Here is a 142965-nt window from a genome sequence, read left to right on the forward strand (position 1 = left end):
CTTAACCTCTGTGAGCCTCTGCTTAAAGGGGTATAAAAAACTGCCCTGCCGCCAAGGCTGTTGTGAGGGATAGTTAATTAATGTTTGCAGTGCACACCTCTGAAGGAGTGTTGGGTTTGTAAGGACTAAAGAAGAACGCAGGAGTCTTACAGAGAAATTAGAAGTGACTGTAAAGTGCACAGATAGATCGACCTGATTCTTATCTCAGATGGGTGTCAGAGCTCAATCCTGTAAGGTGCTGAGCGCTCTGGCCCTGATTTCGCAAAGCCATTGAGAACATGCTTAATTTTAAAAAATTAAAAAAAAAAAAAATTAATGGAGGTATCCCATCTCCTAGAACTGGAAGGGACCTTGAAAGGTCATCAAGTCCAGCCCCCTGCCTTCACTAGCAGGACCAAGTACTGATTTTGCCCCAGATCCCCAAGTGGCCCCCTCAAGGATCAAACTCACAACCCTGGGTTTAGCAGGCCAATGCTCAAACCACTGAGCTATCCCTCCCCCCGTGCTTATGTTCCATCTATGTGCTTGGATGAATTGGGGGGAGGGTCTTAAGTACATGCTTAACTTTAAGCCCGTGCTTAAGTCCCATTGATTTCTAAAGTTAAACATGGCCTTAAATGCTTTCCTGAACTGGAGCCAAAGTGCTGAGCCCCCAAGAAGGAATAACTCCCTTGACTCAGCGAAGTCACTCACCAGTAAAGCAAGAGGCGAATCAGGCCCTTATTTTCATTAAAAACATAGGTGCACCACCCACCAATGGACAGCATGAACAATTCTTATAGTATTACAATCATAATGGCATAGTAGTGCAGTATTATTATTCACAGATCTTTGGTCATCTGCCCATCGATCTGAGATACCATTCAAAACTAATGACGCCGGTGTGATTGCTAGGGACCACCGTTACATGCCCAATGCATGACAGAAACAAAGGACCGGAGCGGGAAAGAGAGGGTGTCTGGATGACAGAGCAGGCAGCATGTTCCTGACTGAGCTGTTTCGCTTCCCTTTTTGTCTGCATCACACCTCTCACTTAAATCTCCCAAACCCCAAATCATCTGCAGCTCCGGCTCACGCAGCCCATTGCACGGTGGTAATTACAGCAGCTGTCTTGGTAAACCAGTTTTTTGGCTTCCACATAATTACAGCTGCATGTCCGCAGTGAAAAGATCAAGGGGGGAGCAGGGGAAGCGATAATTATAAACTTGTGACTGCGAACCTTTGGTGCATGTTGTAAGAGCTCTGTGCTCACACACAAATGTGTTTACAGGCCTGCACACCCAAACTCCTCCAGGCGCACCAATGCAAGCATGCTTATAAATGCATACGTGGGCACGCACACACACAAATGCACAGCAGCTCACTCTTTGTATTCTCCCCCACACACACCAGGGGTCGGCAACGTGTCCGTACATGGACACAAGAGTCCGTCGTAAAAATGTCGAGGTCTGTGGCATGGGAGGCTCTCACCTCGGGTGGCTCGGCTCCCCCCACAAGTGGCTCCCCATCCCTGCTCTTGCTGCCAGAGGGGAGGCGTGGCCAGGCAGCTCTGCAGGCACGTTGCCCCCATCTGCTGCAGGCGCCACCCCCGCAGCTCCCATCGGCCACAGTTCCCAAACCCGGCCAATGGGCTGGGATGGGAGCCATGGAGTCAGCGCTTGGGGAGCGGGGATGAAGGCAGGCAACTGGCCACGCCTCACCTCCGCCACCAACAGCAGGGATGGGAGCTGCTTGCAGGGACGGGGAGCCGCCCGAGGTGCTAGAAGCAGGTGAAGAAGAAAGAGGTTCTTTCGAGCTGTTGGCACTGCAGGTCTCTGTAATGGAATGGGTCCCCACACAATTAGCCAGTTTTACCCACTGTCCCACATTGGCAGGCTATGTAGAACAGGGCCATCTCAGCGGGAGCACCAGGAAGCACTGAACCTGATGGGAGCATAATCCCAGACCCACAGGGTTAGAACCCCCAAGGCCCCATCCATCCCTTCAGGGTAGTAGCCATGCTCCTCACCTCCTGCATCTGAGCAGTGGGCAGGCCATGACCCTGCCTCCTCCTCAGCCCCTTTTGTGCCCAAGGAGGCCCAGCAAGGCCCCGCTGTCAGCAGATCAGGGGGTGTGGGAAAGTGGAGCAGGAACTGCATCGCGGTAGGATGGTCTTGGTGAAGGTGTTTGGTGGTCCCTGAGAGACCAGCTTTCTATTCTTGGCTCTACCTCTGCCACTGATTTCCTGTGTGACCTTGGGCAAGGCCTCAGTTCCCCAGCTGTCACACAGGGATAATAACAACAACCCATTGTGCAGTAATGAGGACCATCAAGAAATATTTGGAAAGAGAATGAAAGTCTGATGCTAAAAAGAGATTCAAAGGGTGGGGAAGGAGAATTTCTGGGACCCTCCCCACACACTCACAGAGCTGATCATCCATGCAGGGTCCAGGTGCAATCTGGCCCCTAGTTTTTATTAGTGAACTGCTACTGGTGTACAGATCACAGAACTTTGATTTTCTGTACATCCTGTAAGAAGTAGTTAATAATTGCAAGCCCAATAAAATGCAGCCGGGGTACCTTTTATTTCGTATGATGCTTTGATACCAACCAAACTCATGCACAGCTGTAGCAGGCTTTAATCTATTGATCTACCTACCTACATATCCACACAACAATTGGCTACACATGGGATACATTTCTGAGTGCCACCAATTTCAGTTGACGTGAGTTAGCCCAGTCCTGACAGGTCCTGAGTATCTTGAACTCACACTGCAGTCAATGGCTGTTGAGGGCCCTCAAAAGCTCATATCAGCTCCTCAGCACCTTGCAGTATCAGGGCTTCATTCTCTTTTCCAAACATCTCCCCTGGGACTTATATGGAACTCAGTAACATAGCATTTGAGTGCATCATAACCTCATGCAACCTTTGTGCGGTCTCCCTATGCTAGCTGCGACAGCGAGGTACATTAAAAAACACTAAAGTGAGTTGAATTTATTATTATTATTGTTGTTATTGTTATTAGTAGCTAGCTCGCGTACTGGGCTTTTTTAGTGTGGAAAATTATCTGCGCTATTTTACGGGTTGAATGACTGAATGACATAACCTCCCACCAATGTCCGTCACTAAGTCCAGTAATTTTGTCAAGTGTCCATCGCGCAACATGGTGGTGCTGACCCCTGACACCCACACCCCACGCCCCCCCGAGAGGGGTTTTTCTGCCCCTCTGATGGTGTGGTCTGAAAGGGGGATGTCAGTTACAGAGCTTGCACGGGACTGCACATCTCCTAGCAGTACAGGGCTGCTTGTTTCTCTTCTGCCTGCCCCTGTGCAGATGTGGACGGAGATAGCTTTGGGGGGGACTGGATGGTGGCTACTCATTTGAATATGGCCCAGGTTGGTAGCAAATGAGAGTTTTTACCATCTGAAGTCTGGTTTTAGGGGCCTGTGTGAAATAAGGTGCTGTTCTCAGTTCCATTCCTAGTGAACTGAGCCAGTCTCTATGGGTACGTCTACATTAGAGCTGGAGATGTAATTCCCAGTTTGAGCAGACTTTGGATATAGCTACTTGAGTTGGAAATTATCCTTCCAGCTCTAGTGTAGACATGCCCTACATCACAAGGAACATCCACACAATTGGCACTAACATCAAGCACCTTTCTTGGCAGCCTCAGCAGAGAGGCCCAGGATTACACAGGTTACGGAGGGTGAACTAACCTCTTACCTTAGATGTCCCTCCAGAGCATGTTTTAGGCAGAGCAAATCCTGACTCTGTCAGTCTCCAGGGCCATTGATCCAGCACCTTTCACCAGCAGGAAACACGCTCAAAACACATTAGAAATGGACAGTTTTATTTTATTTTATTTTATTTACTGCTTTGGGAAAATGTTGGTTGGAGATCCATAGCCAGATGGAATTCTGGATCAAAGTCTGATATATTCTGTTCAGTTCTTTATTGTTGGATTCCAAGAGCCCTGTTTAGTGCTCAGTATCTCTCAGATCATCAGCACATGGGATTGCCAGCCTCAGTATGTAACTATAATGCCATCTTGGTTGACTTATTAAAATGGGAGATAAACTAGTTCCTTACTCAGGCTTCCTGCATGCTAAGCTGGGAAATGGTGCTGGAGGATAAAATACTGCATATGCAAATCTAATGCGCTTGGGCCCTGATTCTGCAAACACTGACCCATGGACTGAACTTGATACAAGTGAGTAGTTCCATTGAACTTAATGGGACAACTTGCCTGGTTAAAGTTAGGCACATTGTGATGACTTGTGACACACATGCTTAAGCACCTTGCTGAATCAAGACCTTGTGTATTATGATGGATTTGAACAATTTGGCTAATCTGCTCACACAGGCTCAGATGCACAGAGAAAGCAGCTGTGGGACCAGAGCTCAAGGAGATGTACTTGACAAATGTTTTTTAGGAGCTTCAGGCCCAGCTGGGCTGTCAGGGAGAAGCTGTGATCAGTGGGAAAATGTTGAAAGTTCCTTCTGCCAGGACAGCAGAGGACTGAGTCAGCAGGACCTGAGCTAATCAGTTCTATAAGCAAATGGCCGTGTCCATATGACACTTCTGCAGCAGATGAGGAAAGCAGGAGAGATCAGGGAGATAAGTGCTGCAGACACTCAAACCACACAGTAGAAGTAGCTCTGAATGGAATTTGCAGAAGTGATGAAGCCCCAAGTTCCAGGAGAGAGGGATTCCAATAAGTTCTCAAGCAGCACTTTTCTTACTGTGCCTATCTGTCAATTTCTACTACGACTGATGGAAATATTTTTTGTCAATTCGCATGTGCGCGGTGAAAATCGATGTTTATTGACATTTACCAATAAAAATCTACCCCCTCCGAGCCTATTTACACAGCACCATAGGCGCCGATGGTTTGTCAGACAGAGCCGCCCCCCCCATCTTGCTCTCATTGAAATAAACAGAAGTCCAGTGTCACAGAAGTCCAACTTTGACAAATCAGTGCTTTCAAGAACGACAGGCCCCAGGAAATATGGCTGTGCTAGGGTTCCCGTTTGGCTCAGACAAGTGAGTAGGCCTGAGATACTTCGGTGATGGGGGGGCCACATAAGATAGATAGACGCTCTTAGGTAGAGAGTCTCTGACAGCCAGCCAAAATAAGCAGTTTGGCCTGTGTCATTCCTGTGGAGGTTTGAATGGCACCAGGGTTTAATAACCACCCACCTGAACCACCAGTAAGCCTGAGCTGTCGGTAGTAGCAACGGCTGAAAGCTAAGTCAGTGACGTGCATGTCTACTCTGCCATAGCTAAGAAGCTCCACTGGTCACTTCCTGCTCCTTTTATTTTTTTTTTCATGGCACAAAACCAATCGCTGCTTTCAAGACACTCCTGTTGTCAGGAGGCAAAGCGAGGCAGGCTGTGGGGTTCGAGGCTTCGGAGACGCTGCAGGAAGTCATGGGCAGACACTCAGTGAGGCAGAGCATAACATGATTCTGTAAATAGAAACGACAGCAGCCCTTGATCCACTAAGTTTGAGATTTACAGTGCGGACTCCTGCTAGCCGATTCTCTGGCAGTAAAACCTTCACTCTCCATCCACAGGGCTCAGCTATGTACAGGGTTATGCAAAATGATTGGTTGCATACCTCCTTTATCTGCACCTCTCTGTAACTGATCTCCGTTTCCCCCCACGCTTGTCTCATCTCCTCTGTCTGCCCTGCGTGTGTGTGTGGGGGTGAGAGACAGAGAGAGAGCTGCTCTCTCCCTTTCTTTCTTTTCTAGGTGAAATCTATTCAATCAAAAGTGGCTGTTTCTTGCACTTGCTCAGTTTCCTGTGCTGTTTCCATGGGAGGCAATAAATCAGAACAAATAAAAGTCTGGATTCTGCCCCACGCACCTGCATGGATTTGGCCTGATTTAAAGTCAATGGAAAGTCCCTTGGTTTACATCACGGTTTTTGTGCCTATTTATACATAATCGTAGCTTCTCCAAGGCCTCAGCTGTGGAGAAGCAGTCATTTGATAGACACAAGCTCTCAGTCATGAAAGGGGGGAATCTGACTCGCAACAACAACAGTGCTCTAAAAACAATCCAGGAAAGGGCATTTAAAAAAAAATCTATTATGCCTTTGAGATTTTGTTTTAAATCCCAATCCTGCAAGCTGCCCACTCCTATGCCTCTACAGAGCTGTACTGAACTCAGTGCGGCCTGCAGCGGTAGGTCTGCTGAAATGGATCATGCAGGATCAGGGCCTTGGTTTGTTCTATTTGTATCATGGCAGCACCTAGAGACCTCAAGTGAGGTTCAAGGCCCCACTGCGCTAGGTGCTGTATATAGAATAAAAGGACAATCCCCTCCCCTAAGAGCTTACAGTCTATTCAGGGTCAGTGTGTTTTGGTTTTGCATAAATGTGTGGGCCACGTGCATTTAGAGTCACCCAGAGGCACATTTGAAATAAATCTAAATAATTAAATCAATCTTTTAAATATGCGAAATGCTCTGCACAATCTAGTACATTTTATTAAAAATACATAATGTTGTATAATGCGCATTGTTGTTGACTCCTGCCCAGGAAGGGATGCTCTCCCTACACTTTTAGCAGACGATGGGGTAGCTGTGCTACCCTGTTCCCACTTACTTTAATCCCTGCCCAGAGCTGGCTGCATTTCAGTGATTGTGACATGATCCTTGCCACAATCACTTGTCATTCTGTAAAGTACTTGGAGGCTTGTGTGTGCAACTATATAAATCAGTTTGTTATGATAATATTAATGCATGAGCAGTTGTAATCCAGTGATAATTGCATAACCATCTTCTTTATGCCGTAACTCAATATAACCACTCCACTTCCTAACATATAGTACAGGTCCATGCCTGGTTTTCTAATTTGGCATCAGAAATTACTCCCTTTCCTTTACTTAGCAGCTACAGACTTATATTAAGTGTTTCATTTGCATTGCTCAAGCAAATCCATTAAAGGGCTTCAAGACTTATAGCTGAAATAGACATTAACACGTTATGAGAGACGGGAAAGTGAAATAAACTGATAACACAATGATCTCTTTTATATTGTATTTGCTACCATCAGTTCATGTCATCTTTAAATTTCATTTTTTCTAATGGCACCTATTTTCAACCCGGGATGCTTACCTAATACGACCCCAAAGTGATAGATTGAGAGTGACTTTCTTAACATGTTAACAAAAGTGAGTATCATAATAAGTCAATGCAAACGTGTTCCAGCACTGAACAGAGCTCAAAGATTTCCACAAACACATGCTGTATGCTGCAAAATCCTAATAAGGATAACTGAAAAGTCTCATATGGTACAGACCACACAGATTAATATAATGCAGTATCTAAATGCTAATAAAATAAGGTTTCTTGGTGGTATTAGAGGGACTCATGAGGCCGGCTGTGAGAAGTCACTGGGTGAAACTTTCTTGCCCTCCTTGCATAACACTGGTGCAGGCAATTTTAGGGCCTGCAAGCCTTGATCTATAGAAATAAGAGACAGCTGTACTTGTCTCTCTTTTTAAGTATTAAAGCAGCTTAGTTATCAGATCCTCTTTAAGAGAGACAGTAAAAATACACACAGGCAGCCCCTGTTTTTGCTAAGTGCTCATATCATAGAATCATAGAATATCAGGGTTGGAAGGGACCTCAAGAGGTCATCTAGTCCAACCCCCTGCTCAAAGCAGGACCAATTCCCATCTAAATCATCCCAGCCAGAGCTTCGTCAAGCCAGGCCTTAAAAACCTCCAAGGAAGGAGACTCCACCACCTCCCTAGGTAACGCATTCCAGTGCTTCACCATCCTCCTAGTGAAATAGTGTTTCCTAATATCCAACCTGGACCTCCCCCACTGCAACTTGAGACCATTGCTCCTTGCTCTGTCATCTGCCACCACTGAGAACAGCCGAGCTCCATCCTCTTTGGAACCCCCCTTCAGGTAGTTGAAGGCTGCTATCAAATCCCCCCTCATTCTTCTCTTCTGGAGACTAAACAATCCCAGTTCCCTCAGCCTATCCTTATAAGTCATGTGCTCCAGACCCCTAATCATTTTTGTTGCCCTCCGCTGGACTCTTTCCAATTTTTCCACATCCTTCTTGTAGTGTGGGGCCCAAAACTGGACACAGTATTCCAGATGAGGCCTCACCAATGTCGAATAAAGGGGAACGATCACGTTCCTCGATCTGCTGGCAATGCCCCTACTTATACAGCCCAAAATGCTGTTAGCCTTCTTGGCAACGAGAGCACACTGTTGACTCATATCCAGCTTCTCGTCCACTGTGACACCTAGATCCTTTTCTGCAGAACTGCTACCTAGCCATTCGGTCCCTAGTCTGTAGCAGTGCATGGGATTCTTCCGTCCTAAGTGCAGGACTCTGCACTTGTCCTTGTTGAACCTCATCAGGTTTTTTTTGGCCCAATCCTCTAATTTGTGTAGGTCCCTCTGTATCCGATCCCTACCCTCTAGTGTATCTACCATGCCTCCTAGTTTAGTGTCATCTGCAAACTTGCTGAGAGTGCAGTCCACAGCATCCTCCAGATCATTAATAAAGATATTAAACAAAACCGGCCCCAGGACCGACCCTTGGGGCACTCCGCTTGAAGATATGGGAAAGGTCTGTACCTCTGTTATTGAATGTAGTAGCGATCATAGTGAAAGGACAAGAGGCTGTAAAAGGAGGATTTGACTAAAACAACCACATGGTGTTCATTATCTACGATCTGTTCTCTGCCTTTTTGTGACTTTTAGGTCCTGATGTACAGAAGTCAATAGGAGCTGTGCGCAGCCCTATACGGCACGAGAGCCTCATCCTACAAATATTTATTACCAGTCTTAAGGTGAAATCCTGCTCCATTGAAGTTAATCAGTTTTCCCATTGACTTTAATGGGGCTAGAATTTCACGAATAGGGTCTATTGCAAAACTCACTGAAGCCAATGAAAATGATCCCATTGATTTCAATGAACTTTGGATCAGGTCGGTAGTGCTTGCCACCATGAACTGACCCAGTGAAGTCACTGGGCGTGATTTTGCTATCACGCTGGTGTAAATCAGGAGTAACTCCACCAAAGACAATGGATTTATACCAGTGTAAAGCGAAAGCGGTAAAGCTCAGTGGTTCATTCACAATCATCAGCACTTCAGCTGGTACTAAGTGTTTGCAGGTCTGAGACCTTAGCGGATTTCTGGGAGCAAGGGCTTCGTTTCTTATTGTTTCTGCTGTACACATAGCTTAGTAAATTGTTGGAGATGGACAGTACACTGCGATGTCTAAACCTGGCAGAGAGCGGTGAAAATTGAGAACACCTTTGAATCAAGGGAGCTCTCTGTTTGGTAGAAATTCCAGACCTCTGTGAGCGGTGTTATCAAGCAGAAAAGGAATAAAGAGGTGATGCACAATGTCAGGGTGCATCTGAAAATCAGAGCTGCATGAGAGATTGGGGATGTGTTTAGAATTTGAAAAACTGTAGCCCTTTGGAAAATATGTACATGTCTGTATTCAGATATTATGCAGTTGGATGGATACAAATTATATAAAGCAAAGGCTCACCGTGTGTTAGAGGGACAAGATCAATTTAACTTTTGCCCACCAAATTTTGATTTTGTACAAACAAGCTTTTAGAAAACCTAAGTCCAGTAGAAATGTTCTTATGAATTAGGGGCAAAATAAAACTCCAAGGAAACTTAAAAAACAAACAAACTCTCAGCCCACTTACAGCCTGGCTCCTTGACTGCCCGTGTATGAGAGAGAGCCAGGACATTTTCTATATGAGATTGCAGATTGAGGGTGCTTGAGTTGATTTGTACAATAGCTCCATCCCCAGACTTCCCCAGGGCTCAGCACAGGAGCAGGAGGCAACTTGCATGGAATCAGTTGCAGGAACGACGTGTAAGCTTGTATTTAGTTTATTCACTTGATCTTATTTTTTCCTGAATTCTTTATAGACATTTAGGTGCCAATCGTGCAAACTGTCCTAAGCAGGCAGATTTCTATATCCACACAGAGCCCTATTGTGACTTCATCGGGGCTCTGTGCAGATGTAGAGCCCACTTGCAGAGCAGCTTGCGCAAGTGGAACCGAAAGGCCTTGTCTACACTAGAAAGAACTTGCTGGTATAGCTAGTATAGACAATAGACACAGCTTATAGAGGCAAAAGAATGTTTTTGCCAGTATAGCTTATGCCAGTTCCCCGAAAGAAATAAGCTATATTGGCAAAATGCTTTTTTGCCAGTATAACTGTCTACACTAGGGCTTTTGCAATTATAAAAATGGTGTAAAAATCACACCTTTAAGTGACATTACTATACCAGCAAAAGATTCTAGTGTAGGCCACACTTTAGTGAATTATTTTAACTTTTTTCTCCTTTTCTCTTTAAATACCCCAAAATCTTTGTGTGTGTGTTTGTGTTAGTCTGTGTTTACTTCTGATCCTGCAACCCTTGTGCCATATCTACACCACAGACTTCTCTGATATAGTTACATCGGTCAGGGTGTGAAGAGGTACAATCCCCAACCAACATACCTGTGACAGCAGACACCTCTAGTGTAGACAAAGTTATACCAGCAAAACTGAGCTTTTAGCAGTACAGCTTGTTTGGCTTGGGGTGGCTGGAATAAGTTTTCCCGGTAAAAGCACGCTTTGCAGGTATAAGCTGCAACAACACTAGGCGCATTTTGCCCATAAAGCAAACTGATACACCTCTACCCCGATATAACACGACCCGATATAACATGAATTTGGCTATAACGCGGTAAAGCAGCGCTCCAGGAGGCGGGGGCTGCGCACTCCGGCGGATCAAAGCAAGTTCGCTATAACGTGGTTTCACCTGTAACACAGTAAGATTTTTTGGCTCCCGAGGACAGCGTTGTATCGGGGTAGAGGTGTATTCCTAGAATGGTAAAGCACTCCTAGGACAGACTTGGCCTTACTCACTTGAATAGTCCCACTGCAGTCGAGCATGATTCCCCCCTCACCTTGACTGGGTTTTCAACAGTGTAACTCCATTGCCGTCAAGAGAGTTGCACCAATTTAGACCAGTGTGAGATCAGAATAATGCCCAATAGGGTCACTTGCATGAGTGAGGATTATTCATGCATTGCAGGGGCGGCTCTATAATGGGTAGGGCGTGTGTACAATGGGAGAGCTGGTCTCTTTCCATAATAACCGCTTGGCAACGCTTGCTGACTTCTCAATTGTTGTCACTTTGGACTGTGACTACAACCCAACTGCCACCTCTACTGTGCAATCCTCATAGCAGAACTGGGTCAAACCCTCCTGCTAATCAACATGCAGGAAAGAAAATTCAACTCCTGGTGCCACTTCAACCAATGCAGCAAATGTTCTCTCCAGTGCAAAGCACTAGAGGATAAACATTAGCTGAAAATGAAAACAATCGTTCCTATGTCTCATCAGTCCCCGGTCTCCAGTGACCACAAACCAGAGATGGAAATTGGCAGATACAAAGCACAGTCTAAACCCAGAGAGCAGCAACTGTGCAGCCAACGTGACAGAGAGATGGAAGCACAGAGATGCTTTCCGCTCCGGTATCCGAAAGACGGGGTTTTATGAGATTTCCTCAAATGATCAGGAATCATAAAAGCTGCCTCTTCAAAAAGAGATGAAGAAAAACAGTGACTGACCCTGGAAGAGAAGAGAGAGACCAAAATCAGTATCACGCTGCATAGCAGCTTGCCCCAGGATACAGAATGGACAGTGCTGACAAATGGACACAGGGAATCAAACCCAGGAAACACCATGTGATGCTATCCTAGGCAGGTCAGACTCTCCTCCCCGATGGACACCACGGCGGTCTGGCTTTTCCTTTCCCTTTCCCTTTGGCATCACTTGCCTAGCTTGTGGTACTGACAAAGTCTCATTAAATATTGCAGGAAGGGAACGCCAACGCTGGATAGCACAGGGCCTGGGTCAGGTGAGCTGGATGGGGGAGGAGGCGGGAAAGCAGGGAAAGACCACAGAGGGTCTTGCCTAATAATATCCTTGGCTGGGAAGTGTCTGTTGGTGCTCGAGGGCCAGGGAGGGAAAAAGTAAGTGTGTGTTGGGGGGTAGAAAGTGTGAGTGTCACAGAGAGGGGGAAAGAGTGAGCGAGTCAGGATGAAGGGGAAGACAGAGTGAGTGTGTTGGGGTGAGATGGAATGAAAGACTGAGTGTGTTGGGTGAGCGGGGTAAAAGTGGGTGTATCGGGGTGAGACGGGGAAGAGTGTGTGTGTCAGGGTGAGAAAGGGAAGAGTAAGTGTGTCAGGGTGACTAGGGTAAAAGTGAGTGAGTGTGTCAGGGTGAGCAGGGGGAAGAGTGAGTGTGTCAGGGTGACCGGGGGAAGAGTCAGTGAGTGTGTCAGGGTGACCAGTGACCAAGGGAAGGCTCAGTGAGTGTGTCAGGGTGACAAGGGGGAAGAGTCAGTGAGTGTGTCAGGGTAACCAGGGGCCGGGGGAGGTTCAGTGAGTGTGTCAGGGTGAGTGGGAGAAGAGCGAATGAGTGTGTCAGGGTGAGCAGGGGGAAGAGTGACTGAGTGTGTGTCAGGGTGACCGGGGGCAGAGTCAGTGAGTGTGTCAGGGTGACCAGGAGAGGCTCCGGGAGTGTGTCCGGCAGGCGGAAGGGGGCGGGGGCAGGGAGTGTGTCAGGGTGACCGGGGGCAGAGTCAGTGAGTGTGTCCGGCAGACGGAAGAGCGCGGGCGGGCGGGCCGGGCCGGGGCGGAGCTGAGGGCCTGCCAGCCGGGGCAGGGCGGGGGCACGGCCGCAGCAGGCGGGAGGAGCGCTGGGCGCCGCCCCGTGGGCGTGGGCGTGGCCGGCCGTGGGAGGGGGCGGGCGGTAGTTGGCGGTAGTTGGCGGGCGGGCCCGGCCGATCCCCTCCCCCCGGGGGCAGGGGGGGCGCGAACCGCCCCTTAAGGGCAGCCGGGGCCGCCCCTCGGCGGACTGGCTTTAGTTCGGGGCTGACTTCCCCGCGTCTCCGGCCGGCAGAGCAGGCGCCGCCCGGCCACTAGGGTCCCCGCGGAGCGCCGCCCCGGGCCGAGAGCCGGAGCCCCGCCGGGCACCCCCCGCCCCGGCCGCCGGCATGGAGCCGAGCTGGCTGCTGGGGGGCGCAGCCCTGCTCCTGCTGCTGCTGCCCGTGCTCCTGGCGCTCAGCCCCGCCGCCCACTTCCAGCTCAAGATCGGCTTCTACTGCGTCCTGTGCGTGGCGGCCTCGGCGCTGGCCGTCCCGCTCTGCCTGCTGCGGCACGGCGGCCGCACCGTGCGCAACATGAGGCGAGTGCCCGACCCCCGCAGGAGCCCGCCTGCCCCGCTCCGCACCCGGCCCCCCGAGGCGGCGTCGGGTCCCGCGTCCAGCCCCGCCGCGAGGGGCCGAGCCGGCTTGGGAAGCCCCCGGCGCGGTCTCCGGGGGGGAGCGGGGTGGGGGGGGCTTGGTTGTGCCCTTCGGGGTGTTGCTCACTCGTGTGCCCCCCCGGGGACCTGCTCTGGCACTTGCCCTCCCGGGCAGGGGGAGCTCGTTCGCCCGCTGGGTGTGACCGGGCCCTCGCTGTGCCCTGCTTGTTAAAACGGCTCCGTGCCGCCTGGCCTGCTACCAGCCTGTCTGCTTGGTTGGGCTGGCAAACGTGGGAAGGCTCCACGCCCTCCCTGCACCCCGAAACTCGGCTTGTCTTGTAACCCTGGCGTTGTCCTCTTTACAGACCGGTTTGTACTCGCCCTTCCTTCAGTGATGGGGCCCAGCCAGTAGTCCTGGTGGGGCGATCCTTTGCTGTCCAAGCAACAGCTAGGTCACAAACACTGTCTTGTGACAGCTTGGCATGACTTGAGCAATAGGAGGCTAATACAGGCAGGGCCGATGAGAGGAGGCGGGAAGCCAGTACAAATTACTGGGGTCTGGTGGTCCGGAAGGGAGCCTGGCTTCCCCCCTCTTGTTGGCCCTGTTTAGCCAGTCCGCCCTTGCTGGGGGGCTTGAAAAAAAATTTTCACCGGGGCCCGAACCCGCTCTCGGTGGCCCTGAATACAGGTAACTGCTTTCTGTTGGCTTACAAGCCTTGCTAGCAGGCAACACTTGGAGACGGAAGAGCTAGGATGTTAATGCTGCCCCTCCTCCCCCTTAAAACAACACGCTTCCTTAGAGGCTTACAACCAAAATACTGACCGCTTTTAACTCTGGTGGTTAGCTACTGTGAGCTACTGAACTGTGGCCCACTTACCACGGGTAGCTTGCCAAGGGATATCAGGCCACAGGGTGCTGGCTCTCTTCCTTTCCAGCTGTTAAACTGCATTAGAAGGTGCGGTGGCTAAAAATACATTAAATACTTTCCTAACCTTTTGTTTGTCCCTGTAACCCATTGCTGTTGCAGCCCCATGGATGTTAAAGCTATTGCAAATTGACAGGGAGGTGACCTGTGTGGTTATGAAGGAGAGTTCTCCATGAAGTTTCTATTAAGATATGATCTGCCCTGTAAACATACTTGGGAATCTTTATTATTAGAATGTCCTCTTTTCTGCTTCTTACATGTGTAGTAGTTTTGTTTTGAAGTGAGAGTGTGGGTTTTCTGTAGGTTTAATGCACTCAGTTGCTAGTTGGAGAACATGTATTGGATGGAGGTTTTTTTTAAACACTGTATTACTCGAACAGTTTTAATCTGTTCAGTTTTGTATCCACCCCATTGCCTAGAATCAAACACAACAGGCTGAGTGGGGTGATCTGTTAGATTGAGTAACTCGTCCCTTACTTATGCAATAGTGCACCTGATGACTGAAAGTGCCAAAGGAGGGTGTGAAAGCTGGGAAGTCACTTAACGTATATTTTTCTGATTTATTCTAGTCTCTAAAGAAAGCTAGTGAGCTGTATTCGGGCCTAGGTAACCTGTGCCAGTTGGCGCCCTGACTTGTTTTGCCTCTGCTTAACAATCTGTCCCAACTCGCATTTAGCTCGGATACGCCGCTTCCTTGTCCAGACCTGAAGAAGAGCTCTGTGTAGCTCTAAAGCTTGTACTTTATTGGACCAACTTCTGTTGGTGGAAAATATAAGACTTCTGTTTGTATTGCTGCACCGGTGCTACACTTAGAGGTTATGCTGCTCTGATTCTGACAATGTTCAGCCCTGGTTGGGGTGAGGATCTTTGGGAAAATGCTTAGTCACGGGCTTTTGAGAACACTTGGGACGACTTTCACAGCTGTAGTATCTTGATTGTGTTCACTCTGGCACTGCTGGAAGGGGGGGTGTATAAAGTCCAGGCAAGCTGAAGATGGCTGTAGAATTTCCTATCACTGTCCTGATTTACTTGGGAGATAGATCCTCTGACTAAACAAAAGTGTCTTAGCGGAACTGGATTGGGGGGGGGGGAGAGAGAAAGAAGCAGGGAGGGCAACTGAAAAGAGATTCTCTATTGCCATTTCCTGTTACAGGCACATGTATGCCCTGACCACTTCCCAGAAATCTACAAATGTGAAATCTCCATTGTGGTAGCAGGGAGTGAAGGTGCAGGTATGATGGTTTTATAGCAGGGATAGTCAATTATTTTTATTATTTTTCTCTGGACAAAAAAATAAGTAAATATATTTGAGGTCTGTTCAAAAGCATTGGGCTGTCCAGATTTAGTGCTGGTTTGCCTATTGACTAACCCTGATTTAGAGTGGCTGTGCAATAATTAATGAATACTATATGTTGCCTGGGTTATTGGGATACTTACATATGACTGTCTTGGTTTAGTTTAATGGAGGGCTGAGGTAGGGAGAAACAAGCAGGAAGGGGAGAAAATGGCTGAAGACAAGCCACTTCTCAGCAAACACCTGAGAATTAGAAGATGATGCCAGGACAGGAAAGGGCCTGGGAATACAGGCCACCAGAAGAGCGGTGGCAGGTTTTAAAAGGAACACTGTTGGCGATGGCGTGTATTTTTGGCAGGCCAGACTGGGATGCAGGAACCTGCTAAGGTGTCTGTAGAAGCTAGGCCTGCCTAGGTTGCCATCAGGGGATCTTTAGGTAAGATAGACATGCTGGTAGACTTTTGAAATCTAAATGCTTTGTTCCTACTTAAAACCAAGTATTGTTTATATTGCAGAAGGCTGTTTAGTGTAACTATTGGTCATACACCTTCGGAGTCCAGCCAAACACAGGCAAATCTGCAGGATAAGAATGGCTGATAGACCGGCCCCTAGGTAAGAGTGGGAGAATTGTGGCATTCCACCCCAGGAGAGGTTAAGGTGTGAGAGGTGCACTCAGACCAGCAAGTGTTCAGAGGTGCAGCTAGTCCTGTAACTGACAGTACTGTATTAAACTGGAGCAGGACAGTAAAGCCTCTCCCTCAACAGGGAAATGCTGTTGTAGAAATTTCCCTACTGCTGCTAACCCCATGCTGACTCCATGTGGCTGCATTGGGAGGCTTGCTGTCAAAGGGCTGCTGGCTTTTTAAACAATCCTTGGGATCCCTGCTCAGAGCAAGGTTAAACCTTCTTATTCCCCAAATATGTCCATCTACAGTTCTAGCTGTTGCTTCTGAAAGCAGTGCGTCCCTTTGCTCTTGTCTGTATGTTGGAGCATGGCCACCAGATTCTGCTTCTGTTATCTCTATGCACAGTGCAATGTGGCAGCTTCATTTTTAAGTCCGCTGCCATAGTCCTCTTTTCCCCATGCCTCCCCACTCCTCACAAACTAGTTTAACCCATAATCGCTGCTATTTCATAGTTTGAGGGCGCTTCTGCGTTGTGGTCATATGAGTTTAATTATAATCTTGTGAGCAACCAAAGTGTTTGCTCTTTGAAACCCCCAGATCTATCCTGTTGCTTAAATCTGTCATTTTTGTCTATTAACTCAAAAGGGTGTAGCTGGAGGTGCTGTCTTTTGACTAAGATGTGAAAACATGGGGCTGACTGGTAGGTGTCTGGGCTGACCCTCTTCTGAAGTGTAGAGTTATTAACCTTTTGGAGTCCTAGCCAAATTCCAGTTGTGATTTTACATCTCTAAATTCCTTGGAGGGTTTCCATGGTCTGACATCCTTATTCATGTCCCATCTGTAATTGTAGCTGTGTGCTATTAAGCACCTTCTGTGTTCTACCCTGGAGGTAGCTAGGTTTTAGTGGAAGGTGGAATGAGATGCTCCTGGATAGCAAGTAAAGATGATCTGAGACAAGCAAGTGATTTTCTATTCTCACTACAGTGCAGTGGTAATAATACTGTTGTGGAAGTTTAGTAGCTAGTGTGACTTCTGTAGGTACATGATGTAATCTGGGATGCAGGAGCAAGCTACTCTGTGTTGAGCTTGCATATGAGCAAAATGAATTGATTCAGAATGGCCTTTTCCCCTGCATGCTTCAAATCTATATTTTAAATGCAAAGATGTAGCTGTCAAACCAGTGCCCTGACACTTTTGACAGCAGTGGCCTGCCATGGCCAGAGATAGGAATAGTCCACCTAGTGTTCCCTTGAGCTGCGCATAACAATCCCTGCATCTTTTGTGTGCACCTCTTAAGCCACAGATACTGGTCTCCCAAAACCTAGGAACCGCACTGCATGTTGTCTACTGGCACCTGACCGCTACAGAACACTAGTCTAACCGGAACCAGTATTATTTTGCCAAAGAATATTTCTGCGAAAGTATATACAAAATACTTCAGCTGAGGATACAGAAGGATTTGTAGGAACCACCACAAAACCGAAAGACACTTCAATCTATTGAGAATATACAACTGTCCTTTCAAAGCAGGCTGAAAGTGTGCTTGGTTCAAAAGTACTTTTATAAAAGCAAAAACTTCTTCTCCTGGGCTCTTGCTGTTAATCGTGCTACTGTGACCTCTCTTTAGATCTGGAGGAAGGAAGAAAAATCTAATTGTACTTCATTTGACCTCCAAGGCAGTGTTCTAGTGTTGTCAAAGCAACTGCTGTACTTGAAGGGAAAGTCACGCTACAATTAGATGTTTAAAAATTTCCTTGGGTCATTGACTGAGAACTCTGAATCTTTCACCACTCTCCCATGTGTATGTTTCTTGAGATCCTGGCTTCTGTGTGGCCTGTTGAGACTTTTTGTTTTGTTGATCTGTCTCTCCAAAGTTCTGTTGCCTTGATAAACAGCCAAAAGGGTTCTGTAGCCGTAGGTAAAAAAAATCAGCACATTGTGGAAATTGTCTTTATGATATCCTAGTATTTGTAGTTACAACACTTGGTCTGAAGACTTTCACTTCAGAAAGAGAACATTATTCAAGGGCTTTCCCTTCTCCAACAAGCATTCTTTGGAGAGCTGACTGACTTGGCCTTGTTTGGCTCTGCTGTCTGTCAGTCAGCATACCGCCATCCAAACATCTTAACTACTCTGGTCTCATTTCCCTGGCCTACATGTATGAAGGGGAGAGGTGGGGCAGGGAAGCAAAACTGCAGTAGAAGTGTGGTGGGAGGGTCAAGAGCCTGCACTTCTTCTGATCACTGGAGTGATGGGCTTGGCCCTCCTGGGTGAGGGATGAGTCTGAAGGATTTGTCACCAGGGTGGGTGGGGAGTTGAGACTAGCAAGAATAGTGACTTGCATAGCGGGAGTGCAGGCAAGAGAGTGAACAGAGGACAGAAGTAGCAGATGGGGAGACTGGAAACAAAATATAACTATTATGATAGCCAAGTATTGTGCTTCCTCTAACTGTGTTTTGGGATGGGGAATGTGGCGACTCAATGCATGTAAACGTATGCAAATAAGCTGCCATCCTCCACTTCCTGGGATATTGCCAGCATGGCCCTGCATGCTGCAAAGGTTATACACAACGGACTTAACACAGTTCTGCGGTTACAAACACCCCTGAGAAATGATCCAAGTAGAACTGTCTTTCATGGGATTAAAAGCCCAGTGGAAATGATTCCATTAAGATTCAGAGGGTTATAGAACTGTCTCTCTCATGGTGTTAAACTACACAACGGTGCCCCTTTAACTGTAAATATCAGATGTGTTAATCTGTATCCACAAAAACAACAAGGAGTTGGTGGCACCTTAAAGACTAACAGATCTGCCCAAATAAATCTGTTAGTCTTTAAGGTGCCGCCGGACTCCTTGTTTAACTGTAAATGTGTGTTACACAAGCAGCATGCTGGTGCAAGCAACTGCTGCACTAGCTAGTGCTGCTCTGTGGTGGTCCTACGTCCTGGCAGGTGTATGATGACTTGCTTTGCAGTTTATGAACTTGGAATGTGTTGTGCCATGTTGGCAGGATACTTCCCTCTGAGACGTGCCAATACCCTGGCCCTCTGATTGTGCATGACGGTAATTCTCATCTTTGTGCTTCGCCTTTTCATCCAAAGTACCATGTTTTTTTATAGATGGGGGGGCATCAAGGCACAGAGGCTCTCAGGACCCAAAGGGTGTGTCTGCACTGCAATTAAAAACCTTCAGCTGGCCCAGGCTCTGGGGCTGTTTAATTGTGGCTTGGGCTGTAGCCTAAACTCTGGGACCCTCCTACCTCACAGGGTCCTAGAGCCTGGAAGTCTACACTGCAATTAAACAGGCCTACAGCCTGAGCCCTGCGAACCAGTGTCAGCTGGCCCATAACGGGCCAGCCCTGGGTACCCGAAGAGTTATTGTCCGGTATCGGAGTGGAGCCTAGGAACTCGGACTCCTGCTGTCTGCTAGACAACACTGCCATCTTTGCCTAACTTGCATATGATGCCCTCTTTTAGTACGGAACTCCTCTGCCATAATGCTACACCTAGAGGCAGGGCTGGTTCTGCGGTCCAATTATTGGGGGATGGGGTGGGGGAGATTAGTGGGTATTTTGGGGCCCCTGGGTATCACTAGTTAAACAACCTTCCAGGAGTCCTGGGGCCAGTTAGACCCCAGGGGTGGCAGGTAGTGCTGGGCCTGCCCAGAGGCAAACTGCCTCCTGAGGAAAGCTTGGCGGGGGGACACAACTCCTGGTTTTAACTTGTTCTGGTTAGAGCAAAGGTCAGGTTATTTTAAAGTCCAGCTCCACTGAGGCAGGATTGCACATGCTGAACGATAGACTTTCTGGCATAGCAGCTTCCTGGATTGTATGTGAGCCAAGTCCCCTGCCGGGAGGGGGAGAGTAGCCATGTTGTGTCTCCTGTTTGGCACAGAATATGCTATTGCTGTAGATAAAGGGCTGGGCTGACCCTGCCTTTCCCAGAAAGGACAGGTGCCAGGCTTTACAGCAGAGCTGGCGGTTAGTTTTTGGGGCTGGTGTTTTGAGCACAGCTGGTGGGTGGGTGGGTGTGTGCACGTACATACGTACGTACTTGAAATAGTTCTGTGCCCTGAAATTTCTGGAAGTAGTTAGTACCTAATTCAGCTCTGTGTTTAAGCCCTGATCCAGATGAACTGAAGAAGTGTGATCTGTACATCCACAGAAGCTCTGGATTAAAACTTTGGGTTATGGGACCCAAATGTTTGCTGGGTTAATTCTGTACTTGAGTGCCAGTGATTTCCCCACCTGCTGTCTTCAGGTAGCATCACTGAAGTCAGTGCAATTTCTTCTCTATCTCCAAAGGTGGTAGGAAAGGTGTAGGTGTGTGTGTGTGCGCACGCACACACTATGGGATGGTGGAGGGGTCACAGTAAGTGTGTAGATTTTGGCTTTTAACCTTTAGCACCAGTCTCCTGGCATGTCCCACTGGCTCCATTCTCTAGTCTTTGCACCTAGACTAATGGATTAAGGTTTAACCTGCACTGATGAAAGTTGACTAAATAAATGAATGATGTATGCAGCTTAGAGAGCTCCATGGCAGACTTTATGGCCTGGTACAGAGATCCTTGCCCCTGCCGCTGATTCAACTCCTGGCTCCATAATGCCAAACCCAACATGACGGAGAAGAGGTCACTACATGCCAGTGTGAGGCTCAGATGTCACTTGTTACACACAGCCAATTGTGAAATCTCATTAAAGCTGCCAACATGTAGCCTGCCCCATTAGACCTTTAAAAGCATGAAATGCATCCTGCATTGACACTATATTTTGGCGCCTAAGGGGGCGTGTGCACTGCAGTTAGACACCTGCAGCTGTCCTGTACCAGCTGACACAGGCGCACGGGGCTCAGGCTATGGGGCTGTTTTAATTGTGGCGTAGAAGGTCTGCATCAGAACGTCTGGTTTGGGCTGCAGCCAGAGCTCTGGGACCCTCCCACCTCACAGGGTCCTAGAGTCCGGGCGCCAGCATTTACGCTGCAGTTAAACGGCCCCACAACCCAAGCTCCGTGAGTCTGAGAGTCCAATGGCACAGGCCAGCTGCGGGGGCTTTAATTGCTGTGTAGACGTGCCCTTGGAAATACGTTCTTGGGTCTCGGATAACCTGTTGGTTGATGAATTAGACTTAATGTTTTAGTTTCACAATCAAGTGTGATTGAGGCTTGTAGTGTTGGAAAGAACCTTACACACACACACCCACCCCAGACTACAAAGCCTGGACACTGGCTATGCTGGCAGAGACCTCTAGTGACCCCACCTGAGGAGTCACCAGGGAGGTGAAGGAATGCCGTTTCCTCCTATCCCCTGCCAATGTGTCTCTGTAGCGTGAGGCTTATGACCTTTGTAATGCTGTCACCACATGTACTGGAGGAAATCCTCGCTGCAACGCCCCTCCTCTTGCCCAATTAGTGTAGCTAAATGAGTCGGGCCCTGTGTGCTCTGGCTCTGCTCCAGATCAGGACGTCACCCCTTGTGGCCTGAGCAGTTTTAGGACAACCCCCTCACTTGTTGTGCAACCCGGACCTTTCTCTTACAACATCAAGCCACCCCCTCATTCTTGCCAGTATGTGCCCTTGGGTAATGTGTAACCAGCTCCTCCTGCTTTCTGCAGAGCGCTGGTTTCCAGAGCACTGACCTCTCCCCTGGTTCGGCGATGGAAGGGAGGTGGGGTTGGAAATTGGGTCAGTCTCGTGGCTAGGATACTGGTGATCCTTGTGCTGACTTGGTGTCACGTTGGCTCTTGTAACCCCACTACACAATCCTTTTGACTGTGTGCCTGGAGTGAGACAAAATGGGCTAAACCTCTGCCTCTGATTTCTGCAAAGAACGAGTTGGTATGTGTGTTTGTGCATGCTCGTTCTGAGCAATTGCCAGTCTCCTGTTCGTTACTCTTAGTAGTAAAATGATCTGTCGAGAGGCAGACTTGAATGCAGCCTGGGTTGGTAATCACTGGATGTTTCTGTTTGAGTGGATGGAGCACTGTATCCTTCAGACACCCCGAGAACCAGAAAAAAGGAAACTTACTTTATTTGTAGTTTACCAGACAGGAGCTGTTAGCTTCATCCTGGAGGTCAGTTGGTCTCCTGCAGGCCAGTCCATGGGCTGTGATTCGCTGAATTAAATGAATCTTCTCTCAGTCCCTTCTCTGTGGGTCTGTGTCCTTGGTGCAAGCCACTCCTGCAGCTGGCAGGAAGTGGGGCGTTCTCCCAAGTCTTGGCATAGATACTGTGCAGGGTAGGCCATGGGCATCAGGACTGACAGGCCCTGCTGTGTTGGGATCAGTGCTCTGCAGAGGTGCTCACGTTGCATTGCCTGCGCTGTGTCCGGTAGATAGAGGATTTGAGTCTCCTAGCACCAGTCCTGCCAGTATCAAACAACATCTGGTATTCTGCTGACCTGACTAGTTTGGGGAGTGAGTGCTATCCTGTCGGCATCTCTCTAATAACCCTAAATCAATAGGATTTAGTAGTAATGCAGGAGGAAAAGTTGCCCTCTCCTGACCTTGCTTCTGTCTAGGAAAACAAGTAGCTGCAGAGTCGGGCTAGTCAGAGGCTTTGATCAGCTTTAATAGAAAATCGCGTTTTGACAAAATGAGAATCTTTGTAGAAAGCTGCTGCTTTTCTCACTCTCGTTTTTTGTTTTGTCAGAAACCGCTTTGGTCAAAACACCAGATTCGGTCAGTTGGACTCTTCCTGTGGGAAAACTGGAACATGTGACAAATTGTCAATTTTCATTCACTTTCTGCCGGGGAAGAACCGATCCTGACCAGCTCTAGTGCTGGCACAGTGCCCCATGTATTCTCTCTCGAGTTCTCTGCTTCCGGTGTCCCACTCAGCTGGTTGTAAAAGCCCCAGTCTGTCCAGTCCAAACCAAAACTACTTGCAGAGTTATCTCAAATCTAGTTGGGCTTTGAATGAGACTGTACTTTCCTGAGGGTGCGGGGTCTGGGAGGAAATGAGTGGTCCCCTCCCAGAAGCCATGCTGTAATGAAGAGAATCCAGGTAGAGAGGGAGAAGTGCGTGGAGGGGTGTCCTAGCAGATAGAGGATGGGGACTTGGGAGAACTGGGTTCTATTCCTGGCTCTGTCCCTGCTCTGCTGGGCCTGGGCCTCAGTTTCCATATCTGTAAAATGAGAACACTGACCTCGTTTATAAAGTGTTCTGAGGTCTGCAGATGAAAAGTGCCATATAAGAGCTAGGTAGAGGTGATAGGGAGGAGAGAAAACCCTAATGTGTAGCATGGACAAGGGTGCTTGTGACCAACTGCAGGCCTGGTGGCTTGTATTGCTAAAACTCTGCTAGTAACCATGGCAGCTAATCAGAGGTCTAGCTTGGGACATGGATGCATGATCCTGTTTTGTTTCCTATGGAGGCCAGGAATCGCTAACCTTGTTTATAATCTGCTTTAGCCAGCCTTCCTGGGCAGAGCTGGGAGGTAAAGCATCCTGGAGTATGCTGCTCTGTGTGAATGCCCCTGGGCATGCTGGCTCACGCTCATGTGCTGTGTGAGATAGAAAGCATTCAGCCAAGGTAGGCCAGGAGGTGGGCGCAGCTGCACAAGGCCAGGAGGTGGGCGCAGCTGCACAAGGCCAGGAGGTGGGCGCAGCTGCACAAACAGTTGTGCTGACAGCAGCTGCTGTGTGGGCACAAATGAAACTGCAACCTTTGCCTGGTCTGGCTACAGAATTGCTGCTCCGTGCCGATGGCTGCCAGCAGGAGCTTCAGAAATGGCCATCTCTTTTGCCAGGGGGCTTATTGGAGAGTGCAGATGCCCAACCCACGCAGTCTCAAACCAGATGTGCCGGGGAGGTGGGGGGAACTTCAGTCTCAGCAAGTGGGGCTGTGCCAGGCTGTCTAGCATGCTAAGGTGGGAGAGCAGCTGCTGCTGCCCATGGTGTGAGACGGTCTGGTTAGGGTGCTAGCTCCTTGTGCCCCCAATCCGAGAGCCACTCACAAGACACCCCTCCCTCTCCTTTCCTTGCCAACATTAGGGGAGCATGAAATACGCTCATCCCAGGTTCCATATGTGCTGTCACACCTTCATCTTCCCCTGTAGGTGGCAGTAGCTTCCCCTCCCCCCCCCCCCCCCCCCCCCCCCCGGGCCTGAAACAGCCAGTATGTGCTGGCCAGCTGATCTCTGGGCCCCACACTCCAATTCTGAGCTCAGGGGACCCTGTCCCACCTCTTTGTCTTCCAAGTGCCGCTCTAAACACACACTCTTCTCTTAGCTCAAGTCTTTTTTGTCTTAAGCAGCATACGCGTGACAGTGAGATTCACCAGCACTTGAACGTGGGCTGCTTTTGTTTTCTGCGTTTAAGTTTTACGCGCGCACGCATCTCTTGTTCCCTACATCTGCTGAGGGAGGCTGTTAGCTTCCAGCATGCTCCCAGCAGAGGCGCTTGCTTCCTCTGCCTCTCTGATGGGGATGCCTACTGACTGCCCCATCCTCTGCCCCCCCCAACTGTTATCGTGCCGGAGGTGTAGGGCTGAGCATTGGAGCAGGGAAATGGGAGTTTATCCACCACAGCAGGCTCTTTGTGTAGGTCCTAGCAGTGTATGGGCAGCTCATCTTTGTGATAGCTGCTGAATGCCCCCAGCCCTGTGGCATGCCAGGAAGAGGGATGGGAGACTTGCAGTTGGAAGTTCTGGCTTTTAACTGCTAACCTTAATTTAAATGAAAGTCTGGCATGGCACTTAATTCCATAAGGGCTCTTTAAGCTCCACCCAGCTGTGTGGGTGGTAGGAGCAGCACCCTAATCTCTGCTTGCTGGCAGGGAGCTAGCGTGCATCCTTGTACAGGGTGGGGTCTTGGTTCTTGAGTCTGCATGAGTCTCCTGTCTCTGCTCCACGGGACTCGCTCAGCAAACCGCCAAACTCTCACTTTCTTTACTAGCAACCAGTCCAGCTGTTTCCAGATTGAAACCAAGGGAGCCAATTTACAGCAGCAACAGCAACTGCTCGTGCTGTAGGGCGCTCAGCCTGAAACGGAGTCGCATCGTAAGTGCTCAGCCCAGTCTCTTGTCACTGGGTGCTGACCTCTCCTGAAAACATGGCTCCCACCCCAAAGTGCCCGCTGTCTAAAGCGGTAGGCAAGACAGAGTGTGTTGGGGAAACCCAACGGTGGGGCTAGCGTGGCCCATCTCCAGCGGGTTCAGGAAACCACTTTTGTCTTGCCAGAACTTCCGAAGCAGCTCTGCCCAGTGCAGCAATGGGGTCTGCGCAGCTGGACCCCTGTACCTGTGTGGGGAGCCCCATTGAAGACAGTGGTGCTCCCTACAGATACGGAGTTCATTGCGGGATTGGACCCTTGCTTCTTGGTAAGGAATCACTGGCCAAGATGGCACTGAGAAGGCTCCCGAGCTGCTCTATGCCTTCCCACAAAGCTCCTTGGAGTGAGCATCTCTCCAAATAAGTTGCATTAGGCGGATATCTCAAGCAGCATTACATAAGGGCTAACGCACCAGAGCTAGTCATCTTGTATGCCTGGAAGATGGCAGGTGGTGAATCTACTGAACTGATTCCGGTAGTGCTGTTTCACTAGAGAAAGCTTCCCCCTGCAGATGGCAGTGTCTTATAACGATGGTACAGATAGATGTGAAAAGAGAGATAAACAAATATGACTTCTAGGGTGAGTCTACAAAATCCTGTTGTTTGTATGTTCGATCATTGAGCTCAGTAGATAACTTGTTTGCCCTTCACTTTCAGGGTCTTTCAGTGATGTAGCTTGGACTGAGAAATTTCAAAGCAATTTCCCAGTCACATTGTTTTGGAGCACAGCAGGCCTGCGGCAGAGTGCTGGTGTCAGTGGAGGAGCAAAGGGTAGTTTGATTGACTTGCCTTGGCACTAAAGTGTCCTCTGAGGGGTTCACTGCTTCTCTGCACACCTCTGATGTGGGAGGGTGACTGTTCTGTGGAGTTGTGTGCTGTATTGCTTGGAGGGAGCTGGTCCAAAGGTACCCTTGCGTAAGACCTTGTGGGGGGAGGCTGTCGATGAGGGTGGGGTTATGTGACAACTGTTTAGAACAGGAATTGAAGGATATTTCATGTTCCTGCCCCTCCTAATAAACTACAGGGCAAATTAGGCAGCTTCCAGCTCATGCAAGGACATCCCAGGAGGGCAGATAAATGAGGGAAATGTTGACACCTTTTTTGGTCCTTAAGCCTGTTCCTCTGGCTTAACAGATTCTTTCTGCTGCCCTAGTGCTGCGTCTTCCACACCATAATGCAGACGCTATCGACTCCATGAGACCTGCTGGCCTCTGACTTCTCTTCTCTCCTCTCTTCTCTGCAGAATCATCAAAAATATCGTCAGGACCTTCAAGTATATTTATGGCCTGAGGTTTGAGGCGAAAGGACTGGAGAAGTTCCAGGTCGAGGGGCCATGTGTCATCGTGTCAAACCATCAGAGCATCCTGGACATGATGGGTGAGTTGCTTGGGTTGGAAAAGAAGCTGTCTCGTCTGAAAGTGAACTGTTGGGTGCGCCTAGCTTTGCTGTTTGGGAAATCCTGTGCTTGTCCCAGATTTGGGGAGTCTCCAAGCCTTTTAGTGGAAGAGGCTCCAGGAGACCTGTCTGTATGTCACAAAGTGCATTGGCCAGTTCTGCCTGCAGGAATTGCCGTGTACGGTGTCAAAAGCTACAGCAGCGTCTCGAGGGGAGAGATGCACAGTGTAATGGGACAGTGGGTGAGCAGGGAGGGGTATACTTGCAGTTCGGGCGCTCTCAACAGAGCAGTGGAAGAGCCTGGTATGTAGCGAACTAGGTATTGCCAGACTGGATCAGACCCAAGATCCATCTAGTCCAGTGTCTGGTCCATGACCGTGATCGCCGCCTGATGCTTCAGAGGCAGATGTAAGAACAGCTGTGGGATAATCAAACACAGGCACGCAAGAGGGACTCAGTGTGGCTTAGAGCAGTGGTATGAGAGTTCTAGTCTGAACTGTCGCTGACTGGCTGTGTCCCCCTGAGGAGAAGAATGTGGTTGCCCCCCCCTTTTTCCCTTCCGCCTGTGCTCTCCAGTGATCCTGTGCAGGATACTTGTTACTACAGCTCGCAGAGGCTCTGAGCAGGTTTAGCTGTACCACCCCAATTACTGACCCATGGCAGGCATGGGTCAAGTCTTAGTCTTCAGTCTAGTGGAAAGGCGGTTCTGCACTTGCCCTGAAATAAAGGCCAAAGTCTCCCCATGGCCTAGGGCCTGGTACTTCATTCAGAATTTGCAGGCTGTCCTATTAGAGGGCTAACCTTCCAATCCTGCAAAGCTCTAAAAGGCAAGCCAAGCAGAGAGGTATGTGGAGTGGCACCCAGAGGCCATACTCCCACTTTCTCCAAGCTGGGACAGTAACTAGATACTGTACTTCATCCTTCCAGGGGTAAATATTCCAGCTGGAATGCCTCTTGTTGCATTGTCTGGCTCACTTGGGTACATCCCAAGGGTTTGTTCATCTTAATAGAGGACGTTAGCATGACAGGGTAGTGAAAGGGTTTAAAAAAAACAAACAAACCCTTGACTAACCAGAAAATAAGCTAGTGGAGCCCTCGGAGCGAAGGAGGAGACTGTGGTACACCTACTTTCTAGCTGCAGCCTGTCCGCTGGCTCAGCAATTGAGACTACATTATTACTATTCATCATAGTGCCTTAGAAGTCCACCATGAACCAGGACCCCATTGTGCCAGGTGCTGTACAAACACAGCTAGAGTCTAGGAAGGAACAGGTGATCCAAAGATGGTGATGTCGTAGCCCCATCTTCCCGACATGGGAGTAAGCAGGGTGGGTCTAAGGCGAAGTGTACGGTGATACGAAGGTGGGAGGCGTTGTAAATTCGGAGGAGGATAGGGATATCCTGCAGGGAGACTTGAACGAGCTTGTGAATTGGAGTATCAGGAATAGGATGAAATTTAATAATAAAAAGTGTAAGGTGATGCATTTGGGGATGACTAATAAAAATTTTAGTTACAAGATGGGGACGCATTGGTTAGAAGTAACGGAAGAGGAGAAGGACCTAGGGGTCCTAGTAGACCGCAGGATGACTATGAGTCGACAATGCGACGTGGCGGTGAAAAAAGCCAATGCTGTCTTGGGATGCATTAGGCGAGGTATATCTAGTAGGGATAAGGAGGTCCTGCTTCCGTTGTACAAGGCGCTGGTGAGACCTCATTTGGAGTACTGTGTGCAGTTCTGGTCTCCCATGTTTAAAAAAGATGAACTCAAACTGGAACGGGTGCAGAGAAGGGCCACTAGGATGATCAGAGGAATGGAAAACCTGTCGTATGAAAAGAGACTAGAGGAGCTTGGGTTGTTTAGTCTGACAAAGCGAAGGCTGAGGGGGGATATGATTGCTATCTTTAAATATATTAGAGGGATTAATACGAGGGAGGGAGAAGAATTATTCCAGCTTAGTACTAATGTGGATACGAGAACGAATGGATATAAACTGGCCGTGGGGAGGTTCAGGCTTGAAATTAGACGAAGGTTTCTGACCGTCAGAGGGGTGAAATATTGGAACGGCCTTCCGAGGGAAACGGTGGGGGCGACGGACCTGTCTGGTTTTAAGATTAAGTTAGATAAATTTATGGAGGGAATGGTTTAATGGTAAAACATAGTAGTCAAGGAAAACCAAGAAATGGTAGGTAAATTGTATAATGGCTGACGGGTCAGGCTGGAGACTCTTGCCTATATGCTCGGGGTCTTACTGATCGCCATATTTGGGGTCGGGAAGGAATTTTCCTCCAGGGCAGATTGGCTGAGCCTCTGGAGGTTTTTCGCCTTCCTCCGCAGCATGGGGCAGGGATCTCTAGCAGGAGGGTTTCTGCCGATTGAAGTCACCTAAAACAGGATTGGGGACTTCAACAGCAGAGTCCAGGGAAGGGGTAGGGACGGTTTTATGGCCTGCAGCATGCAGGGGGTCAGACCAGATGATCATAATGGTCCCTTCTGACCTTAAAGTCTATGAGTCTATGAGTCTATGAAGTGAGGAGTGATGACAGAATTGGGAATAAAACCCCTGTTTCCTCCGTCACAGCTCCTTGCTCCAGCCATTGACTCCTGCTGCCACCCTGTAAGTGCACGTATAAAAAATTACCTTTCTGAGCTGCAGCCCCTGTTAGAGAGGCAAAGGCTCCCATGGGTCCCTTCTGCCATGCTCCTGCTGCAGAACCAAGGAGGCCCCTGAGGCAGAGCTGTGGAACAGGTGGCTGTTTTACGATGTCTCCTTCCCTTCCCGCCCACACCCTGCTCTCATTCCATCCTCTTACGACTAAGTCTCTTCAGCGTCTAATACCTGAAAGCTGCTGAAAGACACGTGGTGGTTTGCGAGCCAGCGATGCCGCTGAATCAGCAAGGGATCATCTCTGCAAAGTTCCCTGGCTGCTGCCACCCTTCCTGTACATGCAGCCTGTTGCACCCGTTCGCTCCCAGTGCTTATCCGCAAGCGTGGGTTGGGTCGCTCGTACGCTGCCGATCTGGTTTGTGGGTGGAGAAGGATGTTCTTGTTGTCATGGCTTATTGTGGGTGTGCTTCTTACGCTCTCCCTTCGCCCTGGGCTTAGGGTTGATGGAAATCCTCCCAGATAACTGCGTTCAGATCGGCAAGAAGGAGCTGCTGTACACTGGCCCTGTGGGTCTGATAATGTACCTGGGTGGCGTCATCTTCATTAACAGGAAGAGTACGAGCAATGCCAAGACGGTGATGTCCGGGGTTGCCCAGACCATGCTGGATGAGAACGTGAGTAATGTATATGCCACTAGGTTTTTGTGAGTGCTGGGCACTGCTTGCATCTGTTGGAGTAGAGGGCTGCTTGTGCTGGAACATTAGTCAGCCGCTGGATTAAGGGGGGGTGGAATACTATGAGAATTATCATCTGACCTCTAGTACCTGGTGGCTAGCGTGGACATCAAATGCCAGTCCTGGCTGTAGCTGTATGCGCAGCAAAATCTTCTGAGGAGTTCCAAACAACTAGGAATAGAGGCATGCAATCTATTATCTGGGTTAGCCCTAGAGAGGTTATGTGGGTTAATTCTACAGCTAACTTCTGGTGTGCCAACAAATGGAATTCATGGTTTATCCGGTCTTACAGGTGAAGGTATGGATATACCCGGAGGGCACGAGGAATGGGAATGGTGACTTGTTACCATTCAAGAAAGGAGCTTTTCATCTTGCTGTTCAGGCACAGGTAACACTTGTTGGCTTCTTTTGCAGGCCAAAGCGCTAAACAGGCCTTCCAGTGAAAGGTCTGCCTATGGTGACCAGACACTGGCAACATGGGATTCGTTAGCAGTCCAAAATGTGAGCATCATAAATGACACCCAGGCCCTTTGACGTGAACGCTATCTTCAGAGCACCCAAGATAGTAAGCTGCAGAGAGAGGCAGCTTTCTCACTGGGATCCCAGAAGTATGCGAGTCTCCTTGGAAAATGGCACCTGAAACTTCCCAGATAAATGGGCTAGAGGGGACATGGGTGCGGACCAGAGAGATTATAAGGGACTGCCCTCCTAGGTCCATGGGGAGACGATGATGGCCAGCCAATACCATGGCGTAACTGGCATCCTTCTCCAGGACAACCCCATGGAGCATGATCAAATTCTGGCTAACTTGGCTCCTTCTACTACTGACTTGCATTTTAGCTTCTAAAGTCATAGTTCTGAGTCACACATCTAATCTGCAATAACGTGGGTTAGAACCCGCCTTTGTCAATTAGATCCCTCCTTTAGCCAACTGAGTCACTTCCTCAGTGTTGCCTGCTCTACAGTGCATGGTGACCCGGTAGGTGCTGTAGTGTTTAGCACAGTGCAGGTGGTTGATTAGTGCCATGTCTTGGAAGAAGCAAGATTAAAATGTGGCTCAATACATATAAATGCCACACAACTTGTACAGGCTGTGGTCTGGATAGTTCAATTTCCAGCTCCGTAGTGGTTGGTTAGATGAGTTTATTAAATTGCAACATGGTATGTTCTATAACTGAATATCAACTTTTGTCTGTCTTCTAGAGTAGCCATATTTTGTGACTCTTTTTCTCTTTAAAAGAGAGAGAGAACTGGGTAAATACAACTTAAATAGTCGCCAGCATACTGGAAGGGGATAACGCTTGCACTGGTGCAGTGGCCTGCTGAGCAGATACATGGAGGATTCTAGTTTCCCGGGCCACTAATTTAGAACTTTACTAAGTTCACTTGAAAACAGTCTGGCTATTCCACTTCTCCTGGATTTCTTCAGGCTTAGGAAGTCCTACCAGACTCTGAAAACCAAACACTGCTTCGTATCTCATGTCCATTCTATGTTTATGGAGGGCATGATGTTTGTATGTATACAAGCTTTAATATACCAGGAACAGAAGGGACCATAATCAACAGTGAAGCAGAAAATATTAAGATTGTAGTTCTTAACCTATTTCCTGTATATTTGTCTCAACCTCCTTGATCTCTAATGGACAGTTTAAACCCAGTGTGGAGCCTGTGACTTAAGAAGCCAATTCCAGCTACAGACCACAAATCCAATGTACAAATTAGCCACCCAATAACAAGTCATTAAAGATGGATTTCTAGAGACTGGGCTAAGGACAACATCTGAAGTAGTGGCTGGCTTCGTTTATATTCAAAGCAAGTCGCCCACAGTAGATCTTCCATATTGTGCCAGATTAAAAATAGCTGCCTCTTCTCCTCTTTCTTGGTCAGAGGCATTGCCTTGCTCATAAATGATTGCAAACAGTGATTCCTGTTCCTAAATATTTAACCAGCACCTTCCCCCTCTTGTGTGCTTAGAGGCATTTGCAGTGAATGTTTGAGCTGCTTATCAACCTAGGGAATTGCAGGATTAAACATACTGAGGAGGATGGTGCCTTGGGCTTCGACTTGGGAGAGTAACTGTGTGCTTAGAGCCCTGGCCTGAGACCTCAGGTCAATTCCCATCACTGCTGCAAGCTCCTGTGACCTTAGGAAAGTCACTTGGGCCCCACTTCTCAAAGGTGTGGAGGTGCCTAATTTCCATTGATTTCAGTGGGAGTTAAGCTCCTAATACCTTTTTGAAGATCTGGGCCTTTGTCTTGGACTCCATTTTACGTATAAGTAGCTTTCTCCTGCCCTCTGTATTTTTTGAGCCTACAGTCCAAAGCCAGAGTTAGTCTACAAATACAGAACAGAGTCCTATCTAGCACCATGGGGGCTCAGTGTTGACTGGTGCCATGCTATTGTAATACCAAAAAACCTTTAACTTTCCGGTACTCTTTCCCTTCCAAGGTTCCCATTATTCCTGTGGTGTATTCCTCGTTCTCTTCGTTTTACAATCCAGCCAAGAAGCTATTTATATCAGGTACTGTACTGCTTTGAACCCCTCTTGTTTATGGGCGGACTCTGTTTCTGGTCTCCCAGCAGAAGAAAAGCTGGGCTCAAGACAGAGGTGCTGAGGCACCTTTATTTGGGCATTCCTGTCGCAGTGGCTGTCCTCTTACTAAGTTGTGTTCGTTCAGTCTTCTGGAGCCGGATTGTCCAAGGCACTCAGTAGCCATGATCAGGGCTGGACGGATTGATTTTTTTTTCCCCAACAGCTTGTCTCAGACAGTGCTCAGTCAATTGAGCTCTCTTGACCAGCTGGCCCTTAGGTGCCCAAGTAGGAGCTGAGCTCTTCTGAAAAGCAGCCTCCAAATCTCCTTCACTTAAACTGTTGCACTGGGACCCAGTGGTGAGGGTAGCGTTTGGGCAAGAGGGGGCAATGCTTGGTGTTGGGCCGGATTGTTTCTACGTACTGTGTTGGGCCAGCTGCTCTTAAGATGCAAAGCAGAGTGCATATAGGCACCTCTGGGGACCAGGGATCAAATTCTAGCATCTTACAAGTGTCTTGAGCAGCTGCTAACCTTCCAAAGCCCTCAAATTACTTGGTTCAACAGGCAGTCTCTCCTGGGGAGACCCAGGGATAGAATATCAGGGGATGCTACCAGTGGGTCACAGCTCTCTTTGGCGGCATATAGTATGCCCAGTTACTATCAGCTCTTCACTTCAATGAGCAAATCCAATATGGAGGTAGTGACAGCAGTGAATAAAAGATTTTTTGGATTATCCTTGGGGAGAAAATCAGCTGCCTCTGTCCCCTTCTGCTTTCCTGTCACAATCAGGCCACTTCTGTCCCAGTGTCACTCAACTGGCATCTTAATTCTTCTCCCATTATCTGCAGTTTTAGTAATCTCAGTGCTGGGCTTGTCCTTCCAAGGTGCCTCACATGCTGAGCCTTGGGCTAGGGGAAACCCTGACTACAAGATCTAGGTGGCTGCTCTTCAGGGAGGCATTGTGGCCCGGAGTCTAGCGCTCTGCACTGGAACTTCGGAGATCTGGGTTCTATTCCTGACTTGGCTACTGGGTGATCTAGGCAAGTCACTTTCTTGCTCCCTGCCTCAGTTTCTCCATCTGTAAAATGGGGGTGATGCTGACCTTTTTTTGTAAAAGCACTTTGAGATCTTTGGATGGAAAGTACTAGGTAAGAGCTAGGTTGTGGTATTATTACCTAAGAGGCGGCTCTGAGCCTGTGGTAGAAATATCTCTACACAAGTTGGGGCATAGGGAGAGATGTAAGTACCCTACTGACTAGAGTATGGGCTGAGGCCTGGTCCATCTCTCTCATCTGGCCCATGCTTGCAGTATATAATGGGCAAAAAGGGAACGGGCGAACAAAGCACCTGACACTACTGGGTCATACACAGCAGGCAATGTCCTGTTCTGTCATAATCAGCAGATGTTTCCTGTGTTCCAGCCTGCTTCCTCAGCACATGCAGGCTAGGTCACTGGGTTGGCTTTTTGGCTGACTCGTTATCTCAAGAGTATCAAAATGCACCTGGCCCTGTAGGAGAGAGCACCTGAAGGGCTCCTGCTGCCTCGTAAACACTCTTGCAAGGTGAGGCTGGAGTTTCTTTAACTGCTCACTCAGGAGCTGTTGGCTTCAAAGGAATTAATTGTAATTCTCTCCCCGAAGGACTTCCTGAGTGTTGTCCTAGCTGGGCCCCTGCTCTGCCAGACGGCTGTACCCAGCCTTTGTGAGGATAAAGGGCACCCTGAGAACTGAGGAACTAGGAACTTTCAGAAGTGGCTATTGTTACTTTTCTTGAGTGGGCACTTAGCAGCCCTGTTGAGTCCCCTAAATGCCATTGCATGCCACAGTGGTTCCTGCTGCTGCAGAAGGGGAGCGGGGGTCTGTGGCTTGCTTGTTGCAACAGCAGGATCTATTGGTTTAATTAACCAAAAATAAAATCTCGCTCCACACAGCAAAAACCACCACCCTCCCCCCAAAACTGTACTGCCGGGCAGCCATGTGGAGGGTCGCTGGCACTTCTTACTGTCTGGGGAAAGCCAAACAGGACTACATGGCTTCCAAATGAATATGTGCCCCCATGGGTGGGAGGGTTAAGAGGTAAATATCACCCAGCCAAATCAAAGATGTGATGACTTCAACTCTGAGAGCCAAGTGGCCTGGCCTCAAGTGAAGCACCTTAGCTTGATTGTGGCTTTCAATGACTGGGACCTGAGCAGATTAGATAGGCCAGAGGGTGTGTAGCTTAATAAAGGAGCGGAAGTCCTTTACTTGCAGAAGCAAAGCTTTAAACGATCAAGTGGAAGTATCTTGTTTCAGACCATACTCTTATTGTGTACATATTAACTCACCCCTATGATCCCACCAAATACCTCCAAGGTTCCCAGAGAGTAAGATCTTATTCCAGGTGGTTCAATTCACTCCTAAGGGTGCAGCCTGAGAGAGACACTTGGGTATTGAATGTAGAAATGCATTCAACAGAGCCAATTTCCTTGGACACATGTATAACATTGACGTTCATGACACGACATGTGTCCAAGGAAATTGGCTCTGTTGAATGCTAATCGCTACTTGCATGTGTACATGAGGGGGTTGTGCTGTCACAATCCTCTCTAGAGAATTCTTTGTTAGTAACCCTGCTTTCTAAAAATGTCACACTGGTGACCTTTTGCAATGGACTCTGCCACTAGCCTGGTGGGGACAGGGAAAGGAGTCGCAAGTTCTGCCGGACTAGTCCGTTTGAGCTACAGCTGGAATTTGCAGGCATTTCTTGCAATAGGAAGCCATGAATGCTTGGGGTCTGGGTGCCTGCTGCCAGGAACTCCTTGTACACAGCCTTGGGACACAGATGGAAACGAGCTATCCCCACTAATGGCCGTTACAGCAGATGTAACGGTGCACTTAGACTGGATCCTGGTAACTAGCACATGCGAGCTTTGCTATGCTGTCTGCTATGGCCACGTCTGCTGCGCTCCCGGGGGCTGTGAAGGTGGGGATTATGATTGGTATTTTAGCCATTCTCCACCCTCCCTATGACTATCTAATGGCCAAATGCCAAACTTGAGTTTCTTCTCTTGTTCCTAGGTAAAATCCGGGTTGAGGTGCTCCAGCCTATTGAGACCAAGGGCCTGAAGGCCGAGGATGTCGCCGACCTCACAGAGAGATGCTACTGCACCATGAGAGAGACCTTTTTCAGATTATCTGGCATAGCGAGTGAGGCGAACGGCTCAACGCAGGGCCCTCAACAATAGTATTCCCAAATAGCAGGGACTGAAAGGACCTATTTCCATTGCCAAAATATCCAAGGGGTTTCTCCCGTTCCTTTGCAGCAGGTTTGGGCAAATCCTAAGCCTCTGCTTAGGGTAACCTTAGTTGACAAACACCATTTGTTGGGCCAATTCTACTGTTCGGTGAATCTCTTTTGTGGGTTCTTTATCTCCCCTGGGGACGTGTCTCCTGCACTCGGTTTCTCAAACACCCTACAAGAGCTAGTGCTGATGCCCAGTGCAGTGAACTCTTCTGCGACCTCCTGCCACACTCAGGTAGCTGGGACAGTAGGTGTTGCAGAACACCGTGTTAAGGTCCTGGCACCGACCACTGCAAGCCTGGCACTAGCCACAGCCAATCCATTGGATGCCGAAGACCATGTTAGGTACATCTTTGCAGCGTCCAACTGATTAATCCTCGCTTTCATCCTGTCCCTAGCTGTTGGTGCTTGAGGAGGCGAGGGTAGGAGCAGTTCAGATGGCGCTCTTCATGCGGCTGTGCATTCCCAGCGCTTACTGGCAGGACTGATGCCCTAGCTGAAATCTTGTTCACAGCTGAAATTCAGCTTCTAAGGTCTCTGCCCAGCACGGTTTCATTCTTCCTAGCCCCGACTCTCACCTCAGACACAATTTGGTTTTTGACAAATCAACCTGTTGGGGATTTTTTTCCTCTAAAAAGACACTAAGCATTTGTGATTCTGCTCAGAGACAAAGATGGGAGACCAACCACTCACCCCTTCCTGATGGAATGGCCAAGTCGTAGGACGTAGCAGGGAACTGAAATGTGCAGGATGCTCTTACCAGAAGTCCTGGGGCAAGCTTTGTACAGATGTCCGTCCCTTACTCGCTCTCCAGACAGAGTGAATTCCCCAGCAGTACTTCTAGCAATCTTGCAGCCTAAGGCTTCCTTCAGGTTCTCTGGGCTAGGCCAGGTGGGCCTTATGGGGCCAGCTACTCTTGATGCTGTCCCTTAATGAAGTCAAGTTTCCGTGTCCACTGAGTGGACAAGCTCCATGTGGACTCATTTAGGGATGGCGTAGGAGGGGGAAACGTGGAGACCTAAAAAACCCAACCAAACCTGCTGTATAGTGTCTTGGTAGGTTTTTATCCAAACACTTAGCCTGATGGCTGCTATAATGCAAACCTCTATGGGGATGCTATCTCTCAACAAAATCCCTGGGGTTTGTAAGTGATGCATTAACATGTCAAGAACTAAACTAAAAGGATGAGACAAACCCACAAAGAGACCGGGACTTTTCTCTGCTCATCCCCTTTGTTTTGCATTACAGCCAGCATCCCTGACTTAGTATATACTCGTGTACTCCACCTGATGGCTTGCTTTTAGCATAAAGCCAGGTATGACGGGCTGAGGGAAGGGTAGATGTGGCACTTCCTTGGTATTTGTTGCAACACTTTCAGTGCTCAAATGTTCTGTTTAAAATTGTTTTTAATCTAGGTTTTGTACCTAGACTCTTCGTTGCTGCTCTTGCTTCCTAAGGGCTATACTGTGCTGTTTTGACACACTGCACATCCGAAGCATTGACCAAAAGACAGTGCCTGCCATACAAACGTGTCTCGGAAGATTCGCCTTACTAGGACTGTTAGTGTTAGGCGAAAGCCATGGTGTTGGAGATGTAAAACATGCTGGATGGGAGAGGTGTATGATGGCCCTGAATCAATGTTTCCTTCGGTGTGAATTTGCCAGCTGGGAAATAGCAGCTAGAGGGATTCCCGGTAACTGAGTTTGACTCTCCTCACCCAGCGGTAGAAATGTCGAGCTCCTCAAAGGGAGTAACAGCAGAGATGTTTATGCTCCCTGGGGGAGCAGGCCTTGGCCATGAAAACTCCAGGGATTTGCTTAGAGGCCTTGTGGGAATGTTGCCTCAAGCTCACCAAGGCAGTGTATCTCTTCATGTCAAGTAATCTGGTGCAATGCCTCATCCCCAAATCTCCTGCTCGGTGGGTGGCATTGGAGATGATGCTGTCTCAATCACTGAATTCCTGTTTTTTCTATAAAGGACACCAAATCGAATGCTTAAAAAGCACTAATGCAGAACTGGGAGAAACCAAATAGAGGATGCTAGGAGGCGGTAGCTCCACATGGTTCAGAGCTGTGTTTACTAATGAATATTCGAGCATCCATCTGGTGAAATCTGATTTCAGTACAGACCCAGTGGAAGAAAGCAATCCTCCTGCTTTTCAGTTCTGAAATCCAAAGCAGCACTTTTTTTTCCTTCCATAAGAATGGCAGACAAAGTGGCAATGTAATTGAGGCAAACATCCAAGTTCTTGTGGAGATTTCATTCCCTCTTGCCCAGCGGCTCCAGTCTAGGGTGAGCAGTTGGGAGGGGAGGGTGGTCGTAACGGGTGGATATTTTTCTTTGGCCAAAGATGACTCTGTATCAGATGTATAAATCTAAGTCTGTCTGTCTATGACCGAAGTGGGAAAAGAGATTGAGCGTGCACAAAGGCCGTTGTCTGCTGTTCTGTTTTTTAGTTGTTTAAACAATGTATGTTTGATCAAATGTACATTCTTATAAAGCAGTTATTTAAATAGAAAGTCTTGTGTGGGGTTTATTAGAACCCAGGTTGGGTTGAACTTATTGCCTGGAGCAGCTTTTACTGTGGGTGGGGAGTGTGTACCCAATATTGTCCATTTCCCCTTTGGTATTTGAGTCTCTGTCGCTAGCTACGCGTTTGCCCCGTGAGCATGGTGAGGTAATGAGCGAAGAGAGCCTTGTGTGGACCAAATCTGTATGCAGTTTCTGCCGCTTCCACTCTCAAATGCATCGCTATTTACTACATGGATACATGTTAGTTTGACACTTATTGTGCACAAAGATTGTATGGCCGTAAGGATCACTGCAGAGATCCTGCCTAATTACCAATTTTGTAGAAAATCGTTAGTGTTCTCGTAACCAAGCACTGAAAGCTGGAGTGAGCTTCCTGCTGCTAACGAGCTGGTACGAATGACTCCTGCATCAGGGAGTAAAAGGTGGTTTTTGTCCAAGCTTCTACAGTGAGGACTTGTTTACACAGTGTGGTGTGTAGAGCCCTAGACAGATACAAATTTTGGATTCGCATCCCATGGGCCAGTTGCAGATGGCTGAGGATATACAAGGTAAGTACCCTCTCCTCCCTATCAAAGCACCGGCAGGAGATATGAGCAGAAAAGATTTGCTCGTCTTGAGTCACTTCCTTACCAGCCCTTCCCTTCTGCTCCCCTATTTCCCCAGGACCAAGGAATAGGCTGTAGGCACATCTGGCAGCAGGCCCTCCACTAGACTCAAGCAGAGCTGGTGACCACTCTAAAGGGTTCCAGTAACTTGAGGGCATCTAGTGTCCATGTTCCTATATATGGGTGGAGGGGCTGGTCATGTTCCCTACACAGTTGTTTGTACCCTCAGCTTCCTGGTGGACCCCCTTCAGGCAGAGAAGAGATGCTACTGCAACTGTTCCCCTTGCCATAGGCAGGAGGTGTGGAGAAATGCAGACATCTCTACCTGCAGCTTTCTACCCGGGTAAGTGTGCATTTACATCAAGTTGCACCTTGGCTACAAGCACAAGGAAGTTGCTAACCTCCCCAGCCTACCTCTGGTGCTGCAGCAGTAACTATGGTGTTAAGCTCCCATGAGTGAAGTCATGACCTAGGGTAGAATAACACCCTTAAACTGGATTCCACTGCGCCTAATTCATGGCTCAGCATCTTGATCAACCAATGACAAGCCCATACCCAAGAGCTGTACAGGACATAACTTTAATACGAAAACTGCACCACCCTACACAGTGCTTGGCTAATAGACCTCAAGTCTCTGGCAGTTTACAGGTAGGAAAGCATTGTACCATAGACTCGTCGTTTCTCTAGAAACATTAGGATCTTTCCTCCAGCAGCCTTGAGATAACTATGCAAAGAGGCATGAGCATTGCAGGCTTCACCCAGGGCAACTGGGCAATGTGCATCCGTTCCTACTTTAAATACAGCTGTTCTGCCACTCCTCCTCCCAGGCTGAGCCAAGACTGGTTTAGCCGGCAAAACTGGCTGGTTATCTTGTCACATAGACAAGCAAGTGTGCCAGGCTTCAGTGTGTAAATAAAGCAGATTTTTAAGAAGCAAAGGAATTATATCTATCCTCTTCCCACCCCCTCTAGCATTTCAAATGGAGGAAGGTTTTACTGACCAGCTTTAACTTGGTCCATTTTGAATTTCAGGCATATGTAAAACGGAGATGGTGGAAAACAGCCCTCCTATCTCCCCTCTGCTCTAATAGTGAAGCAATGTGTGATTAGGCAAAACTTTCCACTGGGTGTCAGCAAGAGCAAGGTCTGGCTATCTAGTTCTCTAAGAACAGAGGCGTCTAAGCTAAACAAGCTGCTGCTTGCACAGATCATCTCCTGCTGCTGTACCACACGATTAACTGCTGGCCCAAGATTTCACCTCCCTTACAGTCACAAACAAATTAAGCACCACATGGTTTCACTTTGAGCAAGTCTCTTGTAGGGCACTGGCTGATGCTGTGCCAGTGGGCCAAGCGCCTGGAAGAAAGTGTTATAACCCTGAGCATCTCATAGCTTTTGCCCTTATGGCAAAGGTGTAAGTCCAATTTAAAATCAGTCTCCAAGCACCTCAATTCTTAGAAAAACACACTAGGGCCCTTCGTATCAAAATAAGCTCTTTACGGCTCTCTCCCACGTGGTCCTGAAGGCATCAGGGCCTCTTGCGGCAGGCTGGGTCAAGAGGTGCTGAGATAGGAAATCCAGGGTTACCAATCACTCTGCTCCCACAATGAAGTGCTGCTCCTCTTACTATTAGCGTTCATTCTTACACGAACCTGAAACCAGACAATTCCAGAGCTAGTGTTAGTCAGGGCCAGTCTTGGTGCCAGTGAGAGGGCTGGGGACTGGTCTACACACTGATTTTTGTACTAGTATAACTTCCTGGGTGTGACTGTCTGTAAAGGGTCACAAGCTCAGGCAATTTAAAAACTAAAGTCCAAACACCCTCAGGTTTCTTGTAAAGGGGTAACTTTTGACCAGCACAGCTGATCAAGTCCCAGATTTCAGGGAAGATCCTACGGATTTATGGGTAGAACCCTTACACAGTCAGTCTGGGAATGAATTTAAATCCAAACTTATAATAATATCAAATGCTAAACTATTAAACCATAGGAAAAAACCCTCCAAACCACCTAAAACCCTCTAGCTTCAACTAACATTAAGGGCCTAGTTATTTGGTCTTTTATCCACAAAGCATTTAACACTTCTATTCCACTCTCCGGGGGCTCAGACGTGCAGCACACAGTACAATCGGGGTATTCAAAAGTCACTCTTATCTCACTGCTGTAGAGTCACCAAGCTATGACAGGCCTGATTCTAAACCAAGAACAGCTACATTTTTCTATATGTGGCTGCTGATTGCTTCCCATGTAGACGGCCAAGTACCCCAACCGCAGAGCAGTGCCGAAGAAAAACTCTGCCTGCAACTGAAGCCTTTGGACGCCACTTTTTAAAAAACTGGAGTCCCGATGAGGATGGAAGGAAGGGAATTCCAGCTACCTTTCTAAGCCCGGTTCAGTGACAGGTTTTTGCACTATCAATACTATTTAATTTAGCATGATGGGTCTTAGTATCCATCTTAATTTTTCAACCTTCTTGTTTTAAAAGGGAAAAAACATTCATGGGGCAGGATGGGGCACAAATTAGTTATAGGTGTGAACTTTAAGCAACATCACAAGGTAGTGTGGAAATATTCCAGTTTACAGCTCATTCCAGTACTGTGCTGGTGATAAGAATGTGTCCTTAAAAGACAGAGTGAGCCTATTTCAAAAAACATCACTACAGAGCAGCCCCTGTAACATTTTCCCCCCAACATATGGGGGTTTTTTGTTTGTTTGTTTGAGCAAATAACAAAAAAAGTTTTGCCCCTTTATAACAGGAACCAGCTGAAAATTGACTGTCTTGTAGGGCCCGTGTTCTTACGCACATAAGCAACTATGTTGGAACTAGGTATATTGTAGGACTTCCTCTACCGTTTAGAGGCAGGGTAACTAATCAGGAATTAAGCTGTATTGTTGGTGCACACCAATTCCTGAGTGGACAAATGAGTGGGTTTCTCAGCAAGTTTGATCAAAAGCATTTAATGGAAAACAAAAGGCTTTCAAATGCAAAAGTTGTAAATGGCTGGCAAATTGCATACTAAAACAAAGCACTTCAAAATTGTAATGGGGAATAAAACATTCTACTATCCCAAGGAGCAGTGTTCCACTAACGCCTCTGTACGTTGAAATTAACGCAGCTGTGTGAAAACACAAACCTATACACTGAAATTAACAGCAAACATTATGTTGATACTTATTTCACCAGGCTGGGTTAATTTCCAAGACCCACACATTAGCTGGATAACTACAGCTGCTGCAAACATCTTGGTAGGAAATTAAGCTCCATGTCTGCTCTTTATTCAGCTAGTTATACTTTTTCAGAAGCGAAGGTTTTCATCAAATGCTTTTGTTCAAAGTTGTGGTGCAATTTTACCTTTTCTAAACAGCCCTGATTTGCTGCACTGCAGGAAAAAAAATGGCTTGTAGAATTTTAGGCACAACTTCCCTCAGTGTTCCCTGTACTTATGATTTGGACTAGTTCTGTACTCACCAAACTCACATGGACTGTTAACTTTTGTATTGAGTTTCACTAAGGATTGAATTCTGACACTGCACCCACAAACCCTAGGATCTGAGGCAGTTTCTGATGTAGATGCTTATGGCCCCTGAACAGCAGTGGCATGAAAAGGAGCTGAGATAATATGTACCCTCACCACTGCCCAAAACTATGTGATCTCTCTGCAGCTGTTTATTATCTTTGGATGCTGCATGAAGGGATCGGATTCAGCCCCCGCACAAACCACTTTGAAATGAAACTCTGGCTGGTTGCAACCATCTTTTATTAATTACAAGCTGATGGTTTGGGAGTTGGCGTAGAAGTAGATTAACTGTGGCATAAACATAACCGATCCAGTTGGTCTGCACGTGCGTGGTATGTCTGCCGTTCTACTTCTTAGATCTGCTTTACAAGAGGGAAGCAATCTGGCATTTGTACTCTGATTTACCCATTCGGAATGCACAAAAAAGGGGCCATTTAGAGCATGTCACTGTTCCACCTGCTCCCTGCAAGTTAGGGACATGGCTTTTTGAAGTGAGCTTGTAACCCTAACCCTGTGGTAGAACTGGGATTAGAATTCAGCAGCAGGACCATGTCTACCTTACAGACCCGGTGTCTAGGGCAGTGTCACTGTAATAGCAAAAGGTGCAGGGGTACAATCTCTAGCAATAACCAGAATCAAGGGCCTTCTCCTTGCTGAGCACTGCCAAACGACCCTGGCTACTTACATGTCTCCAGTCGCTCCTCCAGGAAGGAGATCTGCTCACTCAGGGACTCGATTCTATCCAGCTGCCGCAGGGAGTAGAACAGCTGGCTGATGGGGTCTGTGCTGACGTCATCTGCTGCCGATGGCATGAGGTTATGGAATGGAGCCAACAGTAACTGGAGTTTCTTTTGAGAGAGAGAGGAGCTGTTAGTGTAATAGAGAGGGATGAAAACTATCAGACCTGCCAGCAGCTGATACGGCCGGCTCAGCTATCTCCCGGGCTGGCAGAGCTGACGGTTGGGGTAGTTGACTAGTGCTAACAGGGCTCCTGGTGGGGGGAGTTCTCACAGTATTTGCTGTGAGCGGTGGGCGGCGCAGCGGGGAATGCTGATACCAGAAGCCAAGACTAGATGAGGTGGCGAAATTAAAAATAGAGCCAGCGAAGGGCAAAAATTCCAGCTATGAACAGCTGTGCAATGAGGTTCTGGAGCCACATACTCTGAATTAAAAGTGCAGTGAAAAAAGGCTGAGGTACAAGTGCCTGCATCTCTGTCTGCACTCGCTGACAGGGGCTCACCTGCTCCAGCACTTCCACCCGGCTCCGGAGGGCTTGCATTTCTTCCTTCATTTCATTGGAGGCGCCTGCCATGAGCAAAGCACCACAGGAATTAATAAAATCCCTTAAAGTGAACCGTCATCCTCAAAACTGGGCTGTGATGGCGGAGCGAGGGCTGCCACCTCTCAGGTGCAAAAAACCCAGGAGCCCCTAAAAGGGCAAAGTTGGCAGTGTGTACTGAGCCCCCTGGTGGATTTCCCAGCCATCCTGGGAAAACCTGGACAGGTGCCACTGGCAACCCGCGAGTCAGCAGCCAGGGCCGGCTCTGGCTTTTTTGCCGCCCCAGGCAAAAAAGCCTCTGGCCGCCCCCCACCCCCAGCGTGGCAGGGGAGGGTGGCCGGAGCGCCGGGGGGAGGGCGGTGAGCCCCGGCCCGGGCTCTGCTCTCCCTGGCGGCGAGCCCTGGCTGGGGCTCCGCTCTCCCCGGCGGCCAGAGCGCCAGGGGGAGGGCAGAGTGCCCGGCTGGGGCTCCGCTCTCCCTGGCGGCGAGCCCTGGCCGGGGCTCCGCTCTCCCCGGCAGCCAGAACGCCGGGGGGGAGGGCGGCGAGCTCCGGCCTGGGCTCCGCTCTTCCCGGCGGCCGGGAGGGCGGCCAGAGCGCTGGGTGGGAGGGCGGCGAGTCCCGGTCGGGGCTCCGCTCTCCCCGGCGGCTGGAGCCAGAGCGCCGCGCCGCCCGCCTCCAGGTGCCGCCCCAAGCACAAGCTTGGTGGGCTGGTGCCTGGAGCCGGCCCTGGCAGCAGCAGCCGAAGGGTTAAGCCAGAGGTCTGCCTGAGAGTGAGGGAAGGAGCTGGCTGTTCGCTGCCACACTGGGACATGCTTGTTGAGACCCAGTTCATGGAGCAGCTGCAGGAATGAAAACAAGCGACAGCTCAGGCGTCCCCTATATCAATCTATGTACTAGCTAGAAATCCCCGCCGAGAGTTTACCAGCAGCCCCCCACTGCCTCAACTAATCCAGGAACTATGGAAAGGGGCCTGGGCAGTAATGACCAGCCAGGACACCGGTGGCTGATTGAAAACACACAACTGCCCTCAGTTGAGCCACTGAGGAGCGCCCGGGAGCTAACTAATCTGCCCTTATTCTGAGACCCTTCTGCTCTGGGATTTACAATCCTGAAGAGCTTCTGCACCATGCGTTCGCACAGCCGCGGCTTTCGGGATTCTTCCTTCGGGATGGTCCTAGCAGTGGGGTGGGCTGCAGGGCAAGGTCTCCGTCACACATGAACATGCCTTCTGCATGCTTGGCTCCTCTATGCTCCTGCAAGTGGTTGTTTGTACAGGGGACCGCGGGGGGAACCCACTTTTATCTTATGACTCCACTGACTTCCCTGAGGCTGGGCAGTTGATTTGGCCCTTTGTTTTTTTTTGTTTTTTTTTGTTTTTGCAGAGATTCCCCAGGCTGGATCCTCCATCTGCTGAGGATCTGGCCCAAACCAGGCAACCAAGCGACTAGTATAGTCAAGCAATGCTGGCTCTTACTGAAGAACATGGTCTTGGCAGTGTAGCAAATCACAAGGCACTGGAACACACAAAGCTGTCCAAGCCCCAGCCTCTGACCCTAATCCTGAGGGGCACATTACCCCACACACTCCAACCAGCCTTTGCTCTTCAGGCTGAGACCAGTTCACCTTTTCCCCTCACAGGGGAGCAAAGCATGGGTCCAAAATGTGTGTGTGATTGGCGGGGGAGGGGAATTACCTTTGTTCTGAACAGGAACGAGATGAAGGTTTAGAATTATTGTCCGTCTGCAACTAATTTAGCCCTGAAGTAACCTCCTGTGTTTCCACCAAAGGGTATTAATTAAGAGAAGGCCGTCAGCCACTGACACTTTTCCTTGGAGATGCTCAGGTGCCAAAGATATTTCAAAAGTGATTCATTTTCATTCCTTGGCTTTGGCAGGTTTTCAAAGGGCAGTTTGGGGTCTGCGATCCACAGGGCCCTGGAGCTGCCCTCCTCCGGCAAAGCAGGCATGGTCTGACACCCGGCACATAACAGTGGGCTGCAGCCAGGTGCAATTAGCAATGGGATGCCGCATTACCCCATGCTAGCAATTGTCCTTGTGCAGATGCAATTTAGCAGGGCCGTGTTTCACTTAATGAGCTCGCTGGAGCCTGCTCCCCCTCCGTAAAGCCCAAACAACTAGCCCCTGATGGTCTGCTGAAGGGAGCAGGTATTGCTAGGCTGGGCTGTGGTGTATGCACGGTATGTCCTACCCTTCCATGGGCTTGGATGACAGCAACACCGGGGTTGGCTCCACCGCGGAGGCGAGCCGGCACAGCTCCATTGACTTCAGTGGGGCTGTATGTACCCCGTGTGAAGAGGAAAATGGCACCTGCACCCTGCCTAGAGCACCGTCCTCCGCAATGCTGCTGACCTCAGGGCGGGGCAGCTGGCATAGCAAAGGATTTGCTTAACAGGGTGGGACTCTATCCCCTTCAGCCCTCTGCATCGCTCTAGAGATAAACCAGGGCAGTGGGTGGAACTGTGCACCTGGTACCACGGAATTAGTGATAAATAAGGCTACGGTGTAGTCACAGAGGTCACAGCAGTCACAGATTCCGTGACTTCACCGGACCTCCGTGACTTCTTCGGCTTCAGCACCCCTGCCCTGCAGCTGGAACCCGGACCATGCGCTCCCCTGCCCCGCGGCTTCCACTGGGGGCTGCATCTGGGGCCGTGTTCCCCGTCCTGCAGCTTCCACTGGAGGCCAGGGCCGTGCGCCCCCCCCCCCTCGCAGCTTCACAGGGCTGTTACGCCCCCCGTGGCTGTGGTTGGACCTGGGACTGTGTGCCCCTGCCGCCCGGCTGCTGCCAGCTCCAGAGCCGGGGCTGTGTGCCCACCCACCTGTGGCTATTCCCCATGGCTGCGGCCGCTGGATCCAGGGCTGTGTGCCCCCCGCGGTTACCCCCCATGGCTGCGGCCGCTGGATCCAGGGCTGTGTGCCCCCCGCAGTTACCCCCCATGGCTGCGGCCGCTGGATCCAGGGCTGTGTGTCCCCCGCGGTTACCCCCCATGGCTGCGGCCGCTGGATCCAGGGCTGTGTGCCCCCACCCCCATAGCAGTGGGGCTCAAACTGTCAGTCCCTCCCACCCCCTGGGGCTCCAGCTGTCATTCCTCCCCCATACCTAGCCCTGTCCCCTGGTTATTTTTAGTAAAGTCACAGACAGGTCATGGGCGCCCGTGAATTTTTGTTTGCTGCCCGTGATCCGTGCGTCACTTTTACCATGACAAAATCTTAGCCCTATTGCTAAACTTGCTGCAATAGCCCAGGAGAGATGGCAGAGATTGCCCCAAGGGGGAAAGGGGCTCTGGAGAGGAGAAAGCCGAGAGGGCAGGCCGCAGGAATCACCTCCACAGCTGTACGCGCGGGCACAGCCCTTCCGCCCATGCTGCTCCTGTCTGTCGCCAGGGCTGGCCGCAGCGCATTATTACTCACGGTACGAGTTTGAAGTGTCACAGCGCGTACCAAAAGTAATAATGGGCCGGCACCAGCGTCGCCGCCACTCCCGTCCTCGTGGCTCTGGAGTCACACGCAGAGAAAAGATGATGTTGTGCTGACCCAGTTGTCTCCCCGCTGGCCATTGTGTCTCCGGCCTGGCCAGTAGCTGGCTGCCAAAGCCCCTAAGTCCCAGCAGCTGGGGGGTCTCGCCCAGTAATCAGTTAAACCTCACAGCAAGCCATTATCCCCATTTTATAGCCGAGGCACAGAGTGGGTGCATGACTGGCCCAGGTCACACGTCAGAATCGAACCCAGGAATCCTGGCTCCCAGACCCCTGCTCTAGCGCCTAGAGACCCCCACTGCCTCAGACCCTTTGGTGAAGGCTATGCAATTAACATTCAGCCAAGCAGTAACATGCCCCCGGACTAGCTCCAGCCCATGCTGTGTTACCTGATCGGTTGAGGGCGGGGGAGGCCTCTGTCTCAGTGGGTGGCTCCGAAGCCTGGCATGATTTCCCATCGGCGGAGAGCCTTTGCCCAGCCCGACAGGCACAGCCGTAGCTCCCAGGCGTGTTGACACAATGCTGGCTGCAGCCGTGACTCGGGCCAGTGCATTCATCCACGTCTGAAAGCACAGGGGTAAAGTCACAGGGGCTCGGGTGGGGGCGGGCCAGCAGGGAGCAGCGCTTGTGAAGACAGGGTTAGCACAGACCACACCAGACAGGGCCCCTCACCAAAAGCATACGTGGAACAGCTCGGACTAGAGAGCCGTCAGCTTAATCCAGGCCACAAGCCGGGGAGACCTGGGTGTTGACGGCAGGCTGGATTCGTTGGGAGCTAGAGAGAGAACCCCACAGAGTCTGTCCGTGCCCAGCTGCCCGAGTAAAGAATCTCCTTTGCGGTCAATGCAGCCAGCTCGGGTCTCACTTCTAGCAGGAGCTAAACTTCAGATTCTCCACTGTGCTACTCCCGTTTTACGCCACTGATGCTACCCCCAGGTAAAACGGGAGAAGCCTCGTGATGCATCAGGCCCAGTACATCTAAAAAGGGCAAAAACAAAGCCCCTGATCTGAACGCTCCCTAATTCTGGAGCTGGAGCCAAACGCTCCCTGATTGGGTGAGCGCTGTTCAACGCTGGCTCCGGGGGGGCCACACGCGCCAGCCCATCCCCGGTGAGGTGCTATCAGCCTTTCGAGTGGGTGTGTAAAGCCCAACCACCTCGCCTCGCGGGGGGGCAGAGGGGGTATTAACGCCTTACCCACAAAGTGAAATGAACGACAGCCCCCTCCTGTGCCTGGGCAAGCCTGTTCTAGGCACCAGGACAATCTCTTCAGCCCTCTGCGCTGGGGGGATCCAAGCTGTCACTACAGCCTGCCAGTGTTTCAACCCCACACACGTGCATTGGTATTACAGACGCGCCAGATCCTCAACTGGTGGAAATCAGGGCCGCTTCACCGGCTTCAAGAGAGCCGATTTACCCCCGTCAGGCATCTGCCTCCAACCACCTACTGGACTTAGGGGTGTTACACCATTCGAATCCATAGTTACTCCTGCGTTACACCGCGGCAAGTGAGAGGAGAACCAGAAAGGCTGCGACAGGATTGAATTCTTGGGTGGGGGCTAGGCAGGCCTGTGCATGCTCCCCAGGTGTGTAACATGAAGCCCCCAAAATAAGGCCTCTCGAATAAAGTGAGCGGGAAGCGGCATTTAGGGACAGATTCTCAGAGCGCCCGGAACGTCACGGGCGGGCGCGTCACCCATTTACCCCAGCTGTGGCTCTGGCCTTTTTGCTTCGCAATGGAATCCAGTCTCAGCCCTGAGCTCTAGCAGAAGGGGGAGGGAATGGAGAGAAGGCCTCCCACAGCTAGCACCCCCCCCAAAATCCACTGAGCACCCCGACCGCCTTACCCCAATCCGCCAGCTACACGCTAGCTTCTGCCTCCTTCTGCTGGGTCAACAGTGTTACACCATCCAAGCCCTTTGCCGGCTCTGGCCCACCCCCTGCCTCCTGGTCTGTGGAAGCTGTGGGCATAAACAGCGCTCCCCCAACCCCCACCCCTCCAGACCTTTGCTGTCAGTGAGAAGTTCAGTGACCTGCCCCAAGGCCCCCAGTGCCAGAGCCCAGATCCACAAGCCAGTCCTGTCGTCCCTCCCCGAGCGCTGCCCAGGAGCGACAATGCCCACGCCCATGGGACGGCAGCCCTTGTTCCAAATGACGGGGCTCAGCTACCAGGAAGCAGGGAGGGTCTTTTGCACAAGCACCTGACCTGACCCTTGGTGAAGGCACAAGGGCAGCATGAACCTGCTGAAGATGCCTGATGGCCCATTACATGCTCTGGGTGCTGAGCTGACACCTTGCGGAGGCAGTGCCCACGTATCTCAAGGGCTGACCCAAAGCATGGAATGGAGGCACTACACAGCTGGTGTCACGGGTTGGGTAAACGCGCTGGGTCCATGTAAAGAATCTATGACAGCTAACAGAGCCTGGAGTTACTCTCTCAGCCCACGGGCCTGGCACTCTGCTGGTGCACGGCTCAGGTTCACTCCCTGCTGAGAACCAACAGAGGAAACCATTAGGCCTGGGTGCCACTGGCCTATCCAGGAGATTGTTGTCAGCTCCTGCAAATCACCTTCTACAGGTCACCTGCTATATCCCGCCATCCCCCACCCCGCTCCCATCGCCCCGGCAAAGGGAAGCCCAGGGAAGAGACTGAAATACAAAACAGGGAAATCAGAGCTGTTACCTGTCTGGCAGGATTTCCCCATCCATCCTGGGGGGCAGATGCATCTGTCTGGGGCTGAACAGCTCCCACCGTTTTGACAAGGCAACCTGCAAATGGCTGTAAAACAATAACGCACGGTCACCATGTTGCCGAGGCAAAAGTCTGGGCCTCCCGCCGCAGGCAGACGCGCACGTGCTCCCACCACTGCAAATTCCTGTCGTCAGGGAGATTTTTATCAGCACCTTCTGAGCGCCTGTCCAGGCCTTTGTGCTGAGCGCAGCTCTGGAATGTTCCTGGCTGCCAGCAGAGTTCGGGCGAATGTTAAAGGTGAGCAAAAACATGGGGTCAGATCCTCAGCTGGTGTCAATGCCCACAGCTCCATTAATGTCAGCGTAGCGCGGCCCCTTGCCACCAGCTGAGGACCCACCCCGTGAATGCAACGGCCTCCATGTGAATCAGATCTGTATTACGCTCAGCATGTGGCACTTCCAGTGAGGCTGACGGGCGGGCGCGCGGCGTGAGACAAGCGGTAGAAGACACCACAGTGACTCAGAGAGGGCAAAGGCTGTGAACGCCTTGCTCCCATGGGCCAGCAACGAGACGACGTGTGCAAACAGCTGCTCCCAGCGGAAGTAAGAGGTTCACAGTTCGGCCCAGAGTTGGTCAGAGATCCCTGAGCAGATCAGAAAGGAGGATTCGGCCCCAGAAACTCAGTATTTTCACAGCCTTCTAGTAACTCCAGGGGCTCATCAAATGAAGCAACAGATCTAGGATGGTGTTTTGAATGGCACTGAGGTGGTGCCTGGAAAGCCTTTCCACTGGGGTTCGCTAGCACAATAAACACTTTCATTTGTAACTTAACCCATGTCAGTCCTGGAAAGAGGAAGACCTCCTCACAGTCTGTGTAGGGAGTACTGGGGGGTGTAGAGGGGGACTGCAGCAGCTCTCAGTCAGTGACAGGCTCTGGGAAGCCTTAGTATATTGCAGGCTGGTTTGATCTGGTAAGAGATTAGCCTCTGATGGGCTTGGCATTCCTTTTGTGCTGTACATCACTATTTCCCCCTAAGAGCAGAGCTGTTCCATTACTGCTGATTTATGCAGAAAGGGTTTATTAATTTCTCCTCTGGTATAAGCCAAGCTAATAAAGCCAAGCTATATACACAAGGCAAGCAAAGCAAGGCTATAAATGAATGGCTGATTGAAACCGATTTGTTCTCACAGGCGGGTGTTGGAAGGATAAGTGCCTGCTTAGTGCAAGAGAGAATTACACTAATTTCAGACAGATCTGGTAACAAGGGGAGTGGTTTTTGAGGCACACAGAGGTGATGATCAGAGAGGTGCTGAGAGCCCTCTGCAGGGTATAAACAACCCCTGTCTGTGCTGTATTTCCTTCTCTCCAGCATTCTGCACTAGGAGAGCCCCTCCCACCAGCATGATGCTAATACTTTTCATTCAGCGATCTCAAAGCACAAAGCTTTTTGCCAACGTGGGAGTAGTAGTTCCAATCCCTGTGTTACGGATGGGTAAACTGAGGCACCAAGAGGGTGTGATTTGCCCAGGGCCCCTGCCAAGTCAATGGAATAGAATCCACATCTCCTGACTCCCAGGTCAGGGCTCAAGCCAGGCTGTAGCTGTCCCTCTCGAGGCTATGGGACTGATTCTGCTCTTGTTTACACCAGTGCAGATCAGGCAGAAAGCCACCGTTGTCAATGAAAAAAGACTGGTGTAAAACAAATTGGAAGGGAGAGCAGGACCAAAGCACCAAAGGGGAGATGCTGCAATCTCATCACGATCCATATTCTTCTCTCTCTGCCACTCGTTTACCTTTGCTGCATCCGACTGCATGGACGTTTGCCCGTCTCCATCCGGGGCAGCACCTATAGATGGGCTGGGAAAATCTCCTGTAGGCCAGGCGATAGGCAACCTTGTATGTGGTTCTGCAATAAGGTTCAGGAAAGGAGTTAGGGACTGCGCCTGTATGGGGTGCGGAAAGAGCCGACTGCTTCGCCCTGGGGAGAGTCACAATCCTTCTCCCGCCTTGCTCCTAGGGTTGGGGAGTAAACCAGGTCATCCCTTTGCTGCTTATTTCCCCCATTGTGCCAGCCTGCCTCTGCCCACTCCCTATCCCTCCCTGCTCGCATGCTCCTAGGAGTAGGGGCCGTGCCCACACCCAAGAGCCAAGTACGGCAATCTCTCCCAACAGGGGTTCGGGGGAATGGTCTTCCTCCCTCCAGTGTGCAGGGTGATGGCTCCTTATACATCTCTGAACAAACCCTTTGCTAAGCACCCCAGGGAGATGCTGTGTCTCTGGGCGAATCCTTGTACTCAGCATCCCCGGAGACTGTAATCCAACCCTGGAGCGAACGGGCTAGTCCAGATGCCACCTGTCTGCAGCGCTGGCGCCCGTCATGCCCTGAAGCAGGCTGCTCTCCTCACCTGTACGTACTGCAGAGCCGGTGTCCCTGGCACGTTGTGAGGTAGGGCTGGTAGACAGGCTGCACGTGGGACTCCACATAGGAAGCGGCTCCGGTCTGCATCTCTGCAGAGCACACCCTGCGGCTGGACAGAAGGCACCGGGTCTCACTCAAAGTGAAAGCGACAGGCATAAAGCAACGGGGATCAGGCCCGGAACGCAGGTAAGGAATGTGATGTGAAAACCCCTCCATGGGGGCCGAACCCAGCTCCAGGGCAAGAGAATGCAACGCTACTGCCCTCTGTGCCCTCTTACTCCCTGGCTGCATTTGGCCTATGGGGGACCTGATTCTCAGCTAGCGGCAATGGCCCCAGGCCTCCAATGGAGCTGTGCCAAGTTCCACTAGCAGAGACTCTGGCCAAGAACCTCACAGAGGGTCGGTTAAGATGCAATTGCTAAGGCTCCCTTCATTCCTCATTTACTGGAGCAGAGTCATTGGGGGGCAGTTGGGAAGAGGAGCTGATAGGGGCTTCCAAAACTTAACACGAGTAAATCCCTTGAATATCAGCTCTGTATCCTGCCTCACGCCGCTGAGAGCTTATATTCTGCACTCGCAGGTACGCTCCCTTCTGCCCTCAAAGCTGCAAGGCTACCTCTACAGTTTGTCTCCAGGCGCCCTGGCTGGCCATCTCCAATCTCACTGAAAACAATGCCAGTCGTTCCAATGTCGGGAACAGGTATCCGCAGCGAACGGGCTGCTGGCTGGCTGTCATGCAAAGTCTCGGAACAGAGTCCTCCGAAGGCTGCTGTAAAATTACCATGCAAAGGAGAGGAATCCAAATCCATTACCGGGGGAATCATTTCCCCCTGAACAGCAGATTAAAGGGGACACGTCAACACGGTAAAAAAAAATCATTTGGTTTTTAGCTGGCCTTCCATTTGTTTTCGTTCCGAGACTGTGGCACACTGAAAAACAACACCGAGGTGATGACAAAAATCCACAGCAAGGACCAGATTCTGCTCAGTGGGGTAAAATCCCTTCCACTGAAGTAGCTCTAAATTTGCACTGGGGTTGTTGAGATCTGGAGCTCCCCACCCCGCCCCCCCGCAATGTAAAAGCTTCATGAAATTCACATCCAACACGTTCTCGGTTAAAGATTTTTGCACCATTTTGCCTTTTGCCAGGTTGAGAGGTTCTGTTCAGCTGGATGTTGTCTGACACCGATCTTAGCCTCTGGAGGAGAAGCCCATTAAGAAACTCGATTATTTGTGTCAGCTTCCCAGACAAATTAGAAACTTGAACTAAAGTGCTGAAAATTAACACTGACATCAGATGCCTTCCATTAACTCAGGATAACTCATTTCACCCTGCTGGATTAATGGTATGAAAGAGGCAGTTTTGCTGACATTATTATAAAGATGTATCTACTCTGGGTGTGTGTATATATATCAGCAGCCAGGGTGTGTGTGTGTGTGTGTGTGTGTGTGTGTGTGTGAGAGAGAGAGAGAGAGAGAGAGAGAGAGAGAGAGATTCAGCTTGTAGACTTCAGGGCTGCAAAAGATTCAATACTGTAGCAAGGGCTGGATTACTGACTGTAAAACCAAACGAGATAGGTCAGAACTACAAAACTGGGGTCCAGATATTATCAATATTTCCAGAGTTAGTGGAAAATGAGTTAATGGGGGGGGGGTCAAATCCAGACTTCCCTACATTTTAACATGGCAGTCAAGGGGAAGTTTTGCTTTGGAGCTGGGATGCTGTTTTGACCCATTCGAGAGCTGAGAGTTCATTGCCCAGCTTATATCCAAATCTGAATTTCCCCCCAGTTGAAAGTGTGTTTGGATCCTGGGGTTTAGGTCAAACCCATCTCTAACAACAATAATAATAGCAGTTATGCATGATCAGATAGGGGACATCAAATCCCATGCTTCAGGGCACAAATTGATTGACACTGTGGTCAGGAAGGAATTGTTCCATCATCTACAGCATTGCCGACTTAGGGGTGTGAGATTTTGCCGTCGTTTGATGCATCTCATATTGGCTGCTACTAGTGGCAGGATATTGAACGAGGTGAACCAGTCATTTGTGTGTGCATGCACATCTACATGTGTACGGGGTGGGGGTGCATCTGAAGTATGTACGTGTGTGTGAATGCATGTGGGTGGGTGTGTTGGGGGTGGGTGTGCACTTATGCTTGAGGGAGGGTGTATGCATGCAGGGATGTGCACGAAAGACACAATAAGAAATCATTAGCAGTGTATGCTCTATTTAGCCTTTTGACTCCCCAAGTCAATTGGCAAAGATACTCTCTTCGTATATGCTGCATGGAACTAGACGGATACACCTGAATGTATTTGGATGGCTTTCTGCTTTACAGACACAGCAAACAAACACCACAAAAGCTCGCCAAAACCTACACTACCCCAGGAAGAATCTGCAAGGTTGTCTCTTGCCTGTCCCCGCACCTCGAAAGCCGCTCATTCATGTGCAGCAGACTTCTGAACTTGGCCTTTGATGTCTCCTTGAGCCTAGCCCCCTGAATCAATCCTGATTGTGGCTTGCAGAGAAGCCCAGCGGCATGCATGCGGCAAGCCAGACTTCTGAAGGATGGACAAAGAAGAGGCTTACCCTGACCGGGCAAAACGCTCAGTGCTGGTCACACCAAGGATTAAGACAAATCCCGTGAGGAGGCAGCTGATTCTCTGCATTTCCTGTCCTCTGCTGGCACTTTCTTTCCTGCTGTGCGATATTGTGTGGCATGAAGGGGTGTCACTCTTTGATGGGAAGCACTGGCTCTTACTGCATGTGTCTCTTCAGTGGGGAACCCTGGAACCAAAAGAATAATGACCTTACCACGCAGCGTCCTTTCTGGGACGGGGACGTTTCAATGGCCCCCTTTGGGCCTATTGAAAAAGGAGCGCAGGGGAGCAAGGTGTAGGGCTGCTTTCGCGAAGGGACTAGGAATTTCCCTGCTGTGCACTAGCAAAGCAATGCGGGATATGCTCTTACAATGACGCAGCGCGAGCGAAGTAGGTTTTAAAAGTGCAGCGGCAAAAACAATAATTTCATGGGGACGTTTCTGGCTTGGGACTCAGGAGATCTGGGTTCAGTTCCCAGCTCAGACAAAATCTCCCTGTGTGACCTGGGGCAAATCACTTAACTCAGTGGTTCTCAAAGCCGGTCCGCCGCTTGTTCAGGGAAAGCCCCTGGCGGGCCGGGCCGGTTTGTTTATCTGCTGCATCTGCAGGTTCGGCCGATCGCGGCTCCCACTGGCCATGGTTCGCCACTCCAGGCCAACGGGGGCTGCAGGAAGGGCGGCCAGCGCTTCCCGCAGCCCCATTGGCCTGGAGCGGTAAACCGCAGCCAGTGGGATTGGCCAAACCTGCGGACGCGGCAGGTAAACAAACCAGCCCGGCCCACCAGGGGCTTTCCCTGAACAAGCGGCGGACCGGCTTTGAGAACCACTGCCTTAAGTTCACTGCCCCATCTGGCAATGAGGATAATAATAGTTCCTTTGTCTCGTAAGACCCTAAGCATTTGGGGGCAGGGACTGGCATTTATTTGTCTATACAGCATCTGGCACAGTCTGGTTATTACTGCACTATTAGTAATATGAGGATAGCGGTCCCAATGATGGGTTTTAAAATAAACAAACATCACTAATGCCAGCTACCCACTGCTCACGAGCAACCCTACAGTGACAGCAGAGCATGTACAGCCCAGCCCTCATGAGCGAGTCGCCCTGTATGTCTGGCCAACACTCACGACCAACCCTACAATAACAAAGCACCCACGCAGCCTGCAGCTCATAATCACTCTACACAACCCAGCGTGCCCAGCAGCCTTCCGATACCAAACCACTGGGCACATACCGGCGAGGATAAGAAAAGAAGGTAACAGAGCTGAACCCGAAGGGTGTTCCATGTAAAAGTGCTTAAAAAAAATTAGAGAGGGTCATTGTTATTTCGCATCTGATTCACATTAAATACTTGTGGGGCAAATCTTCGGCTGGCATAAAACCCCACATCGCTCCAATGAAACCAGTGGAGTTACGCTGATTTACACCCTCTGAAGATCTGGCCCCACAAGTTTAAGAAGATTTTCTTTGACTAGGAATAGAGTAAATGGCTTGTTGAGCTGTATCATTCTGAAATATGCCACTAATGCCAGACAGGGAGGCCAGTACAAAGGTCTGCAATATATATGGCATCATAAAGCCGCATGTTTCTCGCCAAATGAAATCGTGAAATCGGGTCTCCTTCCCTCTTAAACACAAGGGTCCTCTCCAGTGCTTTAGAAGGCTAAATGCTTTCTCTGCAAAGCCAATGCTAACCAAGTTGGGAATAAAGAGGCATTGATTCTGCTAGACGAGGCAGAGTTCTAGCGGGTCAATAACGATATCTAATTTAAACAATCCGTTGACCTCCAGGTGATGGAAGTTAAAGGGAGAAAAAAACAAATCAAATACATGACAATGAAAGAGGGCCAGACTTTCTGACTGTACCCTCTGAAACAAACCACTTTTATGGGGAGACACAAGCTTAATAAGAAACGACCCCATGGAAACGGGGAAATATCACACTGATATAGCAAGAAGGTTGTAAAAGGGGAAATCAGGGCTGGAAATAGAATTGGAATGGTCCAGGCTCTGTCATGGCTCTTCTTTAGAAGAATTTCCAGCTCTCCAGCTCTTCAGCTCTTCAGTACAGCTCCACTGAAGCCCAGTGCAACACCAGCTGAGCATCTGGGTCAAAGCAGAGCAAGGCGGCCGCGTGGCTAATAATGGTTCTGGGGCACAAACCAACCCATGGTGGGTTGGATCCTCTGTCCAGGGGTACCATGGAAGAGGTCAGAAGCAGCGAGGAAGGTCTGGAGCAGAGGGGGACGCGAGATCCAGAACAGAGGAGGAAGAGCTATAGAAAAGATCACACGGGCCCTTGCTCCAAACACTCTTGCTCAAGGAGCGGCTGGATTAGCTCCGCTACGGCCAAGGAGGGGACTCATATTAGCAGGCAGGTTGTATCCTTGAAAGGGACAAGTGCAGTGATGCCCAGGCACTGGATTGGGCCCCTCGAGAACATGAGGGAAACGGCCCACAGAAGCAATTGAGAAAGAGACGGTTGGCTTGAAGCTGGTTAAAATCCTGAGCTCAGTTTCACCCCTGACGTTCTATGGACTAGATCCACACATTTGAAGTCACCTGGCCCCAAAAAGCACAGCAGACTCCATCAGAAGGCTGACGAGCAAACCTCCCTCTTCTTGTAAAGGCACAGAGGCCGCCATCGCATCACCCTATTTTGTCTGATTAATCCTAAATAGTTTGCATTTAGGATCACTGATAGTCTTGGCTGCCTCCCATGGGCCCCCTTGTGGCCAGGGGCGGGCTGTGCAGTGCCCTGCCTCTATTTTCCCCTTCTTCAGGGTTCCTTAAACAACCAACAGTCCAAAGAAAATGAAAACACTCCCCACCTGGGAGCTCCCTGTATGTATTCACTCCTTAAACACATTCTGACCCAACATTGCAGCCACCTGCTGCTGTTTATAGGGAATTACTCGATCCCATTCAGGTGGGGTTCATCTTGTATTCAGGGCTGGCTTATCCCCAGGCTCTCCAGCCCATGAGGCAAGCCACCCCGTTACTGATGCCAAATCACCACCAAGTTGTTTTGTTGCCCCTTTTGGGTGGGGGGAAGGGAAGGGGCCAAAAATCTTTTCCAGCCTGAGTGACAAAACACCAGCTCAGATGCTGCACAGGCCTTGTGCTGGCTATCTACACCGAATTTCACCCTCTAGTTAGTTATTTATGGTGCCGGCCTCCACAAGAAATCAAGCTTCGGTCCATTTACAGAAATAAGAACGTCAACAACCAATGGAAAAGAAAGAAAACTCTTTTGCACACCTCAACGCACATGGAGGCATCTTAGAACATCTTGGGTGGTCTGATGACCCTCCTAATTCCCTCCGACCTCACCTAAGCTAGAGTACGGTGCAAATTCTCAGTGAAATCATAATCCTCCGTGCCAATGGTATTTCTTCAACGGGACTGAATTCCATGTTCTAAATCAAACCCCGAAGATCATCTCAGACCTTTGACCAAACTCCACTGACAGAGGTAAGAGTTTTGCCTGCAGGGGGGTGGCAAAGGACTAGAGGCCTGGGTCCCGAAGGACACTTTGTTTTGTTCTGTTTTTAAAAATCAAAGAGTCTAAAACAAATTTTTTTTGCCCCCCCTCCCCACCCATCAGAATGTATCTCCACCTCCACGATGTGTTAAAATCAGGGTTGTTCCGCGTCAGATAAAAAGCCGATCTTGATCAAATTAGAGCTGTTCTACACGTGTTTAATGCACACAGGAAGCCAGGACCTCTGAGGGCTGCAGACGATGCCTAATGCTTGTTTGTCAAATTCTAATTTAGCGTTGTCTTTTCTCTGATCGCTTTTCTAAAATGATTGGCAGCGGTAACAATGCTTTTTCTGTTTATGTCCCAGAAAAATCTTTGTGTGATAAGAACAAAACAAAAAAAACCCCCAACACAATACATTTTTGCATAGTCTCTCTAATCTCAAGTGTGTCTCAAGCTTTATAATGTAAAATATGTTGTTGCTCTGTTCATATAAAGCTACTGTATGGAGCTCTATGCTCCTGAAATGCTAGGAGGCATCAAAGCCTTGTAATATGAGCATCTGTAGCCAAATATGATTCCAGTGGTTGCATCTGACTTCTATCCAAAACTATATGCTAAAATTCCTGCCCTCAGAGCTGTTGCCTAAACTACTGCAGGAGCCAACAGAAAACATTTTCACATGTTGTGTGTCAGCTCTGCTACTATCTCCAGCTCTGTAGCTGAAACCCAAGCACCAGCTAAAGTCTATTATTGAATCATTGTGTCGGGGGCTATTTTCTAAGTGGCGCAGGAGGGTTCAGCTCTGCAGCTCCCATTCACCTCCGCGAGTGAAAACGTTCCTGACGGCTCCATTCTGACATTCGTCATGTGGGACTTCTGGGAGTCATGTTCCCGTCACGAGAGTGCCTCGATCCTACCTGGGGATGTGTAACTCACACTCTTCTGGACTTGAGCAAGACACAGAGCAACTTTCTCAGGGACCCAACCCCAAACTACTCACAGCAATTCTTCCTCCGGACTGCTGGGCTCATTAGTATTTCAGAGGCCGCTGCGGTCGGGTGCTGTGTCGCTGAAATGTCATATTCACTAAGCATATTACGACTAGATCCTGCAGTCAGTGGTGCTAAAGATTAGATAGATAGATAGATAGATAGATAGATAGATAGATAGATAGATAGATAGATAGATAGATAGAGAAAAATTTCAGATGAGCCCAGCTCAGATCCAAACTTCGCCAAACTTTGGGGTGTCTGGTTAAGAGTTTGAATGAATCTTTTTTTTAAATTAACCATTTTTAAAAATAACAGAGATGAATCCAAAGTCTGCCCTTGTGGCGTACAGGGAAGATGGGTCTCCTTCTGCAAGCGCAATAGGATTCTGCTAAGATTGTCAACCCTGAAGGTCAATCACCCACTTAAGACAACTGTCAACAACCATCAACTTCCTGAACGACAGAGTTGCCCATGTCATGCAGCTCGCGGCCTCCCCTCCTTTGGGCACTTCGGTCTCAGAGCCGCTAGAGGGGGGCCTTCCCTAAGGGTCAAGCAGACCCCTGGAGCTATTCTGAGCTCCCCTGCAAAAGACTAGCCAAGTGTTGCAGGGGTGGGCGCGCGCTGCTGTCCCAGTAACCCAGGGTAACCCTGCTGGGGGGAACCCCATGTCACGGGGCTACACCGGGGCAGGCCAAGCTACCAGCCCAGCTGTCCGTTTCTTTCCGACTGATCCAGCACCAGGCGTCTGGGATGCCCGGCGCAGGTCCTGCTGCTGCCAACTTGCATCTCTGCAAACTCCCCACCTGGCCCCTTTCGGGTCTGATCCTGCCGCGCTGAAAACCGCTCCTGCCAGATTTTGCAATTAACCCAGTGCATCCATCCCCCCGCCCCGGCCCCCATCGCTACCTTTTTGCAAGAAGGCGGCTTCCCCCACAAATTCCGACCCAGCAGACAGCGCGTGCAAAGAAATCCGAATTGCAAAGCTGGGGCGGGGGGGCGGGCGAGGGGGACCTCCACGCACGTGAGTCGACACTTTCCAGCCCCCTGGTCAGAGCGGTTTGCAAAGCCAGAGCCCAGCTATGAAGTTACAAGCTCCGATTTCCAGCCTACTTACTTTTCCTGCCGGTCCTAGGAAGGCGAATTTGCAGAGAGGGGGAGACCTCCCCGGAGCTCGCCTGCCCCACCGTAGCTGCGCGCACGCAGGAGCTCCTGCCCCCATATGTTGCCTCCTTGATGGAGCAGCCAGCGGTGTGTAGCCCCTTTGCATTCCCCCCCCCCTTGCCGCGTCCCTCTCCTCTTAGTCCAATGAGCTCATGGGAAGGATCAGAGCCGAGCCCTGCACCGCGGGAGTGAAACCCACAAAGCAGTTCAGGGGGGACCAAGGAACACGCAACCTGCGGCTGGAAACACCCCCCCACCGGGGGGGGGGTGCACCTGCAGCTCCGACCCCCACCCCCCGCCAGGAGAGGGGGAAATCCTCCCTCGCCTTTGCACCTGCGCCTGACATTCACCTCCGGGGTTACCGCTCTGGGTCGTCTCAGCAGGGGTCCGGAATCCGGATCGTGGCCTGGGGGTGACTGCAGCGGGGCGGGGCCGTGCAAAGAGGAGCAGCGCGAAGGGGGATCCCAGCGGGGTGCATGTTCCGCGCGTGCCCCCCATGGTACCCTGAACCGGTTTCTAAGATCCCCCCCCTTTCCCAGGAAAGCAACGCGCGCTCCGATCCAGCCAGTGCCCCCCTAGCTGCGGCTTGCCCGGGGGTGAGTTCTAGGCTCGTGAGCTCCTCCTGACCCCTCTGTCAACGCTGAGCCCTGGCTAGGGGCCCTTCCGTGCCGCGGCTAGCCCGCCTGCCCGTGCAGAGAGAACGGTGCACCCCGCCGCCTTGCAAACATAGGGCGGGATGTGGCTGCAGGTTTAACTCGCCCGGCTACCAGGGATGAGCCAAACCCAAACTGCTCCCCTGCCTGTCGCGCTCACTAGGGGGCGCCAAGCAACCCACCCATCTCACACCCAACTGCAACTCGAAAGCTCTTGGGGTTAGTTTTCCCCCCTTCTGCTTCTTTGGGTGATTAAATTGCTCTCCTTCTAACGCCATCCCACCCGACCAAGTGGTCTGTTTTGTAGACTGCTGCTTCCCCAGAGAGAAGAGCTCATTCCAGGGTGGGGTGGGGTTTTTTGGTTTAACATGTGCCCAGCAGAATGAAAGACTAAACCATCTAAACCTTAAGGGCGCAGATGTTTTTTCACTTTTATTTTAAATGCACTTTAGAGCAATTTTTACCCTCTACTTCATGGAAAGAGTGGGGCGGGGGTGTTTTTGTTTGTTTTGTTTTGTGTGTGTGTGTGGGGGGGGATCTTAATTCTGCCTTTTATTTCCAAGTGGTCCCAGTCATTGTGATTAAAGGGTTGGGGGGGAGGGGGTTCAGTCTAACTTGCAAACTCTCTTTCCAAACGTTTATAACAGTTCGATGTAGGCTGAGACTCAATACACAAGGGGTTAACTCAGAACCCCTTTGCAAAACTTTAGAAAAACTCTTTCTAGTGGTTTTTGAGCTACACAAGAGCAGCAGTGAAGGTCTGGATGTCTCAGGTGCATGACTGAGGAATGATGTTATTTATCGGAGCGTTTTGTACATTAACAATGAGATAAAGTGAATTTGAATTCTTGTGTCAGTGAAATATCCTTCAGAACTCTCCAAATTATCAAAACATCGAAGGGTATGTCTACAGGACGGCCACAACAGCAGCACACCCGCGGTGCTGCAACTGTAGTGCCCTAGTGTAGGAAGGGGTTTTTCCACCTCCATGGTTAATCCATCTCTACGAGAGGTAGTAACTAAATCAACGCTAGAATTCTTCCTTCAACTTAGCCACGTCTACAAAGGGTCAACTTAACTATGTTGCACAGGGCGCAAAATTTTTCACAGCCCTGAGCGACGTAGCTAGGTCGATCTAATTTTTAAATATAAATCTGACCTAACAAATCCTCTGACATCAAAGCTCAGGGGCATAGGGCCCAATTCTAGCAAAGATCGTGGTGCTCAGCCGTTCGCAGGATCGGCTCCTTACACATTACATCACACAACAGAATCAGATAAAAGCATAAATGCTCCGGCCCAACTGTGTCCCTGATGCATTTTCATTTCCTCTAACCCAGTTTCACTACAAGGAACACATCAAGCCCAATGGTCCAGCTGCCCACAGACTTCCTCGGCTGGCATGTTACTTTGTTAGACGCCTTGGTCAATTATCAAAGAAAATGGTTCAGTCCCTTTGTGCAAACCGGGATTTCCTTTTTCTCTATCTTCCCTCATAAAGGAATTAGAGCAAAGTAGCGCTATTGTTCCTAAAACAACTTAGCACAGTCTCCTGTCACCTGGCCGTGCACAGAACTGCCCCCAAAGCCAGCAGGAGTTGGCGTGTGAAGGAAGGTCAGGGTATGGTCCATATGGGAATATTTGTTACCCTCTAGCTTGGGGTTGTTGTTTTTTAGCACATGGACCTGTAGGGGAAATAGTTAGCAGCTAGACAACAGCAGCTCAGAAATCGCTGGCGCGTCTCCTGTCTGGGAGTTGGGCAGGCGGCTGATTTAAGCCCAGCTGCCCCCTGTCCATAGTCACATCAGCTGAAGGTTGGTGCTACAGCCCCAGCGCAAGGTCACGATGCATTGGGGCTGATTCTCCACTGCTGTGCATTCATTTACACCCGTGCAAAGTGAGCGTGAAACACAACGAGCCAGATCCTCAACTAGCGCCCGAGCTCCATGAGCCGAGGCACTCGCCCCGCCGTTGTGGCTTGATAGCACGTTATCCCCCCTTTGCCTTGGTGTGAATGACAAGGAGCAGGGGAGCGGAGAACGAGACACCGTGCGTGTGATGGAATGGGGCATGCACATGAGAGGAGTCCGGATCCCTAGAGGCAGAGAGGATAACCAAACCCATCAAAGGAAAAGGTTATTGGCTCTGTTCCCCTTTGTGTAGCATCTTGCATTATGTAAGCACGAAACAGGAATTGTTTTATTCCTCCGTCTGGATCCATCTACCCCTGGGGAATTATTTAAACTCATTTAATCTCATAAACTCAAAGCACAGACAGCCCTTCCCACAGGGACAGTAATAATCTTAATGCACGGTCTATTATTGCAGCCCTAGTGCCAGGGGAAAAAGAACAGTGCCCGCTATGGAACTCTGCTTCCAAGTAGATTTCTATTAGCCAAGTGAAAAGCTTGTCCATAAAGGTGTTGGATTTCATTTCCCTGCTGTGCCACTCACCTGATCTGTTGAAATCAGTCATTTGTCATGAACGGAGGATGCTTCCTTTAAACGGCACCATGATTTCTTACTGTTGGAACAAATAAAACCACGGTTATGCACTGCCGTTCTCCTGACGTAGGATTTCCTTGATTCAGATCTTGATCATTCTGGGCCTGCCTTTGGCTTCCTTGTGCACCCAACTCTCTCTCCGGACTATTTGGGTGGGGCAGCAGGAGTACAGGATCAGGCCCAATCTCAATGCACACTTTTAGCAAATATTTGTAATGAAACCACACTACAAAAATACAACCATTTGGTGGGGAATGGATGGAAAGAAGTGACTGGCGCTATTGTAGGACAGCATCCATCCTTCAGATGGTACATTTTTTCCTGTGCAACGCAAGTCCGGGAGGACAAATTTTCACTGTGGGGTTTGCATGAGCACAAACCTTTACACTGGTATGAATTGGGAGTATCCCCACCAAAGTCAGTGGAGTTCCACTGATTTAAATCTGGCACAAGAGGAAAATCAGGGCCTGTGTGACTTTAGATTGTTCCGAAGTGCAGTTATAAAATCGGCAGGAAAATGAACATGTTTCTAAAGAACTCTAGGTGGGACCATCTAACTCAGAGCTGGTACTTATCCCCCCAGCAATATGTTCTGCTGCATCCAATATTCATTCCAAAGCAAGGCGGGAGACTGAATTAGGTGCTTCATTCCCAGTGAATTCTGATGGGCTTTGAACATCCATCTTCCTTAGGCTCATCTGAAAATCCCAGTTTGAAACCATCAGTTACACAGCCCCAAGCAGCGTGTTATCCCATCCCCAGTACTCCTCCCGCAGGGCTCGTCTGCCTGGAGGAATAGTCGGGATTAGCTATTCTACACTAGCGCGCCATGTGAATGCTTTTATTCTGCTCTGCCTTTGGGCAGTTTAGCTTAATCCAGTTTGGAAGCAAAAAGGCACCCCGAGTGGAATAGGAGCACACCCTAGCTTATTTCACAATCGCTTCCCCAGGCATTCTCAGTGCTCCACCCCTAGGGATATGCTATGCCAGCCCCAAACTGAGTGTCCTCGAGCAATGTTATACCATACTTAGTGCCCATCCCTAAACACTATGATATACCAGCCGCAGTACTTTCAGCCATGTATTCTAAACCTGCCAACAAATACAGAAACAACTCCACAGACAAATATTTCAGTTCTCTTTGAATTCCTAATGCGTATAAGGCTCTATCAATATTGAACAATGAATCCTCATCTCATCCCTTGGAGGGAGGTCAGCGATATTATCCCCACTCTACTGATGGGGAAATGGAGGCAGAGCGGTTAGGTGACTCACCAAAGACCACAGAAAGAGTTAGTGTTGGAGCTAGGCATAGAATTCAGGAATTGCTAGTGCCCTGGCCTGTGCTGTACCCACTACACTACACCACCCTTTGCCAAACTGCATGGGAATTTAAGGTGAAACATTTGACTGGGAAATTTGGGGCCCAGTCCTGTAAGGTTTCAAGCACCCTCAGCTTCAAGTCAATGAGTGGCAGATGCTCAGTTTTGCAGGATCATTCCTTAGTTATGTAACGGAAGTGTAAAATCATACTCAGATACCAATGTGTGAAGGAGGATGGATTAATTCACACCTAACTGCATTCACGGCACACAGCTTTTAGCTTCACCTCTGATAACAACACACTAGGTAGGAATAAATACACCATAATTCAAGCTCTCTGTTATCTTATTGCTTAATTATTTCTGACGTGCATTGCAGCAATTTATAATTTTGCAATTATTTTAGTTGCTAAAATGTTTGAATTTTGGCTCCTTTTTCTAGGACAAATCTTTATTCAGGCAAACTCTCACTGACATCAGTGTCAGCTAGGTAAGGACTGAGGATAAACTGATAAAAGTCTATTTGATCCCCGGGCTGTAGGGAAGCATTCAGTGCCTGGGACTGTAATATTCACTTCGCTGGGCCAACACCCAGATGGTCAAAGTTATTTAAATACCACTGAGTATCTGGGCACAAATCCTCAACTGGTGTAAATTGGGATCACTCCCGTAATTTAAATGGAGCTGTGGTCATTTATAGCACTGAAGATCTGTCCCATTGCTCTGTTAATGCTAATGCTATAGGATTTCGGAAAAGCAAGTTCATGTCTTTTAGTTCTTCAGTTGAAGTCTATCTGGATTTGATACCATCCCTAAACTGATATTCTGGATGATTCACCCACAGTGCACCCCGCCAGGCATTAAAAATGGACTCCTGCTACATCGAATATTATTGTTTGTCTCAAGACCAAGAAAGAAACGTTCCTGCATAATTGCTTCTTATTTGTAAAAAAGTTGAAATCTATCTGCCAATGCAGAGTCTTATAACAGCACCGCTGCTTTCCCCACAGACTAACATGTAAATGATGACACACTCCGAATGCTTTACAGGATCAGTTCTAAATGAAAAGCCAGGTTAAATTTTAAGGGCAAAATTCTTGTCTCATATCCTCACCCTCATGTCACCTGCAGTGCAGACCCTTATAGCATAAGCTGCAGACATGGTAGGCGCACAGCTCTGGTGATGTCAGTGGGTTTATGTAAAGCAGACATGAGATCCCAGGCACTGAAGGCTGAGTGTGGGATAAAGATGAGATCCTGGATTCCTTGCACACCTGGTTCCCAGTGACATCAGAGTTTTGGGTGTGCAGCAAACGCTGCAGCAGGGCCCTGAGGGAGGAGTACAGGCTTTGACTCTAGATCCACACGGGAGTTGTGGCTCTGAAAGAAAATGGTACCCTGCATAGATGAAAAATGGATATGAATGACTAACAGAGAGGACACAATAGGAGACTGAGCACTAAGGCCCCAATTCAGGAAACTATCCCTATTCAGGAAGGCATGTACATAAGAGAATAAGAACTGCCATAATGGAGTCAGACCGATGGTCCATGTAGTCCGGTATCCTGTCTTCCGACAGGAGCCATTGCCAGATGCTTCGGGGGAATGAACAGAACGGGGCAATTTATCAAATGATCCATCTCTGATCATCCAGTCCCAACAAAGTCAATGGGACTTATACATGTGCTTAAGTGCTTTCCTGAACTGGGGCCTTAGAGGCAGTAATGGGCAGGATAGATAGATAGATAGATAGATAGATAGATAGATAGATAGATAGATAGATAAGCAAATTCTTAAAACATATTTGCAATAATTTTGCTACAAAATCAGGCCTGACCCAACAGTCGTTCTACACAGTGACCTCTCCTGGACTGCAGTGTGGGGATTGCATGCAGCATAGCTCCATGAACAGAGAGCTAAAGTAACAATGATTCTTTAGTGCTTCTTTACCAAGCATTTTATTATTTGAGGGGGAACTTTTTCAATTGGAATGCTTGGGTCTTTTAAATTAAGGAAACAGAGCAGCAACCCCATTCCGCAAAGTTTGCTAAGAAAAAAGAACACCCACCCTACTGTTCTCTATTGCACTTGCTGTGAACCAGACTCTGATCTCCTTTACATGGTATAAATCCACAGTAGCTCCACTGAAGTCAGTGCAACTTAAAGCAAGTGAAATTGAGATAAGCACCTGTCAGCTCACTTATCGCCCAGTGCTGTGGGTACCTCTGGTCCAAAGTCTACAGTCATTATTCAGGCAAATAGGTAAATGTTTTGCTGGTATAAAGACAAACACTCAGTGAGGACCTCAGGACTGGCCTCTTATAATTAAATACTATGGCAGTAATTCACTGCAGTCTAATTTTCTCCACCATAAAGCAAATGTATGAGCATCATTAATATCGTTTATTATTTAGCCAGGTTTATTATATAGTATTACTTATGCTCCATATTATTTGCACAACATTTAGATGAGACAGTGATGGTCGCTGTATGAAAGTCAAGAGAGAGACACTTACAAAACATGGATCTCTTTTGCACCTGGATCAATCAAGAGTCACTCCATTAACTTCAGTGGAATTACACTGGTGTAAAATTGGTGTAAGTCAGGAGAGAAATCAGCCCCCATGTTTTTTCCTGTACATTCACCCAGCAAAATCACTCCCTAAGGAAATATACTGCCCTCAATCCATTGCGGGAATCGATCTGAGTTGCATGCATGGATTAGATTGGTCCTTAAATCATGCCTCTGCCAACAAATAGTTGCTTCAAGAAGAAATCGTTTTAAAATAGATCATTTTGTTCTTATGAGCCTTTGATTCTAAGAGGCCGTTTCTGGTTCAAAAGTGATTGCACTAAGCACGCACTAAATGGACCAAAGTAGAGCTTTCCTAGCTTATCGGCTTTCCAAGGAGCAGATCAGGTAGGCATACAGGAATTCCCAGCACTGTAGGGCGGGTATTGTAGTGGGAGAGGAGGGCAGAGAGAGATTGAATATGGGAACATTTTAATTTCTTCAGTTTGTTTTTTCTGCCATCTGTTCTCTCCCCTCCCCGCATTCCCTTTTTTTGTCCTTTTGTGTCTATTTTGAAGGCACACATTAAATCTGCCCCCTTATGCTCCGAATTGACTTACTGTCCCATCGCCCATGTATATCGATTGAGACTTAGATTTATTTTGCTGCAATTTGTAAATCTACTGCCCCTCCACAGACTCTATATTATAAAGAAATATGTCAAAATGAGCAAGCTTCTGAGAGTCAATTTCTCTTCATTAGCTGGGGAGAACCCACTGGAGTTGAGCCTCAGATATTATTGAGGGGTGCAAATTGAGATCCCAGAATTAGACTGTGGATCACAGGGAATAATGTCTAAAAAGTCAAACAAATACACACTCTAGGTCCAGTCAGTGTTTTCTTACCCCACTGCTAATTCCGCTGTGATCCACAGTAGATCCAGATTTAATGATGGGGGACAGGGTCCGAGTCCAGCCACTATATCTGTGTTGCTGACTCATGCAGTCAGCTTCCCATGGCCGATGAAGAGAGTGTCAGAAGCTTGCCCATCAGCTCATCACCTACAATTCCTTGTTCTTTTATTCTTTGCTTAGTTCATTCATCAGACTACCATGGCTGCACCCCGCAGAGAAATACGCAAAAAATGCCCAAGGAGAAAGCGTTCCCTAGCATTATACTTCTGTATATCCTCTATCTCCAGTGCCAGCCTCATTTTGGGTATTACAGTAACTGACACCCAAAGTACCCTCCGAACTAAGGACAAATATTATCCCCAAACCACAGACCGCCCGCCCACCCACATTGTGTTCTGCCATGGATCGAGGGCGGTATATGGCTATACACATTGGAGAGATATAACATCACCTACCCCTGAAATGCAGCCTCTGGGGTGAAATGAGACAGCTCTTTAGCAGCACACAGAACTCCGCAGGATGCAAATCACCCAGCTGCACAGCTGTAACTTCAGATGATCTTTGACTTCTTGCTTGCCAGAATCAGATAATTCTCAGCAAATAGAAGCACGCTACATATCCAGGATATGCTGCCCCTATTTGAGATTTCTGGGATCTTCCCAGCCCCTGGGGATCATTCAGCGCAGTATTTTGCCTAATGACTTTTTTAGTATTGGGAATCGAAAACAACTGGATCTGATTAGTAATAAGCTTTGCATTAGAGCTCTTTGAATCATTGTCACATGGGGGGTGAAGGGAGGAGAGAGTGGTGCATATTTGCACTGTATAGCTATGGACCAACATGCATGTATCAAACACAATACCTATAGCCCTCTTAATCATTGTACCAATATGGGGTTTGGGGGAAAGCGAAAGAAAGTAACTTTATGGAAACAAATGAGCACTATCTATATAGTTCTTGCCACTGTGTCTGTTTGCTCCCACAGCCTTAAACCCCAGGCTTTGACCTGTATATGGACAGTACGTAAATTAAACTTCTTATATTTGACCTCCATCGCTCTTCTTTTCAAGACAAACAGCTTGAGTGGCGGTGAAGTGAAATTAAAAATTTGCCCAAAGGGCTGGATTCTGCCCTCAGAAATACTGAAGACAAAGGAATTCCTCTGGATTTGCCCCAGTGTAACAGAGAGCAGAGTTGGCCCTACGAGAGCGCACTCTGCTCTTCTCGGAAGAAGCCAATAGTTGCTTCAAAAAACCTCTTTGCTGTAAGAATAATTTTTTATTGTTCTTTATTGAGCCAGACCCTGAGGTTCTTAGTCACTTTCTCTGATGTTCAAAGTCCTACTGAAGCCACTGGATAGAGACCTCAGGAACTGGCCTGTTGCTACTGGGATAATGTAGGCTCTGATTGGCATCTCTTTTAACCCTCATATGCTGGCTTTCCTACCCATCCCCAGCACCCTGCAGCCCTTGGGCACTACGCCCATTCTGGCATACGGTACCTGCTACGTCCTCTCCTCCTCTCTGCGTCCCTCTGCAGCGGCCATGGGAAATGGGCCACCTTCTCCTGCTCCAAGCAACTCTCCACAACCCAGCCGCCACCTCCTCTGCTGTTTGCCGCTGCTGCATGGCCAAGGCCTCTCCTCCCGAGCTGGCTGCATCTGCTCCTCTCCTGTGCTTCCCCAGCGTGGCTGGTCACTGGTGCTGCAGGCAGGCAGGAGGTCCCTTTAGAGGTGGAAGGGAGGCTTTTTATGGTTTTCTTCCTGTATAAATCAGGATTGGAATGGACAATCCCAGACAGGACTTCCTGTGTGTGTTGCTCACTGATAACGAGCTCAGAGAGCAGAACAAACACAACGGACAGCTCACAGCAGGCCGAGAGAGGGAGAGGGCCTCGGGACAAGGCAGCCCCAGCAGCCCTCGTGGGCTCCCCCGTGACACCCCAGTCACAGCGAGAGGGGGGGCTAAGAGTGTCTCCAGGCCACTTCCAAGCAGTATGGTGCTGGGACCCACAGACTGACAGAACACGGACAGCCCCAAGTGGCTGCAGTGAGAGCCCCTCTCTGGGGCTCCCCAAGCTCCTCTGAGGGTCACCCCTAGACTGGGCAGATGGATGGGGGGAGCTTTTCAGAGACACTGGCATGTCTTAGCTTTTAGCAATGAAGCTGGCTGCCCCTCCGGCTCTGTGTTAAACCCAGAGCCGCAGCCTAAAAACCAAGGTCCCCTGCCACAGGCTTTGGGATTGGTGCTGTGGGGGGAGAACTGGGCAGCCGAGTGGAACTGACCCCCCCGCCCTCCATCCCGGAGCACACCCCGATGCTTTCCAGGGACGTTCTGGCTGCACCCAGCCAAGAGCAAGTGGGACTCTTTCTACAAGTGTTAAACCCCTCCCGGAACATAGCATCCCTTTCGCTCCCCCCGCACTGAATCTGCTTATCTACTGGAGATATTTAAACACACGGGCTCTCAAGTGGCTGATGGGTGAAGAAAACCTACCCAACCCCCAACACCTGGTGAGCCAGAAAACCCTGGCCAAGCTACAACTGCGTTGGGCAGAAGACAATGAGCCTTTCCTATTTGCTTCATTGGTTGGAACTCATCCCAGGGCAGCAGTGACTGAAAGCCAGGAGCATCCGCTGGCTGTCCGGCAGCCTACACAAAATGAGGCCCAGTCAAGTTCCCAAGGGGGAGGCATGCATGTCCCCAGCCGGTGGCTTGCTGGAAGCCAATGCTCTCACATGGCTCTCTAGGTTCAGTTCAGGGCACACTGGTGGGAGAACCTTGCACAGTCTATGCTGTGCCTGGATTTGGATTAATATCTAATTATATCTATTATTAATTACTGTATCTATTCATATCTAAGTATGGAATTAGACATCATAATCATTAAGGGATCTTTTTTGTAATTCTCACAATACCCCACGCGAGGTAGAGATGTGTTACTCCCATTTTACAGATGGGGAACTGAGCTACAGGGTAGAATAAGGGGCTTGTCCCAGATCACACAGGAAGTCTATAGTCAAGCTGGGAACTGAACCTAACGGGTCATCCTTCCTCCCTTAGTATTTATCTAGAGATTGCCATCTGGCTCTTAGCATCCGTACTACATTCATTGGGAAACAGAAAAAGAAAATTTTGGGATGTATAATATTACAGCCCATCAGAACATGGGAATATAGTCCCCAGGCCAACCCACCAATATTTTCATCAACATTTTGTGAGGATTTCAAAATTCAACCGGTAGTAGCTGGTCAAAGATTGGGGAAGGGGGTGGGGTAGAAATTCAGGTATTTTTCCCTTTTTAAAAATATTGAAATTCACAATTTGGAGGAAAAGAAATCGCATTTTGAAAAACCTGCTATGCCTTGTAAAATATTTGAAACTGTTGCTAATTTTACCTAATCCACCTGAAAGGAAATAATCTGAAAACACAGCACACATCTTTAGCGCTGCACTGCCTCGGTTTCTCTATGCTGCTAGGGGTGAGATCTTTATTCACACCCTGACTCAGTTACACAGTTAAGCATGTCTGGACCTCCCCATTCAGCACAGCATTTACTCCTGTGAAATCACAGTAACGCCACACGTCTAAAGTTATGTGCAAACTTAAGTGTTTTAAGGTCTTGAGATAGCAAAACACTTTAGCATGTGCTTAACTTTAAGCACACAAGTGATCCCATCCTTAAGCAAAGCACTTAAGCAGGAACTTAACCTTAGCTGAATCAACTGAATATTTATTTCCCGTATTTACTTATTTTCCTTAGTGGGAGCCTTTCCATTGTTATTTTTCCTACCATCATTTTAATTTGATATTTTTAACAATATATAATTTCAAATTGTGTACAATTCATTATTATTATTAGCACTGTTTTCAGAAGCATTTCTTTGTCGCCCATCACCATGGTATCTGGGTGCCTATTGGGTAGTGCCTGTTGTATTGAATAGTGCATTTAGGGCCTTTTCCAAAGTCCCCTGAAATCCATGCAATGGCTTCCATTGATCTGCGAGGCCTTCGGATCAGGCTAAGGCAGATGCATTAGACACTGAAAGCAATACAGAACTCTAACTACCCAGAGCTAGGAGGACAGCAGAACCTCAGATTGGAGACCCTGCACACTGGGGAGTTCAGCTCCAGAGTCGATCTAATGCTCTATAAAGTGCAGTCGTGAGTTCAGTTCTGCAAGGTGCTGAGCGCTCATGTGAAATGCTGAGCAATCTCATGTCCCAAGATCCCCAGGTCACCAAACTCAACCCCCCTGAGTTTTGAGAAAGATCCGATCCAGGCCCAGTTATCAGCTCCAGCAACGGCCTCTAGCTCTACCCATCCTTTCCCATGTCTTCTCGCCTATTCATAGCAACGGGTCACACTCCATTCTTGAGAGCATGTCAGCCACCCACCCAGCAACAGCTCACATGGAGACAAGTGGAGGACTCGTTTTCTGACCTCTTCGTTCAAGTCAATGGGAGTGAAAATGTGATGTGTGGAAAACATTTCCTGTTTACTGAAATGTACCGGTCATGTTAGCTGGGGAGGCGGGAAATGGTCACAAAAGGCCACAACATTGTGTATTTTTAAATTCAAAATCATGACACCTCATCTCCAAGTGATTAGTTATCCTTTTGTGGAGGTCAGGCCTTCTGGTAAAAACGGTCTGGGGGGTGGAGGTGCACGTGTGTGTGGGTGTGTACACATTTAAAGTGCTGTATTGACTTGTAGATAGTACTGCAATCCGTGTGTGTGTGTACATTCAAAGTGATGTGTCTGTGTACAATCAAGGGGTGTGTGTGTGTGTGTGTGTGTACATTCAAAGTGCTGTATTGACTTGTAGATAGTACTGCAATCTGTGTGTGTATGTATGTGTGTGTACATTTAAAGTGGTGTGTGTGTGTGTGTGTGTGTGTGTACATTCAAAGTGCTGTATTGACTTGTAGATAGTACTGCAATCTATGTGTGTATGTATGTGTGTGTACATTTAAAGTGGTGTGTGTGTGTGTGTACATTCAAAGTGCTGTGTTGACTTGTAGATAGTACTGCAATCCATGTGTGTGTACAAAGTGGTGTGTGTGTGTCCATTCAAAGTGGTGTGTGTGTGTGTGTACATTCAAGGTGGTGTGTTGACTTGTAGATAGTACTGCAATCCGTGTGTGTGTGTGCGTGTGCGCGCACATTCAAAGTGCTGTATTGACTTGTAGATACTCGGTACTGCGATCCACGTGTGTGTGTAGTGCTGTGCTGAGCTGTGGGCAGCTACTGCTTGGGAGGGGCTCCTCGGTTTGAATGGAGGCGGATGCTCTCCGTGCAAGAAGGGGCAGCACAGTGCAAGCGGAGCAAATGCCGTGGCAGAGAAGGGCTCCTGTTGGAGGTGCTCAGGCTAGGGCACTTGTGGGAAATAATGAAGGCTGAAGAAAATGAAGACAACAAACAAGCAGGCCTTCCTAGCCCCTGGGAAGGACAATGAGCAAAATGCTGTGGGCCAAACTGTGCCATTTCATCTGCATTGAGCAGGGCGTACAGCGCTTAGGAAGATAAACCTTTAGGATCGTTTAGCCTGCTCTCCCCAGGCACCCCGCCCCCTTTGGGGACAATTTGGCCCCTGGGGCACATACAGGGGCAGTCCTTATACCCGGCACCCAAGGGTTTCCATGTGGCCCCCTATGAAGTCCACTAGGCATTGGCCTGGAGATCAAATCTATCAGCTCAGCACTCATATACTATGCCGATGGGCACTACAGAAAAACCCTGAGAGAGAGAGAGAGAAGCCAGGACATTTATTTTCAAAGCAGGGGACCTTGATCCTGGGGTCGTGTTCTATCTCCATGGTCCTGATCATTTGTCTCTGATGGCAGTTGAAGTAGAAGAACCACTAGCTAATTCATTCCGTTATCGTCCCACTACAGGAGATCCATTTCCTCATAAATGTTTATCCCCCCTGACTCCAAAGTCTCATCTCTTTTGCAGAGAAGCTGAATTCTGCCTAGTTTGACGTTTTATATTTTGGAAGCTATTGGCATGAATTCAGCTGGTCCCCAGTATGCTCTGCTTGCTGCAATATTCTGTTTGCTCGCATTTTAGTCAACAACCTGAATGATTTTCGGGGGGGGGGGAGGAATATTATTCCATAAAAAGGTGTGACATTTTAATGAACGTCTGTCATGTAGTATTAAAAGAAGCAGGGAGCAAACAAAAGCAGATGGCAAAAGCACCATTGCATTCTATGGAGCTTTAATTTAAAAGATCTCCACTCTTGCAACTACTTTTATGCCACTTCTCCTGGCTCGTCTCCCATTGGTTTTAGGCCCCTGTGGGGGGCCACATCCTCAGTTGGTGTAAATCATCACAGTGCCATTGGCTTCACATGCTGACTTCCACCAGCTGAAGATCTGGCTTGTGATTCTTTAGCATTGAACTTTGCTGGGTTTACAGAAACCTTGCCAGTGAATTAAACTGTAGGTAGGGTGCAGTGTAAACCCTTTGCAGGTGTCTATGGCAACACGTTGCATTTGGGAATATTAGCTAGTGATTGGGCTTGGGCCCCAGGTCTCCTGCGTTCTAGTCCCAGTGACTTCTTGTGTGATCTTGGGAACGGTATTTAATCTCTCGTGCCTCCATTTTCTCACCCAGGGATAATAAAACCTACAGAGCTATCACAGGGGTGTTGTGATGCTTAATCAAGTGAAGTCTGTCAAGCTTTTTTTAGATTGATGCATGAAATGTGCTATGTAAGTGTGACTCCTTTTATTCCAGATGACATGGAACCCCACTGGCTTTCTTTCCCGTGTTAGAAAAAGAAATCAGATGCTTACCGGAGCTGGAAAAGGTGGCTGGAAACGGGATTTTAAACCTGAAACGCTTTGGGAACCCTGGGAAAAAACAAAACCTTTCAGTGCTGGGCCTCCATTGCACCTGGCTAGCGGCTCTCACTCATCCTTTCATGCCTCATTGATTTGCTAGAAGTGGGGGGCGCACCTGTCAGTCAGCAGCACAGCATGTGTTCGACACCTAGGCGGACCTGGGGTGAATAGAAAACACTGACATGAATGCTGGGCTCCAAAATGCCCACCTTGCTCCCATTAAATTCATAGCCACACATGCACATCCAAGAACATGGGCCCAATGCATGACACAAAACTTCACCCCTAGAGTTCATCCTGTTTCTTATACATGCCACTTGCCCTGAGTTAAACTGCAGCTATTTCTTATCTTTGTCTTTTCTTTAATAGGATGCTAGTCGTGGATATAGCCAGGGATGCACTGGTGGGTTAAGATTAAAGCCACCTCTGGGATTTCTATGCACACCATTCAATAATTGCACAGGGGAATTAGCTTTGGCAATCCCAGCTGTCCCAGAGACATTCCTTCTGACAATCACAGTGGAACAAACAAGGCAGAGACTGCGAATCCATCCCAGATTTTCCAATGAATCTAGCACATGCTAAGCCAGAACTTTGGGAGTTTAGGCAGTGCTGGGTAAGTACCCGTGCGGTGCCGGGTGCAGACATGGTTAATAGAACGCTTTGAGGAAAGGTGCTACCACAGTGAACCCGGTATCCCACAGTACAACTGGTCAAAAAATGGCAGGGAAGTCTGGCAAAAATTGTGGACAAAAATGAAAAAGATTTGGCCTACTTTTCTCATCAGAAGTTTGGGGGATTTCATAGAAAATCTGAAAACTGCAACAACAAAAACAAACAAACAAAAAGCAACTAACAATTGGCTTTGAAAACAAAAAGAGTAATTGACATCAGACATTTCCCATGGCAATTTGTTTGGATGAAACAGCCATGTTTTGTTAAGAAAAGAACAGAATAACATCAAACAAAATGAAACAACAAACAAAAAATATTTCAATGAAGACTTTTAGCCAGCTCTGAACAGCATTTCCCAGCTTTTCGCAGTAGGGAACCACACAATGCACTCAGGTACTAAGGTGATGGGGAATGGAGGGCATATAAATTTCTCAGATAGATAAATTAGACAGATTAATTGACAACATGGCCAAGAGCGTCAAAATGGCTACTGATTTGGGTTGCCTCAGTCTGTGGGTGTCCCAACTCAGGACACAGGAGGTATTTTCACATTGGGAACCAAAAAAATGGAAGGACCAAAATGAGATGTCGCTTTTGGACTACTTGGCTGCATGTCATTGGCGTTTGCGGGGGGGGGGGGGTTGTTTGTTTGTTTTTTTGATGCTCTTATTTTAAAAAATCGATCTCAAACAAACTTTTTTAAAATAAACATTTTGGAAACTCTGTTCACTTCAAGTCTTTCCCATGTCGTTTCAACTTGCCTGATTCTTGTTATTGATTCATATTTCACAGTACGTGCTTCCGAGCTGTCTGAAGATACGAATTAGAAAGGGTTTCTAAGTTCCAAGATCAAAGCTGCATACATCCCAAAGGGACTAGCTAGAAATATCACATTCTACCCCATCTCATTTTGAAAAGCCAGGGTTCTAAGCTCAGAAATTATTCAAGAGACTCTCAGCTCTAGTCCCCAAAACTGAATTCAAGTTCAGCACTTCTTGGGGCAGGAACCATCTCTCATCTGTTGATACAGCACCGAGGAAAATGGGGTCCTGACCCCTAACAGGGCCATCTAGACACTAGCAGAATATAAATAAAGAAATGATTAATTAAACGCCTCTCCAGCTGCACTGAAATCTTTCCATTTGAATCAGGCCTTTTATTACTACTTCTCCTAACTTAACACCGTGAGCTAATCATTATTGATTCAGTATTTAAAACATTAAACTCCCTGGGCCCAGTCTCACATTGGACATGATAAGGGTTTTGACCAACGACAGCCTGAGGATCTGATCCCACCAGTGCTGACTTGCGTGAGCAAATGGTCCCATTGACTTTAGCGGAATGACTTGCTCAGCTAAGGACAACTTGGGTGGCTAAGAGTTCACAGAGCCAGGATTTAAGGCCCCTATTCAGGAAAATATCTCTGTTGTGGAAACACTTGAGCACGTGCTTAAAATTAAATATGAAAAGGGAGGGGCTGGAGCACATGCTAACAGGCTTTTCTGAATTGGGGCCCAGGGGAAAACTGTATCACATGGTCTGGATGATTATGCCGGGTTATCGGAGCGTCACTGCCCACCCTACTCAGCACTAAGGTGCTGGCTGTTGTTTGGCTTACGTGCCCCACGCACCAGCCGCGGAAAGTGCTCGACTGCGTTCTCCCTGCTGACACCCCACAATGGAGATTGTACAGCAGCCTTCTCTGCACCGACAATGCAGCTCCATCGAGCCAGGCTCTGTGGAGCGAATGTATTACGTTCCAGGTGGCTGTTGTCGAATCAGACCCCACGTGAGATTAACCTTGCCTCTTGCTCCTGGTATGTTGCTGATCTCAAATGCGAGTTCCAGGGAAACCAGATACAAGAGGGAGGGAAGGATACTAAAGAGCATTGCAAAGTAATGTCTTTCTCGCAGGCTGGGAAATCTGGGTCTAGCAACAAACACAGGGCAGGAAAGCAGGGCTTTCTCAGACTAACATGGCTACCACTCTGAAACCTGAGTTATCAGAGAAACTGTGGCTGAGATCTTTAATGCTGCCTGGGAGATTCAGATCCTTAATTCCCATTCATTTTAGCAGGAAGTAGGTGCCCAAATCCCTTTGGCAGCATAGAAATGATCATCCTTTATTTGAACTTTCTAATATCATGCATTCTCCAAAATGTCTGTAAGATGGAGAGAAATGTCATGAAGGTAACAAATGAAGCAGCACTGATGATATTTGATGAAGTGGTTGGGACGGGAATGAACTTATCTTCAAGCTATATTCGAGGCGGTCAGCCCTTGGTATGACCACTCGTAGTGTGATAGGGTCTGGGATGGAAAGGAGAAAATCCGTGGCAGTAATTTCACAGCCTCTCTTTAGCCAAGCTGACTCGATAAAAGTTTCCTGGTGGTTTTCTTTATCTTCTCTTTAGTGTGGGATAATGGTTCATGTTTGTCTTGCCAGAAAGAGTTTTCCCTTATCTCAAAGATATCTCCCTTGTTGGAGCTAGGGGTTGCTCACAAAATATTTGTGCAAGTCGATGACTCTGTGAAGCCACAGAGAAAGGAGAGAAACAGAAGGTGGGGCAAATCACATTTGTGGTTTCAAATGTTTCTCTTTGTACAGCTGGGCACTAATTGGCTGTGTTCAGAAGAGGCATGATACATATCAAGGTAAATAGCTTTTTTCCAGGGCTCAGCAACTTGTAGGATTGGGCTTAGATGACCTAACCTAGTTCTCATCTTTCACTGAAGTCCGTGATAAAAAGGACTACCAAAAACTGAACAAGAACCTGAGTATTTGGTCCCAAATGATTTACATTTGCCAATTTACATTGGTTAGAAGATAGGAGAGGGGTTTTGTATTAGACATCTATTCTTTGAATGTAAAAAGATTAGATCCCTGGATTTACCAGCACATGATCCAAAACCCAGAGAAGTTAAATTCTCATTGACTTCAGTGGGCTTTGGATACGGTCTGTAGTGAGGGACTTTTACATTATAAAAACATACATAAATCCAGTCGTTAATTTCACGCAGTTAGTTTCATTTCCATTAGAAGGATCTGTACAAACAGTTAACCATGACTTCCATAATCACCTCACTTATGTTTTTGGAAGCAAATAGACCTTAATGTTTGTCTCTTTCATTTTTTCATTTCCCCTTAGTTTTATATCAGCATAGGGTATCTCAGAATATGTCAACATGTCATTACCTAATGGCTGATATCTGCTGCATGCTGTCTTGAATTACATGCATCATAATTCTTTTTTTTTTTTTTTTTTTACAAACCACTTGCCAACAAAGTGTAACTCCTAAAAGCAGAGCTCCTCTTTCAGCAAACAAATAAAATATACGTGTGGAATGTTCTGTAGTAAATGACATTAAATGATCAAATGAGTATAAATAAATCAATCAATCTCAGACACTCCCTACACTCTGTGAATGCAGCAAAGAAACATTCCCCCCCCCCCCGTTTCCACCCTTAATGATCTGCTTGTCTAATGTATGAACATTTTTAAGAGTAAATCAAGTTTAAATGTTTAAAAATCAATGTGTTGTCATTGCTTCTCATATAGGGAACCTGATTATGCAGGTTTATGAAAGCCCTCTTCTGCCGTTGACTTCAATGATTTAAAATACCTTTCAAGGTTGGACCTCTGGGTAGCACCATGAGGTATGGCTTCAACAAGGAGCTGGGTCATCGAAAAAGGGTACAGAGAATGAAATTCATCCCTGTGCAACATAAAGCCTTTGCACCATTTAAGTTCCACACCAGCCCAAGGACAAGTCGGCTGAGTAAGTGGGACTTATATGATACAAAGGGAGTACTCACTCTAGGGCTGAAGTAGGCCTTAACTGGTACGTTTGTGTTGGCCCTCTGCACAGAGGTGGATTTGACCCCATATGAAGAGACCTTACAATGAGAAGGCAAGTATTTCCCCCGCCTCCTCGAAACAGAGCCCTTTTATGAATGGCACAAGACGGGATTAGCATCCTGGAGGCTGTTTCTGTGTGACACGTCCCTCGATCTCAGCAGTGACAACATGCACATCACTGAGCATCCGATTCCAAATAGCTTAATAAAGATATAGAAAAAATGCAAAAGAAAAGACAAATTCAGAAGCACAGAAGAAAGGAATAAACACCACGGATAGATAGAGGCTTGATATTCAACAATGATGTAGTCCTTATAAGTCAATGAGAAACGCTTTGCACGATGAGAGCTATTATTGATTAATAGAATAGTACTGAGCAATGAAGAGTTTTCCTTATTGAAAACCTTGTCGCGGTGAAAAATATATACTCTAAGGACCTAACTCTGATCTTGGTTGCACAGGTGTAAATCCAGATTAACTTTCCTTCTGGAGCAGTCCTATAGAATTTAATAGTCACTAAACCAATGGGGTTCTATAGACATGAACTAGAGAGCTCTAGATATTACTCGAAAACCTACAGAATTGAATGGAGCATGATCTTTTTCTATAGAATTGTTAAAGCAACTTGTAGCGTGGAATAGAGAATTATATCCCCATCAGCAAATTCTCCCCATTACTTTAAAGACTCTGTACAAAAGAGGCTCTCTGTCTTTCCTTCTGACTTGACTGGATTTACCCCAATGTAGCAGAGAAGCAGAATTCAGTCTCAAAAGTCACGCAGTGAATGCAGAAGTCCAAACTTAGGAAATAGGAAGAACAACAAAAAAGAACTGTTGATGTGCTTTTTTCTTTGAGATTTGACGTGAATCAAAATGGCCACAGCCATGTATTTTGTTGAAGCACTTATCTCAACCAAAGGAAGAGGAAATTCCCAAGAATGTGAGTTCGTTAAAAATATTAGCTAGATCTGATGATTATTTTTGGTAGCTAAAACTTCCTGGGCGGAGGGTTTTCTGCATGCGCTGGGCTTTACCGAATATTTCAGTGCAAGTTTAATAAATACCCATTATACTCAACTCACTACACAGTTTACAATGCAATTGATAGAGGGTGGAGATGTGTTTCTCTTTCTTTTGTTTTGTAAGCCACTGGTAAAGTGCATGGAGTTGCACTGAATTAGTGTTTGGTTATTTTCTCGTATCCTCAAATAAAGGACGCTGGTTCACACAGTCAGAAATCTCTGTTTCCTCTCTGGCAGGAAACAGGAAGTGAATGCAAAGGGGAGATTTGGAGTATGCTCCTAAGAACAATTAAACTCTCCTCCAGAGGGGAAAGGGATCTGCGTCAAAAGGAATTCACCTTTTTTTGGAAGGGAAGAGAGACTGACCTTTAGTTTAAAAGCCGGGAAGAATAAAAAGCCTAGGCATTTAGAGCTGCCTGCACAAATATAGTCATAAAGGCCTTTTCCTGATTAAACGATTCCAGCAGCCACCAGTGACTTTATTCAAGCGGTTCATACTAGCTAGAGTGGTAGGTCCTTACTGAAAACGCCCTGATTTGCTATTCCAGGTGAAGGGTGTCGCCCAGACCTGTCGACTATCCCTGTTTCGGAGAGACAGTCCCTGTTTTTTTAGCAAAATATTTCCCATTTTTTACTGCGTCCCTTCCAAAAGCTCTCCCGGCCCAAGGTACTGCAATGGACTTTAGCGGACTGTTCTTATCTTCCTTCCCAATATCCCTATTTCTAGCTCTCCAGCGCTGGCAGTTAGGACTTCAGACAACCTGCCACTGAGACAAGAATGAACAGTGGAACAGCCAATGCTGCTCTCTTTAAAGTCAATGACCAAACTCCCATTGGCCTTCCTCAGTGCAGGACTGTGCCCTAATCCACCCCCCAATGAAATTAATGAGAGTGTTTCTATTGACTTCACTGGGTGCTGAAGGGAGCCTTTAATTAGCAAATGGGGTCCATTTTCAGAGACATATATATGTTGGGTCAAGTTCTTATTCATTTTGTACCCAGTCCTTACTCAGACTTAAATACAGTCTGGAAAACATCAAAGTACAACATCCAAACCAAACTCAGGATTTATCAGAGCTGCCTATTTCCAACACTACTGCATAGTGCAGAATGCTGGGGACCGACAAAGTATGACACGTCCAAACTGTCTTCATTCCATGCAACCTGCCTCAGAAAAATCCTCTGCATCTTTTGGCCCAGAACCATCTCAAACCAAGACCTATTCACACACAGTGCCGCCAAGAGGTTCTGAGCACCATCATTGCCAGGAGGCACTGGAGACGGATGGGCCATGTGCTTCGGACGGACACTGATTCCATCACCAGACTAGCAATAAAATGGACACGTGAAGGCAAGCGAAAACAAGGCCGCTTGAAAACAACATGGCGAAGAGCTGCGGAAGCTGAGCTGAAAACCCTGGGGCACAGCTGGGGAACCATTGAAAGACTTGCCAGAAATAGACAGGGGTGGAGGAGCTTCATTGCTACCCTAAACACCAGAGGTGTAATGGGTACTTACTAACTAACTTACTTACTCAGGCAAGGTTCCCATTGGAGATGAAGCCAATGGAAGCTCTGACTGGGTGAGGCTGTGGGTACCAAGCACCCTGAATTCCCACTAAAGTCAATGCTGTGCCGCGCCGGGCAGGATGAGCCCTTGTGCCATGACTTCAGATCTTGGCCCAATGTAACTGAACACAGGGAAATCCCACGTTTCACCTCCCTCTGGTGCCTTTCGCCTGGAGATCTCAAAGCACTTCACAAGTATTAATTAGACTTTACAATGGCCCCGTGAGGTAGGAACTGTTAAACTCGCTGTACAGACGGGACAGCTGAGCCATTGGCGAAAGCCGAGAGTCCTTAACTGATGTTCCAGTTTTCAGCTCACTTTTGGCTGTCGCAGCTAAAGCATCATTTTCCCTGTCACGCTTGCCACACGTGTGGTAGGTAATTTATAGGGGATGGTTGATTGAGGGCCTTTGGGATGTTGCAAGAATCATTCTTCCCACATATTTAAACAAGCTAGTCCCAAGCAGGTTTCCTCTCCTCCAAGCAAAATATTTGTTCAGCCCATGAAACCACAGCTGGGCAATGTCAGCAGTGAATGTTGGTGAAGTGTCAGTGGAAGAAACAGAAATTAATTAAACAAAAGGGGCCAAATTCCTCCCTGGGAGGACGCTGCTGAAATCAATGCAGGCGCACCAGGAAATTGAATTTGGCCCGATAAGTAAATCCATGATTTTGTGCTCCCTTCCTACATGAACAGGCTTCACTCAGGCAGGCAGTCCCATTAATCGCCGTGCACGTATGAGTCTGCAGAACCAGCTTCTTCGTGCCCAATCCCATTCCAAATGAACTCATTGAGCTCTGAATTCGGCCCTACGGCTAAACTGATTTATTCAGTGTGAGCTGTACTGGCTACCTAGCAAATACCAGGTTTTAAGGTTCTGGGGACACTGCTGGACTCACTGAAGTGAGTGGGCATTGACATAGGTTTTGGACCCTGGGCCTTGTCTCGCAAGCCCTAAATAGGCTAGGGCCTTGCACCCTTGGGAGATAGCTACATTCGAGGGGGAAGCTAAGGCTGGTGGAATCCAGATTCAAACTCTGAGGGAGAAGGTCCACACAGTGCTCAGCAGTGGGGTCTTGGCCAAGGCATTCACAGCCAAGGCAACTGGACTGAGCCTACGCTTTGCTCCTTGTCAGCAGCACTGCTCTTTCTCTGCAAGCCTTCTCTCCCGTATCTGCCTGGAGGGACTGCCTGAGCTGTGGACTGTAGGGAATGTACCTCCTAGATCTGATTCCTCCTGCATGACCGCTTAAATCTGCCCATGGGCTGAGAGAGAGAACGCCTGCCATCTCTTAAAGTAATGATTGCTCCTTTGGGGTACATGTAATCGCTGCGCAAATACTACAGCGTAGTGAGGAGTGTTTTCGAAAAGGACATCATAAAAACCTGGGTGAGAGAATCTCTTTTATTGGATCAACTGGTGTGGTGAGAGACCAAACCCAGAGCTTTGGGTGAGCTCGAAAGCTTGTCTCTCTACCAACAGAAGATGGTCCAATCAAAGGTGTTACCTCCCCCACCTCGTCTCGCTAATATCCCGAGACTGGCGCAGCTGCAACAACACTGCATAGAATAAAAAAACCCGACCAGTTGAACTCTGAGGAAATCAGCTCCCAATGCTAAAACTGCCATCCTCCAACCATATCTTGGCAGGCATTCGCATCCCTTGGCCTGAGGACCAAGATTCAATTTGAACGCAGCTGGAGTTGCATCACCATCCGTCCAGCGCTTAGAAACACGGAACCATAGATCACAGAGGAGCTTAGTGAAAGATGTAATTGTTTGTGAATGGAGTGGGCATCACCTTTGTCAAGATTATGTGTCATCTGAGCCTTGGGCTGGACAAAGGTGCGTCTGGAAATGGCCTCTATTGTTATTAGTCATCGTATCTCAGGAAATGGTGTCATTCTCTACTGCTGCTCTGTCTTCTGCAGTTTCATTGCCAGTGTTAACCTCTGGGCTGCTTGGAATTTACATCTTTTACCTTATTAGCTGATTCATTTCACCCAAGGCCTAACAAATGTAGCCAATCAACCTACAGCAACCTGACAGAATCTATTAGAGTTCGAGGGTGAAATTCTCGCTCCCCTTAGGACAACAGCAAAACTCCCATTGACTTCAATGGGGCCAAGATTTCTCCCCTAAACTCTCACCTAGTCATTGGGACTACAGAGCTTCACGAGAAATTTGGCCCACTGTAAGAGAATGTGCAAATAACCTATCAGGAACGCAGCCTGTGGCATGAAGGGCTGGAGCAAAAAGGGAAGGACAGTGAGATGGATAAAGAGAGAGAGAGTTGGTGGACCACGCTGAGGAAGAGTTCATCGGTTGACACTTCAATGGAGAAAACACACACCTGAAAAATCAGCGCCGTCACCTGGGGTGTTCTATCATGGGATTCTCTCTCATCTTCTGAGATATTTAGCTGTATACATCGTGTAACGCTCTAAGAGGAGCCTGGGTTTATTCCCAGCTTGTGATTGTGGATATTTAAATTGTGTAGCACAGTGGTTTTCAACCTGAGCTCCACAGACTATGTCTAAGGGGTCCATGAAAGGTTGTTGTTCCCATAGAACAGTGGTTTTCAACCTCAGATCTGTGGACCCCCAGGGGTCCACAGACTATGTCTAAGATTTCCAAAGGGGTCTGCGCTTCCATTCAAAAACTTTTAGGGATCCACTAATGAAAAAAGGTGGAAAACCACTGGTGTAACATAACCCCCAGCAAGTAGTTCTTAGAAGGGCAAGGAACTGGCTAGAAGGCAGAATGCTCCATAGCATGGATACCCAGTATATATTTTATCTTCCACAAAGGAAGGATAGTTCTGGAGAGTCACAGCACTGGACTTGGGAATCGGGAGACCTGGGTTCCCTTCCCAACCCTGCTACAGACTTAGTTCTATGACCTTGGGAATGTCACTTAAACACTCTGTGCCTCGGTTTTCCCTCTGTAAAGTGGGGGTAATACCTATTTCCTAGGAGAGGCCAAACTTCTTACTGCTCCTAAAGGGCTCTGAGATGCTCAGAGGGAAGGTGCTGTAGGAGGGCTCTGCAGTGAGCTCAGGGAGGTTGTACTGTACACGGGGCTGGCGGGAGAAGGGATGGAAGTGACTGTGTGAAGATGACGAGCAAATGGACAAGGCAGGGGCTATTAGCCAAGCTGGGGGTAACATGGAGCTGCTTGACAAGCAGTGATGTCAATATGGTCCAGAGAGCTTCATAGGCTTCTTTCAGCACAGAGGTCCTGCTCATTTGATACTCAGTCCTTACTCAGGCTTTCACTGAAATCAATGGGATTTAGCCAGGGGAAGGATTGGGAGAAAACAAGGGACAGAAAGGACCTCAAGAGTTAGACTTTGATCTACATATGCAAGTGGCATCTACATGCATTAAATGCTTGCACTGAGAGGCGAGCATAAGGGGAAGCAGACATGCTAGACGCAGATCCAGTGCGTTTTAGTGCGTTCCATGGACAGTCTGAAGATGTTACAGTTTCTCTCCACTGCTATAGGATCTTTCTTACTCAATGAAACGCAATGGAACCTGTGCCAGCCAAAGAGATTGCTGGAAGGCTGAGGCCAATATTTACTGGTAGGAAGAAAAATAACCCTTTAGCCTCTATTCATAAAATGCAACATCCTTTAACGAATCAGACTCTTGTGAAAAGCTGCTCTCTCACTGGCTGAAGTGCACAATGGGTCTGTTCTCTAAGCCAATGAGGACTCCGAAGGTCAGTAAAGGCACAGTGAGTTAATGTCATAGGCAAAGCGATAACATCTATACCAGTGGGTTGATGGACTAGAGACCAACTCATTGGGCCAGAACATAGTCACATGACCAGTGCCTCCTGCTTTGGAAATAAACATTTCAGTTTCGACACATTTATTTTCCATAAATGCATCAAGTTTTCTCTCAGATTTTGGGGAGGGTGGTGGCAGGAGACCATTATCCCCAGAGCAAGAGCAGTACCTCAAACCCAACACTATTGCTATCATAGTCCTATACCCACAGCTGCCGAATGCTCTGCAGTCCCCGGACTGTTCTCTAACAGATTATGTATGATCATGAAAATCACGAGGACTCAGAATCATTGGAATACAGTGGAATAGATTCAATATGTATTTCATCGCATTGTTTTTCTTTGCTTTGTTTTTATTTTTCTATTCTCAGACCTGACGCAGCTAGCGACACACCCTAGAGCTAATTCAACGGCAAGTGTATTTTAGCAAGGACACATTTTCTGACACGGTTTTGAGAGCCAACATTCTGAATTGCTTGTCCCTTTGTGCTTGCCGCAAGTTATTGTGAGAACAATTCGCTCTGGGAGTCATTGGGCACGGAGCTGAGCAGCTCTTTGCGCCCAAACGATTTTGTTCGGGGGATACAGCACACTGGCTTTGTGTTCAGGGAGATGACATTCGTTTCCCAATTGGCATTGTTTATAGCCTGCCAGGGAATATGGCAGAGAAACAACATACTTGTCAGGAGCTATTTTCAAAAAGAAACACTGGGAAAGAATGTGTGAAAGATAAGAAAATGCATTTTTGCAGCATCTGGGAGCCCTTGTGCAAAAGGATAAAGACAAAGAACGAGAAAGCTCTTTATTTGTGACAAATTTTCCAGGCTGGGCAGCCAAACAGGACATCCTGCTTCAGTTCTCCTTCCTCTCCTTAATTAGCATTGTGTTCAGGACACCACCATTACTGTTGGCTCAGCATTTCCATTACAAAGTCCTGTTTTCAAGAGAGTTTAGGAACTGGGCCCTAGAAAATTTGCTGTCAACATAACACTGCTCAACCCAGGGTTGTCTCTCTCTTTTTCTTTTCCAGAGAAAACCAGAAGCACTTTATGTTGCCGTTGACATGATCATCACGCAAAACGGATGCCAGTTCAATGGGTTTGGTGAATGTTTACATTGTCCTGTACTTACAAACAAAGAAGAGTCTGAAACCCTAGATCTATACTCCTCTGAACTTTGGGAAACTTTAGGTTTAGCTCCAAACTGTGCATCCTGGGCTCATCTCAACTTGAAATGTCTTAATTCTCATCTGAAATGTCCCGGACATTAAATCTGTAACACCGATTTAAAACTCGGACGGCTACATTTCTCAAAAGCGACTAGTGATTCTGGATGCCTCAGTTTTCAGGTGACCAATGTGAAATGCCTTAAATGATGATTTTCCGTGGGCGAGTGCTCACCCCTATCTGAAAATCAGGCCCATCTTTAAGGGGTCTCAATTTGGGCCCTGTAAAATTGAGGCACTCAAAATCTCTAGTCACTTTAAAAAATGTAGACCACAGTATCATAGTATAAGCTCTGCATTTTCAGCTGCATTCTTCACACCTGAAATTAAATTCAGTCCAGATTCTCAGATATCCCACATTAAGGTGGGCTCCAAATTTCTCAGTGGAAAAGCATCAGGCTAGGTTGTTGATTGTTACATGTTTTTATACCAACTTCTTAGTCCCCGTTGTTTTCCTTCTCTGACAGAGCTCAGGGTTTAGAGTATTTCCCTTGTTTTCTAAGCATGTTTTAAGGGTTTCCACCTTTTTTGCTCTTTCTCACACATGCAGGAAAAACATCTACAAATGATATGTCGTAAAAATGCTGTTTACAATAACAAACCAAATTATACAGGGGTGGAGGCGGTGCAAGGGGGTTGTAAAACTAGATAAAGGGACCAGAAATCCCACACAGGCCAGGTGGGAACTACACAATGGTAATGGGAGCGCTGGCAAATGGTTTGGCTATCGAATGGCTCGTAAAATGGACTTTTGACCATACCCGACTGAAGCCTAACAAATGCGGGGAAAGGTGGATCGCTACAAAGCGTAATCTGACTGAATGTTGAAAATCCTCCTGTAAGAAACCCAACTCAGATCAAATTTAGCTTGATGGGTTTAAAACACCAAATGAAAGCACCTCATTTTAGGTCTGTCCTTCAATGGCAGGTCCTGTAGAGAGAAAGGCAGAGGTGAAAGTAAGCCGGTCCGGTCCGGTCCGGCGTACCAGCAAGAGACAGTGCGCCGTGCCGGACCGCACCGGCTTCCACAGCGGGGATTTAAAGGGCTCTGGGCTCCCTGCCGCTGCTGGGAGCCCAGAGCCCTTTAAATCCCCCCCACAGCTCTGGCTATAAAGGGCCCGGAGCTCTGCGGCGGTGGAGCCCCATGCCCTTTAATTTGCCCCTGAGCCCTGGGGGTTCCCAGTCACCTCTACAGCTGGGAGCCCCTGGGTTGAATTAAAGGCCCTGGGGCTCCCAGCCACAGCCAGTGCCCCAGGGCCTTTAAATCTTGAGATGCCCCGCCTCTTCCAGTTGAAGCCCCACCTCTTCCGTTTGAGGCCACACCCCCTCAGGACTCTGGCAGTAAGTCCTGTAAATTACTTTCACCGCTGGAGAAAGGTGTATTCTAGTGACCTGTGCAGCAGATGGGAATTCTTCAGTTCTAATCCCCTGGCTAACACAGTCCGCTCTGTGGCACTAAGTAGGCAAAGTTACCTTCCTGTGATGAAAGTACCTACCTGGTAGCAGTATTGAGATAATTGATTAATGAGTGAAATGCAGCCAATGATGTTGATTAAAGAACTTAGTATTAGTGTAGAGAAAGCATTTCTACAACGTGGTCTGATTGAGCATATCTTTGTGTTTCTTCCGTGCCTACCGCAAGAGAGCAAATAGGGTCACTCTAGAACGGGGGTAGGAAACCTATGGCACGTGTGCCAAAGGCGGCACGTGAGCTGATTTTCAGTGGCACTCACGCTGCCCGGGTCCTGCCCGCCGGTCTGGGAGGGGGGCTCTGCATTTTAATTTAATTTTAAATGAAGCTTCTTAAACATTTTAAAAACCTTATTTACTTTATATATAACAATAGTTTAGTTATATATTATAAATTTATAGAAAGAGACCTTCTAAAAACGTTAAAATGTATGATTGGCACGCGAAACCTTAAATTAGAGTGAATAAATGAAGACTCGGCACACCACTTCTGAAAGGTTGCTGACCCCTGCTCGAGAAGGTGCAGGTGTAGCTGCTGGTATTTACAGAGCCGTAACCCTGGAAGAAGATACAAAGCTGCATTTCAGCAGAGGATAGCCAAGGCCCTAACTGAAGACAGAGTCAAGCCGAATGTCCTTTCAGTCCTTTCAGCACAGCACTGGCACTTCCCGTTTCCAGGCCAATGATTCAGCGATCCGGTCTGCCCTGTAGAAATGCTGCGCTGGGGGACCCTGTCATACACAGCCATCCCCAACCACATTTAAAGCCCGGCGTGGTCTTGCTGAGCAGACAGGACAAAAAAAGTTCCTATAGCATGCCTCAGCCGTGGGCTTTGCAGGGGTGCCGTACAAACTGGGAAGCCAGTTGAACTATGATTCAGCTCCCATCTACGCTGCAAATTAAAGCGTAAATCAGATTGGGGGACGGCTGTGTTGAATCAGGTATCCTGGCATGGGTCTTTCTCCAGTGTATATGGAGCCAACAATACACAGAGCATATGTCAAAAAAGTGTATCAGTAGCCAGAGAATCTTCATTAATGAAAACGATTTGAAACATTCCAGTGCAGAACCATCAGCCCTGACAAATTCTGCCAGACTTTAGCCTCCCCACCCACATGACTGCACCTTTCCTTAAACAATGGCCTTTATTTACACTAGACCTCTCGCCTAGTTTCCAGAACCCTGAGCTGAGTGCTACTATTTCGAGAGCGGCGCGGGAGGCCTGGGCCATTAGCGATCGCCACTGGGGACTTAAACATGCTGTGAGCGTAGTTAACAGCATGAGGTTTTCTTGTCCTGGGGTCCTTTACACACGCGCTCTGGAGACATGCTACCTCTGAGCAAATGTAGCCGGGATTATGAGTGTGAGGCTTGAATTAAAGTGAAACGACGGGAAAGCAAATGAATTCCCCCTCCTCAGTAAATCAGCAGTCTTATTTGTTTATCACCAGCTCAAACAACTGCACTTGGGTCCTGGGGAGGGGGAAATCTTACTATTTATTATCACTGCTAGATTATGAGCTGTGGCGAGATCGAGAAAGACAGCTCCACACATCAGAGGCTAGGATCCAGAGTAGGAGATTTAGATACCCAGTTTCCATGAAATTTAATTTTAATGGGACTTGGTCAAAATCCCTTAGGCAGCTTTCATGGAAGGAAAACCACAACACAGGTCCAGCCTGGCCAGCAGCAGCCTGAAGCGCCCCAACATCGCGGCATACCAGTGTGCCGCCAGCCTGACCTCGAGACCCAAAGGGCTGTTCCGGGTCAGTACCCATTCAGTCCTAACGGGGAGCCAATTAGTGCTAATGGGGGCTGTGATGGGGATGATTGTCAATGGGGAACTGGAGTGAGACCATGAAGTTCATTTTATATATGGCACCAAATAGCCTTCAGGTGGGGATGACTTTCATGTGCTACTGACCTGGGCTGTACTGGGACCAGTGACGCTGAAGCAAAAGGTTCTGGAGTCTGGTAAAGACCCTTACTACGTTGTATACCACGTTGGGCGAGACGTGACACTGCCCAGAGAGAGGCAGATATCATGTCACCCTGCACCACAGGCACTAGCTTTGTCAGTTAATGACTTTTAATTAATACCAGTCATTTCACACCTTGAGTCATTTAAAAACCCACAGCCCAGTAAAGCTGACCCTGGCCCTGTTGGGACCATGGGCGTAACCAGTACAAGCCCCTCCCGAGGGATAACAGAGCTTCTAGTTACGCTGAGAGCTATCGGCATTATAAATGCATTTGCTCCGCCATTTGGATCTGTAGCTGCCCCTTGGGCTGGGCTCCACCACCCCTCAGTAGCTCTCCAGGTGGTGCTGTCATAAGATTGCTCAGGCAGCCCCCATTAGCAACAGGTTTATGGGATCAACTCCCTCACTCTCTAGTATGGTAAACCACAGTTCTAATGTTAAGTCAAGGCAGGAAGAGACCAGGCGGAGATGAGTGTTTCCTGCTTCTCTGGAGTGAAACAGAAAAGAGCCGTCAGTCAACAGTCCCCCAAGTGCAATGGCAAGATAACTTCAGATACAGCAGGCATCACTTCCGCCTTTTGTCCCTGGCTTTTTTCAGGCCTTCCTGACGAGGAGCGTTCCGGCTCTGAAGGAATGTTGTTTGCACCAGCAAGCAAGCTGTTCATTACACTCCCAGCAGCCACCTTGTCTGCTCTTTTCTTTTCACTTGGGGCGCGCGCACGCATGCGTACATGCATGTGCTTTACCATCTATTGTTGATGGCATTGTCTGCTCTCACGGATCCTTTGCTCAGGGCTCCAGGGCATATTAAACAGACTAAACCACCCGCGGCAAATTGGTGTGGCGTGATTTCATGGGAGACGTCCGGAAATTTACCATCAGCTGATTTGCCATTTAGTGACCTGTGACACTTAAAACTGGGTGAAAACGGCACGGCCTTTCCTTCCTGACCTTCGCGGTTACACATTTCCGAGATGAATGACAGTTAGTCGCGACTCTCACCGCGTCCCTCCGTGAAATAGCCCCACTCAGAAAAATACGGGAGAAATTTCGCATTGACAACACTGTGCCCCCTTCACGGCTGTTCCCAGACTGGCTCTGCAACAGGGCGGATCCGTGTGAAGGCTGCAGGTGCCCCAGTGGCCCAGATTGTGCACATCCCAATATGTAGTTCAGCGAGAGGCCCCACAGACAAAAAAGCCTTCTACTGACCCGCAGGACAGGGACAGCACTTGGTACCTACTGTGCAAACACTCAGCCCTGTCTCTGCCCACCCCACCAATGTGCATGGACCCACCTCCGGCGGTGAAGACGACAATTCGACCCCCGTGTCCACTCCATAGCCCGGGCCTCTCGGCGAATACACACTTAGTGCTCCCTTTGCTGGTGGGTTTCACACAGGCCACCAAGCAGCCATCGGAGAGTGCCAGTTTGAGTCAGTGGGGAGCTCTCCCGGGAGGTGGATCTGTGGCTCCGTCTGCTACGGATTTGACAGGAGGTTCCGATTAAAGATGCCACTAAGTGCAACCACCACTGCTTGCCTCCTCCCCCAAATAAAACGATGTGACTACAGCACTGCCGCAGGGATTTAACATGCACCCGGGTCAGGAGATTCTACAATGATCTGTCCCGGAACTTGTCCTCCTTGTCAATTGCCCAGAACTTTGTGACAGGCTGTAGGGTGCTCTGGGTTCTTTTGATACTTCCCGGGATGTAGATACGATTCAGTATTTGTTGATGCAAAGAGGATCATGCCCCTTATTTCTTATGTACCCAGCAGTCACCGTTCTCTAGAGGATGGGATAGGTTTAAGCCAAGCATCTTCTATCAAGAGGACACTGAAAACCAAATGTAATGGAAGCTGGCCGGCCATTATGCTGGGGGGTAGACTGGGTAGTCAGAGGGGTCTCTAGAAGTCTTTGCCAAGCCACATGCTTCTATGGAAATCCCTTCTTCAGCTCCAGTCCTGTAACAGCCCATTCTCTGGGAGGCAGCACGGTGTAGAGGAGAAAGCGCTGAGTGAGGCGTTAGAATATTTGGGTCTATGCCTTGCAGTCTCTTTGCACCTGACCTCTCTGCACCTCAGTTTCCCCATTTTATAATAGCACTTGCCTGCATTTTAAAGTGCTTCCAGCCCGCTGTCCGTATTTTATTCCTGGTGCTCTGACTGATCTCACTGGCTCCAGTGTCAATCCGGTATAAAGCTCTGTCTACACTACAAGTGTGGGGTGTGATTCCCCGGCTCGCGGACACATACTCCCACTAGGTCTCATTGAGTGAGCACGGATAGAAATAGCAGGGTGGCCACGGTAGTACAGCGAGCGGGATCAGGGGCATGGCTGAGCTGTGATGAGAACTAACCCGCCTGAAACCGGTGGGTACGTACTCAGCATCGCTCAGCCGTGCCTCCTTGTGCTACCCTGATTATACAGCTATTTCTACTTGTGCTAGCCCAGGGAGACAGCGCCCGTGCCTGTGTGGTAGTACCACACACAGCGCTAGCGGGGCAGACATAGCCGGAGTCAATGGAGGTACAGCAATGTAAGTCAGTCCAGACTCCAGCCCCGGCAAGGAGCTGGGTTCTCCACAAGTCGAATTTCCCCAAGCCTTTGAAAGCAGCCAGCATTTCCACCTCCTAAGTTTGCTTTTGCCAGGTTCCTTTTCCAAACAGGCTGCCAGGCGTTGTCCACCTACACTGAATGGCCCTGTCGTGAGCTATTTTGGATCCAAATTATCCTGAGACCGTCTCTTTTATTGAAGTAATGAACTAAAGAAACGCCACTTCCTCTTTAGATGAAAGAGAACAATTAACAGTTAATGTCTCGGCACGGGGGTGGAGTTCCCATTAACCCAATCGACCTCCAGAGTCACCAGGGACGAGGCACATGCCCTGGCTGTCGGGGAGTAAGCGGAGCTGGTCTCATATTAAAGGGGTGATCAATGAGTCTGGAGTCCAATGGTGAGAGCACGCAGCTTGGCCTCCCTGTATGAGGCTGGAACACAGCTTCAAGAGTGGCCTCCCCTTTTGGGTTCCTCAGTTTGGGGGGCTGATTTTCAGAGGTGCTGAGCACCCACTATTCCATTTGAAACCAGTGGAAGCCACGTGTTGCTTTGCACCTCGGCAATTCAGCCCATACGGCATCTAAAGGTGAGCCCCAAATTAGAAGCTACTAGCCTCTATCTCTTTGCTCCTCCCTCTGGACAATGGGATCGTGCTTCCCGATGTCCGGATCAGTAGGAGGCTCCGTTAATCTGTGCCTGGAAAGGTCTCCGAGTGCCTCAGATGGGAGACGTGAAAATATTTATTTGCTATGACCGAACTATACGTCGAAGGCAAATTATGTTTCAAAGTTTTTGGATTGTTCTCAAAAGACTCGGATCAGAAAGACCTCAGCTGGGAGTTGCTCCTAGTAGCCAGAGACGCGCCTGTCCCTAAATCCTGGAAGGATGAATGTGTGGTTTAAGGCACTGGATTGGAACTATGGGGGATCTGAATTCATTTCCTGGCTCTGCCACCGCTCCCTGTATGCCCTTGGGCAAGTCAATTAATCCCTCTGTGCTTCAGTTCCCCTTATGTAAAATAGGGATAATCACCCTTCCTGGCTCTGACCCTTCATCCAACTTGTTTACTTAGAGCCAGACTTCTGAAGGGGTTTAGGTGCCTAACCCCCTCTTGAAATCAATGGGCATTCGGCACCCAAATACCTTAAAAAATCTAGCCCTTCGATCGCAAATGCCAGACATGGGCTGGGGAAGGAATTTCCCCCAGATCAGATTAGCAATGGCCTTGGGGGGGTTTTCCCCTTCCTTTGCAGCGTGCGGTGGGGGTCGCTTGCCGGGATTATCTGGGTCTATCTCATGCAACCATTTCCCTGCCATTGCAGGGGTCTCGGGCCCGGTGCCCCTCAGGCCCTCGTCTTCTCCACCCATGGCACATCATGGGCTAGTCTCCTGCGGGCTCTGATACTTGGGTCTGATTTCCATTGTTGGGTTCAGCGTGAGGGTGCTGGATGGTGGTGGTGGCCTGTGATATACAGGAGATCAGCCTAGATGCTCTCATGGTTCCTTCTGGCCTGAAACTCTACGACTCTCTATCAACTCTGAGGCAGTGACCGTGTCTTCCTATGCCACTGTCCAGTGCCTGGCCCAATGGGCTCTGATCTCAGCTGGCGCCACCAGGCTCTGCACATGGCAAATAATAATTGCAAACAGCCCTGAGCTTTGGTTTAGTTCAGAAGCAAAACCGGATTTGTGGCCCAGATTTCACACCCAGTCCCTATGAGACAAGGCCGGTAGCCAAAGATCCCTGAATTAGGAAGAATCACAGGGCAGATTAAGAGACTTCTAGAGCACTTCACTTCTTCAGGAGAGCTGCAGAGCCAACGCCGGCTTTCAAAGCAGCACAGGGAAATTAAGGGCCTGATCCTGCCGGATGCAGAGCTGGGGGGGGGGTTCCTGCCATCTCGCACCTTGCAGAATTGGGCCCTAGAAAAGGGCAGCCTCAATATTCCCAAAGAACAATCCAGAATATTAGTCTTTGAATAAACTATTGTTCTCCCCGGACTCCCCTGTAAGGACAGAAAGTCTGAATATTTTAGAATGGCATTTCCATCCTGGGTCCTTCGTTAGCAATTATTGTCCCCTCTGGTCCTATCTAATTTCCAGTAAGAAATGACTGCTTAGGGATAACTGGCCCTTTGGATGACGTGTAATGGCGGACGTGTGCCCGCGCATCTGTCATCTCTATACATTCTTTCCCCCTTTCCCCTCTCCAGGGCTTTCTGTTATGACACAGACCCTGCCACACGCTACTCCTGCTGGGCCACGTCTCTCAACTCCAAGGACTGCCAGGTGATGGATCTTTGTTGTAACACAACCTCTTTCTACCATTCAAAATGTTTATCATAAATAGGGGGCCCAGGCCTATCGCAGACAGATTCTTGTATACACAGCCCCAGCCCACACATGGGAGCATCGCTGTACGAGCTGCCCTGGCTCAGGGTGGGTCAGCTTTTCCATTATAAAAGCCTTCCTCGCAGCGGCTAACAACTCAGCCATAAATATTTGCTCCTGGCTGCAGATTTCCTATGCGAGATCTTAGCCTGAGAACAATTTTTGTTTGAAACAATCTTACTCTGGATGTTTACTTTTAAACCCTCCCATCAGTTAAAAATGCCTCCATTCTAAATGGAATAATAACAGTAAATCCCTGACGGCTCCCTTTGTTATTTTTTTTAAGCACTATGGAAATCAAGGGCTAAAAATTGTGTTTTGACTCATGCTGTCGAAGCCTGACTCGGCTCTTCGCCTTGTGCTACACTGGGGACTTTGCCGATGACTTCACAGGTTGCCAGTGCTAACCGGGAATCTGGGTATTGTCTGGTTGTTTTCAGGGAGCTAGGCCCAAAACAAAGCCCTGGATTTCCAGCGTGGCAGCCTGGGACCATCTCTGCTCTCAGTGCTATTTGTAATGAAGTTTTGAGGCCAGATCTTCAGTGGGTGTCGACTGCGAGGGATCTGCCGTGTGGGCGTGTGATACGAACAGGGCGAGCCTCAGTCAATTGACCTGGGCGCTGAGACTCATGCCTCAGTTTTCTATCACCATGTAGACATACCCTGAGAGTCCCAGGTACACCACCGGATGCATCACCTCTGAGCCTGGCTCAAGGACCTGCCTCTTCTCTAAGCAGCTTGTCCTGGAGGTTTTCTTTCTCGGTGTGTAAAGCAGCTCCCTCTGCCCCCGCCAGGTGAGGAGTAACTCGTCCGCCAGACGTCTGACAGCCAGGCTGCCGGAGGGAGGGAGCTGGCCAGCCGGAAAGGAAAAGGATATCACGCTCCTCGGAGCTGCAGCCGTTTGGAGGCTACAAAGGGCCGTGGGTCGGAATATTATCCAATCTCTCGGAGCAGACATTTCCGGCTGCACTTTTATTCTGCTTCATTAATAAATCACTAATCCCGCCGGCCTGTGGCTGGCCTTGGAGAGGAAAGAGGAACCTGTGCGAGTGTGGATGAGAATGGGGGTGTGTTACAACCAGCTCCACACAGAGAAATAAAACCCTTGGAGCTTCTTCCTAGAAAGGGGCTCAAAGGATGTTTGAGACGCATCCTCACGCTGGTAGCTCTGACTGGCTCACGACACAGTCGAGCTTTACTCCTAGACCAGCGGGAGGCAACCTATGGCCCACGAGCTGATTTTCAGTGGCACTCACACTGCCCGGGTCCTGGCCACCGGTCTGGGGGACTCTGCATTTTAATTTAATTTTAAATGAAGCTTCTTAAACATTTTAAAAACCTTATTTACTTTACATACAACAATAGGTTAGTTATATATTATAGACTTATAGAAAGAGACCTTCTAAAAATGTTAAAATGTATGACTGGCACGTGAAACTTTAAATGAGAGTGAATAAATGAAGACTCGGCACACCACTTCTGAAAGGTTGCCGACCCCAGTCCTAGACCATGGCAAACCAGCTCCTCGGAACAAGTGAGAATCTGCAGGCAATAAAGATCCCTTGTGAGGACCCTTCTCTAGTGGCTCCCTTTTTATCCCTCCATCAAATAACCCGCCAGGCTTTGACATGTGGCGAACTTCCTCACAGCGGTGTCCTACCGATAAGTTAACAGCCTTGCCAGCTGTCAGATGTGGCCCAGTAGGTTGCAGCCCTCCCCCTCCTTTGCTTCGGCGAATGGAGGGGAACCAGAAGCACTGATTATGGACAGTTCATGCCGCACTCACTCCTCAAGGCTGTGTCAGCATTTCTATTCAGAAGCCTCAGTATCAGGAGGTGTCTAGCTCGGCCATGAAGGAGTCACAGCAGCAGGAGACCTGGCGTCACGGAGTCCGGGGTCGGAAAGCACATTTTGTTTCCAGCGAACACACTCGCAGTCAGTTTTGACACCACAGGCTCTTCAGGAACCGCAAAGACGCAGGCTGGGGGAAAGGGAAATGGACATTAGCACCAGAAAGAACTGATTAAGTAATAAAGAGTTTACAACAGTAGCTGATACCCACAAGCGAGGAATAAACCCCAAGGAGTCAAGGCGTTACAAACCCCCAAACAATTTTTGGACTCTGCAGAACTAGTTTGCTTTGGAAACTATTTTTTCCTGTAATTTACACCTATCTCCCGCACACACACCCGTCTCCTGGACAATTCACAGCCAACACAAAGCTGTTCTTCTTGCTCAAGTGCAACTTATGCATAGACAGGACAGAAGAGCCCTCGGCCTTGCCTCACAAGCCGGCTGCCCTATATGCAGGATACAGCACTGATGGGAAGGATCCCATTTACTCTGAAACAAACATTTTCCCCTGGATTCCAATACTGATTCCCATCAGATGACTGCTCTAAGCGTGGCCCTAATGCCCTGGCGTAGGAGTGGGAATGCAAAGATGGCTTTAAGTCTCCTTTGTCCCCAATCCTGGGCCAATCCAATATATGCTGGTCCATCTGCATTCCCTATATTACTGATATGCTTCTGAGCGTGACTGATCCAAGATAGGGTCTTCTCTAAGCAATTATAAAAACTGGTCCTACCAGATCTGAGCTGCCACTTTCTGCAATTGCAGTAAGATTAAACATATTATGTTTGCAAGAGAATAATTTATGGAAGCCATTCGATTCTGACCTGGCTGTGCTTCAACAGGTTTAGCTGCCGTAAGGCACACCGTTTTCCTAAACACCATATGGAATATTATAGATGAGTGTTCTTGTTTGTTGCAAGTTCACGGCATACAGCCCTTCACCCCCACATGTTGTGGGTTTGTGAATACTAGTTGAGTCAAGATGCAAGCTGAAAATTTCAAGTTTTAAAAATCCCCACGGTTCCAACTGGATACGCCGTTCTCCTTCACTTCTTGTGCTAGCTTGCAGTGTGCAGATAACAGCTGCCATGTCATACCCCAGAGGGGGTTGCATTTCATTGGTGAGTGAAAGGAGAGCTCTCTTGCCTACCTTTCAGGGGGGTAGAGATGTTTAATGAATTGAATTCATATTTATAAAAGCCCTTGAGAACTTCAGATGAAAGGCATGAGAGAGTTAAGCCCTGAATTTTTCAAGCCCTGCATTATTGAAATGTAGGGCTGGAAAGACCTTGAGAGGTAGGATCAAGTAAACACAGACCATCCTTGAGTGGTTTTTGTCTGTTCTTAAAACCTCCAATGATGGGAATACCACAACTTCCCCATGGGAACTTATTCCAATACTTAACTGTCCTTATAGGTACGAAGATTTTCCATTACTTCTGGTCCTACCTTCAGTGGCCATGGAGAACAATTGATCACTTCCCTCTTTAGAACAGCCCTTAACGTATTTGAAGACTGTTCACAGGTCCCTCCTCAATTCTTTTTCTCAAGACTAAACATGCCCAGGGTTTTTTTTAAACTTTTCCTCATGGGTCAGGTTTTCTTTTATCATTTTTGTTGCTCTCCTCTGGACTCCCTAATTTGTCCACATCTTTCCTAAAGGGTAGCACCCAAAACTGGACACAATATTCCACTTTAGGCCTCACCAGTGCCAAGTACAGCGGGACAATTACCACCAGTGTCTTACATACAATACTCCTGTTGGTACACCCCAGAATGATAACAGCCTTTTTCACAACTGCATCACATTGTTGACTCATATTCAATTTGTGATCCACTATCGCCTCCAGTTGTTTCCCCCTATTTTGTAGTTGTGCCTTTAATTTTTCCATCTTAAGTGAAGTGCTTTGCATTTGTCTTGATTGAATTTCATCGGGTTGATTTCAGACCAATTCTCCAATTTCTCAAGGTTGTTTTGAATGCTAATCCTGGCCTCCAAAGTGCTTGCAACCCCTCCCAGCTTGGAGCCATCTACAAGTTTTATAAGCATATACTCCATTCCAGTATCCAATCATTAATGACAATGTCGAATAGTACCAAATCCAGGACAGACCCCCGTGGGGCCCCACTAGAAACCTCCTCTGAGTGTGCCAGCAAACCACTGATAACTACCCTTTGATATGGGCATTGTTTACTATTAGAGCTGGTTGAAAAAAACTCAAGAAAACCTTTTTTCCATCAGAAAAATGTGAGAGGGAGCAAGACCCACCTCAGCATAGCCTGGTGGTTAGGGAATTTTATTTAGAAGAAGGACTTGAACCTGGATCTCCCCACTCTCCTAGGAGGACCCTAAGCACCAGGCCATTCTGGGGTGGGTAGGCTAGTCTCTCTGTCCTGTATTTTTCATAAAAATTTTCAAAAGGTCTCCACTTCATTCCGCATTGGAACCAAAACATTTCATAACCTCGGCATTTTTTGCAAAATGAAATCGTTGCTTTCTGGCCAGCCTTATTTCTTATGCCCCTTGCCCCTCACCTCCTGCTTAGGAGCGCCACAGAAGCCTAGCTTCACAGCTCCAGTCCTACGGATTTCTGAAGTCCTACAGGTTAGATGCTAAATTGCTCATTAGCAAAGCTCTGCTTAGCTTCGAGTTTCGGAGCTCTACCGAACTGAAGCTCCTAAGTGCCCCCACTTCACAAAGGTTTCAGATGCCCCCTTTAGTATTGGTGTGCCTCTGGTGTCCGAGTGAATGCTGCAAACCTGAAGGGAACGGATACAACCTCCTGGGTGGAAGGAAGCTCCCTCTAGGAGGAATTGAAATCATCTTTCTTCTGCTGACTTTGAGCAGTGCTGGATGGAGATGCCCCCACGCACAGCAATGCCCCATTTGCACCTAACTGAGCATCAGCAGTCACAGGTGCCCAGCAGGAAATGAGACTCATTGTCCCCTTCTCAGTACTATCCTCGTTCCCTCCAAACCCAGACTTCCCCATGGCGCGAGCAGCTTAACATGGCATGGCCCAGCGCCGGGCGGGAAGCTGTTCTCCGCCATTTGCTCAGAGGGTCCCTTCTCCTCCTCAGCTGCCTTTCCTCAGAGGGGTAGCTGTGTTAGTCTGAATCCACAGAAACAACAAGGAGTCCGGTGGCACCTTAAAGACTAACAGATTTATTTGGGCATGAGCTTTCGTGGGTAAAAACCTCACTTCTTCAGCTGCCTTTATATATTGAAAGCAAACAGTCTGAGTCTCTGCGGGACACTTCACTCCACCCCTAACCAACACAAGCAGCATCCAACCCTCATTCTTTCTTTGGGGAAACAAACATGGTTTGGAGAAGGGCTGCAAGTTCAGCGATGCCGGTTATCAGACCGAACCGGAGAGCGAAGCGAGTGTTTCTGGTTTCTCGGGGCGTTGGCTGCGGGAGAGGGCTGATACCCAAACGAATGTGCCTGCCGCTGGGCTGATGCTTAGAGGGGAGCAGCCAGCGACTTGCAGGACCCTCGCAAGGGCTGTGTCATAAACCGGTTCTTTACTCCCTTCCAGCCACGGAGCTCCCAGCACTTTGGGAATTAACTCTCACACTTTCCTAGCCAGGCGGTGAGGTGCTATTATCCCCCTTGTGTGGAAAGGGAAGCTGATGCTCAGAGAGGCCCGGTGATTTTTGCTCCAGCACGCACAGCGAGCCAGGAGCAGAGCAGGGAAAAGGAGTCAGGAGTTCGGACTCCCAGGCCTCTGCTCCAACTGGGCTGCCGCTGAAAATCCGCATTAACTTTTTTTCCCCCCCAACTTCATGGGAAACTGAAAGGCGCATGAAAGAACAAAGGATCCTGCACAGCTAACCGTGGAAAGAGACGCCCGAGACAACAGCCGCAAATCTCCCCTTGCACCATCCCACCCGTGCAGGGCTCAGGCCCGCTTCACAATGCTGCACTGGGCTCTGCTCGGGGCTACAGCATTAAAAGAGGGCAGAGAAGATGCATTTGTTGGTCCGTCTTGGATACGAAATAATAAAGAGATCCCTTCGCATTTAAATATCCCAATCCACAGCTGTGTCCACTTAATTGGATAGTCTTATTCCTTTCCCCACCCGCATCTACCTAACTACAGCCGGCTATCTCATAACCCCATGTATCCTCATTCGTCTCTAACAATGGCAATGTGGGGGCACCTAGAGAATGTATTTAGCCTCGCAACGTCCCTGAGAGACAGGGCAGGGCTACTGGCCATATGGAGAATTGAGAGGCTGATCATGATCACCCAAGATGGGCCATGGCAGAGGAGGGATGGAACCCAGGTCACCCTTGGCCCATGCTAGCCCTCCACCCAATACTGAGGGCTGAGTCCCTCCTGCCTTCTTGAAGGTGGGTTCCCAGAGCATTTGCAGCTGGGTTCCCAGAGCATTTGCAGCAGCGACAAGCTCCAGGCTAGTAACGCAGCGGGTGAATCAGGCCCTTAAGCTACAACACCAGCACACTAGTTTCCTGCAGTGCCAACGCAGCCCCTTGAAGCCAATCAGTGAATCATGGGTGGAATTTCCACCTTGGAAATCCGGCGCCCGCATGCTTTTGCAGGAAGAGATCCTAGAGCAAACACTGCCCCCTGAGTCTGTCTGCCGCGGTGTCTCTTTACTGTGTAAACACTGGTATAACGGCGCAGCGGGATCACTTACAGATGTTTCTACGCAGATAACACAAGGGAGTCCCTCTGGACCTGAGGCATGTTCAGCTATTAGTCTAATGTGTCAGCAGGATTGATGGGGGGAGAACTGGAACTAGCTCCCAAAAGCTCTTTCTGATCCACTAGTAAAGTATCTGAAGCTTTGCACTTTAAAATATCACCTTGAAACTTACAAACAGATCTGCAAAAAAACCAAACAAAACCCTAATCAGACATAAAATGTAGCTGACTAAATTACAGCAGTGACTAGCGCCAGGTTTCAGGGAGAGGTGCGAAATGGGTCGGTGTCGTGCGAAGGACGGTTTGCTCAGTCCGGTAAACACTCTCCCCTGAGTTCGGGTGGAATCATGAATCATAGTGGTAGAAGGGACCGTAAGGGTCATCCAGTCTAACCCCGGTCTTGTGTGATCTTGGTCAGGCTCTCTGTGCCTCAGTTTCCCCATCCGTTTGAGCTTTAGTACTTTGATGGCACGTTTGTAACGGAGACTTTGTAAGACGCTGGGGCAAAGTCAGCCCCCGCAAACCGAACTCCACGGAGTTACCCCAAGAATCAGCATTGCCCGTCGTTTCTTGCTGTGTCATGCCCTGGCCTAGAACAAGGGCTATGGGGAACAAGCCTGTGCTGAGTGATGAGTCTGCCTCACAGGGGCGTAGTGAGGATAAAGCCATTAACGCCTGTGATGGGGGTGTGCCTGGAGAGAGAAGGGTGGGGATAGATGGGGTTATGGGATATAAGGGTGTCTTTAGGCCGCTTTTCTAGTGTCCAAGGACCAGATCCCAACCTTAGCTGGTGTAAATCAGTATAGTTCTGGGCCAATTTAAACTAGCGGGCCCTATTGTGCAATGATCATCTCTTTCATACAGCGGCTTTGCCCTCGGAGAGGTTTGGCACTTGGAGGAAATTTGAGGAACGTTTTGAAGCCATTTAAAAAATTTCAAATGCCACCTGGTTCCCTCCCCACTCCCTCCCCACCATCCCTGTTCAAACAGCTGACTTTGCTCACGGCCCATGCCCCCCTTCCACTCCCTCCCATCCCCATCCAGCTGGCCAGTCAGAACATAACCTCAGCGCTCAATTCCCTGCTGCCCTGCGTGTCTTGTAGCTGTTAACTCCCAGGAGTGTGCAAGGCCACCCCATCACTTTGCACTGGGGGTAAGTGAATTTCTCCAGCCTCTCGTAGCTGAGCGAGCTGAAGCTGGATTTGACCCGCTAACAGTGGAGTGCGGGTTGGGGTCCTGGAGGCAGCATTTCCCAGCATGCTTCATCAGCCACATCTCTCCCCGGTGAAGAGATTGAGAACCACAGCAGACTCTTGGCCCCTGCTTTAAGCTTTGCAAGACGTGACCGCTCCCCAGCCCAGGCCTGCTTTGTAAAAAGCCGTAATGTTAGCTTGGTAATAAAGCAAATCCCTGCAATCGACTCGATTTCCTGTTTTCCCGTTAAAAGGGATGGTGCTTAACCAGAGCCCTTGACCCCGGTGAGACAATGTTAGAGAGGATGTGATGGAAATACACACACACAAAGGCACATTCCTAAACTGGGCTAGGTGGCAGTAACGTATACCAGAGGCTGCCGACTTATTTCTACATCTGCCTAGACACAATAGCCTTGCCATGTCTTAAGCCCAGTTTCCTTTGAAGCAAGGCAAGGAGCGTCTGAGAGGGCAAGGCAGAGAAGCAGAACAATGGAAAGGAAAATCTAAGCTGCCGCTGTGATTTAAATTGCATTGGTTTTCCAGAATCGCAGGATCTTTCCATTCACTTGCTTAATGCAAGTTGGATTCCTCCAGGAGAACGTTTGATCCCAAAGCGTCTAATATAAAACCTGATCCCAAAGCTCCTAGATACACAGTAGAAGTCTCCCATTGTCTTCAGCGGGGTTTGGACCAGGCCCATCTTTCTTACGAGCACCCGTGCGCTTATGCAAGACAACCCCGGCGGAAGTGGGGCTGTCCCATTGATCGCTGCAGCCCTTGCTCAAAGGAGCTTGCAGTCGCACATGTGATTACCCCACCATAAACACCAACCAGGCTTGCAAAATTTCCCCCCAAAATATACCAGCGCCGGGTCCAAGACGCTACACAATGGCCTGGTTCATGGTGATGACAACATTCGACTTGCCCATCAAAACAAATACAGTCGCCCCCGGCACGTGGGCAAGTCAAGGTTTGCATTGCTGAGCTCATACCATCTGGCTCCAGTGAGGGAGCAGGGCAGCAGCAGGGAGTGAGGCTAAGCAAAACCAGGGGATTAGATGAGAGAGAGGGGAAATGTTCGGGTGCGCAGTGGTAATGGAAGCTGCTGCTGAATACAGTGTCGTGTGTGGGTGTTAATTTGCCTTCCAGTTTGCTACTCGCATTGCCTGAAATCCTGGGTCTATTTCTTGGGTCTAGCCCTATTGTGTGTGTCACCGGAGAGAGGCTCCTTCCATGAACTGTCCATGAGCTAGCAAGAGCCCTGGATAACATCCCTGTCCAAGATCCTTGCACTGGCCACATGCAGCCAGGCCTCCCCTTGTTGCCAGACCTCACCAGCTTTCCCCAGGGGCTAGGGAAGGGAATCGAGAGGGTGAGGAGCTGGCTTCACAGGAAGGGTTGTGAGAACAATACCTAGCACTTTCCATAGATGTCAAGGCACACAGAGAAGGGAAGTGACTTGGCCCAAGGTCACGCTGCAGCACGTTCAGTCCAAGTGAAGTCTTCCCACTAGGAAAGTAGGACAGCCTGTGCTCCCATTTATAGGTCTGCTCTCCTCTGTAGGGGGCGGAGTTACAAGACTGCTCCCTTATTAAAGGGACAGGTCTTATATCTTTTGGATCACCTTGACCTTCTCACCAGCAGATGGAGACATTTCCGATCTCACCTTCCCTCCTCCACACTACAGTGCTGTCTAGGGGATACCTGGGGATTATCTAATTCCCTGTAAAATAAACTGAGAGATGCCAAAGCGCTGCATCTGCAATCCCTTGTCTGTATTGCCCTTTTTGTCATGGCACCCAGACCTACAGAGCTCATGCTGATGGAAGGATGACAGCATTTGCCTGGTGGGTTTACTTCTTGTGCACCTTTTCTCTCCACAATGGTATAAACTTACGTATTGTTAGTTTCTTTTTTTTACTCTTGATAACTAAATCCAGCAGTGCTGCACCTAGTCATCTAGATGTGGGGGATGAAGAGAGAGGAGAAAGAAATCAGGCTGGACAGCTGTCAGTGCTAGAAAATGGTCTAAATGGAAACAAATGAAACGTCAAGGCTGCTTCATGAAACCCGTCATCAGCTGAGTGAAAAACACCACTCAGAGTTTGTATTGTGTCTGGACTTTAATTATCGGGTCTCCTGGTTCTCTCTCTTAACAGCAGATGTGAGACAGAAATAAAGATCCAGGGAAATAGCAGAGGATTGCAGGGAAATATTTTGACACAGAGAATCGTCCTCAAACATTTGAAAATCACACCAGGAAGTCTGAAGAGCCTGTACTGGGAATTCAGGTCTGCAATGGCCACCACAGGGTAGGCTTGATTCTCCTCCCATTCACACCACTGTCTTTCCATTTGCGTCACGGCAATTATTCCTGATTTACACCAGTGTAAATGAAAGACGAATCAGGCCTAGGCTCTTCTCAAGTCCTGGCCTGGAGTCAGCAGTCCTGGAAGGGACTTGCTGACCCACACTACAGGCCCAAACAGTAGGGTGACCACCCATCCCGAAATGCAGAGTTCAAGTCCCAGTCCCAGGCTGAATGACCGTGTGGAGCGCCGGACCCTCCACCTGCCCTGGGTGGTGTGCCCCGTGGGGTGGGGATACGGGCCAGGGACTGCTCTTGGGCACCCTACCCAGGACAGGTGGAGGGTCCAAGGCTCCCCACAGCTGCCCAGGCTCCCTGTGTGGCTTTGACCACTGCCTGTCTCTGGCTTCCAGCCTGGCCAGGGGGCGGGGTATCAAGGGGAACAGGAGAAGCAGGGGCGGGGCACAGAAGGGGGGCAGGTGTCCCGTTTTTGCATTTTGAAAAGTCGGTCACCCTACCAAACAGATGCCCCGAAGCCGCCTTCCTGGCCCTGTCTGGAAAGCAGAAGCAATAATGCCTCGCTGAACAATCTCACAACTTCCAGAAGTGGTTCTGATCGGGGACAGCTCCTAGCAGAGCAGACGAGCATTACTGGCAGCACTTCCTGCTGGGAATGGGACTCTCCAGAGTTCAGCATGGCCCTGCAGCACCTATAGATACAAAGAGGAAGGACCCCAAATCCAGGGTTCACCGCCAGACCCTGGTGGAGAGGTGAGTAAGGGGCGTGGATTCCTACACAAGGACCTGCCCAGCTTCTCGAGCCAGAAATCTGCCACGACCACTGAACTCTGGCAGATGGCGCTTTTGACGGGCTGCTAATGAAGAAACCTCCCTCCCCTGCAAACGGCCCCCTTTGTCCCATGGCAGGTGAAGCCGGAGGTTTCTGAGAGAGCAGAGGGGAGGAAGGGGAGGTCGCCCTGGGCCTTTGCTGTCTCCACCGTCTCAAGCTAAGGAACAGGAGGGCCACGGACGGATCCCCCCTTTGGTGCCACTGAAGGCAATGGACGCTGTGCTAGGAGAGCCACCCGGTTTAGCAAATTGAGTGACAAAGGGATGAAAACAGTCGGGTGCCTTTAGAAGCAATGGAAGGGGCGAGGGGGAAATCCACCTTCTTCTGTAATTCCCCCCTCCCTCCATCTTCTCTTTTTTACAGTTCAGTTGCTCCTTGAAAGCCTGCCAGGGCACAATGGCGCAGTTCCTGTCAGAGAGCAGCGCGCCTCCATTCAGCGACCTGGTGCGGCATCCACAAGCCACATTCCAGCGGCGCCCTCGAGAGCACAGAGTTCTCTGAAGAGGAGGATAATTAAGCCTTTTTCCACGGTGGATAATTTCAAAGTGACCCCGTCTTGTTATTTGGCGGAAAGCCGAGCTCTGCACTATAAAAATAACGTCGCCAGGGGTCCAAGTTACAGCACATTGAAAAGTTGAGCAAAAACACTCCGCACCCATTGAGACACCAGGTTCTCGGAGCTGCTCCACACACTGGGCGTACAGCCCTTTGGGAAATCTAGTCTTTAGTTAGGTGCATAATTGGAAGCTGAGCTCTTGAAAATCCATCTTCATTGGTGGGGGCTGAACACTTGCCAATCTGGTCCTCAGTGACTTGCCCACAAGTCTCCTGACCCAGAGTTCCCTGCGCTACCTGTTACAGCACACTGCCTCCTGTGGGCTCGGGTACGTTCAAATAACATCCGCCGCCCTCCACTCACTTTTTCATTGGGATCCAGCGAGGATCAGCAGGAGAAAGGAAAGGAATCACTAGAGAAAGCATCTTCTCAGGAGGTTCCAGGTCAGGCCTGCAGACTTAAGAGATGCCAATATAACCTGATTTCCAAACATTTCGCTCCCTGCCTTTTGCCCCTCACATCCCTGCTGGAATGATCTATCCCAAGATGACTTAGACAAGGGAGCTGTTTAAAGGCCAAATTATAGGTGCACAAACCCAACCTCACGCCATTCCCAGCATACTCCAGAAGCAAACCTCCCCCTGGGGAGAGAAGGAACACTTTCCATTTTGGACGGACGGACAACAGTTTTATTTCTTTTGCTAAATTTAGCTTCTACTTTTCTGCCTCTAAAATAAACCCCCTGAAAACCAAAACATTTGGGGTTGGACCGAAAACACGAGCTGGACAAACGGGTCTGGACAAAACAAAGACTGGCCCACATTGGAGCGCTGCTGAGTGACGCCTACAAAACACCTAGCAATGGCTAGACCATTGGTGCCTGAGCTAAGCCGTTGAAGTCAGTGAGAGGGATCAGGTCCTGGGGGCTGTGATCATTTCATTGTCTTCTGCTTGTTTGTTGTCTCTTATTATAGGCAAGAAGTATAAGCTCTTTGAGGCAAGTGCCTGTAATAATGGGGCCTAGTCCCAGACTGAGGTCTTGAGGCACTCTTGTGATGCAAATAATTAATAATATTTTGCATTTCTATAGCACCTTCCAGCGGAGGATTTCAAAGCGCTTTGCAAGCACTAACGAGTTAATCCTCACAACCTCCCCGGTGAGCTAGGTCAGTATGGTTCTCATCAGCCTCGTTATCAGACGAGGGAATTGAAGGAAAAGAGGATAAGTGACTAGCCTGCGGTCACAGAGTCAGTCAGTGGCTGAGCCAAGAAATGACCCCAGCTCTCCTGGTTCCCAAGACCACACCCCCACTCAGATCAAACCAGAGCCGGTTTGGTTTGTTTATGATTTTTTTTAAACCTTTTTACGGCCAAGCAGCTAAGTACAATGCAGTGGCAGAGTCCAGCAGAAATACAAATCCTTATCTTCATTCAAAACAGGTCCAAGTACAACAGAATGTGAATCTATCAAGAGATAGTCTAATGGAAGAGACTAAGCAGTCACTGGTGAACACAGGCAACAGTTTAATGTCTTGTCACATGGCTGATGTCTGTTAAAATAACTACTGGACACACCAGGATAGCCCTGGCTCCTCAGGAAAGACATCATAACAATGCCCAGCTCTCATTTTAAAAGGACAGTTCCTCCCCCTTTTCCTGGTGAACAGCCTTGAAAACAAACTGATGTATGTTGATGACTAGGGCTGAAAGAAACAAGCCAGGTGCTACTCCTGCCGCACAAAACTGGATTTCCCCCCATCATACACACACGCTTTATTTAAAATTGATCTGTTTAAGATCTAATTACCCCTCCCCAAAAGCCCTCGCCTGGCCCGGTGTATGGGAGGAGGAGCATGATGGGCAGTAATCAGTTCCCATTGTCTCTCATACACAAATTGTTATGTAGGCGGGTCCAAAACTGCGAAGGTTGGTTCTGCAATGTCTTGTACTCTTCTTAGTCCTGTAGGAGCCAAGACAGCCGTATGAGAGTGAGCTGGACTCTGCTTTGCCTTCTCAGCTCTCCCTTGCTGCCATGGTCATTTAAGGGAGCAGTTCATTGCATTCTTCAGCAATGTAATTTTGTGTCATGGTTCACCTAGTCTCTGCCAAGTAATTCTCTTTGCCTTTATGGAGTTTCAAGTGACCTGCCAGTGCATATTGACTGGATGTTGTTAAATCTTGCATTTAAGTTGTATCTTGTTCATAATGGGATCTCAGAACAGGGCATGGAGTGGCGATATTGGCTGGCTCAGCTACATGGAACAGTGTCCGGCAAGGAAATGGAATTAGACAAAGTGCTACTTAAAAAAAAATAGTTCTGTTTCATCATGTCGATGCTTTCAGAGCAGCAGGGAAAGAAAATTTTTAAATATTTTTAAAAAGCTTTGCATTTCATGATGTGCTCTGTGGATTTACGATGCTGCACTGCCTTCTGATTTCTGGGTACTGCGCCGTTTAACTTTTAAGGATTCTCCCTTCAGGTAGAGTTTCACAGCCATTTTGTCCATAGGGAAAACACACACTGCACTCTCCTTCACACAGACTTTACTTTTGTCCTTTCTTGTTGTTTTCTTTAACCCAAAACAATTTAGGCTCATTGCATCTGGAAAAACATAAAAACACAGGATTTAAAGAATGTTTCCTTAAGCTCAGTTAAAAGCCAATAGGGCTGGTATACTGAGATAACTCCGAAGTTGCTCCACTGAAGGGAATGCAATGGAGATCCAAATTCAGCCCAGAGGAGACAGCGTGGTCTAATGGGTAGGGCACTGAACTGTGTCAGGAAACCTAAGGTCTATTCCCATCTATTCATTGTCACTCTCTTGCCCATCCCAACCTCTGTATATTTAGACTGTAAGTTCTTTGGGGCAGGAACTGCCTCTCTCTGTGTGTTTGGATCATGCCTCTAGGCGCTACAATGATACAAATTATAAATAATATGCCTTGCCCTCCAGGTCTGGAAACACCTCCTCTTGCAGAGCAAGGGTGTTTTCCAGCACAGCTGCAGCCCCGTCTGAGAATGGTGTCTGAGGATACGCAAAGAGAATCAGCAAATTGGTGTGAGCGCGCACTGAAAGATATATCAGCAGAGGAAACAGATGGGAAAGGCCTTGTCATTAGGTTCATTGTTTTGTTTAGAACATTAAAACACAACTAGCACTCACACACAAATGGGTTTAAACAGATACCTCCACAACTGGTGCTCTCTGAGAGCTTGGACAAACTCCCCCAAAAGGCAGTCCGGGGGGCGGGGGGTGTCTGACCTTTGTTCTAAAGGACTTTTCAGGCCTGAGCATCCAGGGAGATTTTGACAAGAGTCATCAGAATAATCTGTTAGCAAGAAGAAAGGCACTTACTGTAACTGGGGTATATTTTGCTTCACTCACTATAGGTCCAGACTTGGAAAGTACAGCGTGAATGTCAGCTCAAAGCGAAGTCAATGGGAGTTCAGGGTGCTGGGCCCCTTGAAGGATGGAGCTAAATTTGCTCTCCCTAGAGTAGCCGTGCTCTTGAGAAGGTGCATTTGTGATCTTGAATGCCTAGAAGCAGATCAGCACCCAGCTTGTGAAACTGCCTTCTCTGTGGCTATGGATTTCACCAAAGAAACGGCAATCAATATTCGTGTTAAGGATGAGGCATTGACTCTTCAACTGAAGGGCAAAAATTCTGCTCTCAGACCTGCATGCCAGGGTTTCATACTGATGTTAAATAGGACGAGACTGAGCCAGAACCCCAGCACCAAACACCTAGAAACATTCGTGAAGTTCAGGTCTGGATCCAGATCCACATGCAAACCTAGAACCGTGGGCTCAACCGTAACAATGAAATCTACAGATGGAGGGAAGGCAGAATTCAGAGCTGGAATCTGCCATGCTAATCTGAGAGCAGAACTTTGCCCCAGATGTCTGCAGGTTTCTAGCTCAAGGAGAGGTAAAAGTATCAAGTAATTTCATATATTGTAAACCTCCTCCACCCCAAAAAAAGGTTGCACAGGCCTGAGTTTAGGAGCCTTGGTGTTGTCAGGGATGGGAAAAGGTATGACACTCTGCCTCCGCTTTTGATGGTCACAAGGGCACTGTAGACATGATTGGACATGGGTGACATGAGAACCAACCCAAACCCATGTCCAAGCCAGAACCAGCAACTAGTTCAGAACTTTTCAGATTATGGGTCAGATGCTCAGCTGATGTCAATCAACATACCTCCATTAGCTTCAATGGAACACCACCTGTTGGCACCTGGGGAGGATTAGGCCCTGTACATTTATTTCAGTGTACGCAAATCACAATATTTTGATCCAGATCAAAGAGCTGAATTTCCCCCAAAGTTCAGGGAAGATCGAACCAAAGCCCCAGAGCCGATCGGTCTACACACTTGTGTATCTTTAATGTGCTCACCATCATGATGCATAAGGATTCCCCCTGCAAGGTGGCGAGCACGCCTGTGACATGCTGAGTGCTCTGAAATCCCATCCAGGTCGGTGGAACTCAGCGCCACAACAGACTGAGCCCTCCATATAAGGTACTTTGCTGACCCCCGTTACTGGGGTATCTGAGCACCTCACAATGTTTAATGTTGTTCCCCTCACCATGCCCCTGTGAGGCAGGGCAGGGCAGTTTTCCCCATTGCACAGCAGGGAAACTGAGCCACAGGGAGTCTAGTGACTTTCTCAAGGTCACACAAGAATTCTATGATGAGCGAAGACTTGAACTCAGGCCTCCTAATCTGGCGCCCTAACCACTGGGCCATCCTTCCGCTCAGTGCCCTGGGAAGCAGGGAGGCAAGGGGATCTCCCAGTAAGCCTGTTCTTGTGCCATCACCTAGCCTAGGGTTGGAAACCCAGGTCATGTTTGGAATCAGCATCCACATTTTTGAGAACTGCTCTGAACTGACTCCAAACCTCTGGGCCTCCTGCAGTCTGCCTGTCTGGGATGTGCTGTACCACCAAAAAAGAAACAATGGTTTGTCGTCGTGACGAGATATTGTGGGTCTAAGAACCATGCTTTCTGGTTGAGTTAGATCCCAGTGGATCCACTTTCCCAGCACTGACCAGGGGCGTGGGATCTCCAGATCAGCAGCACCACTTGGTTAAGTTGATTGCCTCCATTGTCTTCTACAGACATTTCTTTCTTTGGACCTTTCTGGGCAAGTGTGATTAATACCTAAAATCATGAAAATAAAGGACTGAGACTTGGGCGTAACTAAATTGCCAGTTGGGCTTGCAAAACGAAGGCCAAACCTGACCAACAGCTCCCTCTGCCGTTCTTGTGGCAGATCTTCCTTGAGAGTTGCTCCAAAGCCTGCTACGGTTGAGCGCTGCATTCCGCTTTCCTCTCCAGGCTCAGCTTAGTCCATCAAACCCACTCGGGTTGTCTTTCGCCTCGTCCAGATTAGAACACAGGCCTCCAAAGGTCTGACAGGCTAATGGATTGAACCGCACACATTTTAGGGGCCTTTAATAGCTCACGTCTCAAGAACAAAGTGAGAGCTGAGTAGATTCCAATGAGGTTTGTACCCAATAGAGTCCACGCTAAACCATGTCGGTTCTGGTCTTGCATCAGACACACAGATAAATACAGAGCCAGGCTTTCTAATGGATTGTGATAAAGACACAATCCTGCCCGTGGAAAGGATATAGTTCTGGAAAGTAACATATCATGTAGAACACTCCTGCTAATGAGCTAGACCTATTCAATGGATACTTACAAACAATCCTAAATATATTGGATATCCAAGTAAAGACCCTCCAGTCACACTTTCTATTAAGGGGGCATTTGTAAATGGTTTCAGGTTAATAGCAGATTACTATGCGCCATAAGCTCGTTTCGGACATAAGCCATATGTGTTGTAGATGGTTGTGAGCGCACCAGAAGTGACCTACTGTCCTGGTAGAGGCTATAACAATCTATAACAGTTGATTAGCCATTTATTAAGCCATCTGCTAATCATTTCATAGCAGTTTATAAAATATTATGAATGTGCCTTTAATGTGAAGCATGCCTGGTCCTCCTTTTAAAACACGGCTCCAGTATGTCTGTGTACGATAACGATTCAGACCCAGTGCGCACTCGGCTGCTGGTACTTGTCCTGGCTATTGCATGGGTATTTTATTGGCAATATGATACTTCTAGCGCTGTATATACATAGAACATTGCGCTATAAAACCTGGGGGCCGGATTCTGCTGTTGAGTTATGTCAGCGGGACAACCCAGGGAGCAAGGTGCTAGTCCATGGGAAGGTACCAGAGGCTGGGCCAGCATTATACACTGCTAGCCTGTCTTCCAAGACAGGGTGGAGGAACATTTACAAGGACGCCCTGGAGGTTTTTTGCCTTCCTCTGCAGCATGGGGCACGGGTCACTTGCTGGAGGATTCTCTGCACCTTGAGGTCTTTAAACCACGATTTGAGGACTTCAACAACTCAGGCATAGCTCAGGGGTTTGTTACAGAAGTGGGTGGGTGAGATTCTGTGGCCTGCGTTGTGCAGGAGGTCAGACTAGATGAACATAATGGTCCCTTCTGACCTTAAGGCTATGAATCTATGAATCTATGACGCGTGTGCGTGTGAAAGCTGCTGTCCTTGTTGTACCTGTTTTGTGGCTCAGGAGAAGACTTGAGACTCCGGTGCTATCCCTGGTGCACCTTTCCCCAGCAGTCTGGTCACGCTTGGAGAGAGAAAGGAAAATATTGGTGCAAAAGCCGACAGTTGAAAACCCCCTTTTCAATAAACATGGACACTTACACGCATAGAAAGATGGTGAGGACTCGTGTGCTGAAGTGTGTGTATTAGTGCAGCCGGACAGAGCAGAAAACCACGCAACCATGGGCCAAAAGCAACATCCCTTATTTCCTTCCTTGTCTATCCATTTAACCTATCGCCCAGGAGCTGGAGATGTTTCTGATCAAACTCAGCCACTCCAAGAGTAGCTGCCTGGGGGAACCTTTCTATTCCTGCACAGAAGACAGCAGCAGACACAACAGAGGATGGGGAGGGGTGGTTTGTAGACTTGTTCATATCCAGCCAGCATCGGAGGTTTTTGTCAGGCACTGACTTCTCACAGCACTTTTGAGCCCAGTTCAGGGTCAGAAAGGTGAATTTGCAGACATTTGTGTGACCATTTTCAGTCTGCATGTGGCTCATGCAGAGGATGAACCAAGGGGACCTGGTGAAGATAGCGTGGCAACAGACGGTGGTAAGAAAGAGACCCCAAGGAAAGCCGAGGAAGAAATGGAAGGATTGCACCAAAAAGATGATAAGCAAGTGGACCTTCATGCTGCCTCCGACAAAGATGGCCGACACTTGCATGCTGACCCAGCCCAAGACAATGGGATAAGGGGAAGAAGAAGAAGATGTGGTTCATGCAGCCCAGTTTTACTTTGGGGTTTGGATTTGAATGGAACCGGAATCACCTTAAATTTTGGAGGAAGCCACTGAATTCCATCTGGTTTCACATAGCAATGACACTGCAACAGGTTGCGCTAGCCCTGTAAGGCAAGCTACAGGTCCAGTTGCCACTTCAGCTCAGAGCCCAGGCATTCTGGTGGCTGTAGTCCCCAGAAAGGCTGAGGGAACTGTAGGGTATCACTAGGCATGCTGGGAAGGATGGTGACAGAAGAGGCAGCCTTCCCTCAGAATAAGGAGAGTGCCCAAGAGAAAGGGACTCTGGGAGAGGGAAAAGTTAGCTGAATGGGTGTGGGTTTTTGTGAACCTCCAAGATACCTTGGTTCTGGGCTGGACAGGACTGTGTTGGGTTTGTCACCTGCCTTGAGGGACCAGCACACCCTGTAGCCAGCACATTCACCGTGTCTGCAATATTTTTAGACCAAGCTGTAAAGTGGCCCCGTTGGCTTGAAATGCCCCATCTCAGACTGCATTGTGAAAAGGAAACGACGTAACAATAACACCTTAGAGTCACCTTGAAGATCTTCACACACCTTACAAAGGTGAGTAACTATTACCCTCCTTCTATGTCGATGAAGTTGTTGAGACACAGAGAGATGCAGAGACAGGACTAGTACTCAGGTGTCCTCAAGCCTCCTCCCCTGAGTAGCAGAGCATGTTGCAGGTATGAGAATCCAGCACAACACTACTTCTGTCGAGGGGGGCCAGTTCTAGCTTCCCAAAACTGCCGTTGCACACTCTCTTCCCATGAGTCTGCTTAATAAACTTCCAAAAACGGGCTGCCACCCGACAGAAATATTTTCAGAAAATAGTTCTCTAAACCAAAGGAAATTACATTGGGCTTGTGGCTCACATTTCACACAGCCACCAAACCCAGACAGAACAAAACTGAAGGGAAACAGCTTGGAAAAGCTCTAAACAGTTTGGGTAGGGGCTGTATACATCACCTAGCATAAAGGGGTCCTGATCCTTGACTGGGGTCCTATGAGCACTATTGCAATATAAGTAATAATCCAGGGAACTCTCCCATTGACTCCGGACGGAAATACGGAGCTCTGCTTTTTTTGCAGGTATCGGTAATGCTGGGACAGAACGCGAGAGGCCGTGCATGTGCAAGGAACGTTCCATGGAATGGTATCATGGGCTCACAGCTCATAAGAACCAGAGTGTCAAATAGCCTGCTGTTTATAAAGTGGCGGGGGTAGAGAACAGGACAGCAGAACGCCAGCTTCTTCCCAAAGCTTTAAGTGACCCGCGGAATTATCTCCTCACCCTCTGACCTGATCTTGCCTCACGCATCTTTGAAAGTCTAAGGAAATAAATGGATCGGCGGCCCTGACTCCTGCGTGTTTGTTTATTTCTGACTCTGTGGCGTGGATGGGAGGCTAGGATTGCTGGCTAGTTGGACTGACCTATGGTGTTATTCTGAGTCACCTAAGCCAGGGAGATGTTCACGTTGTTTGCTTTCCTTTGAAGCAGAAAGCACTTGAAATGGGAGGAATTCTGGAGCCTTCTCCAAACACACTTAATGAATTCAGTTTGTCACAGTAACAACATCATCATCAAAACTGGGTAACTGCAACCAGGGTCCCTCTTAGGACTGGTGCATGTTTGGGAGTACAAGCCTGATCCGCATAACTGCTGCCAATGGGAGTTTAACCAGCGACTGCAACAGTCACCGGTTCAGGCCCTACATCAGGCATTTCCTCTGGAGAGCAGCAGAGCTCTGAAATAGGTATGCAAAGAAAGGGCCACACTTTAAAAACAGCATCCATCCATCCTATTGCATCCACCACTTCATGCCAGACATCAACTGTAGGTGGAGAATTGCTGGGGCACTTGACTGCAACCACAAATGCTAGCCTTTAGGGGGTGCATTTTCAGCATGGAAGGGGCTTCCTTTTTGCAGGGATACCTTTGCACCCAGAAAATGCACCCACAAGTTGGCAAACATGGTTGAATCATGGCACAAATCCCAGTACTTGTACTTTTACCCACCTGCCTGTGGACGCTAGCCGCGTAGTTAAAGAAGTACGTCCTGCGATTTGCACCAGTCAAGTGTGGGTGGGAAAACGAAGGTGCACATTTTAGGCTAGCAGGACGTCAGAAACTTACACTTACCCTCTCTCTACACCTTCCCTCTCAAGTGGCAGCAACCGGATCTGCAGGCATTACAACTATTTCTAAACATCAGAGCAGGGGAAATGAATGGGCCTAGAAAAATATTTGTAATGAATTAAAGGGTTGTTGTTTTTTAAAATTCACAAGTATCATAATAAACTTGATCATCTTATTAGCCAAATAATTAACTAAGGGATGGTGCTTATAGTAGGAACATGCCCTGCTCTGTTCATTCCCTCTGAAGCACCTGGCATTGGCCACTGTCAGAAGACAGGATACTGGGCTAGATGGACCATTGATCTAAGCCAGGATGGCCGTTTTTAAGTTCTTACGACTATCCCAGGCACATCTCTCAAAGGCTGTAGTGTCCATCTGGGGAAAAGACAGGAGCAGTGCTGATCTGAGGAAAGCAGATGGTGTTGGTGAGAAGGGACATCTGAAAGAGGGAGTAGGAAATTGACAGACAAGCTCACATGGTTTATTCATCCAGTCACCAAAGAATAAGGGCCAGATCCTGAGCTGGGATAAAGCGTCAAGTCTCCACTGAATTCTGTGGAGCTACATTAATTGTCACCAGCTGAGGAGTTAGATGTTGGATGTTCATAAACAGGATCAGGAGGGGGAAAGGAGAAGTCTCTGGGTCTATCTTCACTGCAGTTAGCTCAAGCTTGCAAAGTGACACTCCAGCGGCTGCGTCCACACTGGTGCTGGGCTCACTCCTGTGTGACACAAGGCTTCTGGGGCATAACCCGGGCTCCTAGCACGGCGGTAAGCTGAGCCACTCTATGAATTCTTTCCCAATGAATTGTGGGAGAATTTGTTTATCCGTTTTGTGAGCTCTAGGAGGGCCTTGGAGGACATCGAGCGGCGCCAGTCTGTGTCCACACTATAGGATGGTAGTGTTAGCAGCTGCTGAGTTGTGCTGAATCCAGCTTTGGCCTGTATCCCCTCTCAGCCCAGCCAGCTTCAGTTAAAAACACCTCACTGGCGTGATGGGGTATTGTATGCGCATGGGACTGGCGTTAGGAGCAACCCTCAAGTTAACTTTGCAGTGACGACAAGGGCACTGATGCAGATGTTGCACTTTGCAAGAATACAAGATGAGAGAATAACCAAAGGGAGGAATGAAAAGCTCCTTATGATGCTAGTGGGGAACGAAACCAACCAAATCATGACCTTAGAGCAGAAATTGATCCTGCTCTCAGTGATCCGGGTGTAAATCATGAATCAATGGAGTTTAGAGTTGGAGTTTTTAAGAAAAATGGCTCTTTGACCAAAAGAAAAACTTTTATTTTGGTCAAATTTATTCCAGGTTTTAGATGAAAAACCAAATAACTCCAGGTAACTTAAAAAACCCACGTTTTCAGATTTAAAAAAAAATTGTTTTTTGTTTGTTTGTTTTGTCATGAGAAATTTTAAAAACTGAAAAAAATTAACGATTTCCCATGAAAATACTTGGGCTTCTCCCACCAGCTCTCATGGAGTTGTGCCAGTATCAAACTGGTCAGAGTGAAAGAAAATCGGGCACAATAAGGGAAGAAACCAGGCTGGCAGGCAGTGTAGTCTAGTGGCTAGGGCATTGTAATGGGATTCTGGAGACTTGTGGGGGGGGTCTATCCCTGACTCTGCCACTGGTTTGCTGGGTGACCTTGGGGAAGTCATTCCACCTCCCAGTGCCCCAGTTTCCCCATCTGTACAATGGGGCTGATGGTACTGACCTCCTTTGTAAAGTGCTTTGAGGTCTGCTATACGAGAGCTAGGTGTTGTTATTATTGAATGACAGCACCTGAATGGTCTGCAAGGTTCTCTGCCTGTTTGTCACACAGCCTTTGAAGTGGGAAGGCCTTGCTCAGATGCATGCGAATGGATGCTAACTGGTTATATACATTACAGTGAAACGTTGGCTGGGTTAGCGCCCTACACGGCACTGCTGGCTCACGCGGGTCCTAGGGGTATTTCGCCGTGTGGTGTTAATCCAGCAGTGCGGTTTGATTTTGTAATCTCTCTCTCTCCCTCCAAAGATAAACCACGGCAGAGGACTGCTGTGTAACATGCAGCGAGCCTGAAATGCCTTCCAGATGTTACAAGGCAGCACAGCCAGATCTCTCCTACCACCAGATTAATCAAGTCACCTAGGAACTGCTGGCCCTAAAAGACTCCTAGTCGCCTTGCACTCTTTGAGCTGGGAAGAGTGATTTATTTCTGACTTAAGGGGAAGGATTCAAGCCCCTACTAGCCTCAGTATCCATCATGCTTACGGACAATGGAGTGGCAGATCCTAGAAGCTGACAAGTGCTCTCAACTCCCGCTGGAGCCAAATGGGAGTGGCGGACCTTGCAGAATTGGGCCCAGCGTCGGCAAGACTCATCGCAACAAAGGAAATGGAGAAATGAAAGTTTCACTTCCCCCGAGCTCTGTCACTAAGGCCATTCTAAAGATTTGGTCTTTTCTGTGTTGGTATAATGGGGCCCTTGTATCACCTGGGGCTTGAACATTACTATGTTTACCACTAATAACCTAAGCTTAGTGGACTTCCTTGCCCTGCTGCTGGATGGTTCCCCCTCGATATTACTGCATCTATTTATTTTCTGTACCTTTTCCAAGGGAGACTGATTACCACACTGCCCTGGAACAATCTCAGCAAGTTAGTGAGGCGGGGCATCTCAAAGTCCTCTCTACATGAAATGCAGATTCCAGCCTAGAGCTGAAGAACGGTGAACACCATCAGCTGGCGTGAAAGAGAAGCTATGCACGTATGCTGTCCTGCTCCTAGAAAAGGGTGAATTTCACCCCTGTGCTGGGGCCATCACAAGGTTGATGCAGCATTTAAGAGGTTCATTGACTCTTAAGAGTCTGGACCATCTGGAGTCAGATGGAAACTGAAGTCTCAGACCTATAGCTGTGAAGGGTTCTGTCATGTACCTGCCACTCACCAAGCTGACCGGTCAGCAGGACGGACAGGATCTCCTGCTGGGATTCCCCATGAGAACACGAGGCCCTTTGAATGCTGCTGGCTGGCTGGACTTTACGTGGCACTGAGTCAGCGCCATGTGGGGGCTAAAACATGACCTTGTCCAGGGCTAACGTTAGAGCTGCCTTTTCTTGCACAGATGGCGGTGGCTCCAGGTGAAGATGGAATGCTTTGGCTTTGCAAAGTCAGATCAAAGTCCCACGGCAAAACCCACGAGGACGGGCGAGAAGAGAGCACTTTGGGTGATCTTTACAAATAACTGTTTATAGTTCTAAATACAGCTCAATAAAGCCAGCCTCTGCTCCACCTGTCTGTGCAGAGGGCAGCAGCTTCTGCGGCTACGTCTACACTATGAGCTGGGGGAGTGATTCCCTGGCTCGCGTGCTCTCTCATTGAGCGAGCAGGAGCATAAATAGCCACGTAGCCAGAGTGGCACAGGCAACGGCAGCATGACTGAGCCATGCCGAATACCTAAGCCAGTGGGTATGTACTCGGTACAGCTCAGCCGTGCTTCTACCCAGGCTATCCTGCTATTCACACTCACACTGGCCCGATGAGAGCGAGCGTGAGTGTGAACATAAGCAGGGGAGTCACACCCCTAGCTCGCAGTGTAGATGTAGTCTAAGATGCTGCATTAAGGAGTTAACTATGCTCAATTTGAAATGAAAGGGCAGCAGGAGGCAGACACATTACCATTGACTAGAGCGGGTTGAAAAAAAATGGGATGAATTTTTTCCCCCACCAAAATACCGTTGCGTTCAGACCAAAATGTTTCATGGAAATGTGTCGCTTTTGATGACAGTTTTGTTGGGCCAGCCTCTCACATCTGGGCACTAATAGGTTTAAAGCTTCACAGTGTATGTAACTATGTCCACCAAGCTAAGTTACGGGTGGGGGAGAATAATTGCACACATACCCTTCCAGCTTTTTTCAAAGGGGGTTTAGTTCTGGTGAACCAACAGCCCTGGCACAAATGAGTACTGAATTCCGCTGGACAAGCCCCTGGCTGATTCCCTTTGTGGTGAGGAGCGCTCAGGCGGCACAGAGCTGTTCTGGCAGCCGGGTGCTACTCTGAAATGGAGCTGGTGTACGGAATACCGCGAGGTTCCTCCGTCCCTTGAAGGCACGTATAGAGTTCACGACAGCATCTGAGCACCTCAGAATCTTCTATGTATTTAGCCTCTCAGACCGCCCCCCCGTGAGGCAGGGCTGTGCTATTAACCCCATTGTACAGATGGGGACCTGAGGCAGAGAGACACCAAATAACTCGCCCGAGGTCACGTAGGAAGTTTGTGACAGAGCAGGAATTAAACCTAAGCCTCTGGCTAGCCCCCCAACCACTGCACCAGCCTTCCTCTCCCTCGGTCTCTCACAGCTGCATCAACGCTACAATCCTGGCTGTCTCTCCTGATCAGTCCAAGCTGCTGGCCTTCACTGATAACCTTGGAAACGCCCCCTGCTCTCTGCCTGGGGCCCGGAGAGAGGACGAGCCGGGAGGAGAGAAATATAAATGGGAAAGAAGTTGCCTTTTAACCCCCTGCCACAATTCACCTTCCTTCTAGTAGACACCGAGCGAGAGTCCAGCACCTGGCGATTTCCTTCTCCCCATCACCCATTCATCATTCATGCCTGAATTCAGCCTTGGCGAGACACCCTTTAGCACTGGTTCCCCCTGGCAGCATCTGTCTACCAACAGCATCCAGACACAACGGGGATGGCTGTGCTGGGCAGGGAAGTAGAAAGAACCCCCCTGCCTCTAAACGACAGAAGAAAGCTGTCAAATAGTTAAACCGCCCCAGTGTAGACAGTGTCAGGCTGATGGGAGAATTCTCCTGTCACCCTAGCTACCGCCTCTCGGGGAGGAGTATCATCTACACCGACAACAGCCCTGCACTGCGGGAGTCCTGTCCTGGCCCATCACACTGGATTAGTAGCCTTACATGTGAAGATAGGGGCTACAATCCGCCCTTATGCTGCTGACCCCCAGCGCTCCCACCCAGGTGCTAGGTGTGGCCAGTGATGCCACTGTGGCTAAGCTAGTGTTGCCAGCCACTGGTCTGGGTGGAAAATGGAGACAGACCTGTTCTTGTTTCTTCTCCAACACCTTTTGGTTTGGGCTTTCCCAGCCGGCTTTGGTTTCATTACTGGGCTCACTGGGGGGAAGTCCACAGCCATTGTTACGCTGGTGAGACGAAATGGCCCCTTCTGGCCTTGACATCCGTGGCTATTGATGCAAAAATGAGTGTAGCCATGGCCCTTGGTCTCTGGGCCAGCTGCCCGGTTTGGGAGAGGGGGCTCCAGCTCTGATCAGAAGCGCTGCCTCCCCAGGTCCCAGGACAGAGGACGGCCTGGGAGGCGTTATCTGGGAAACGTCTCTGCACTCTGTCACTGCCCCCCTGCCCCTACAGAGAGGGCCCACGATCCTGATGAAGCAGTTAATGCTGCCCTTATCGGAGCTGCTGCTGGGGCCTTGATGATAAAAAGGCCATCAAGGAGGGAGGCAAAAATCCATCTCTAAATACCAGAGCACTCAGGGCCAGACACAGCCAGGGACAAAACTCTTCCTGGAGGTTAGCGTTAATTTCTCTGGGGTGTGCAGCTTCCAAGCTCCGTAGCGACACCTGCTGGAACAGGCAAGGACATGCTCCTCGCCAGCTGCATCTGAACTTAATTTCCCCAGATGAGAAGCTTGTCTCTCTCACCAACAAACGGTGCAATAAACGATATTACCTAACCCACCTTGTGTCTCCAATATCCTGGGACCGACCCGGTTACAACAGCACTGCATACAAGACTGAAACAGACACTTGTCCGTGTAATCAGCTGCAGTGTCTGCCCAGGTACCTAGTCTCTCTCTCTGTTTCCAAGTGGTGCACATTAGAGTCTTGTCACAGGGGATCTGCTGCTAAAGCAGGGGACACAAAGTGCTTTGTCCTAATTGCAGAAGGAGGAGGTTTCCCTTCCCACTTTTGTGCTGCTAAGCACTGAAAGCTGTTCCGCTTCTTTGCACTCACCCTCCCTCCTCTCTTCCCCCTTTCTTCTGCCTGGGACTCACTCCAGAACCATCGCAGGGAAATTCAGACACGACTAACTTCCCATGATCAGGACTGGCCTTAGGGGTGGGCCATGTGGGCAACCGCCCAGGGCGCCCTGGTCAGGGGGGTGTCATCCGAGTGCTGCAAGTTGGTGGGCCTGGGCTGCTGGAGTGGGGGTGAGTGCGGGATTGGAACCCGTGGCCAGCTGGGCCACCCAGAGCTGCCAGCCTGGTGGGGAGGAACCGGCAGCAGGGCTCATCCCTGCCGAGCCAGCGGGCCAGCCCCTGGGTCTCCCCTTCCCGTGGGCACTCCTCCTGCTAGGTGGTCGGGGGTGTATGGCCAGGGGAACTCCTGGGCACAGAAACTTCTCCCAGTGCAACCCGGCTGGGCTTCAGGACCAGGAGCTGGTCCTCATATCCTGCTGTTCTCAAACTCAAAGAAAGGGTGCCAAAATACAAGTTTGCCCAGGGCGCCATTTTCCCTGATGCCGGCCCCACCCTTACACTATGGGGCACTGGAAGTATAAGCCCTGGGGGCTGGAGATGCCACTGCAAATAGACGGCAGCTTCCAACCTTCCTTTCTTATGCAGATTCTCTGCAACAGGCACAGAGGAGAGCAAGAAGCAGGTTGTTAATGAAATGAAAATAAAGATTCAGAGTTGTACTTAGAACTGCAGGGTGCCTTGAAGGAGATGGGAAGAACAAAGACTAGGACAGAGACAGAATTTTGCTCATTGTATTTTTTCCCTGTGGGTGAATTTAAGAGGCAGGGAAATGAGAGGCTAATTGCATTTTGCAAGAGCCAACCACATGGCAGATGAGTGCTGGGACCCCACGCATCTGTGACACCAGCCCTGGGTTTCTCCTGAGCACACACGACAATCATGCTGGATGGGCTGATAGTTTGGGGAGGTGTGTGAAAACCAGCACCAGCCAGGTTCATTCATTTTAGAGGTGCCTAAGTAAGCCCAGCCAATGAGAGCTGTTGTGATGATGCAATGCTCTGAGCCGGTGTTTCATTGGTTGAGAGAGTGGCCACTCTGTATCTTGCTAAGTTTCAGAGTAACAGCCGTGTTAGTCTGTATCTGCAAAAAGAAGAACAGGAGTACTTGTGGCACCTTAGAGACTAACAAATTTATTAGAGCATAAGCTTTCGTGGACTACAGCCCACTTCTTCGGATGCATCTTCGTATCTTGCTAGTGGACTTTCTCTGGTGCTCTCTAGAATTGGAACTGGTTGCTTTTCACTTTGCTCATGCCAGTCCGCTGAGCTAAGCTTTCTTCAAAGGCACTTCTTTTCCTGATTCCTCTCGGGACTCGCTCTGTTTTACTCCAAGCACAACAACTTTGTGATGTGATTTAACATCCCCCATCGGGCTCATCAAACTCATGTGCACCTGGGACCTAAGCCAGAGTTTGAAATCTAGTTTGTTGTATTAACCCTTGGAAAGAGAGCGAATTTCCAGGGTACCCATCACAAAGGCTTTCAGAGCCTCTGAGTAGGAAGGAACAGGTGACGTGACCAGTACATCACATCCATGGTATTGTCGATCTGAAAGGAAGAAATTATTCTCCTAAACAAGCTGCTCTGGTACCCAGATAAGAGAGAGCTGCCCATGCAGGTGGGCACAGCTGTGCGCGCATCATCTCCATAGAAAACCCCCCGCTATGGGAGTGATCATTAAGGCAATAGCAAGCGTTTTAGGCCTTATCGCTACCATCTGTGTTCTGTCAAGGGCTTTCCTCTTCTCCCTTTATGGCTCTAGTGACATGTAGAGTTAATCCTCACCATCTGTATTGCATATTACAATGCCTGCAGCGCAGCCAAGAGTCACAAGCCGCAAGCTCTCTCTTCTCTCTCATGCCCCCGTGAAGGATAAGCTGCTGGATTGGAGCTGCGGTAGGGAAGGGACAGCAATGCCCAAGCAGTAGCTTCCAGCCTTCCCAAGGCTGTTGCTGTCTATTTCCAGCTGATAGAGGAGAGCTAGGCAAAGTGTAGATGCATAGATCCGTTCAGACCCCTTAGGAAGGGCCCCAGCTCTTCAGGGCGACCCTTGAGAGCTCAGTCTTAGAAGAAACTATTCCTCATCATACACTCATCGTTATATCCCCCTGGAGGCATTTTAATCAACCGATTTCATTAGGAACAGAAAGGGGCTCAACTTACCCCCTAATTTCCTGTTCCAGCTCGTTAGAGAGAGACGATTTTAGAGCTGGGGGACTTCTGTGGCAAAGTGTGTGTGTGTGTGTGTGTGTTGGGTAAGCTTGGTTCAGTTCCCAGACTCCCTGTGTGACCTTCAGCAAGTCATTTAATCTCTCTGTGCCTCAGTTCCCCCTTTGTAAAAGGGGCTAATCACCTTTGCCGTCTCCCTCCCGTGGCTGTCTTGTCAGTTTACCCTGTAAACCATTTGGGTGCAGTATGTGTCTGTAAGCACCTAGCACCTTCTTCCCGGTTGGGGTCTCTGACTTCTACACAGCAAATATAATAATAGATCAGATCTTGAAATAAGTCCTGTTTTTATTCATCCCCATTGCCAGAGCCCGTTACCTTTATTATATTCAGTAGCCCAGGCCTCTAACATTAGTAATGGCAGCTAGCACACACAGAGTAAGAAAGGTGCCCAGACCAGGATACTTTGCTCTCTTCTAGTTTGCTCCCTCTGGTGACCCCGATGCCCTCTGCACACGTGGGTTTCACAGCTCCCTTGCAAGGGGGGCTAAGCATCATTATCCCCATTTTACAGATGGGGAACCTGAGGGATCGGGAGATGAAGTGATTTGCCGACGTCACACATCAAGCAGAGCCAGGCATAGAACCTAGGAGTCCTGGCTCCCAGTCCATTGCTCTAACCACTAGATATCACTACAGTAGAGTCCCCTGTGCCATGATGCTGTCACACGCCATTGGGTTAGGTGCAGGTTTAAGTTAGATGGAAAAGCAGGCGGCGGAGTGAGCCTCAATCTAGCCCTGCTCTGCATATCTTCTCACCCTCCTCCATGGCCCTTCTGGGCCTTTGGCTCAGAAACTTGCCCTGTTGCCATTCCTGTGGTGTGGATCCAGGGCTCCAGGGCGGTCGGTCCAGCACCTTTCACCATGCGGGGAATTGGGACTGAATTCCACCTTCCCCAGGGACGAGGCAGCCATGTCACTTGCGCGGTTACTGAGGAATTTTTACATTTTGGTTCCTGCGTTCTCTCCCCCAGCTGCTGTCGGTAGCGCCCAGCTCCGAACGGCCGAGATCTTCTCAGGCCTGGCCACACACTGGGTATGGGAGAATTCAGAGCAAGGGCCTGGGGCTCACTTAATCCATTGCTGGTGCTCGTTCTAGGGTTGGGGCATCGAGGTTAAGATGGCTTTAAGCCACCTTTGCCCTCCCTGTATTCTGGAGCTGGTGGGGGGCGGGAGGCTGTCTGGCTCCTGGGGTATGTTAGAGCAGCCTCCTTAACTGTGGAGATGGCCCCTGCCTGCACTGACTGTATCTGATCCTGCAAACTGGATTCTACCATTAGCCTCCTCCTGGGGTGGAGAAGGACCAAAGTGAGATGGGCCCTGCAGCCTTCGTGAGCTGCCCCCCATCCAAATGGTGAAGGTGGAGTCGGACATGCTGCATCAGAGACCAAGGAGCTTGGCTCGCGGGCCACACCTAGGATGGAAGATGCTTGAGAAGAACAGGGACAATGGCCCAATGGTCTATGTGCTATACTGGGACTCACGAGACAAGGGTTCAATGCCCTGGTCCATCCCAGACTTCCTATGTGACCTTAGGCGAGTCACTTAGCTTCCCTGTGCCTCAGTTTCCCCCCTCTATAAAATGGAGATGGTAACATTGCCCTTCATCATGGGGTTGTTAGGAGGCAATCAGATGGGACAGGCCCTTACAGGTACTTATGACAGAGCCGAAGAACCTGCAGTTCTCTGGGACTTCAGTAGGAGTTGGCAGTGCCCTGCACCTCTGACAAATATCAGACTTTTAAGTCAATTTCACACTTTCAGGTTCTCATGCCCTAGCACAATGCTGCAATGTTTGGGCTGCAACATACAGCAGGGAAAATGCTTATTTTGAAAGGATTCTCTTGACATTGTTTTAAGTCATGAAGACAGTTCTATGCAGATTAGATTTTGCAAAACCTTCTTTTTAACAAATCAGTAGAAAACCTAAATATTGGGGGCTAGCTCCTCATGTGATGTCTATCAGTGTAGCTCCAATACCTGCTGGGGATGTGGCCTTGGGTCTAAACTATCCAGCATTGTCCATTTTCATTGCATTTGAGTTTGACTAGGTCACTTAAAAAACCCTCCACACACTTTGACTCCTGGCTTTGATTCTGGGTTTTTCCGGGCTCAGCCATGTGTTACTGTTTATTTGCATTGCGCACCAGCACGATCTCCAGATAAGGATATGTTATGTTTGCACATGAGCTGCAAATTTGATTTTAATTTGGTGAGTATGAGTCCCAGGGGCCTCTCAAATGCATTATAAACATTCACTGGCTCTGAAAGAACTCTAAGCCACGCTGCACTTTAATCAAAGCCCGGCTCTGAGGCAGCGGGGGGCAAGGAGAGAAGAGGGAGGGACAGCAATGGGGAAAAAGACAGAGAGGTGTTAGCAAAGGGACAGAAGGGAAATGCTGCAAAGAGAAGGAAGGACGTTCCCACCACTAGAAAATGACCTGGGAAACCCTGTGGGGGCAGGGAGATGGATTAGATCGTTTTCTCCACGTGAAACTTAGGACCAGATCTTCAGCTGATGTAAATCAATACAGTTCTGTTGACTTCTGCAGAGCTACCACCCACATACCCCTGCTGGGGATCTGGCCCATTGCATCGGATCCAGATATGTCTGCGGAAAGCAAGGCATTTTCCCTGACGAGGTCTGCAAAATTGTACCCCACCATACAGGCTAGTGAATGTGTCTCTCTCCTAGGCTATCCCGTTCTTTCATCCCAACAGCTGTCTCGCACCAGATCTTTCTTTCCACTGCATCTCTCAAGAATTTCTGGCTACCTGCTTCCCCCTAGTGTGCAGTTTCAACACCCAGCAGGAGTCTGGGAATGTTTGCCCATTCTGCCAGGCAGGCAGCTGCTTTTCACAGGCAGTGGGCATGAGTCCCTTTGGCAGTGGAGGTCAGGGTTAGGTGCACAAGGAAGGGCCTCTAATGTTTGCAGTCAGAGCAATGTTCCATGGCTCATGTTCAAAAGCTGGATGTAGCGTCACGATGTGACTAGTGGGGATGGATGAAGACTAAATACAGCCCGAATCAGTCCAAAATAAGGAGTTACACATGAGCTTTTTCTCGGGGGGTGGCGAGGGCTGCTGAAAAATACATTGAGATGACGGCGGCATGCTTTGGAGCACTGGTGGTTCAGACAGACGCCCTCTGTTGGCTCATGTCTTATTGACCCTTCGCTTCACCTGGTCAAGGCTGCTAGGCCCAGATGCTCAAAAATACTTAGGCTCCTAACGGAGGATCTGAGAGCCGTAGTGCCTCATGCAGACCTGATGAGCTGGGTGCTTTAATGCAGCAAGGGGTGGCTGGGCTGCGACACATGGGTGACAAAGGAGACCCAGACTAAAGAAATGTGGCACCAGCCACCACTGGTTCCAGAAATGACAGAAGGGATTCCGGGGTGATTTAATCCAACATGGGGACAGCTGATGGGCCAACCTCTTTCTGCTTTCAGATGCTGGTTTGTAACTGTAGGCTCCCCCGGGAGAGTTCTGGAAAGCTGCCTTTGGTGCACGTGTACAGGAGACAGAGACAGTTGGCATTCGGTATTTGTATTGCGATAGCATCTAGGAGCCCCAGTCAGACACCAGCACCCCCATGGGCTTGGGGCTGTACAAGCTCAGAACAAAAATCTAGTCCCTGCCCCATAGAGCCCACAGTCAGCATGGCACGAACAGGTCACTAGATCTACTGGGATCTGAGCTCCGGGAAAGTGACACGGAGGCTGCCATCCACTTCAGGAGCCTTGACTGCATTAGGCTACCATCTCCATCGATGCAACTCCAGCCGGGGGCAGGGCGACAGCCGCCATTCTAGCAGCACGCCAGGGACGGATAGAGGGATTTCCAGCTACAGCTTGAGCTAAGACTCCCTAGGTGGGGCAGTAACCAACTCCCATTCTCTGTGGGGATCAGCCACAGAGGAGAATGCATAACGCCCCCTTCCCAGGGAGTTACAATAGCAGCCCTCGGAGCCCCATCAGAGACAAGCCCTGCCTTGAGCAGCATTAGTCCAAGGCGTGCTTAACATGCCGGCGGCTGCCCGGAGGCCTGTCTACATTAGCACTCCCGCTGCTGTTACCACTGATGAACCTGCACTGGGGGGGAACAAGTTGGGTGAGCAGATGTCCCGATTTTATAGGGACAGTCCTGATATTTGGGGATTTTTCTTATATAGGCTCCTATTATCCTCTCACCCCCACCCCGTCCCGATTTTTCACACTGGCTGTCTGGTCACCCTAGAAACAAGAGTAGGAAATTTGGAGCAAAGAAGAGCCTAGTACGGACACCACCCAGAAAGGTCGGGCAGAGCTCTGTATGGCCATTAGATGGCAGTGTAGCTTAAAAAATGATTGTGCATGGCCAAGGAGGGATTTGAAAGTTTCTGGTGTCCCAGTTTCCTGCCCCACCTGAGCAAGCTCAGAAAACATCTCCCCATCCTGCCTATCGCAGAGCTGCTCCGGGGAGCTGCCCGGAGAAACTTCCCAAACTGGAGACCACAGTTTTGAAGCAGCTCTCTCATCTTTTAAATCCAGGCGTGTCTCCGATATTTTACGTATCACCTTAACCACAGGAACAAGAGCTTACTGGCTGAGTAGGAAGTGTTAGCTAGTGGTTAGTACAACAGACTGGGATGCAGGATGCCTGGCTTCTATGCCCATCTCTGGTCACCACCGGGTGACCTTGGGCAAGTCACGTTCACCGCTCTGTGCCTCAGTTTCCCCATCTAAGTCATTCTAATACATGGTGTCTAAGGATTCCAAAGCTCTTCGCCTGACACAGTTACAACAGAAATGCAGCAGCTGCCCCTGGAGAGAAGGAGGGCAACAATGAGCCATGGAGCACATTGCTCAACACTGGAGTTGGGACATGTTTAGCCAAGGGCCCCTCTTGATTCAATTCCTGGAGCTGAAGGCCTGACTACAGCTGCCTGTCACAGGAGTGAGGCTGGGGAATACCTGGAGGCACCAAAAAGGAGCAGTCCCCTGTTCCCAGAAAGCAATTTTTCTACCTAGCAATCGAGTGCTGCTCCCCACCCCCACTGCAAACCTTCTCCTCTAGCCAGCAGTGGTGGGAATGAAGGGCTCTCTGCGCTGCCTCTCAGTAACGCTGATCCATGAGAACACGCCTGTCTGATTTCCATCGCTCCCATAGTCCCCATCTGTGAGTTGGGAGCCCGTTTGGAAGGGAAAGGGGCTGGAGTTTCCACTGCAATTCTGCTGCGGGGGGGAATTAAATATGGGTGACGTGTCAGCTAAGATCTAGGTGTAAAGCAAGGTTGCGTGCAGGGGTCAGGATCTCTTTCCCTTCACCACTGGTAAGTCCATGCCCTGGTTGACATTCCGTCGGTAGGAACAATGGAGGTGTTAGCATATAGCGCTCCCATCAGCTCATGGTACACTCATCCGCACAGCAGGTGCTTTCCCCCTGCACCACCCACTGGCACAGCCTAGCTGCATAGAGCCGCCTGTTTCAGGGCTAGGTTATTCCATAACTGTCCAGCGTGGAATTTCCTGCACCTTCCTCTCAAGCAGCAGGTGCTGGCCACTGTCAGAGACAGGCCACTGGGCTAGATGGGCCACTGGTCAGATCTAGCAAGGCTGTTCCTACGGACATATGAGGAAGATTCAGTGTCACAGCCCATCCCTGAATGGACCCAACTTGCTTGGCAGCCATGTGGTTATTAAGGAACAGAGTAACTTGGCAAGATTTGTCTTTTCCATTGGGGGGTGGGAGGGTGAGGGATTGGCTGGGGCATCCACCAGACAGGCTGCAGCCTATAAAAGTGATGTTTTTTTAGGTTAACTAGAACTGTGCTGAAATGTAAGTAGAGAATGGGGGAGGAGTGGGGGTTGCCTTAAATTTAGGCTGGACAATAGCGCGACCTGGGAAATTGTGGGTGAAGGGAAGTGAGATAGTTAAGATGCAAGTTAGAGATAAGTTAAGACATCTCCCGGAGCATGTTGTAAACGTGCTTGGTTCTAACTGCTTTTAATAAGAGTTTTCAACAAAATGAGAACGTTGAGGACGAATGCGCTCTATATTGATAGTTATTGGAATGGCATTTATGCCGATGTTAACTAAGGTGAGGTTTAATATTAAATGGCCAACTAGGGAGTAAAAGGTATTTTAATTGGGGTAACAGAGATATAGATATGGTAAAAGGCAGGCTTAATGCTAATTAATTACGGGGTTCTATTATAAAGGATTATAACCAAGGTCATACACTAATTATAGATTAGCACGCTCATCCGCCATCGAGGTACCGCTAGAGAACGGGTTCTATTCTCGTTCTTCCATCCAGGGAGTGATCCCCCGGGTGCACCGTCCGCCTTGGAAGGGGAGTGTAGAATGCAGCATGTGGTTAGATTGCACTGCCTGCTTGCTTTAACGAATTCTCTTATTTTAAATAAAGTCTTTTGGCCTATCGTTCATTGTGTCATTCACAATCCGCCACTAAATGAAACTGATCAGTAGCTGCCCCAGAGGCTGGAACCTGAAGCATTTAAATGGGTTCTTGGTATTATTAATTCATATTTTAAATATAAACAACAATGTTTCAATCAAAGGTTATAGCTCCCTTGCCACTTGCCTCCGACAGGCCTGGAGAGACACCGCCCTCCATCCCCCACCCCGGGGAAACAGCTTCCCAGGACAAGGGGGACCGGCTCCTCCCCTCATTACACCAGTGTAAATCAGGAGCAACCCCAGTGAATGCAGCGGAGTTTCACCAGTGTACAATCAGTGGCAGCGAGGCCCAAAGGGCAGAAACCGCCCGGAGATAGCCCTCCGTACCCACCCATAACCCCCTGGCACCGGCAGTGCTGTGTTCAGAGCCTTCGGCAGCCCTGGCGTTTGGTTGCTCTGAGGCAGCTCATAGGGGCGCAAAGTGGGCCTGGTAAAGCTCAGCGGAGTCACCCGAACCACCTGGAAACAGCCCGTTTGACAAACCAAAAGGGTTTTTTTGGTAGGGCGGGGGGGGGGGGGGGGAGGAACAGGACCTAAAAGTCCTGCATGGTGACGCAGCCACCTGACCTAATTATTTGCATTATTTGCACCCCGGCTCGAAAGCACAAGCAGCACAAAGGGGTGATTTCCCAGGCCGCCAACCGGCCCTTATTATCCCTGCTTCACAGAGGCTGACAGGCTGGGAGAGAGCGGGCACGGGGCGAGGAGCGCCGGCTGCTCAGCCGGGGAAGCCAAGATGGCAGCTCCGTAAAGCCAACGGCTGCTTGCAGCGCGCTTGGCCTTTTCCAGTCCTTCCTCGCTCGCTCTCGCCCAAACAATGCTGCAGCCGAACAAAGCAGGAGGGAGCCGGAGGCCCAAGGGGAAGTGCCGGGCGAGGGGCTCTCACCAACGCTATCTCGCCGCCACAGGAAAACAAAGGACTGACTGTGTTGCCGAGCAGGGGCTTTATCGAGCTGGAGTTGTTTTCGTTTGAAGGCGAGTAGGGGTGGGGGGCAGGGCAGGGAGATGCCCAGGCAGGAATGGCTGCTTCCAACTCTGGCCCCAGAGATTGACACAGTGTGGGGGAAAGGAAAAGGTTTCAGGGAAAGGTGGAAGGTGACGAGATGGTTAATCCAGGATTCATAGAGTCCAAGACCAGAAGGGACCATTGTGATTGTCTAGTCTGACCTCCTGGATAACACAGAACTTCCCCCACAATAATTTCTGGAGCAGATCTGTTAGAGAAACATCCCATCTTGATTTTTAAATGGCCAGTGGTGGAGAATCCACCATGACCCTTGGTAAGTTGTTCCAATGGTTAATTACTCTGACTGTTAAAAATGTACACCTTATTTCCAGTCTGAATGTATCTAGCTTCAACTTCCAGCTATTGGTCCATGTTAGACCTTTCTCTGCTAGACTGAAGAGCCTATTATTAAATATTTGTGCCCCATGTAGGTACCTATAGACTTTGATCAAGTCACCCCTTAACCTTCTCTTAAACTAAATAGATTGAGCTCCTTGACACATGTTTTCTAATCCTTTAAGAACATAAGAACGGCCATATTGGGTCAGACCAAAGGCCCATCTAGCCCAGTCTCCTGTCTACTGACAGTGGCCAATGCCAGGTGCCCCAGAGGGAATGAACAGAACAGGGAATCATCAAGTGATCTATCTCCTGTTGCCCATTTCCAGCTTCTGGCAAACAGAGGCTAGAGACACTATCCCTGCCAGCCTGGCTAATCCTTGTGGTGCTTCTCTGAACCCTGTCCAATTTTTCAACATCTTTCTTGAATTTGGACACCAGAACTGGACACAATATTCCAGTGCCAAAGACAGAGGTAAAATAACCTCTCTGCTCCTGCTGTGTTTCCCCTGTTTATGCACCCAGGACTGTGTTAGCCTTTTTGGCCGCAGCATCACACCGGGAGCTCACATTCAGCTGTTGGACAGAGGTCTCCTCTCATAAGGGTTAACCCTCCTGGATGGCGCTCTTGATTCAAAATCATTCATTATTATTTGTATTGCAATAGCACCTCAACTGAGATCAGGGGCCCATTACGCTAGGTGCTGTACGTACACATAGCTGAAGATCTCACCAGCTAAATAAACAAGACAGACAAAGGAGGAAGGGGAAGCAGAGATGGGAAGTGACTTAACCAAGGACACCCAGCAGGCCAGTGGCAGAGCCAGGAACACAGCCCAGGTTTCCTCAGCCCCAGTCCAGTGCTGTATCACTAGACCATACTGCCTCTGAGAAAGGTGCCTTGACACCACCTGATGGGTGTTTGCTGTGAAATTAGTTTGGTGGGTCTCTGTTTCCCCCATGGACAAGGGGCTACATCACAGCAGCCACCATGAAAGAGAAAGGCTAAGGGTTGAATGAGCCCGGGAGACTGAGCTGTCCCTTGCTGTATCAGTAATTCTCTACATTACGAGACTTGGCCCCTGATTCTCTACTGCTGCAGGTCTGGTTATTGACACCTGTGCAAAGCCAATGCGAAGTGGGTGTAAAATAGCCTGGGTATTTGTATTCCTATAGCCCCAGGAGCTCCAGTCATGGGCTAGGATCCCGTTGTGCTAGGAGCTGTACAAACGCAGCCTTTTAACCCCCATCTTGCTCAGGTGAAGATAGCTGCACAAGGTGCAAGAGGTGGAGAATTAGGCCCTTCAACTCTGTAGGTATCAGCTGTTGAGCGACATCTGAGCCTTTCAGGCTGGAGGGAAATCCAGGCAAAGGGAAGGTTGCCCTATTGGCAGGGTTGATATGCAGGCCGTATTTACCAAGCCAAAAGCTTTGAAGTGATTTGTTTGTAGAGCAGCCCAATGGTCCTGTACAGCTCAGCTCTGACATGCAGGTCCCTCACCCACACCAAACCCCGCCTATAATATTCAGCACAGACCCAATGAACGCGGTGTGACCAACCTTGCCTGCTTTCAGCAGATAGCACACAGCGGAGTCCATCTCGCAATCAGAGACAGGGAGAAATATGGGTATGTAGCTTGGGTAACTTGTGATGCTTTTTCTTCTCTGTCTACTGCACCTTTAAATTTCTAAGAACTCTTCCTTAGTTCAGAGCTCGTCACCCATTTTGTCCTCAGAATGGCCAGAGCATATTCCAAAGAGACACACACCACCGTGCCCTTTCCTGGAGACTTTACTTTTGTTCCTTCCTGTTGTTTTCCTTAATCTGAAGGTTTCACTGCCTGGAAGCAGATGCTTTGCTCAATGTACAGAAATAGCACAAGAAACTGGCTTCCTCACCTCTAACTGTTATACCAAATCCGTAACTTTCTGAAAACAACCTCCACACCAGACCTCACTCAAGGTATGGTAAAGTTGGGCCCAAAAACTCTGGTCTAGACAGGACCTAAAGGACAATCCCTGTTCCAAAGAATTTGCAATCTCAGTAGCCAAAACAAGATTATCCCCAGTTTACAGTGGGCAAAGTGACGCCCTCAGTGACTGAGCGATTCTCAAGGTCTGTATGCAGTCAGGAATCTATATTCCCTGCCCAGATCTCCTGCATCCTTGTTTAGTGCCTTAACCACAAGATTGTCTTTTCTCTGCCCAAGCGATGCACCTTTGAATACCCTAGCTAGCTCTACAAGGCACATATACCTTTCTCCCCATCTATAAGGTATGCCCAATCCTGTCCTTCACCAAAGGACCATTCGCTGACAGGGCTCTGTAGCTTTAAGATGCTGCCAGAACACGTAATACGTTGATCTTCCCAGCCTCCACTGACCTTCTGAAGTCAACTTAGCGGAGAGTAATTAGTGTGGTTATCAAGGGAAGAGGTGGATTAATGTGGGAAAGTCATTGATGAAGGCAGAGGAGGGCAGATGCTTTCCTGGAGTCCCCAATCAATACAGACTTTGGAGGATGAATGAGAGCTTCAAAGAAAAGCATCAGTGAACAATTGAATGCTGCTAGCTCCCGGCTGGCCACGCTGCCTGAAGCGATGAGTGAAAGATGGCACGGTGCACGCTGCACACTCTAGCCATGTATCCCTTATTTGTGTCTTTGAAATGAGCCACTGCCCACTGGATGGACCCACGTGACGGAGGAGAGAGGAGGAGGGATTCATAGACGGCCAGGGAGGCAATGTTGCACAAAAGATGCTCGTTGTTGTTCATCTGAGTTTAATGCTCGGAGAGACAGCATGACATGAGCCCTGTGGAGGCCAAGCGAGCTCCCCACCCTTTCCTCGAAGGTTTGCAGGCCTGCAGAGCCCACCCGGGCCCCCGATCCAATCCCCAGGAACGGCTCTTGGTCTCCGCCTTCCCTCCCACAGAGGGTGCATTCTCACGGTGACCAAAGCTGGCATATGTACAACGGGTGGGGCTGTCTGTGATATCCGCATGCGTTGCATGATGGGATAGCAATGGCCCCACACTCACGCCTGCTTAGGCCATGGGACGGGCAAGGGGGGCAGCTTCCCGAGATAAAAGGGACTTAGCACTGTGGCGCAGCATCTGTGCTGTTAGTCCGGGTGACATGAGGGGCGACGCGCGCTCTTTTTGGGAGCCCGGTGAGGAACTGTCACAGCAGGAATGTGCTGCTCGCCCTGCCAATGGCCCAGGCTATCTGCAGTGTAAATGGGACCGCCCACCTCCAACCATTGCGTCATAACCTGTTTAGCTAGTCCTGCTCCGTTCCACTTCTGTGCAGCGGGACATCCCACAGGGCCGTGCCCCAAAAGGTTGCTGGAGTTGCTCTGTAGGCATGCCCAATGGCAGCTCTGTCCCCTTCCTGAGGCACTATGGGATAGCCAGATTTCCCCTGGATGCACTCGCGCTGATACAGGCCAGTGGCCTGGAAAGTGTGGGGGGCGCACGCATGGCTGTGCTGCAGAAGTTCTCACATGGACACAGCTCCACAGCGTTGTAGCAAACGGGATGCAGAGGCCCAGCTGTGCTGGTGCTGGCCTCTAGCACTGGTGGCCTCTGTCCCAAGGCTGACTCGCCTTGGGTAACGAGGTGCCCTAGTTTACTGGGAAGAAGGGAGGAGACGTCCTAGCTATGTCCCCATTTTCCTCTAAGCTTCCCATCTCCCAGCCCCACCCAGGCACTGCACCCCCCCCCCTCCTTACTCAGCAGCCGTATGGAGGATTCAACAAGGGAGAACAAACTGGAGCATGTTCCGGAGCTACCGTCCCAGCTCCCAGCCGCAGCAGCCAACGCCCACTCTGTCATCCCTCCTCTGGAATGCACATTTGAATTCCTCACCGGCTTATTGCTTGTTGCTGGCATGTTTGGTTTCTGATTGTTTGGAACGATTGCACTTTTCCCACACTTTGGGAAACAGCTAGGAATCACCGCGTGGCACTCTGCCGGCTCCACATCCCCCCCGGCACAACCTACTGGAGCGAACACAGGCAGGGCAGCAATCCAGAGGATGGGGCCAGAGCAGGCGGGTGTTGCATGATTCGCTCCTCAGTCATTCAGTGCTGACCTGGCCCATCTTTTCGGCAAGTCCACCGATGCCATGAGTGAGTGCAATTGTAAATATGACTTCAGTGCAATCTGTCAGATGCTTCTAGGCAACCAAGATAACAAGCAGAGCCCGGCCTGTGTTTGAACATCTGGAACTTGAGGAGTAATTGTCACCTTCTGAACATTTCTGATCACTTCTGCATTGATGTCTATTGAAAATGCCAGACACATCCCTTGAACATTTTCATCAGCCAACTTTACCTTTCACCACCGATGCTGCGTGTTTATCTTCTGCACGTCACTCAGCTGGGACTGGGACACCCAGCTAGTTAATTCCATATCTGCATCGGGCTGGTTTCACATCGCTGGTTCTTATGCGCTGGCCCAGTACTGTTGCGTTTGGGCTCACAACACTGCAGAGAGGATGCTGAGGATGTTTAAGGAACAAGGTTAACCAAAAAACAACGCTCACTGAAATTATAAATAAAAAGTAGGTTAGGGTGTGTAAACCTCGGATATGTAAGCTTGGATCCATCTGTCTATCTAGAGCAGCCCTATTACCTTAGCATCTGAGCTCTCACAATCTTCCATGTTATCCTCACTCACCCCCCTGTGGCATGGCAGCACTGTTATCCCCATTGTACAGATGGGGAACTGAGGCACAGAGCTGCTCAATGGCTCGACCAAGGTCACGCAGGGAGTCTGTGGCAGAGCCAGAGCAGGTCTACTCCCAGGCTAATATGAGACCACCCAGCAATGAATTAAGCTGTTCAACGATCCTGTGAGGCAGTTACGTATTATCACTGATTTACATCTGGGAATGCTAAGGGGCAGGGATACACTTACATTCTACAGCTCCACCAGTCACCACTGACTTCACTGGACTGTCTGCAGCATAAGGTGCTACTCGTCTCAGCTTGAGTTATGGGTACAAGAAACTTACCCAAGGTCACCTAGGGAGCCAGGAATGACCCTAGAGCCCCCTTGCTTTAACCCCAGACTTGGGTCCCTTTTCAAACTTGAATACACTCACCTGTTATTTGCAAACAATTCACCCCTGAGTACTAGGCAAACAAAGGAGCGTCACCATAGATCATACATAACACAACACCGAGCCCTTGACTCTAAAGTGCTGTGCTGATTTGCTTGTGTTTGAATTATTTTATTACAAAGACTTCTAAATCACTCTCTTTATTTGAGTTGCATTAAAGCTAACAGGGAAAAAAATCAGCATTGCCTGTGTTCCTGCCAGGTTTTCGGTCCCTATCTCTCTCTTTCTCATAGGAACCCCCCATAAAACTGATGAGAACAAAACACCCACAGCATCGCCTTCTGTTCTCCTCATATCAGAAACCAAACATAGTGGAAGGTGAATGTAAACAGTTTCTCGAGCCTGAGCAAATTGCCAGCTGTCAAATTAGCACACTCAGTTAAGCTTTTGCCTTAATTACATTGTTTGAAGTTCTAAAGCGGCTACAATCCAGCCCCACTACCCTGGACTCAACAGTGACTCAACAGCCATATCACCCTGGTATATCTAGTCTAAGTAGGGGTTGAACCGACGGGTAACTTTTGGGAATAATAATCCGCTCTACTAACTGCAGAACCCTGCTATGCTTTCGTCAACCACATGTTACTGGGCTCATTCCTGGGTGGGATTCTCTGCCTTGTGTTATACAGGGGGTCAGACTAGGTTCGTGCTGGCCTTAAAGCCTATGACTGAGGGTAACATGGGATCGCATGGGGGTTTGAGTCATTGAGATGCTAAATGGCACCAGCACAGGACATCAGCATAGCTCCGGCCAAATCAACAGAGTCCATTTTCACCAGCTGAGGATCTGGCCCAGGGGTGTGTAATGGCTGTACTTGGCATAACCCGGGCTAGAGGTGGAAGGCTGGAGATGGAAAGTGAACCAGTTCCCATCTTAGCAAGGAGCCAGAGTACTTCAGAACACCTGTATTGTCATGCGTCTCCCATCAACTCTAGCATCTGTGTTCAGGGACTCAGGCAAGGCAGAGAGGAAGGACGGCCTTGGGCTAGGACTCAGTGGCGCTGGGCTTAATTCCCAGCCCTGCCACAGACTTTCTGTGTGTTCCTGGGCACGTTACTCCATCTCTCTGTGCACCAGACTCCCCTATATAACATGACGATGCTTCTCTACCTTGCAGGGGTATTAGCAGGCTGAACACATGGGAGATGTTCAGAACACGAGGATGAGGGCCACAGATACAGCAGGTCATCTAGACCTCACTGCGGTCAATAGAAAGACTTCAGTGGGCTCAGGGGTAGGCCCTGAGGGCTGGACAGCAATTTTCTCTGCAGGGTTTGGTTCAGTCTATTTTTACAGGCCCTAAGCAATGAGGCTTCCACCACTTCTCCTGGGAGATTGTTCACTCTCTCTAGCATATCTCCCCGTCAACCTTTTTTTCAAAATCATCCTATTATTCTTGACCCCCACCCCTAAATAATTCCTCTGCTGCTTTGGTATCTAAAGCCATTTCTGAAATCCTCAGTCAATCCGTTTCTCCTCTGTAATCAGCCACCGAGTTGAGAGACTTTCTGCTGCAACATCTCTCCAGAATGCTCCCATTCACAACAACAGTTACCACGGCTAATAATAATCCATTAAGTGACCAGTGTGCTTGGTGCTGTACAGATCAGACATTCCACCCAGTAGGGGGTAGTGGTGTGCGCACACACACACACACACACACACACTCACTCACTCAGTCCATTACCCTTGCAGCCCAATCAAACATGCATCGCATAGAAACGGTGCTGTGAAGAGAGACTTTCTCTGCTCTCCCGTCCCTTGCTCAGTTTTGCTGTAACTTTGTGGCTTTCCCTTTTGGAACGGTAACTGCTCTCTGAAAATGATGGAGTTTTATTAATTGTGTAGAGTTTTCCACTAACACCCACACCGCGGGGCCTATATCTTGCTCAGCTCTGCCAAGGGCTTATCGCCCCTCTCGATTGTTGTTGGCACTTCATACATCTTGCTGGGGTTTGTGGGAAATGTGTTATTTTTACACGACCGGGCCTCTTGTCTCTTGGCCAGAGGTTTGCTTCCCTCCAAGCTCCAGGGGATTCTGATGCCCAAGGAGCCAGCGCTCAAGATCGCTGCAGAACGGAGGAAAGAAAGGCCACGGAGTGAGGTGGATCATTCCAGCAATCTCGGCTGGCTCCTAGGATCTTGTCCTCTCCAACTCAGTAGATCCTGTTCCACCATCGCCAAGGGCACCGTACCATCAAACCTTGTGTTCGCACTGTCTAATGACGCTGGAGGAAATGATCTAGCCATGCCCAGGGGCGTCTGTAGCTTTTTTGCCGCCCCAAGCACGGCAGGCAGGCTGCCTTCGGCTTCCCCGGTCCCGCAGCTTTGGCGTACCTGCCGCCAAATTGCTGCCGAATCCGTGGACCTCCCGCAGGCAAGCCGCTTAAGGCAGCCTGCCTGCCACGCTCGCAGGGACAGACAGGGCGCCCCCCGTGGCTTGCCGCCCCAGGCACGCACTTGGAGCGCTGGTGCCTTGAGCCGCCGCTGGCCATGCCAGCCAATCAGCATTACCCTGCTCTGTGATGTCATTCCCAGGCATGCCTGCTGTCAGAGTGGATACGATGAGGGTGCCAGCGGGCAATTCCCATGCTGTGACAGAGGAAAGATGCTCCGTATGTGGCAGAACCCTGAGCTAGAGGTAGGCATCTGCACCCAGCGGGACGGCAGAAGAGTGGGATACTGGATCCAAATGGTTTTGTCCAGCGCTGTTTGCTCATGGTTCGAGACAGGGCCCTGGAAGTCCTAATCTGCACAGAAGATCGGAGTGTGGAATATGTCTTAGAAAAGCCAGAAATAACCCATGCTTTAGAATGCCAGCCGTTTTATCCCTGAGGGGGAGAACCAGGCTTCTGGGTTGTACAGGATAAGATAAAGCAGATAAATAAACCATGGCAGAGCCTGCTGTAAGAAGGCTGTTAGCACTCAGCAGAAAGCTCGCTAACCCTGCAGCACCATGACCTGGGCTAGCAGCAGCCACACTGGTCACTGTTGACAATTCTTATCAGGTTTTCTCAGTAGCAGAGTTGTCTCATTTTTAAGACAATGAAGGTCAGGGGTGCAGAGGGTTGTTTGATTTCTTGCCATCAAAACAGTCCTTTTTTTTTTTTTTTTTTTCTTCCTGTCTGTCAAATTCCAGGTCTAGATACACAGTAAAACCGGTGAGAAAATGTTACCTTGAAGCACTCAGGGGACAGGAGACAGATCCTGCAGGGCCTACAGTGTTATCCATGGCAATGCGCTGGACTCTAGCCTTTGCGAAACGCGCGCATGGTTTCTGAAGGTCCACCAGGGCATTTGGTGATGCGCACACAGGTCAGGGCATGCTTGCAGTCTTGCATGCGGAGTAACAGGCTCAGTCTATGTGAACATGTGTCTCACTGCCATGTGCAAGGTATACGTGTCTCTGCATTGATTGCAACGCTCTGGCTATTTTGCACCGCTGCCCTCTACTGGATGAAATCGGGACTGTTCAACTGCAGATCATAGGTCCTAACCTGCTAACGGCTAGTTGAACTTCCCCTTGAGCTCAAGTGGTGAGGCCCCATGCTCTTGGAGCAAGCAGAGCCAAGCTCTCATCCCACTGCTGTGCATGAAGTTCCCAGTGGTGTCCTGCCTACTGACAATCGTGAAGTCAGGCGTGGCCACAGGTTTGTTGCAGTCGAGGTGGGAATGTGTTGCACTGCGTGTAAGCAGTAGATGCAGGATTAGCTCTGTCCTCGGAGACTCAACAGTGGAGAGTAGGAGCCAGCACCTACTCGATATAGAACCCTTCCCCTCTGAAATCAGGGCCCAGGAAGTGCCACAGGGGGAAACAGGCTCCAAAGACCAAACTCATCCCCAATGAAACGCTCCTGATCTGAATGGATTTGGCTCACAGAGACTAAGTGATTTGCTCAGGGACGCTCAGCAGTTCAGTGGCAGAGCCATGATTAGAACCCTGGGGTGCATGGCTCCCAAGCCACATTGCCCAGGCACTTGGGAACTGCCCCATCTGCTGGAGGGAGAGACCAGCACCAGCCCTGCCACCATTCGGGAGAGGAAGCAACAGCCCCCTGCTCCCCTGTGGCAAATAGGGGGAGAGGAATTGAGTGCTGCTCAGACATTTGTTCTTTAGATACTCCTGGAGCAGAGAAGTGCATCCTGGGACATCCCTGATTTGGTGTCACATGATATGTGTCTGTATTCTCTGGATCTCTCTTACCTAGTCGCCTCCTCTTCCCTGCCCCCTCCCTCTCCTTCTCCCCCATCCCAGCTCCTCTCCATCAGGCCCTACCTTCCCGCAGCTCCCTTGCTGGTGTGACCAGCCTGGGCTCACGTTGGCTGCATTCAGCTGGCTGGAGAGCTCTGTAAATAACGGCAATAGCACGGGGGAAGGTTCCACTGAACTTTGCTTCCTCTATTGATAACAGAGTGTTCTTGGCCGGAGCCCAGCAGCAGATTCCCGGGGAAAGCTGACTCCTTCCCGCCGTTGTCCTGCCACGACGACTCTGCTGGACGTTGCTCGCGGCCGCGTGTGTCACCTCCTCCCCCGCGTGGTTTGCCAATGGGGGGGCTTCATACCTTTGGCCATCACCCCGCTTTGCAGCTTTTCCTTAGCAGGGACCTTGGTCCCAGGGAAATCTCCTCTGTGCCATTCCAAGGGTGCAGGGGGAATTGCCGGGTGCTTTTCATCACGTAGCTCAGGCTTCACCCCAGTACCGGGGAACCTTCACTCCCCCTCTTAGCTCTGGCATCGAGGTCGTGTTGGGGGTAGGGAGGCGGCGTGTCGGGGTAGAGCTAGAATGCAACCGTGCTCCAAAGATCCCCGGCAGAACAGTCCTGCCAGCGTAGGTTAGAGCAGCCCAATGCCTACATCTCTAGTGCCCGGGACCTGATCAGCCCGAAGGCTGCAGGCACTAGAAAGTTGGATTAGAACCATCTTTGCCTTGCCCCACTCAGCTACGGGGGGGTGAACGTGGAGCAGCTGAGGAGTCAGCTCTAGATGTTTTCCAAACTTGTGTCTGAATGTAGAAC

At 49.0% G+C, this 142965-nt stretch overlaps 2 protein-coding genes across 10 annotated transcripts; one reads left to right on the forward strand and one right to left on the reverse strand.

The window, feature by feature from the left end:
* The first annotated feature begins 12828 nt into the window (after positions 1 to 12828).
* On the forward strand, positions 12829 to 38245 carry AGPAT2 (1-acylglycerol-3-phosphate O-acyltransferase 2). The gene is made up of 6 exons (XM_034751928.1): positions 12829 to 13230; positions 26422 to 26555; positions 29678 to 29853; positions 30206 to 30301; positions 32362 to 32434; positions 35504 to 38245. The coding sequence occupies exons 1-6, from the start codon at positions 13040 to 13042 to the stop codon at positions 35668 to 35670; spliced, it is 837 nt and encodes a 278-aa protein (XP_034607819.1). The 5' UTR covers positions 12829 to 13039; the 3' UTR covers positions 35671 to 38245.
* Positions 38246 to 38493: 248 nt separating this feature from the next.
* EGFL7 (EGF like domain multiple 7) lies at positions 38494 to 70219 on the reverse strand. Of its 9 annotated transcripts, XM_034751921.1 has the most exons (11): positions 69916 to 70185; positions 63615 to 63684; positions 59355 to 59477; positions 54858 to 55055; positions 52252 to 52374; positions 51640 to 51752; positions 49837 to 49932; positions 47544 to 47717; positions 43620 to 43684; positions 43065 to 43227; positions 42606 to 42738 (listed from the first exon to the last, which is right to left on the reverse strand). In XM_034751921.1, the coding sequence occupies exons 4-11, from the start codon at positions 54935 to 54937 to the stop codon at positions 42626 to 42628; spliced, it is 927 nt and encodes a 308-aa protein (XP_034607812.1). In that variant the 5' UTR covers positions 54938 to 55055; positions 59355 to 59477; positions 63615 to 63684; positions 69916 to 70185; the 3' UTR covers positions 42606 to 42625. The 9 variants fall into 9 exon arrangements, with proteins under 9 accessions (XP_034607813.1, XP_034607812.1, XP_034607809.1 ...); XM_034751922.1 differs by lacking the exons at positions 42606 to 42738; positions 59355 to 59477 and adding an exon at positions 38494 to 40514 and having other exon boundaries at positions 69916 to 70168; XM_034751918.1 differs by lacking the exon at positions 59355 to 59477 and having other exon boundaries at positions 69916 to 70184.
* Between the last annotated feature and the right edge of the window lie 72746 nt (positions 70220 to 142965).

Source organism: Trachemys scripta, chromosome 17, assembly GCF_013100865.1.
Source record: "Trachemys scripta elegans isolate TJP31775 chromosome 17, CAS_Tse_1.0, whole genome shotgun sequence".
Taxonomy (NCBI): Eukaryota; Metazoa; Chordata; order Testudines; family Emydidae; genus Trachemys; species Trachemys scripta.

What these genes read in the sequence shown, in the direction of transcription:
- AGPAT2 (XM_034751928.1), top strand. Translation starts at nt 13,040, where the DNA reads ATGGAGCCGAGCTGGCTGCTGGGGGGCGCAGCCCTGCTCCTGCTGCTG. An exon ending in ATCTTGCTGTTCAGGCACAG is followed by an intron (nt 30,302 to 32,361) that starts GTAACACTTGTT and finishes TTCCCTTCCAAG; the next exon opens with GTTCCCATTATTCCTGTGGT. An exon ending in CAAGAAGCTATTTATATCAG is followed by an intron (nt 32,435 to 35,503) that starts GTACTGTACTGC and finishes TCTTGTTCCTAG; the next exon opens with GTAAAATCCGGGTTGAGGTG.
- EGFL7 (XM_034751921.1), bottom strand. Translation starts at nt 54,937, where the DNA reads ATGCAGAGAATCAGCTGCCTCCTCACGGGATTTGTCTTAATCCTTGGT. An exon ending in CGGCTCTGCAGTACGTACAG is followed by an intron (nt 51,753 to 52,251) that starts GTGAGGAGAGCA and finishes ACCTTATTGCAG; the next exon opens with AACCACATACAAGGTTGCCT. An exon ending in GGGTGGAAGTGCTGGAGCAG is followed by an intron (nt 43,228 to 43,619) that starts GTGAGCCCCTGT and finishes CTCTCTCAAAAG; the next exon opens with AAACTCCAGTTACTGTTGGC.